The sequence below is a fragment of the Maniola jurtina genome, chromosome Z (assembly GCF_905333055.1).
Source record: "Maniola jurtina chromosome Z, ilManJurt1.1, whole genome shotgun sequence".
NCBI lineage: Eukaryota > Metazoa > Arthropoda > Insecta > Lepidoptera > Nymphalidae > Maniola > Maniola jurtina.
Window position 1 is genome coordinate 12,663,657 of NC_060058.1, and position 106,867 is coordinate 12,770,523.

A 106,867-nucleotide genomic window follows, 5' to 3' on the forward strand; every position below is an offset into this window, starting at 1 on the left:
ACCTTGGATGCGAAGCTCCAGTGGCGAAACCCATTTATCAACTCTTACTGGTAAACTAAGCTCTGCTGCTTACGCGGTTAGAAAGATTCGACAATTAACTGACGTGGAGACCGCAAAGATAGTATATTTTGCTTATTTTCATAGTAGTCTTATGGAATCTTAATATGGGGTAGAGCGGCAGATATTGGGAGAATTTTTGTATTACAAAAAAGGGCAATACGCGCAATTTATAACTTAAAACCACGCGATTTACTTCGAGAAAAATTTAAGGAAATAGGTATCCTTACCGTAGCCTCTCAATATATTTACAACAACATAATTTTTGTAAGACAAAATATTCTTAGTTACAAGAGAGTTGGCGATCTACACAACAGGCTGACTAGACACCGTAACAGGCTTGCGACTCCTACGCTCCGCCTCAGGAAGGTCCAAAAGTCATTTGTGGGAATGGGTATAATCTTTTATAACAAAATTCGTCAGCCAATTTTGGACTTGCCTTTACACAGGTTCAAAAAATCTATTAAAAATATGCTCCTGAGAAAAGCATATTATACTATCGAAGATTATGTAAATGATAAAAAAGCGTGGATTTAACCTGCAATTCGCTCCAGCAATGCGCAGGACTTCAATTGCTTTTATACATGGCATAATATTGTATATCAAATCTTTGAAAAGAGCAATCGCCGAGTTTCTTGCTGGTTCTTCTCGGTAGGAAAGGCATTCCGAACCAATGGTAGATGCTTTTGACTATTTAAAAGAACTTGTAAAAGTCTAATTGAATAAAAATATTTTGAATTTTGAATAAAAATTACATGATAATTTTTCCATAACATCTGTTAAGAGTCTGATTGGTTGACTGAACAACTCTCTCCATTCTGCTTTAGTGAAAACCGGGCCTTTAACCTGAAACAAATTATCGGACGTGGCTTACAGATACGTCTTATAGTTTGTTTCCGCCTTTAGATCAGCCCTGCACTGGCAGATTGAATAGTTGATGTTAAACAATGAACACGGACCGCTCGGGCTGTCGTTTGTTATCTGTTCAAACGGTCGATTACGTCGTATAATAAAAAATAGGAGATAACCGAAATATGTGCTATATTTTTTTTTAATTTGTGTAATTTTTTCGCGTTTTTTTATAGTTTATAATATCTTTGAGCAATAGGGTTACACTGATAGGAGTTACGTAGTTTATTATGGTCTGGGTTAGTGTTTAAACAAACTAACTGCATTTGGATGCGAGCCGGCTGCAATACAGCAACTGCCGACCGACTACGCTTCCGCGTGCAGCCGGCGTGTTCTGATACGAATACATAAGTATCCGTATTAGAACTTCACGCTGGATACACAAGTATCCGCATTAGAACTTCACGCTGGATACACAAGTATCCGTATTAGAACTTCACGCCGCGCCGGATAAATTACAAACGCGCAGTCAGTTGGCAGTAGCGATACGATTGTGCCAACTGCTGTCAAACTGTATCCCAACTGCAATCTTGCAGTCTCAGTGCAGTTCGTTTGTATTTTCTTCACTTTTATAATAATATAGGTTGTAACCTGTAATAATATAGGTTGTAACCTGTAATAATATAGGTTGTAACCTGTAATAATATAGGTTGTAAAAATAGTAGTCAAATATTGCATCTCATAATGAATCGTTATATCACCTTAACATGCAACGATCTATTAGTACGAACTAGAGAGTCATTCCGAACAAAATTCGTGTTCTATGGAACTGCCAAAATTAGTATGGCAATGGTGTCGATTCTGATGGACTAAATTTAGAGTATCTGCATTTTTCATTTATAATGTTGTTTAAAAATGACAGAAAAAGACTAAATTTTAGTACTAGGTACACTACTAATGAAACATCGTGTTTAAATTTGTAGACTACGTAAAGTCACGAGTATAGACAGTGTTAAATTAAATTAAGTTTGTCTTTCCTTTTCTTTTTACATTGGTAAGAAAATATGTGAATACATTAGCCATCAGAATCACCTTGATGAATCAATGCAAAATTTCAGCTTTCTAGGTCTAAGCGTTTGAGCTGGGCATTGATGACTCAGTGAGCGAGAGAATTGACTTGTCTTTTTGTATATTGATTGATAAAATAGTATATTGAGGAAGAGAGAGGAATTATATACTCACCATCAGTCAAACAGTAAATCCATAAAAATATTCGTAATATTTGTACTCATTCATTTAATTTCATTCATTTTTATCAACTTTTCCATGCATTATTGCCAATAGCTAATAGAAAAATTACAACGCATTTCTACTCGCCCCGTAAAAGTTATTAGACAGTGATACCAAACACTTTTCTTGCGTTTCCTATCCTGTGTTTAATTCATCTAAGTGTATATATGCATATGCAAACATGATAGGTATGTTAATTTTGATAAATAGTTTATTTATTATTGTGTACATATCTAAATATTTATTGCATAAATATTTCACGTGCACGTGCACGTGCACGTGCTGCATACGCGTTTGGTGTGAATCAGCTTTTCACGTCACCATAACCTAATATTAATAAACCTTTCTCGATTCAAGATAAAACCGAGAGTTCCCTCACTTTAGTTCACTTTGACTAAACTCGTTCGTCTTGTAGTTTAGTAAGTTTAGTTTTTGAAGTTTTCACTACTACCGCGTGTGAACTGACTGCACACATGTTTTTTTTATCTTTGTCCTTTTCGGTAAGTAGTTCTGCAATTTCGGCTAATTATAACTGTAAGTGAAAAACAGTTTACTATTTAAGTGTATTAATAAAGTTTAAAATTTCATTTTTGTTTGATTTTTATGTTAATCCGAATTTCCAAGTCCCATATTCAAATTCAAATCATAATGATCCACGCATCTCTAACTTTTCGAAGTCATGTGCGTTAAATATCACTTGCTTTATCGGTGAAGGAAACATCAAGAATAAACTTTCATCATATTATAGAGATTTCTCTATTCTATTCTATTCTATTCTAATGTGTGTTAATTCTCAAAGGTGTGAAGTCTGCCTCAGTACTGAACCAGTTTGGCGGATTATGACCTAAACCTTAGGTACTCATTCTGAGAGAAGACCCGTGCTTAGTAATGGATTATACATGACTAGAGGATGCCCGCGACTTCGTCCGCGTGGATTTAGGTTTTCAAAGATCCCGTGGGAACTGTTAGATTTTCCAGGATAAAAGTAGCCAATGTCCGTCCCCGGGATATAAGCTAACCCTGTACCAAATTTCGTCAGAATCTGTTAAACTGTTGGGCCGTGAAAAGGTAGCAGACAGACAAACGGACAAACTTTCGCGTTTATAATATTAGTATGGATGATGATGCTAGTGGATGTTTAATAAAAAGTCAAATCCGGATTCCTACGAATATTGGTGAGTTTAGAAACAATTTACCGCAAGTTAGCTTTTAAAGACTGACTAACTGATTGTTTTTTGAACTGACTATGCCAGAAGACTCACATGACTATAACTACCGTTTCTTCATTCAGTTCACCTTTTCGACCTTTCTACGGATGTTGAGGGTTCTGCTCTCTCAGGCAACATCCTCTCGACTGTCCTGTCATTAGGTAGGTCATAATATAACTTTGTAAACTGTATTTTAAAAAAATGGCTCATGCTTTGTAAAATAGCGACCTCGCACTGGCAAGCGCAGTGTTCGAAGACCTCCCACTAGGTGGACCGGCGATATCCAGCGCTAGAAGTACCTGGATTCAGGCGGCGCGTGGCGTGTGGAACGTCTTAAAAGAGACTTAGTCCAGCTAGACGTTTATCGGTTTATGATGATCATGAAATTGTGCTCTGATTTTCGACCTCCTTTTATCATTGTCATTACTCTCTTTAAACTCAAGGACGAAAATCTGTTACGTCACGACTCATAAGTTGTGGGAATTCCTTCGAAAAGGGACGATCTATAATTATCCATCGCATTCGCACTATTTCATTGCTGTAGATCTATTATTTCATTGATGTAGATTGCCGGATGCGAATCAACACAGCTATGAAGTAATTTCCTAACTAGTGAAATTATTTTAGTAGAAATGTATCGTCAAAAAATGAGAAAATAACTCGTTCAGTAAAAATACTTACCTACGGTGTTATCATGCTCTGATATTATGTAAAATCTTAGTACTAAAGACTCATTACTCACGGACGACTTGTCATTGGCGCGTTAACTCTAACTACACAGCGGCAGCGGTCAAGTGTGGACACTCTCACAGAGTAGGTACCTACGAGAGTAAGCAAATGGGGGCATGTGAAAGGGTGTTTTTGGAAACTGGTTGATCAACACCCACACTTGCGAAAACATTTTGAAGGTCAACGGCATATCACCACGCCATGTGTTTCCTTATTGTTATTGAGTGAAGTTATTGGTGAAGGAAAAGTGACATTCATACTCGTAACCTCCCCATAAGGAAAGAGACCACACGGAAGATCTGCTATCCGGTGGTCAGACCAGTAGGTACTGAAGGAAACTGGTGCGCTCATGGGCAGATCTTTATAAGCGTTTTTGGCTGCAGTAAGGGCGCCTTGGCCAGGGCTCCCAGCCCTTGTTAGACAAAGTTGGCAATATTGTGAATTAAAAATATTAAAAAGAAAAAACGTATCATAAGATTAGCAACCCCGAAATCAATTAAACCGTGTGCACGCCCATCAAATTAAACGATCTCCTCTTCTCCTACAACACTATTCTACTATAATACCTATACTCCCCGCCATATATTTTCGGTATATTTTCTCACTTGCAAACGCATTCATTCACAGTCTAATGGGATTCATGGATCAGTTCGGCGTATCGTGTAATGTCATCATTATCGACAAGTGTAAATTAAAAAATTATAATACCCCCGATAAGTGAAGGTTACAGTAACTAGAAAAGAGCTGATAACTTTCAAACTGGCTGAACCGATTTTCTTGGATTATAGCTAGGAACACTCTCGATCAAGCCACCTTTCAAACAAAAACAAACTAAATTAAAATTGGTTCATTAGTTTAGGAGCTACGATGCCACAGACACAGATGCACACGTCAAACTTATAACACCACTCTTTTTTGGTCGGGGGTTACAAAGTTTTTGACAAAATAGCAATTAGCTGTTTAATTTTATCAGGCAGGTCCCCAAGTAGTATTAGCCCAGAACTCTCCCACTTAAACTCACGGTCCGTCCCTGAGTGCGTTCGCCGTTCAACTTTTATGAACGAGCCTATCTACGATAGCCAACAGAGCATGCCGAGCATACGCTACGCCACAGATTTCTCTCATCTGTGCGCTACACAATAATATATAGGTAGGTAGGTCACAATAATATATAGGTAGGTTGGTACTTACCCATCTAATGATTAATCATCTCAACCCATCGATGGCTCACTACTGAGCACTACTCGGAGCAACAAGGATTCAGGCTACAGTCAACCAGGCTGGCCAAGCGCGGATAGACAGACTTAACATGTCATTGTTATCACTATGGAGAATTTTCAGACATGCATGGTTTCCATGGTCAATTGCTTAAAACGAACATAATAGCCTATGAAAATGTAGAGATGCGTGCCCAAGAATGCACGCGAATAGAAGACCCATCTTTAAACATTAGGCTACCACCGCTTTTCATTATTACAATAGATATACCTACGTATTTTTAACCCCCGACCCAAAAAGAGGCGTGTTACAAGTTTGACGTGTGTATCTGTGTATCTGTCTGTGGCACCGTAGCGCCTAAACTAATGAGCCGATTTTAATTTAGTTTTTTTTTTTTTGTTTGAAAGGTGGCTTGATCGAGAGTGTTCTTAGCTATAATCCAAGAAAATCGATTCAGACGATGACGTTGAAAGTTATCAGCTCTTTTCTAGTTACTGTAACCTTCACTTGTCGGGGGTGTTATAAATTTTTAATTTACACTTGTTGTTTATTTTATTTTATTTAGTTTAGAACCGCCCACAGAATTACACAATCAAATTATAAAAGTTATTCCTTAAATTTCACAGCTCTCGTGTAACTCAATTTACGGGCAGTCACAGCGTGCACCGATAACAATTTAGTCGTACAATAAAATATATACAATAAACCTAAAGAATACTTATAAAAAAATACCTAAGCTTATAAATTTTAAAGTAATTACAATGAAATGAATACCTACTAAGTTAAATTATCTAAAATAAAATTAATATATTTACAACCAGGGCCTAACACTATTATCATCATCCTACTGAGGAATCAAGTGATTTGAGCAACTTGAGTTTAGCCAACTTACCTACTTGTACATTACGATATACGTCTAAGTAGCTAGATCATAAACAATAATAATCCTTCTATCGATTACCTTGAGGAGACAAATTTGCTAATTTGCGGAAAGTAAAAAAATAATAAATAAATAAAAAACCGGCCAAGTGGTGAGTCAGACTCGCGCACCGAGGGTTCCGTACTATAGTCGTATTTTTTCGACATTTTGCACGCTAATGGTCAAAAGGTTAACGGGAAGTACCTACTCTATAGGTTTCTTGACAGACACGATAGACAGACAAAGAAGTGATCCTATAAAAGTTCCTTTTTTCCTTTTGAGGTACGGTGCCCTAAAAACCGATCAAGTGCACCAAAGTTTCCGTACCTTTAGAGAGGGTATATTTCGATTTTCGACCGCCTTAAAAACAACATAATGTAAGTAGTTAGAATATGGCGCTAGAAATTAATTAAGGCGTCAAAAAACATAGCGCTACTAAAATGGTAGTGCCCTAAGTGGAGCCCGACAAAACAATTCGAAATCCTCAATGTAGAACTCTAATTTGTATTTTTTTAATCTAAGTTGCTTTGTATCCAGTATTCTGCTGAAACAAGACGTAATGAAAAAATGCTATTTTTTTCATGGCTTTTGTACTTTTGTTGTTATTTTACAAATTTTATTTTTAAATGTTTCAATTTTTTAATGTACCGTACCCGAAGGGTGCCAAAAGGACCTTATTACTAAGACTCCGCTGTCCGTCCGTCGGTCTGTCAGCGGGCTATATCTCCGTAACCGTAATAGGTAGAGAGTCGAAATACAAAATGACTGCCATAAAAATTAAACAAATTAAAAAGTCTTATTGCTTGTACGATGGTACGGAACCCTTCGTGTGCGTGTCGGACTCGCACTTAACTGATTTTTTTTAATTTTTATTATTTACCGTGATAGATAGATAGGTATTCTGTCAAAATTTCAACTAGTGCCTACGTACCTACCTAGTAACTACCTACCTATTAGATACGGTAGAAGCTGTAAGGCCTTGTAAGGGTGCCTGTCCGCTGAAGTGGAACGGAGTGGAGATGAGCTCAGTAGACTAATGAGATTATTGAGAGGTGACATGATATTTTTTGCGACATTTACTTGTAACCTGATTGGTCTGCTAAACACGTCTCCAGTCCACTCCGGTTCAATAGACAAGTACCCTAAACAGTGACAGATGGGCGGACGGACAGGTGGAGGCTTATCCCATAATCATGTGGAAATAAGGCCCCGTTTGGCACTCTTTGGGTGCGGGATTCTTAAAATTGCCAATTTGATGAAAAGTTATCCAATTTATTAAATGATTACAATAGTGTTTGTATTTTTGTCAAGCAAGTAGGTTTAGGTCGACTGGTTATTCCGCCTCGACTTCGTTCGAGAAATCTTTAGGTTTACGAGAAAACTTCTACAAAATCTCAAAAAAGACGGTTTGAAGTTTGAACCGTAGTAGGTGCGTTGATATGTATTGTCTGCTTCTCCTTTTATAGATACATACATATATATTGATAAGTACATACATACATATATTTTGACGCCACCAAACACGGTCCTTCGTCTACCCCATCCTCCCACCTTCTTCTGGTCATATAACTAGAGGTCGTCCTTCATTGCGCTTACCGATTTATCGCCTTCACTCCAGAATAAAAATTAAATCTGCCCCAGCGGACGTCGGTTCTACCTAAGACGGACATGGCTGCCAAGTGATTCCACTGATACCCATTGATATTAATTCAGCTTGCTAATCCTTTGGGCAGTGGGCTAAGTCTAGTACGAATAGCTGATCTAGTACATAGTATTATGTAGTAGGAAAAGTATGTAATATAGCGAATTTATCCTTCTTACCACTAACTTCTAAGGCTATCCAGTGGTAGAGGTTACGAATTACATATAGCAACATTATACTTATTATAATACCTACTTGTAGTCATGTAGTTTAATATTACGCCTAAGAAGTGATGATAAACCTCCTAGTCCGGGTCCGGGATTCCATGCCGGACATGCACTTCTAAGTTCAGTGGTTTTTAGCAATATCACAAGTATCACTGGCCTTAACGGTGACGGAAACATTAGGGAACTTCAACCCTGAGAGTTTTCCATAATGTTCTCTAAGGTGTGTGAAGTCTACCAATCCGCACTTGGCCAGCGTGGTAGATTATGGCCAAACTGTTCTTATTCTGAGAAGAGATCCGTTCTCAGTAGCAAGCCGGGGATGAATAATTCATCCCCGGCTTGCTACTGAGAACGGATCTCTTATTGATGATACCATTACGTCTACTAACTACGATGACGGTTTTCAAAATTCTAGAAATAAAAAAATACCCTAGGATATATAGCGAGGAATGTATGTTCAAAATTCATAACAAAAAAAACGAGCAAGTGCGAGAAACATTTATTTTATATACAGGGTGGTCAAAAAGTCGTGGATCAAACGCAATAATAATTCCTTATTTCAACAATGCAAATAGAAAGGATAATTAGTGTGAAAGAGAGGCATAGTTTCTTTATGCTTTTGTTTCCTAGAAAAGATGAACTACTTGCAAGACGGTCGTTCTGGGTAGTTCTGGCACGTGGTGGTAGTGAACAGTTTCTGTTCTTTTCACAAATTTTAAGTGTGACAAGCACAGTGATGTTTCTAGCATTCCAACGTACAAAAAACTAGCAGTTTAACTAGCAGCATGATAATCTTCAAAATTATTTTGAATTAAACTAATCTACTGAAATTTGCACCTTGACATGAAAAAACAATTATAATACCAGAATTACGAAACAAAGAGTAATGTATTATACCTCATTTGAATTGGCATTAAATCAACAAGTTTTTCTAATACAGGGTCATGTTTCCGTAGTACATTTTTTTTTCACAGTGCGCTTTTAAAGTGACACTTAATTTTTGGTAACGCTTTAAAAGTTTTGGAAAAAAATTAATTGCTCTTGTAATTTGGTAGCCAGAGCCTCAATAAAAGGTTTGTAGTGCTGATACATTATCTAGTAATGACACAACATCATTCATTTTATTGTTTTTTATCACATTTTTTTTTAATTAGTGTAATTGTAAGAGAATTTGGTATTTTGTTAAAAAACCCAAAAATATTCATAACTTTTAGGGCAATTTAAATATGGCCATGCTGTAGATATTTTTCTTGCTGGAAATGACCTCCTCTATCTCTCTATTGCGTTTGATCCACGACTTTTTGACCACCCTGTATATTATTACTTAATTAAATTTTTCGCTTTACAAGCTTCGGAGACAGGGCTTGGCTCTCTATCATTGTGGGGATGGAATCTTTTCAGACGTTTTTATTGATGATATGATTTCATCACGATCGACTTTTGCAATTAAAATTTTTTAAATTTGTTTTTAAATTCTTTCATTTTAAAGAGCATTGGAAACGCATAATTTAAAAAGTTCTACGAATTGATAACATTACTTATTACTTACTAAATTAAGCAGTTGTGACAGACGGACAGACAGACGAAGTCACACTATAAGGGTTCCTTTTTTACCGCTTTGGTATGGAACCTTAAAAAAATGATATGATTAATATGATTATGTTCTTGCCTCACTACCGTGGTATATTGCATAGTGTGTCCATCACGGAATAGAAGACGCCTGCGCAGCCCGACTGGTTCCATTACTTGGTTGTACGTGGTTGAGTGAACCGACTTTTGACAACTGGATTTCGCGAACTTTTTTGTAAGTACTTGCTTTATAATTTTTTTATATAGGTACATACGTCATTATTATATAATAAGGGCCCAGTTTCAATTGACAATAACTTTTATCTAAGGAATAAATTTGACGTTTTTTCAGATTTTCTATAAAAAAAATGTCAAAACTTCAATTTTATTCCTCGGATAAAACTTTTGACGATTGAAATATATCAGTCCTTAGTGAGACATGCAGGCTGGTAATTATTTTTGCGAATTTTTTTGCTATGTACCTACCTACTATGTATATATTATGTCGCTTGCGTGAGAAACCGTGAAAAGTCGTTCGTTTGATTATCATAAAAAATTGCATAAAAAATATCTACATACTTTTAGTGATACTTTATAAAAAATTCGACAAAAATTTAAAAATTTACAAAATTAAAATATTAAAATTACGAGCATTTGTTTCATCTTATGGGAATAAGACACAACAAACAGATAAGGGAAACACTTATGGGAATAAGATCCTGAAATATCAATACTAATCTCGATATGAAATAAAATTTCTTTTATTTAAATAAAGTTCAGTTTAGTTTTATAATTTGACCCTATGAACGATGACGGCTGAAAAAGTTGTAGCTGTTTACACCCGTAACGCCGACCTCCGAAACTTATATTTATCCGGAATAAAAAAAAATTAAACCGTAAGCAAATTAACTATTACGTAAAGGAAATTTTATTGTATTTGTATTCTGTCAAAAGTGCTTAAATAAACCACAATTTTTCCATTTAAATTCAATAATTATTTATTTACAAAAATTCAAGTATGTGTAGAAAGAGACAAATGAAAACTTTACATATTTTTTAAAGTATCCGGATCTTTATGAAAACATGGATTTCAAACTGTGGTTCCAAAACATTGAATTAATGATTGAAGCATTCACCAATGATATCGAAGTACTTAAAGCACGTAGGTAGGTAAGTATCTTATCCCGAATTTGTTAAAACCAACACGAATAATATAATAGTAGGCTAAATTACATTCTAAACCTTTATGTATTTTGAACTTGGTGATTAAACTAACCTAACTGTGTGTACATAAAATAAACATAAAACGTTGAAACCAATAGCTCGATGAGCGTGGCGATAGGCGTACCTACCTACCTACTGAGTAATTTTTCTCAACTTTATGTAAAATCGATTCTGCAACGGCCGTTTATTACGAAAAATAACGTATTACGTAACTAGACCAAATTCGTGGATGACTCTCGAAAGACGGGTGACCCACAAATCTGGCGGTAACAAATCACTGCCGACACACTAGGCTGAACAAGGGTCTCCTCTCAGAATGAGAAGGCTTTGGTCATTACATAGTCCACCACACTTCTTCTCTTCTTCTTCTTTCTTAGCCCCTATCAATCCACTGTTGGACATAGGCCTCCTCACGTGCACCTCACCAACGGGAGGGCTGCCTTCCAACGTTCCTCCTTCCGGTATGTGGCTTCCATTCCAGCAGCAAAAAAAATTCCACCACACTTGCCAAGTGCAAATTGGCCCTTGAAAACATTATGGGGAACTCTTAGGAATGCCGGTTCCCGCATAATGTTTTCCTTCCCCGTTAAATCAAGTGATATTTAATTGCTGCGCATATAACTCCGAGAAGGTGCGTGCCTGAGATCGAACCCCCGATCTCCCCAATAGAAGGCCGACGCGACTTCTTAACAACTATTTAACATCGCTTACACAATAAATCACAATCTCAAAACTTGCTTTATAAATTGACTTTTTTACAATACTTTGTCCGTGTCATATGGGTTTTCTAAAAATCCCGCAGGAACTCTTTGATTTTCCTGCATAGAAAGTAGCCTTATGTTATTTCAGGAGTAGATTTATAGGCTATCTCTATTCCAAGCAGGGTCCTTGAATATGGCCACAATGGCGCAGGATATTTTAAATAGTAACAAACATTTATACTTTCACAAGTACCTAGCTACCTATAGATTACCTAAGATTTAAGAAAGATAGGTAGGTACGTATATTAGTGAGATTTAACTACATTATTTTCATAAATTGAATGTTTAGTTACTTTGTTCTTCTTCAGTTAAATAAAAGTTACATTTACTTTCCTTTGTTGTGAACTTTATGAATAAGATATAATATCACACTAATATTATAAAGGCGAAAGTTTGTATGTGTGTGTGTGTGTATGTTTGTTACTCCTTCACGCTAAAACTACTGGACGGATTGGGCTGAAATTTAGAATGGAGATAGATTATACTCTGGATTAGCACATAGACTACTTTTTATCCCGGAAAATCAAAGAGTTCCCACGGGATTTTTAAAAAACTACATCCACGCGAACGAAGTCGCGGGCATCAGCTTGTATAATATATTTATAATAATAATGATAGGCAAATAATATCTTAAAACTCTTAACAGTAATAATATTATAGCTATGTTTTAGAAGGTATATAATATCTACTTATCGTCTTAATACATTTACACGATACCTACTGGTAAGCATGTAGGTACATATTATAATATATTACTGGTTAACAAGTCGGTATTTACTCGTATTTAAATTATTCATGCGATCTTATCGTTTGTACATGCAGCTTTTTTTTTCACACAGGATGCGACATTAAAATGTCAACTCAATTGAAATTAAATGTTTTCGCAGTTCCTTATTTTCTTATGAGTGGGTCCTACTTACTTTATAGATTACGATACTCTACCGATACCTTTTGAAAAAATTTGCATCTCTGGAAAAGACATACGTACCTACCTAGGTAGGGTCTTTGGATTCCTTGGATTTGGATTTGGCTGGAATGAAGATCTCGTAGAATAGAACAGAATATATTTTCATTCAAGTAAACTTTTACAAGTGCTTTTCAATCGTCAAAATAATTTACCCAGCATAAGCAATTTGTATCCTGAATTAACACTAGTTTACTTTTTGTTCTGTAAAATAAAAGAATTCCCACGGGATTTTCTAAAATCTAAATCTACACGGATGAAACCACGGGCATCATTTAGTAGTAAATAAAGCTACTTAGTAGAAAATTTATTAATGAATAAAATTAAAGCTATTCGTTTTGGCGATTTATAAGACGCTCGCAACACCGTGAATAATATTTTTTTAATTTGTTTTATTTCTTGATATTCTTGTATTAGATATGCAAATATTTTGAATAATAGGCCTGTTGAACTTATACTACATGAATAAATGAATTAAATAATGAATATATGAATAAAAGCAAACATTCTTTGTAGGTAGGTATTTTATTTAACTCACAATTCTATAAAATAATTAAAAATGAAAAAAATTTAAAAATGTAAATTAAAAACTAAAATAAATTAAATTAAAAATATACCCTCATTAAGATCACCGCTGCTAGGCATTGTAACCAAGATGCTGGTAGCATAATCCCTTCGAATGGCCAAACTAATTCTTTGTCCAAGGTAGCTGCCAGCTCTCAGGTCCTCGGTTGACTCGATAACCCTTTTCGAAATTTCCTCAAAAAGAGCTCCATCCCCCGGGCCCCACGGCCCCAAGGTCTCTACGCCAAATAAGGCACAAATATGAAGCTCCCATTGAGGTTGTCATATTTGCGCCCTTTGACCCGTTCGGCGCTGCTGGCCGCTGCACCCGCCACAGAGGAGGTCACCTGAAAGTTGAATATTATATACCTATTTAGGTACTATATTAGGTATATACCTACGAGTATGTAGGTAATAATATACATATGCGAAATATATAAACCTATTTCGCATGTGTATACGAAATGGGATAATTTCGCAAACACTCGATTAGGCAGATATCTACATCAGGACATTGGTGCTTGACCATGATCGTTAAACCGGTCTTAAAAGACATACATACTTTATAACCAAATTAAATTTGCAATCGATAACGCTTTACGTAATTTTTACAAAAATAGTGCCTACTTATCTATAATTTATACCATAAATTATCTACAGCTGTTTTTTAAGAGATATTTTTTTGCTAAGGTAAATAGTAAAACAGAATAATTAGTAGGTATATAGTGGATATTTTTATATAGTAGGTGTGGAGGTGGACGCACATAGTAGTTAATTAACTACTTACCTACTATCTCTCCAACCTCTCAAGCAGCTATAGCATCTCTAAGTCTATGGTATCTCCGTATCTATACCATCTTAATTATTACGCTTCCGGTCGGCTTCCCGAGCCTATCCCGATAAAAAGTTTAGGTGTCTAAAAATTGTACGGGCATAGAGTTGGACTAGGGGTATGCGTTTAAATTAACCTTTTCAAAATAGTCCACCTCCATCTTAGACTGCATCGCCATTAGGTGCTATGCCCTAGGGGATAAAATAAAGGGCTTAGCGAATAAAAAGAAAACACTCAGTTGCTGAAACGATTACTCACAAATAGTTTATAACTTTGCATCCAATATAATATAAGGATTCCGTTTTTTCCTGAGGAAGTAAGAAACTCTTAAAATACAAAGAAAATTAAGATTATGGTTTAAAAGCCTACCAGAGTAACCAACCCCAGTTTGCGAACCTAAATAGATTAATAGAAAAGTTCCGATAAACCAGCGCTACTTCATAAATCTCGAGGGAAATTCCTGCAATATGGATCTCGTCAAGCTGGGATAATAAGGTATACTGTTGATTGTTTGTTAAACTTATAGTTTAAATCAAATAAAATATCATACATACATATACATTGTATTTGATTGCTTTTCGCTGTTGACTGTGATTGCTGTGGGTACATTGTTAAAATTATTTGTATACAGAATGAAAATACACAATAAACACAGTAGCGTGCAGATCATAGAGGAATAAAAGCACTTTAGTTTAAATTACTCAATGCTTATTTTGCGAGTAATAGATAACATGCCTAACGACCATTTAGTCAAAGTCATGTATTCAAATTGGTTACTATTGTACACTTTCTGTTCGTTGTGGTCTCAAGTGGTCAGTCGGGATCAAACGATCGCAGCCGCTTGATTCAGGCGGCGCAAGACGGTATCTTGTGTAATTTTCTATTATAGACGCCTATCAGTTGACGATGATGGTGATGATAAGATATAGAGTTTCATTATGTTCTCACCTGATAACATACTTACCTATCTATGGTCTATAGTATCTATAGGTTGGATGGAAGCTGCAGAATAAATAAATATGCACTTGAATTGCCAGATTTTATATGTACATATAACAAACTGCTGGCCGTGTTGAATTAAAAAGTTAGAGAACGGTACTAAGTACCTACTTATATTTATCTGATGAGGTCATCAAGTCTGGTAACATGTCGTGTAATTTTCATTTTTATGATCCTAAATCTTGAGGTGCACTACCAAACACCACATATCGCGTTGTATTAGGTAGGTACGAGAAGGTCCAATTTTTTTTCCATAGTCCATTTGTTCTCGACTGACATTCCTAAATTTAAAAAATATCAAAAACTTTAGCGTGCACTCCAGCGCTTTCCATATTACGTATGTGTAATACACGACAAGTCGAGATGGCGTTCGGGGTATGAGGCGGGGGGACGCCCCGCACACCCGCACGGCACCCGCGCTATCCCGCACCCGGTTTTCTTTTCAGTATGGACCTAAGTAGGTCGATATCTCGATGATTTTTCAGCTCATTTCATTGAGTAGGTATAGGTAGCCTACTCATTTTTTTTTATTCCGGCACGCGGTTGCTGTGCATAGCCCGTCACTTAAAGATTACTTTCAGCTATGAAAAATCTACTTTTTTTAATAAAAAATGGCGTGAACGAGCAAGCGGGTCACCTGATGTTAAGTGATAACCGCCGCCGCCGCATGAGCATCTGCGGCTCCAGAGTAACTGCAAATACGTTGCCGGCTTTTCAAGAATTTTACGAATCTTGGAGCAACGATGGTCCCCAGGTTAACGGGCCCTGTAAGGGATTGGGAGTGTCAGATCCTGCACCACGGGCAGATCTCAGTTTTGGTCACTAAGATTGAATTTGGATCACTTGCATCCCAAATTCATTCAGATAGAATTTCAGGTAGATATTTACCATAAAATTCAAAAAAAGTCTGCACAATGTGCCATCTATTTCGACATCTAACTCATAATATACTAAGAAATAATTGGATAACACTTTGATAACACATAAATATTGTGACATAATAATTATTAATGCATTTACTAAGCAAAGGACGTCACTAACCATAATTTTAGTATATATTAGCAAACCATTTGAAGGAAACAGATTAACCTATCAAGTGCATTTATCGATGCTCAGTACACAAGCTATGTTCCGCTTGATTTAACATTGCTTTATAACTCAGTTTCAAACATCTAATTGCTATAACAAGGTTAAAAGATATGTCGGTATCGAATATCATAACGGCGTAAAGTTTGCGTCAGATGTGCCCTTCAGTGAAACCCAGTAACTAGCTACCTACATATGATACGAGACAGGTTGAGATGGCAATCGGGGTATGAGGCGGGGGACGTCCCGCACGTAACCCGCCCACATGTAACCCGCGCTCGCGATCAGGCTGTGAGGCGTCCGCACCCCGGTTGCCATCTCAACTTAAAAAAAAAGAATTATAAGAAATCCTCTGATTTATGTCAGTCAGTCATGTTTTTAATTTTTTTTTAATTTACGTGCTACTTTCATTATTTGTTTATTTTTACTATGTTACACTACACCAATAATTTTTAATGAACATAATATTTATTCTCATAATAAACATTGCTATCTCAACTTATACTATTGTTATCTGAATCAACTTATATAATAATAAAATTGTAACTAATCATCGTGGTAATTTTGTCATCAAAACCATAGACGTCCGCTGCTGTTAGACATAGATTCGGTCTCTTGTAGGGCCTTCCATACGCCACAGTCTTACGCCGCCGCCTGGATCCAGTGCCTCCCTACGACTCGTTTGACGTCGTCTGTCCACTTAAGTGTGGGGGATCTTCTATCGCTGCGCTTTCCGATTCGAGGTCTCCATTCAAGCATTTAGGGACCCCAACTTCTATCAGTCTTATAAACTATGTGCCCTGCCAATTGCATCTTCACCATCGCAAATCATCCTGAAGACCTCCTCATTTCCGATTTGATCACGTAGGTCGTAGAGCAATCTAACTAATGCCTATTTACTGTTTGATGTTGGCTAGTTTTGCTGGGCGGTGCGAGATTCCATTTAAGTATCTCCAGACCCCCATTTGCATTTTTTTCACCCTTTTTTACATCTTCAAAATATTATACTTAAATGAACATAATATTCTTGGGAGTTCCTAACGCTTTTTTCTTGTAGCATTTAAAGATTCTTATTTTATCAATAGGTGAGTCACTCAACTGTGAGTCCGAAATCTTATTCATTGATTTTATACAATTGCATAGTTTAAAAGTTCCGATGCGTGGATTTCCTAAAGTCAGGGTTTGGATCCTAGCAATCTCTAGGTTTCTGACTCTAGTTAAATTCTTCATTACACGCTTTTTGTGAAGAAATTTGTTTTTGCTAAATGTGAAAACGTGAAATGTGATATATTTATGTACGTATCTACGTATAATTTAAAGTAAGTATAAACTAATAGCCTCTATAATCCGAAATCAAAATAAGTGATAGATAGGTAGGACCTTAAGCAGTAAAACATTGCAAAATCTTACAACGAAGATTCCAAACAATTTATTTTAATCTTTGATGATTTTTTATCGTTGCATTCGTTTAGTCATAAATTATGCAAATACAAAAATGCACTTCTGTTCGTATAAAATACATATTATTACAAAATCTTGATTATATGATTTACGACTAATCTGCAATAATATGTAAACATTATAATGGTGTTGTTTAATTTTTAGGTATTTCGATATTTTATTGTTTCAACACATGCAACTAGGAATCAGCTTAGCTTATCAAGTGTTTCAACATACTCGTAATTGGCAATAGGTGGCAAAAGGTATGGATCCATACGGACTTAGTGACCGCGAGGGTCAGATCTGTGTTATATATAAAAGCTGAAAGTTTCTCTTCGTATTGTATTGTCCCCAACACTGGGAGGAACGATCAGCGACTATGAAGTTTGGATCATGGTGGCTTTGGGAGATAACTGATCACGACATCTCTACATCCAATCTTACGGTAAATGCCACCATGTTCTATTAGAACTTATCTACATAAGTTTAGTTCCTATTATAATACACCATGACGGCAAAATGCCCTGCCTGTAAGCTTGAAAGATATTTCTCAACATGCTCCCTACAAGCGGATCCTCAAATAATGTGAGAATGCATTTTTTAGTAATAGTAAATTACTATAGCCATGCACGTGACATAACATGACATAGGTACCTACTTTTCTCTGAAAGTGAAAACAAAATTAGACACCGATTTTCATAACACCAAGTAGACCATGACACGATGCCCCCTAATTTTAGTTTGTTCTTATTGGAACTGGTTATTTCATACTACATAATAAATAAGGGGCAGAACACACACTTGATAGCGGCCACCTATTCGGATCCGGGGTCGGTTACCTCTAACTTTTCGGATTCATGTGAGTTTTAAGCAAAGAAATAATATATAGGAAAACATTGTGTTAAAAGCTGTATGGCTGGGAGTTCTCCATAATTTTGTCAAAGATGTGCGAAGCCAAGTTTAGTGAACTAACCATTTTCATTTTGGGAAACCGAACCGTAGAAGGCTAATGATGGGAATGATGTGATGATGATCGCTTTTCGAGTGCTAGAAGCTGTGAGATTTAACTTACCTGAACGTTTCATCGCTAATATATTATGAAACTATGCAGGAACTGCAACTTTTACATTCGCCATTCGTAGCGATGTGTTATACAAGTTACTGGTAAACCACAGTCTCCTTCTTCTTTTTCGCAAGTAGACGTTGTCTGTCCGTTATACGTAAAGCTTCTGGTGCAGCGATCCGCACCCATTAAATGTCCATCACCGTCCCAGGTCAGCAAGTACGCTGGAGAGCCAATATAGCCTTCGCGTTAGGCGGATACATCATGTACGTGTCCCTGTGTGTCTTCGTTTTGCACAAATGCTTAGGGCCTAGGCTGAATAGAGAGGGCTGTATGGACAAGTTGCAAACTCGATGCAGTATCGAAGCAGTCGTTATCATAGTGAACCGCAATAACACGGTCGTGTGTTTCGAGCCTAATAGATGGTATTTAATAGTCGATATGATTTATTTGTAATCGTTATGCAAATGTGCAGCGTAATATACACGTATGAGTATATTTATTGCAAGAGTCATTATTTAGCATAAATGTAGTTTGTTTGGTCATTTTACGATATGCTAATAACATTATAAACCTATAAAGCCTTTTGTTATGAACTATTATTATATATCTACTATACGTACACACCATTACATTTTAGAGTTCCGTATCTCCAGAGAAAAACGGAGCCTATAATAATTATCGGATCACTTCGTTATCGGTGTCTGTCTGTATCTACTGTGGGTACCTACTTCCCGTTGACCTAGAATCATGAAGGTTGTCAGGTAGCAACAATGTTTTAGGTATATCACAAGTAAAGGGAAAAATCTGAAAGTAATGATTTTTTATGTGGTTAAATCACAAACAAAATTAAAAGTATTAGATATTTCTGTTACAACGGTACGGAACCCTTCGAGTGCGAGTCCAACTCGCACTTGGACGGGTGTTATTTCAGTTAGACCTTGAACCTCTTAATAATGCAATAGGTAAATACATTAGCTTACACGTAAACTATATTAAGGCTAGAGCAAGGCTATCCTCAACTAAAGTGGCTGATAGAGACATGAATGAGAAATGAGAACATTATTGATTGGTCTACTTAAGTGCCTAGCTTTTTGAAGAATCCGTCATTCGATTCCTTGAAACCGACATCTACACGCGCACAGAACGAGAAAAGAACACAATGTATCATAACATACCTATAATTATGCTCATCGCAAGATTAGTTTTCAGTCTAATTTGTCAAGAGGTACTAGAGATGCCTGAGAATAAAAAGCTTAACTTTAAGGAATTGCAGACAATGCAACCTAAAGAAGTTGCCGATTGCCTAACCCATTTAGGCAGGGAAGAAATGAGGGCAGATGAAGCCGAATTCATATGGAACTCATTAATCGAGTTCTTTAAAGGCATTGCAAATATTCCCGAAGAAGTTCTTGCAGTACTTCATTATGTAACTGTAGCTGTTCAACCAGAAGATTACCTTAATATAACAATGGCGAACATTGATGTTATACGAAACTTCGGTTTAGATTATGGACTCAACGACGATCACCTTGAGGCTATAGCGTGGCGAGTTCGCGAGGACTTTGGAGGTAAAGAACCAGAAGACTATACTGTCTACGATTTGGAAGCTTTGCGACAAATCCTGTGCGCGTTTAATAGAAGCGAAATAGAGAGGATTCGTCCTAAAGCTTTTAAAGAAGCGGCGGGCATTATAGGAAAGCTGAGGAACTGCAATCGTGACATTATGCAGGGTTTTGCCCAATTGGCAACTCAGAAGAATGCTTTCGGTTCGCCGTCTCTATGGACGAACACAACACTGCACGCAGTTGGCGCTGTAGCTGAATATTTGCCAAGCGATGTCGTAACTAAGCTGAAAGTTAGGCTCGGTAGAAATGTGTTCACTGACGAAAACAACTAGGTAGGTGACGTAGACAGTTGGCAAACCTAGCATCCAAAGTTAGTGAATAAAAGTTTAGAAAATAAATACCTAGTAATTATTCTAGTAAAGATAGTAGTAGTAGAATTGTAGTTTGTAGTAGGTAGTTTATCGAAATAAATAATTATTCTTTAATAGCAAGTTTAATTCGATCGCAGACTTTGGTACAAAATATGTTAGAAATGTTAAGTATTATAATAATAATTTATGAAGTAGGTACTATGAAGTTGAATTGTTTGTAAACAACATTAACCGCCTTCAGAAGTATCTGCCAAGTATCGTTACATACGTTCTACACGGCCGTGGAAAATGCCATAAAGTATTATATTTTTTTTAATAAATATATTAGAGAACCAACGAACAGATGGGGTGTCTAATGTTAAGTGATAACCATTACCCATGACAATAGCACTATAGCAGCCCCCGAGGAACCGCGAATGCATTTCCGGCTTTTCAGGAATTAGTTGATCTGCCCTTTGAACAGCCACATTAAATTTATAATGTGTCGCCTAAAAAGATGGTCCATTTCACAGGTAGCTTGATGAATAGCATCAATCATTTGCTACGCTTCACGCCAAGTGAACTTTCACTCTTACACTCATGCGAATTCATTTTCCGTGAAAAATCACCAGTGAAATATCAACTCTACTGATCTTATTCTCTATCTCTTATTATAACTAAACACGGCAGAAAATACCTACGTATGGTCTAAGATTGCTCCGACATTAGGTAATTGTCTACACGGCCTAGGGCGGGCGCACATAATGTTATTGACTACTTACTTAGCTTTAAATTAACTAGTTTTTGCCCGCAACTTTGATATTGGATTCATGTTTTAAAAATCAACTTCCAGGAACCCTAGTTTCAGATCACGGGATTTAAATAAGTCTAGATCATTGCTTGCATAGTCTGACTACGAAAGCTCCTAGGTAAATAACCTAGTTATAATATCTAGTTATACATAAATAAATAAGCTAGTTTGTTATCTAGCGTATTAAACAGCAAATACAAATTTAGAAATCACAGACAGGTATTCAGACAGAATTTTTTTATTTGCCTGTAGATGTAGGTAGGTGAGATAAATGAGATTTCCCCCATAAGATAAATAATTACCTAGTCTTTAAAAGTTTAAGGTTAACCGCACCTTAACAGGGTCTAAAGTAATCGGCCGTCAGTAGTCAGTTATGATTTATGACCCATCTGCAGACCGCCCAGACCCCACAGTTGCCCAACACCATTGTTCTGACCTTCGAAATTATGCAATTTCACAACACTGCCGCTCGTTTCAATATCGTTTAAATCTATAGAATGTTTATTACTAAATTCTTGATAGGTATGCTACGATTAATAAAGATTAGTATTTAAGTATTATGCCATTTTTGAGTCGTGATTCGTGACTTCATCTAATGCTATTACAATAACGTTACGTACTTAACATATACTTAACAAGAAATACTTATATGTATTAATTTTATTATGTTTAAACCAGCCCACGCCTGCGACTGCGTCCGCGTAGATTAAGGTTTTAAAAAATCCAGGAGAAACTCCATTGATTTTCCGGAATAAAAGTAGTTTTTGTCACTCGCGGTCCTACTTTATAGGTATGTATGTACGTTTTTTGTGTATGTGCAGGTATACAGCATTTATGCTGAGTTAGGACCCTTTTTTCGGGTAGTGCCACACATGACCCATGAGTATTTAATTATAACTACCCATGCAAAAAATGACGTCGATCCGTTGCTCAGTTCGACGTGATTGAAGGACTGGCCAACAATCGAAGTAACCAACAAACAAACATTTTCGCATCTATAATATGGATAGCGATGGAAAGCGTGCCCGTCTGTCTGCTAACTTTTGTTAACGTCTGTTAGCTTTTCACGGCCCATCCTTTTAACGCTTTTGACAAAATTTGGACCAGGGACAAGGACATATTTACCGGGACACTTTGTCCCGGTAAATCAAAGAGTTCCCACAAATTTTTAATAACCTTAAATCGACGTGGACGAAATCGCGGCCATCATTTATTTTGGTACAAAGATAGCATCCTAGAGACGGGCATAGGTCATTTATAATAACTTTTCTCATATATTTGAATGCACTCATTGAATGAGCCGACTGCATTCTGAAGTTGGTTGTGTTCCGGGTGACAGCTGAAAATCAGTGTCCTGCATTTAATGCGTCATAATGCATGTGATGCAGGACATAATGCTGAGCTGTACACCCATTTGGGGTGGTGTCACAGATGAAAATGTACATTTGTATGCTTTGTTTTTATCTGTGACACCAACAACAAATAAATGCATTTTCATTCTTTCCTCTAACAATAAAGTGTGAGCGCTGTTTAGTTTAGTCCGCTCAGCCTTCAACAGGTGCGAGTTCTTGGTAATGATAGCTGTGAGTTCCACTTCATTAACTTGGTTGACACTTGCTAACTTCTAAACTTCTTACACCTATCTACAACATTTCTTGTTCGATTGAAGAGCCTGGGTTATTAGTTCTAAATTTTCTCTGGTCTAATTATTAGGTGGGAGACTTTGATTACGGTTCTTTATTAGGAAACTACCCTATAGACAAAACTTTAGCGTTCTGGTATGAGTCTATGCGGCATCGGCTTAGTTAAAAAAAAAATTGCCGTACCATTTCCAGATTAGCCTGATTCTATCAAAACTGCGTCATCGCTTATCACCAAGAGACAAAGTAGTCGGGTAAAAAATACGTAATATTACCGTTTGGAAATTTTTTAATGCTTAAACAATGGATACAAGGAAAAGTAATACAAACGACAAGGTAAATTATGTTTGGGCAATCTCATAATTGGAAACAAAATGTGCGTGTGGGATCCGAAATCGTTTCATTCTTCCAAACAACAAACAAGCGTAGCGTCTCGTTGTTCAACTTTCATTGTTAAGTAACAAGATACTGAAACAAGTAGGTACAAATTGTACAAGATTGCCACATTTGGCACGTCCTTGTTATCCGTTAGAGGTCCACGGCACTGCTGGTCCACAGCTGGTCTCTTGTACGGCCATAGTAATCTCGATAGCCTCTTGTAGGCGTAGCAGGTCTTCTGAGATGCCTCATACCTGACGCGGACGGTACTGCTGGGTTTTTAGTAAGTATGGTGTAGAATGCTGTAGCATTGCTAGTGAGTCCCATGTACGCTTTTTGCTTTTAACTGCATTTTGCAACCAGTGGAAAAAAATACGTAGCAGATATCTCCCATACGCGGCGTTCTGCTGCCCCTTACAATTTGATTGATGCATTCTATATCCAATGGATATTCTGCCAGCTATGAGTTTACTGATGTGAGGTTACCATTCCAGCACCTTGGACCCCAACGGGTATCAATCCTTCGAGCTAAGTATGTGGCCGCGCATTGCCGATTTAGCTTCGCAACTATATAACGATAACGACGAGCTATGTCGATTACTCCGGTTCTTACAGATCTCCCCATATCTGATAGAGACCGTCCTCCATAATGTCCTCAAAAATGTCTGAAATCAGCCTTCACTTAGCCAGCGAGGTGGACTGTGGCCAATCTTCTCATTCTGAGAGGAGACCGGAGCTCAGAGACCCTATAGTGCGCGACAGTTTGAGATGGCAACCGGGCTGGGGGGGCGTCCCCAGCCCGGTTGCCATCCGGCCACACACACACACAGCTCCTGCGCTTAGCCGCTGCAGGTGAGCGCGGTGACGTGCGCGTGTGCGGGTGTGCGGGGCGTACCCCCGCATCATACCCCGATTGCCATCTGAACTTGTCGCGTACGGTAGTACATAATTGCCGTAGGTAGGTATAGGTATATACCTACCTACGGCAATTATGTAGCTTAGAAAACGCACGACTTGTCAAATATAATATTTATGTAATACATAAATAGGTACACTACACGGCGCCTGCACAAGTGCACACAATGGAATCTAAATCAGGTCAAATTTCAATAGAAACAAACCAGTTTCGTTTGGCAGCATAGATATGTTTTGGCAGTGATATTTTTTATGATGGCTCATTTATATGATGCAACAGTCGAAGCAACGACCACGATACGATTAAAATACCTACACTATTCACTAAGCATAGCTTAAAACAGGTTTTTATATTTTAGATCGATAGATAAGTAAACGAAAAGTTTGTTCTCTAATCACAAGAGTGATGACAAGAATAGCTGTTGATAAAAACTAATTGCATAATATCAAATTAACTTTTATCATACACTAGCCGATGCCCGCGACTTCGCCCGCGTGGATTTAGGTTTTTTGAAATCCCGTAGGAACTCTTTGATTTTCCGGGATAAAAAGTAGCCTATGTGCTAATCCAGGATATTATCTATCTCCATTCCCAGCCAAATCCGTCCAGTAGTTTTTGCGTGAAGGAGTAACAAACATACACACACACACACACACACACACATATACAAATTTTCGCCTTTATAATATTAGTGTGATTTAAATATTTCTAATCTTGGCATATTTAGGACACATTTGTAATACAATATTACTATGTATAATACACAGTATTGATAAATACTCAACAAAATAATATATCCATACTGATAATGCTGGATATTTGTTTATTACATTTTCACGGCTCCGGAAAATCGACAGGGTGTTAAGAACGTATGTCTTTGTTTTGTGAATAAATAAAGGGAAAAAACAGATTTCGTCCTCATTTTTACTTCATCATTATTGTTTAAAGGTACATAAATTAATACGTCAGCGCACATACCCTATAACAATCTATTGCTGGACTAAAGGCCTCTCTCAAAGGGAGGGTTTGTCCATAATCGCCACGCTGCCTGGGCAGACGTGTTGGTGGTCGCAGTAGATGGTAGTAGTAGCACAAAGGACGCTACTGCCGTTTTCCGTTAAATTCCCTTAGTCTCCTCGTACGACACCGGCTGGAACTGGAGGGGTGGAGACAATTTAATTCCAATCTGCCGCTATCTCTCACCACACGGTAGGTATAACTAATACAGTAGGTATAAATTAATTGCGATGCCCTGTTAGAGTATATTTTTTGCAAGTATATATTATCCAGCTAGATCATAAAAACTGGGTAATATAGGTACCTAAGTAGTACATAAAATATACTCTGACAGTGCATCGCATATTATGTCTTTGTAAATAACTGCAGATGAAAACATGTCGTTGTCGTTAGGTATAAAATGCATATTAATTACTTATGACATTTTGGGAGCACAGCATGACATAAGATATGATGGAACGGTATTTCTACCGCATGTAATAAAATACCAGTACGGTTCACAATTGCATAGGTATGGATATTCCGTTAATCAATTAAATATTTTTTTTGCTGTCTGATGAATTAGAACTCGTGTATCCAAAAACTATAGACGTTGAGGTCTCAAGGTGCTATGGCGAACTCGCACCGAAAAGTGCAGCGTTGTTAGGCCTTGCTGAAAACTGTTAGAACTTCACTGACTATAAGTTGTTCTAGGAACTAGGACAACCTACCTAGGACCTAGGTATATGAAACAAATATATATTTACCTACTTCATTTCATTTCACACGGTTAGTCTAAAAATAGGTAAATCCTTAAGACTTGACTGCCAATAATGAACAAGGTTGCGACCGAAACCTAGATCTGTAGAGCCTAGTGTAGATTTCTCACCAAGGTTAACATAGGTACAAGGTAAGTAGGTTTACCGCTGACACTTAGGTACTTATATTATTATTAAATTACAACAACCTGAAGTAATCTGTTGATATTTAAAAAACCGGGTTGAAATGCCACTACAAACTTTTTTTTGTTTTTTTTTTTTATATATAAATGTGATAGATGTGTTTTGAGTGGCCGAGAACCAGTAGGTCGATTCCGGAAACCCTGCATCAATTTAAAATCGCAATTGTTGTGATTGGTTGAATTTATGACATTCTTCTTGCAATAATGTATTGTGGCCACAAGCGAGCGAATAAAAACCAATCAGAGATAATTGTCATGACTTTGTAGCTGTCATTCTGCTGCAATCGAGTCCCTGGTTTTGATCCCCAGCAGAGGTAGTTTGGGAATTATATAGTCCTTGGTCAAGTCTGGTGGCAGGCTTTTGCCATGGCTAGGTTGTCACCATGCCGGCAAAGGCATCATTATCGTCAAACCCATTGCGAGCCCACACTAAACGCGGGTCTCCTTCTCTCCGGGAAAAAGAATTGAATTTGCCAATAGTCCACCACGCTCGCCAACCGCGGATTGACAGAATTCACAGACCTTTGGGAACACTAGGTATGGAGAAATCTCAAGAATGCAAATTTCCTCACAATGTTTCCCTTCAACGTTAAAGCAAGTGATATTTTTAATTGCTTAAAACGACCATAGCTCCGAAAAATTGGAGGTGATGCCGGGATCGAACTCTCAACCTCCCGAATAGAAGGCTGATGTCATAGCTACTAAGCTATCACCGCTTCGCCAAAGAAGGTATACCTAATACCAAGCATTAAGGGTTCGGCATAGATTAGGAATTACTTAGTTAGTCTAAATATGCCGCGTACAAGCAGATTAGAGTATGACTTTATCATACCTTCCAAGTAAGTTCGCTTCCATCTTAGACCCTATCACCCCTTGTTATACTCTATCCACAAGTTAGCATAGGGTTACGTAATCGTAGCCTATGTCACCCGGACCATAATAACGAATTGATTGACACCTCATTCATCAAAATTGGCCTAGTAATTTAGGCGCTACGGTGGAACACACAGAATCTGATACAAACATACATACATACATACATACATACGTAGACTACTAAAGTCATAACCCTTCCTTTTGGTTTTGCCGTAGTAGGTTAAAAAATAATATATGCCGGTAATCGTATTTTAAATTAATGTGAAACTGAACAAATTAGTGCCAATTGACTTAATGAAAATTCGTAATCATCGAGGCCTATAAAACCACAAGTAGATTACAGAAACAGGTTGGTTGCTAAATCTGTTACACTTGTTTTAATTTTAAGCAATGTGTATCAATTTCAGCAAGGCGTCCATTTTTTGAGGCTTTAAAGCTTTGTGACACCTTTCACGTAATTTTATAAGTGAGGGTTCCGTAAATAGCTTCTCTGTAATACCTGCGTGGTACATAGAAACGTTAGTGAATACTATTTATGTAATGAATAATATTTTTTATTTCAATCAATCAATCAATATGCCTGTTTGCGTCCACTGCTGGACATAGGCCTTCCCAAGAGCGTGCCACCACACATGATCCTCCGCCTTCCGCATTCACCCACTCCCCACTATCTTCTTAAGGTCGTCAGTCCAGCGGGTTGGAGGTCGTCCCACACTGCGCTTGCTGATACGCGGTTTCCACTCCAGAACATACCTGCCACAGCAGCTATTAGTTCTACGGCAGACATGGCCTGCCCACTGCCACCTTTTTATTTAATTCCTGTTTATTTTGTTCGCAGACAAAAAACAAAATGACGACAGCGAGCGTTTTGCTCACGGTGAGCACAACCTGGGGCGCGAATAGCGATATATATGACAAGGATGAGAGAGTCGGCAGATCTTTGAGAAATATAGCAGCTGTAGCCGCGAGGGAATTGAGAGAAACACCATCAACGAGAGACCAGGCCCTAAGAATCATGAGAGAATGGATTGAACAGAATACCGACATACGAAATGTTAGAACTGGTAAGTTGTACAACTGAAGTTACAGTGCTTCAAAATTATGTCCATTATCGATTATTACTTTCATGGGCATTCCACACGCTTTAAGTAGCAAAATTACTTGTAAAGACAATAGGTAACTTACCTTTAGTACTTATCAAAGCAAGTTTCGGGCTACATAAGACCATCTTCAGATTTCGACTTCTAGCTTATTGTGTGATATTTTTTCAGATGAATCATTCCTACTACGTTTCCTCCGACACAAGAAATACAGCATCCCAATGGCACAGCAGACTTTGCTGAAGTACTTGAGTCTAAGGAAATACTATCCTAGCGTCTTTACTAAATTAGATAGCGAAGATCCAACATTAAGCGAAATTATCAGCAATGGGTAAGTATCCGTTTAGCATTCGCCCGTTATATCTATATCCTCACGCGTGAACGCTGCGTAAAAACATATCCCTTTACAGTGGTAAAGTTTTACAACTTTTCGTAGCCTAGATCGAAATCCCTTCGCAGTGGACACAAAACCGACAATGGATAGAAAAACACGCAAAACTATCCTACATAGGTAGGCTTTGTTTGACGGCGTTTGCGGACTATTTGAAATATAAAAATATAAACAACAATGTAAATAAAACATTTATAACACCCCGAACAAGTGAACAACAGTAACTAGAAAAGAGCTGATAACTTTCAAACGGCTGAACCGATGATATTCTTGGATTATAGCCAAGAACACTCGATCAAGCCACCTTTTAAACAAAAAAAAAACAAAATTAAAATCGGTCCATTAGTTTAGGAGCTACGATGCCACAGATACACAGATACACACGTCAAACTTATGACACCCCTCTTTTTGGGTCGGAGGTTATAAACATATCAAAATTACATCAAAACAACTGCAACGAAGCAAGGTGTCCGGAATGCTGGTAGCGTTAAATCCATGTCATATTTGGTCTTAAATACTTATATGTAATGTTAACTTAAACGTATGTTTTATACCTTATATCTATACTAATAAATAAAATTGGAGTGTCTGTCTGTAATTTCGAAATAACTACCTCATATTAAGCTCATATGGTTATTTGAACGATACCAACACTGAATCACACGTTTTTAAAATTTTTGTCTGTCAGTCTGTCTGTCTGTCTGTCTGTCTGTCTGTTTGAAAAGGCTAATCTTCGGAACGGCTGGACCGAATTTGACGGGGTTTTCACAGACAAGTAGAGAATTGACCAGGGAGTAACATAGGCTACTTTTTTAACCGACTTTCAAAAAGGGAGTTGTGTTTTTCTACCTATGTACACCGAAATCTCCGAGATTTCTGAACCGATTTGCGTCATTTCTTTTTTAATCGATAGAGGAACTTCGCGACATTGTTTCATAAAAAATTTGGAGTCCAACTACTCAATCCTGATGCTGCAGGGGATCTGACCAATCCACGCGGGCGAAGCTGCGGGCATCAGCTAGTAGTAAATAAAGATTGAAGCTTTGGATGACTTCTCTTGGTGTGCATTTTCACGACCAGCTAGCCAGAGTTCTCGGATGTAGTTTCCGGTTCAGTCAGTTTAGGAAACGACCTTTTACCGATTTGGCTCTGTTCTAGGTGCTATTTTTGTTTTTGGCCGTGCCTATATACGAATAGGAAGTCACGTAAAAAAGATTTTACGCAATAATAAACCTTTTTACCTGTAGATAACATTAATAAGAAACTAGTCGTTTGCCATCGATGTCTGTTGGTTGCCCCCAACTTTATTAGATTATTTATTTGTTTTTTTTTTTTATGTAGGTAAGCTTAGGAAACAAGCCGATACACTTTTGGCTTTTTACAAGTATAAATAATTAAGTGTTAAAGCGTAATCGATATATAATAATAAATTAATTGAAAATGAAGTGAAGGATTTTCTATTGTTTGATCATCTAAGCCTACACAAAACACCGATGGCGATATTGGCCTCAATTTGCAAAAATAAACTCACTAACATAGTTACAAAACCAGGCATCCGTATTGAGCAACGAAATTGCTCAATTTACGCGTCTTTTTAATTATTATTATATATACGCACATACCTACCTAGGTGGGAACGCAAAACTCGTTCAATACTAGCCTTTGTGTAAATGTGATACGATCCACATATGCATTATATCTACAGAGATCCGTATCATTAGTTATTCGAAAGTTCCCAAGCACAGCCTTGAACTCCTATAGCGTTGCGACCGTGTTATATAAATGAAATTTTCTTCGATGACATAATTCTGTTTAAAGTTGCAAGACAATTTCCTAATTTCAAGGTACATAGCGGTTTCGCCGGTGCGCGACAACAAGGGTCGCCGGGTCATCGTTTACAACATGGGTAAGATCGAGTACGATGCCACTTCTATTACCTATTAGACGAATTACATAAGGCTATGCTATGCGACCAGCTTTGTTTGTTGAAGGGCGCGTGCGAATGTTTACTTTTGCTGTGCTATTGACTTTGACACTTTGACTTTAAGAGCGTGTTCACGTCGACGTGCGGACCGCCAAAGTTTTTGTATAGAACCACGTGCTGTTTGTAAATGAATAGTCCCTCTTACTACTTTATAGGTTTAATAATGATAAGTATTGTTTTCATGAGCGTGTTGCACTGCAACTGTTTGTTGGCGTAAACACGCACTAAAGCATCAATACAACTACTTACAAACCTACTCGTATCTGCAGAAGAAAAGCGCATCGGCTTTTATTAGTTTTCTAGAAAACACGGAGGAAACCTCGCGCTCCCTTTGAGTCTCCTTCGTGTTCTGTTTTAATTATACAATTTCAACGTAAGTAACTTCCTTTTCAGTTACTATAAGAGCACCATGATTTTGCTCTGGTGTGTTCCAACACTAAAGCGTCAAGTGATCTGTGACATTATAAAAGATGTGTACGTAACTTGATGTACCCTCCAAAGCATCAAAGCTTTTCCGCACTAAACTCACGTGATTGCCATTTATAGCGATTTGATGCTAATTGTGATAATGTGTTTGTTAAACAAAAATGTTGCACGCTTATATTTAACTCGCCAATATTGTAGCTATCTCAGTGGGTGATAATTTTTTCATCAAAGTTTGGAGTTTGAGTAAGGCAAGGGGTTTCAAACTGATGAAAAAATCAATCAATCCAAAATCTAGATGCAAATGTATAACCATGCAACATATTGCTTTCTCACATTAGTTAATTAACTATACCTAAACTACCTAGTTGAAATTTTCACAGAATATGTATTTCTTGCCGTTATAACATATAATAAAACTTAAAAATGATTCAAAAAAATAAAGAGTGTTACTTCTTGTACGATGGTGCGGAACCCTTCGTGTACAAGTCCAACTCGCACTTGACGATTTTATTAATATCGCATGTTTGAATCTCGCATTCTGTGCAGGTAAATTCAACGCAGTCAAGTTCAACTGCTGGGACATGTGCCGCGCCCATATAATTGTTTACGAAGCCCTGATGGAAGACTCTAATGACCAGATCTTCGGCTTCACACACGTTGGCGATGGAAGCGGTTCCACGACTGCCCACGTCACCTCATGGAACCCTATTGACTTTGCGCGCCTTTTGAAATGGGGAGAGGTGAGTTTTGGGAAAAGAATTGGGTGCCTTCTTGTTTTTGGGTAGCTTTAACGGATCTTTGGTTTGGAGACCTACATACCTCACAACAGGTGAAACGAACGAACGCGGCGATTAAGTGCATCTCATTGGCTGGGTAGCTCGTGTTTTCCACGATCTACCTATCCGATTTTGATGGCTAAAGATATAGTTTGCATTCCGGAAAAGCAAGGAGTTTCCACGGGATTTTTACATCCATGACAAGCTCGCGGACAATATCAGCTATTTGGTATACAGAGTTAACTTGCATCCTGGATAGGGATAGATAAGTATCATTATCTATATTTTATTCCGGAAAGGGTTCTCACGGGATTTTTAAAAACCAAAACTTACACGGACAAAGTTGCGGGCATCAACTAGTAATCTTTATCTTTATGTGTACCCATTACCTTGGCACAATATCGACCCAAAAATACGCCACAGTAAAAAGCGGAATAATTACGACAATTTCATAACGAGTTCCGTAAGTGCGTCCGAAAAAGAGGTTTTTGATATTTATTATGTTATCGATCAGTCGTCTCGTGGTAATTATCGATGAATCATAACAAGATGAGCATCGGTGGCATCTTTACCCTTATTTGTAACTTTGTGAAGGCCTTAACCTTCTTTTCGTTCAATATAATGATTGTACCTATACCGATTAAGAAGCTGTGGGTAGATAATAAGGTAGTTATGCTGAAATAATACCATAATAAAAATTGAGTTCGACGACTCTTTTTCGAAACATTTGCGAAAATTACTTGTACATACATCATGATTGCATATGGATCCGAGACATGGTCACACAAAGCTCAGAGTCACTTAGCCGGCGATGTAGAGAGTTATGCTTGGAGTTTCTGTACGTGATCAAATCAGAAATGAGCAGATCCGTAGGAGAACCAGTAACCGATATAGCTCAACGGTTGAAGCTGAAGTGGCAATTCTAAAAACTGATAGACGTTGGGTTCCAAGGTGCTACAATGGTGAAGAATTCAGCCGGCCCAAGACCGTAGCGTGTGTAAGTTCCTACAAGAGACCTAGGTCCAGCAGTGGGCGTCTGTCAGTTGATAGTATAGAGTTTTAGGATTTTTGATTATGTAGTTAAATTGTCTCAAAATCCTTTCATAAGGAAGTCTACAGTTTGAGTATTTACGTAGATGTACTTACCGAATTCAAAAAAGGAGGTCATGTATTCGACTACTAAATTATTTGAGTTGTGTGTTTTAAGCAATTAATTAATATCACCTGCTTTAACGGTAAAGAAAAAAATCGTGAGGAAATCTGCTTGTCTGAGAGTTCTCCATAATTTTCTCAAAGGTGTGTGAAGTTTGTTAATCTGCATTTGGCCTGCGTGGTAGACTATATAGCCAAACTCTTCGCATCCTGAGAGAAGATCCGTACTCAGTAGTTAGCCGGTAATAAGTTGATCATAATGATGATTATTATATCCAATTATCATGGTCACGGTTACATTAGATTAGCGGTGCGTATTACCGGTGCGTAATATCGAACCGTGCTAAGCTCAATTAAACACGGATGAAGAAATTGCAGTTTCCTCATTAAATGCGCATATGTTATGTCTTTATTAACATTTTCCGCATGGATAAGAATTAGGTAAGTAAACTATTTCACATCCTTTCGTTACTGTTAGGTTCGTTTAATAACGCACTTTTTGTTTACTTTTACATTTATTTATAACTTATGTCAGACTAGACTCTAGAGGATGCCCGCGACTTCGTCCGCGTGGATTTAGACTTTTAAAGATCTCGTTGGAACTGTTTGATTTTCCGGGATAAAACGCCTATGTCAATTACAGGGACGCAAGCTACCTCGGTACCAAATATACAAATCGGTTAAGCGGATGGGTTTTTAGGAATCCCGTGGGAACTCTTTGATTTTCCGGGATAAAAAGTAGCCTAGGTCAATCCCCGGGATATAAGCTAACCCTGTGCCAAATTTCGTCAGAATCGGTTATACTGTTGGGCCGTGAAAAGGTAGCAGACAGACAGACAGACAGACACACTTTCGCATTTATTAACCGACTTCCAAAAAAGGAGGAGGTTCTCAATTCGTCGGGATCTTTTTTTTTTTTTTTATTTTTTTTTTTTATTTTTTATGTATGTTCCCCGATTACTCAAAGACCCCTGGACCGATTTGGAAAATTTTTTTTTTGTTTGAAAGGGTATACTGTGCAGGTGGTCCCATATAAATTTGGTGAAGATCTGATCTTCGGAGATGGAGAACAGAACTCCTCAATGGATAAGAGCAAATTGCTCGCGATCACTGTAATAGCTTAGTAAACAGTAGGGTTTTAACTGGGCATAGCATATTATAGTACAGTGGGGCCACTAAAAATTGTGAAATAAAAAATTTTCAAAAGAAAAATAAAACCGACTTCAAAAACCAAAAACACTAAAAAGTAGAAAATAATTTTTGTTTAGCTACACATGTAATGTACCTAGGTATGAAGTCGGGCGAGCTTCACTCTTGGATTTCTAATTTTGTTTTAATATGCTCGCTCGACTTCATACCTAGATTACATGTGTAGCTAAACAAAAATTATTTTCTACTTTTTAGTGTTTTTGGTTTTTGAAGTCGGTTTTATTTTTCTTTTGAAAATTTTAACATTAATATGGATGATGCCGTCGACTTGAACCCCTAAAAATTTCGCGGGGACTCTTTGGTTTTCCGGGACCAAAACTATAAAAGCCTATATACCTATCGTTCCCTAGGATATAGGCTAACTCTGTACTTTTAATTCAAAATGGATGTGCCGTGAAAAGTTAGCAGACAGACGCGTTTATAATAAAATATACCTATTATAGTATGGATTATATATGGAAGTTATGGAGAGCTCTAAAGCATGTAAATTTCCTCACGTTGTTTTCCTTCACTGTTAAAGTAAGTGATAATGTTATTGTCTAGAATGCACATACCTAGCTCCAAAAAGTTAGGGGTGAGAGCCCTGACTAGAACGCTGGATCTCCCGTCCCACGTTTTATCCACTATGCTATCAAGCCGGCAAGACTGACGCCGCCAATTCATCGAAGACGCCATCTGGGGATGCATCGGTCGCAAAACCTATATCGATATATTATATATACTAAGAGCTGTATTGCGTGATTGTATCTTTGAATAAGTTATTAATTTCGTTGTAGAACACAAGGCTATGTGTAACGTTGCATGTTTTAATAATTGCCTATACTGATTGAATCCTTGGCATTTGACGAAACGAAAGTTTATAATGAGTTCAGTCGCGCGGTGCGCCTATCGCTTTTGACAGGAGCATACCTATGGATTGAGGAACAAAGGTGAGCAAAGGAGCAAAGGAACAGGTGAACAAAGGGATGAGCTACGTCATTTATACGAAACATTCCCGCACACAATGCATAAAGCTTGCGTAGACGTGAAAAAATGCTTTGTTCTGTTCATCATGTTTTTTGATGATTGTGGTTTTTTCTGGTTATTTTTAATATCACGTTACATTGAAGATACCGATTGAATTATTTGAGTGTTGCTTTTTTGCCATAACAGCTAGACACCATCTATACCTACTAAGTAATAAATTATAAACTAGGGCCTAGGCGATGCCTGTGACTTCGTTCGAGTGAATATAGGTTTTTCAGAAATCCCGTGGAAACTCGTCGATTTTCCGGAGTTAAAAGGAGCCTATGTGTGAAGTCAGGATATAGACTATATCTATTCCTCAGCTAAATCAGTCAGTTCAGTTCTATCAGTTGGTTTTTGCGTGCAAAAATAACAAACATACACACACACAGATACCTACATACTTTCGCTTTTATCGTATTAAGTGTGATACGAAAGTATGTCTGTCTATCTACGTTTAATACGACCTGTCTTTTTAACCGATAAATGAATTATACACATACATATTTAAAATTGCAAGGATTCGAACCTGCTGCATCTCCCTGGGTATCACTCCGGTATACGGCGCCTGGGTATCAGCTAAATGGTTTATTAAATGTCAATTGTTTTAGCAATCAATCCCGATGCGTCACAAGGACTTCCAGCTGGTCAATGTGCCGGCCGCTCTCAAGTATATCATCGACTTCGCTAGCAGCAAGGTCTCCAATAAGATGAGCGAGAGATTGCATGTAAGTAAGCCTTTATCGTTTATCTTGTAGATACTAGCGACACGCCTCGGCTTTGCACGGGTGTCTGGCATCGACATTTTAGTGTCTGGCAATGCATGACGTGATTTTTAAAACTATTTCAAAGATTTTATTCAAAGATTACGCTTTATACTTTAACGTAAGATTGTCTACACCTTTTTTACCTGTTATCTGCCAAAGCCACCATGATCCTTATAAATCTTTATAGTTTTGGACCGTTCCTCTTTGTAATGGGGACAATAAGCAGAGAAACTTTCAGATTTATACAGTAGCGAAGGTTTCAGATTTATACCCTAGCTAACTTTTAGTCCATACGTGCTTGACTGTCTCGGAATTGTAACATAAGTAGTGTGTTCACACATTTTTTCACACAGTTTTTACCCGCGCGGGAATGTTTTTAATGAAGGCTTGGGTTTTAATAAAGTGCTAATCATTTCTTAAGAGGTGAATTATTTAAAGAATTTTTCGAAATCACAGAGAGACAGGTAAATCTGATTTCGTACCTAGGTATGTAATTATTATGGGGGTTATTTCCTCTGGAAGTAGAGCCCGGGCATCGCGTCGCGTCAGACGTGTTTGGAGATCTCTGAACCTCCTAATATGCGTCGAAGGTGAATTTAGTAGGTAAAAATCCTAATATCTTATGTATGTCTTTCCCAGGAGATTGAGTATCTTTAGAAAATACTCAAAAACAGGTATCTTATTATTGCTGATTAGTTCGTTCACCTTATTCGATCATTTGAAATCCGGAATACAAAGATTAAACTAAGGAACACCTCAATCGAAAGATAGTATATAAATAATAATAAAAACATTTCATTTTATAAGGTAACTGACCTCGAAAATCTTATGACGCACACCAAACTCGTCTGTTTTGAGGAAATATGTATTACGGAATTGCAACGAATTTTATTATACCTATTCATCCTAAATTGGGCACAACGCAGTGTTTTAGTTTTAATCCAAACTGGGAATGCTTAGGTTTGTTTAGGAATACTTAGGTTTGTATAGCTATAACGTCAACATTTTATCATTTTAAAAAGTCTATTATTTATACATCGATGATTATTACCTACCATCAACTGTTGATACAGTTCAACTTGCTGATAGTGAGGATGCTACCATTTAATAGAACAGAATGGAATGGAATGAAATGGGATACAATAGTTAGTTAGAAAAATGTTTAATCGAGGCATCGTATACATACGAGTAGGTACATGGTGTAGGCAATCTCATCTTGGACAATCGTGTAACATCTCGAACTGGTATAGGCCATTTAGCTTGAGTTGAGAACTTTGGGCCTCTCAGGCACAAATCTCTGGCAAACATCTTAGGTATCAGACGCCCCAGCGATTTTAACTGACTTACCAAGCTTTTCCTGTATTGTAGAATCGTGGTATCCACAGTAGGATAGCTTATAAAGCTATACTGGGGACATTTGATACACCTATGTTGGAATAACTATTATGTCAAACGATTTGTTCACACGACTGCAACAAGTGTAAACTAAAAATATTTTATAATACCCCCGACGATCCAAAGTATTTGAGTTTTCCAAAACATCATTTTCAAATAAATAATTATGTATTTAGGCAACGTCCATCTTGACAGCTTGACATTTGTCTATTGACATAATATTATGAACCTAACGGTTATCTAACCTTCTTTTCTACAAGAAAACTAGAAAAGAGCTGATAACTCTTAAACGGCTGAACCAATTTTTTTAGATTATAGCTAAGAACACTCTCGATCAAGCCACCTTTCAAACAAAAAAAACTAAATTAAAATCGGTTCATTCGTTTAGGCGCTACGATGCCACAGACAGATACACAGATACACAGATACACAGACACACAGATACCCAGATACACACGTCAAACTTATAACACCCCTCTTTTTGGGTCGGGGGTTAAAAAGGCGTGTCAAGTTTCTAAGGTTTATATTTGAATGTATGGCATACGTTAGAATCCTTACATCATCTTGATTTACTCTGATTATAAATTATTGGAAAAAGTTAAATATGGCGACTGTATGGCGGTATTTTCAAATGTGAAATTTTTTACTCCTTAGATCAGTTCTTGGCAGGGCAGCCACGCTTTTAATTTTTTTTAAGTAAAACTTGTTTTCTATCATTACGCACTTTGCAGAGCAATCATGGTCTGCAAAGTGCGTAATGATAGAAAACTGCAGTGTAGTGGTATGCTTAACTATGCGTCTCTATTCCTTTTTCTAGATTCACACAAACATCAAGAACCTCCAAAGCAACGTGGATTTGTCCTGTCTACCAACGGTATATGGAGGCCACATACCTCTTCAAGACATGATCGAGTTCACTAAAGACTTGCTGGCTGAGAAAAGGAAACACATCCTCGCTCTCGATGACATGGAAATCTTGAGCACCAAAGGAATCGTGTCCACAAGGAAACCCGGAAATGCATTGAAAGGAGACGCTGTGTCAGTTGAGGGTAGTTTTAGAAAATTGGAAATAGACTAACTGTGATCGCAAAGAATTTATTTTAGCTTAAAACTGTTAAGCATTTATGGATATTTGTCTAGATTTATGATTGTTAAGGTGCATGCGACAGGTCTGCCCGCGATATTCAAATTTAATTTGGTTTTTCGCAATTTGTAAACTAATACGACAAAGTAGGCTTATGGCACTTTAATTGCGCCAATGGTAGTATCATCCTCACAGGTTTATATAAAAAACTTTACTTGAAAAAAGGGTCCAGTTACTTGAAACTGGACAAAATTTTGCTGACTTCAATTCGTCTTGGTGAAATACTTACTTTGTATCCATTGACATATAGTGCGCATCAGGTAGGTTTATTTTAGTTATATTATTAACCTTTTTAATCTGAACCGGAACCATGAGGACAACACTATTTTTGCTAAGCTGAGAGCTGAGTACCTATCATTATTTTTAAGTTTGCCATTTCTAGCTGTCATTTTGGTCTCTGGGACTTAGGGATATTTTAAGACATTCATCCAAGCTCTGGGATTTTAAAAGTAGACTACTAGGTATATGCACTTATTGCGTTTATAAACTGTTTAGATTCTTTAGATTATAATGTGTCTATTCATGTGATACACAAGATAAAGTTGAAAACTAAAACCCGACTGCGATCGTCTTAATAAACGCTGAAATATTAAAGTAAAATTGTTTTCTGTCGCTTGGTATATTTTAATGTTGTTGTACATTTATATTCATGAGCTCAGAATTTTCTCCTCTTTCATTTGACATCCCACTTGATACAGTAGCAAAAAAAAATTATGGAGACATCCACTTTTTTTGATGTAACATCAGTTAGGTAATTTTTTTTCGTATAAAATATAGCCTATGTCACCCGCACCTTTACGACGAATCAATTGACACCTCATTCATCAAAATCGGTCCAGTAGTTTAGGCACGGTGGAACACACAGAATCTGGACACAAACATACATACACACAAAGACTGTTAAAATCATAACCCTTCCTTTTGGCTTTGCCGCAGTCGGGTAAAAACTGAAGGGTACTTTACTAAACATTATGACGAGTAGGTTTAAGAATAGGTATTTATAAACAAGAACATATTTTGTTATAAGTATAACAAATTAAGTATATTAAACTGTAATATAATATGCCTATTGTAAGATTTTACGGTATCTGCTTAAATTTATAACCAAATGAAATTAAAGTGTTAATGGAATAAGTGTTTTTTTTTATTTATATAACTTTCTTATTATGATGCCCATATTATTTATATTAATTCAGGGTATAAGCTAAATTCATTCCAAATCGGTTCAGTCATTGTGGCATGAAGGAGTATGTAAATTAGGAATTAGGATTCATTAGAAACTAGCTGATGCCCGCGACTTCGTTCGCGTGGATTTAGGTTTTTTAAAAATCCCACGGGAACTGTTGTTATTAAACGAATACGTCTTAAGCAAACCAGGCCACCTGTGCTATGTCCTTTTTAACCCCCGACCCTAAAAGAGGGGTGTTATAAGTTTGAAGTGTGTATCTGTGTGGCATCGTAGTTCCTAAACTAATGAACCGATTTTAATATAGTTTATTTTTTGTTTGAAAGGTGGCTTGATCGAGTGTTGTTAGCTTTATTCCAAGAAAATCGGTTCAGCCGTTTGAAAGTTATCAGCTCTTTTTTAGTTACTGTAATCTTCACTTGTCGGGGGTGTTATAAATTTTTAATTTACACTTGTACACTTACCTCTCATCTACACGTCATATTATAGTTATCGTTCTAAGTTAACGACTTTCCCTATTCAATGACTTTGTCAACAATATTACATTTATCTACTTATTACGTATACATGAAAGTTACCACCTATAAGTTTAAATATCTTGACATCATTTCTATAGGTATTTTTAACTGTAATAGGTACCTATTTACGTAAATACGTTAGCAAATATTAACATAAAAATAACTGTCTACATACCAAATCAAAAAGTGAACGTATTTGCGCAAATGTTAAATATCACTATGTGAACCGATTTAACCTGAAACTCAATAATTATTACCTATAGAGAAAAGGTCCAAATTATACCTAAACTGTGATAGGTAGGTATATCTCAGCATGGCCGTAGCCAGAAATAGGTTTGGGGAGGGGGGGGGGGGGGGGGGGAGTTATCCGGGTCTTAACCGAATCTTTTCATGAGAAAAAAACGACGGGCTTGGTTAGTGGAATTTTACCTTTCAATTTGACAGCAGGATAGAATACAAGAAAAAATAGGTGCGCGAGCGCAATTCGACAGGGGATTTTTGAAAACGTAAAACCGTGTGGACGAAGTTTCGGGTATCGACTAATATACAAAAATATTTTACAAAAAATCTATATTAATACTAGCAAAAGTCCTTTTCAGGGCCAAAACCTTTTCTTAGCCAAAATTTGGTAAGTACTATTCAGAGATAGCTTGGTAAATCCCAAAGGTATTTTATCCCAAACCCAAATCAACGTGAAGCTCCGAGCACCTGCTAATACAATATATAAAAACCGCGAGCAAAACGAGCGCGAAATTTTTGATATATTTACAAAAATGATTGGTAAATTCGAGAAGTATTCTATTATGCGTTTTAAAACAATTTTTCTTTGTCTGGGATGGGGGAAAACCCCCCCCCCCCCCCCCCCCCGGCTACGGCCATGTATCTCAGTAAAAGCAAAGCATACCGTGAATTCTAAATTCTTGCAAATTGAACTACGCACCTATATAAAATAAGTATAATTATATTTTCTCCTCTACTTATTATTACTATTAATATGGAATATTCAAATAAAACTACAAACATTTGACTTTACTTACTTCGTTTTATTATGATATGTTTTGTTTTAGGTAATAACTAAAAATATATTAATTGATATAACCAGGCATGGGCGCTGTCCAATTGACCGGCACGATAAATTGCAGTATATAAATTATTATCTACTCTCTATATCTATCTACGGAGAGAAGTTAGTTTAAGGCTCTCTCTGTTACGTAATACATACAAATGACGAAGACCAAAAAAATCTGTAGCCAACCATTTTGAGTGACCGACCAATTACAAACAGCCTATTTTTATGGTCGGCCATTCAAAATGGTTAACGCCTCTGTAATTTGTATGTGATTAGTGATTACGTAAGAAAGAGTCCCCTATACTATCCGAAGATAGTACGTATCTGGATAACGTTGATAGATTTCAAGTATCGAAACTGAGTAAAATGAAACTTAAATCCTTATTTTAAAGCTGTATATTCAATAGTATATATGTATTATGTCTATTTTGCTTTGATGTCATAATATTTCGATACTCGAAATCTAACAAAATCATCGAGATGCGACATTTTATTACCGGTGTAGTTTCTGACGGATAAATACTAATTAAATATCAACCGTACACACAAATGAATCATACTAATCAGTAATCACACATTCTATTCCAATCAGATGAGATCGATTTTGATTCTCCGCCAGAAAATACTCTCGGAAACGGTTGGCCTTCATACCTGGTTTTAGATTCCGATATATCCGACAAAATTCGGCTGTGTAATCTAATTTTTCTTAGCAGACTTAAAAGGTATTCAAGTAGCAGAAAACGCGTAGACTTCGCGTTTCCGACTCCTGCTCTAAAGTTAGGATTTTCGTTTGTATCACGGTTTTAAATAGTTAAAACTAACGCTAACAACCTATGTACCGTGCATAGTGTTCCTAAGCACGGCTAAATACCTGTTTACTTTTTAAGTCACACATGTAAAAATAGATTAATATGTACTTATATAAATAATATATTTTACTAAATTTGGATTGCACCAATGCACATTGCACAACCCTCCTAAAGCTCTTTAAGTCTTTACGCACTATATCCGATCGGAAACCGACAAATATTAGATCTACATATATACGATACGCGGATCGAATCCAGATGTCAATTTTGCACTGCATCCGTTTTGACATAGACTACAGGCCCATGTTTAAAAATGGGTGGGTCATATGAACCACCAGGTGACGTATACAGGACGATATAAGAGCATAAAATAATAAGTTTCAGCACTATGCCGTCACTTGTAAGCTGTCCAACAGAGTGCTGGTGAGAATTGAAAAGTGCAGGTAGAGTGAGTACATTTTGGTCATATATTTTTGTACGGCATTTTTACCATCGATAGATCCATGAAAAATAATAAGAAAGCGCGCAGTGCCGTAAAAAAATGGTGCGCCACAAAGTCAGTAAATGTTTTGATTTTCTGACAATTTCCGGGGTAAATTTGGTCATTTAATTCTGTACGGCACTAGTTTCATACTGTTTCAATACAGCCTCTAATCCATTATTCCGCAACGCCGTACAAAAATCATGCGACAAGGGGAAAAAATTGAGGGTAGCAACCCCCTCTCTTTCCGTGGTCCGGGGGGTGATTTGAAACAACATAAAATTAATTTATTTTGAAAGTGTTTTATGCATAGATAATATTTTTTTACATGCCGTACATTTTCGTTGGTCCAAAGGTTTGTAGGGGATGTGGATATTATATACACACCCGTTCACTTCAGTTAGACGGCATAGTGATTTTATCATATTATCAATTGTTCTCTTCAAAAATATGTTAATGCCGTACAGTATCAGATGGCCATAAAGTACTACACCCTTAAAATGGTAGCGTCATTTTCATCAGCCTAAAAGATATGGTCTGCATTAAAATGTACGGCATAATTTTTTCCTAATTTATTTATCTTAATACTATTTAAAACAAGGGAAAAGCGTAGAAAATTGCTATATTTTATTAATCTATGAATATTTAAACTTTTGCAATAATTTGAAAAATTTCAGTTTTTGTATTTATCTATAATTTTTTTTAGAACAGTTTCTTTTGAACGGCAATACTATATAACAATAGTATTTTACACTATCATGTTAAAAAAAAAGTTGCCGTACAGAGTCAAATGATTTTACAGCTTTAAAAATTAAGTATACCATGAAATTAAGATAATTATTGATACACATTCAAATGAACACTAATTTTTTTACGGCATTATTTTTAATAGTACTTTTGAGTGCTAGATAATGTTTTGGAACCAAAGCCGTACTTTGTCAAATCACCCCCCGGACCACGGAAAGAGAGGGGGTTGCTACCCTCAATTTTTCCCCTTGTCGCATGATTTTTGTACGGCGTTGCGGAATAATGGATTAGAGGCTGTATTGAAACAGTATGAAACTAGTGCCGTACAGAATTAAATGACCAAATTTACCCCGGAAATTGTCAGAAAATCAAAACATTTACTGACTTTGTGGCGCACCATTTTTTTACGGCACTGCGCGCTTTCTTATTATTTTTCATGGATCTATCGATGGTAAAAATGCCGTACAAAAATATATGACCAAAATGTACTCACTCTACCTGCACTTTTCAATTCTCACCAGCACTCTGTTGGACAGCTTACAAGTGACGGCATAGTGCTGAAACTTATTATTTTATGCTCTTATATCGTCCTGTATACGTCACCTGGTGGTTCATATGACCCACCCATTTTTAAACATGGGCCTGTAGTCTAACAGATGTTGCCGAACCCACCGCCCGCATGACAGTCGGATTAGGATCGGAACAGTGCAATATTGCGCTTAACTCGGTCCGGAAACAATGCTCCTAAATAAGATATTCTCGGTTTCGGAAAATGAAATTCAGAGCTAGTTGCTCTATACAATACGGCTACTTCTAATCGAAAATCCCGGATTCGTAATGCAGTGCGTACTCTAGAAATGTTTCCAGTATTAACTTCTTACAAATAAAACGAATTTAATGCACTGGTAAAAAATGTGACGACATGATTTATTACGACTGATCTCTTATATCTTCTTATATAGTCTTTTCTTAATGCTAATATCACAAATCGTTATATTATTATGAGCTTATTAAATACTGAGATGTCTTTAACAAAAAATGCTAAGCAAACAAAATTTAAATATCAATAGTAACTATTGCATTTAATACTTTTGTTTGTTCGATCCCATATTCCATCGAGCACGCAACTCTTAGAACAGACATAAGCGTACACTTATTTTTTTGTAGTTAAGTTTAATTTCACACAGCATTAACAACGCATGTTTTTTGTAGTAAAACATCGAGTTAATGGTATGTTCCACTTCGTATTCGGCTGATTTTTCAATCGTCAAATAACTTTTATCTGAGGAATAATTTTTTTCTATACAAATTTTTTATTCCAGTGAATAAAAATTAGAATTTTTACAGACTGACAAACACAGTCACGGGATACTAGTTTCTAGAACAAAATTTCATCGAGTTTTATGGGTTAATTTTGGTTGGTTAATTCAAAGGAGTACCGTAGAGTCTCCTAACTTCAACTTATATGCCTAACATCGGCTAAAATTTAAAAAGTTCAATATTTTTTTTCCTTTTATGGAAACACTAATTGTAGTGATTTGGGAAGTATACATATTTAATCATGGCAACTTTGCAATGTCATTTGTCAAAATATTGGTGGCCATTTTGTCAAAATCGTGAGTAACTTCGGTTCACGCACACGCTTCTTTTTTACCGACCCCGAAAATTTGTGTCATTACTCAATACTGCTTGGAGGTAAGTTTTTAAATCTTTACTACAGTTTACTCATATAATCCATTACCAAAATTAAAAAAATCATTCAGATATGTTCGTTAACTACAGAAATATTAGGGCAGACAATGTTAGGATACAATCTGTAATGTGATGTTTTTCTAACTTCGTCTGCCTTTAGGGTCGTCAAAATTATAATAAGAACTTTTTTTTTTTTTTTTACTTATATGAAAAAGTACCTGGTCTGTATTTTTTCTTACTCTATACCCTCTATACCTATTTAAAACTGTTATGTATCTGAATAATTACCAAAACGTACATAAGTATATTGTATAAATAACTATGTATTTCCTACATAACAAAATGTAAAGTAAGTTGATAAAAGAGTTGATTTCTGGCGCATTTAAGGTGTTTTAAATTAATGTTTGATAATAAAAGGTTTCTTTAAATATAAAGTTACTAGGTTTTTCCTGCGGCGCTGCCTGCGTGAATGTTGTTTTTTTTTATTGATTCCGCATGAACCATGGCTTTATCACGATAAAAAGTAGCCTGTGTATTAAGTCAGGGTATAATTTATTTCCATTTCTAATTTCAGCCAAATAGGATAAACAGTTGAGACTTGTGATGTAGGAGAACTCCTGAAGGAGTATATTTTATCCTGAAATCCACGGTTTCCGCGGGATTTATGATAAACCAAAATTCATGCGAGCGGAGCCGCGGGCAAAACCTAGAAATTTTATAAGAAAAAACTTTTATTAACAGACATGCGCCAACTAAAAGTGCTAGAAATGAACTCACTTTTTATACACTGGACAGCAAATAAACCGGGCCACCCGCTACCTTGAAAGTCTGATTCGATTTTCTCAAAAAGTAAAAAACTTACAACTATAAAAATTATACCTGCTGAAAGTGCATTTTATGATGATTAAAATGAATGGAAATTCATTAGGATTAATCAATTAATTAAGTGTTTATTAAGGGTTTTACAAAGAAGAGTCGTTTTCCAGCCATGTTGATCGTTAGTAATCATGAAATGAAAACAAAAATTAAAGCCAGAAACAAAAATTAAATTAAAAAAAGTTTTTGATCAGTATTCAGTATTCCCTCCCCTTGCTCGGCTAACTGCCAGCATCCTCGTATTCATCCACCTCACGAGCCTGACGATGAAATCTCGAGGAATTGCCTTCCAATACTCTTCAATTGCATCCAGCTATGGAAGCCTTGTTGGAGCAGTTATCCGGGCTCGAACCCGACTTTTCAGCTCATCCCATAAGTGTTCTATCGGATTTAAGTCCGGACTTCGAGCTGACCAGTCCATTGTACGAATGCCGACGCCCGATATCCAACTTCTGTTCTGCTACAGGCGCGGCATTGACGGTAGCCCACCGTGAAGCACGACTTGAGTTTACTCGAGAGCATAGGGACTGGACGTTAGGACAGTGGGGTAATGTACTCTTCACTGATGAGACCAGAGTGAGATGATCGACCTCAGAGAGAATATCGTTGCCCTGGAGAACGTTATTCTCAGTGTTGCATCGAGGAAACTTGCTTATGGAGAAGGATCTGTAATGATCTGGGGCGGCATCTCGTTAACCACACGTACAGCGTAAGTTTTCATCGAACCACGGGGTTGTACACGTGGATTGATGTCATTGATAAATTACTGAAATCCTCACTGACCATGTGGTACCTTACGCAGGATATATCGGGCAGAATATGTCAGTTTATGCATCATAATGCACGGCTTCATGTTACTCATGTGGTAGCCCAGTATGTACACGCCGTGGACATTCGTACAATGGACTGGTCAGCTCGAAACCCTGACTTGAATCCGATAGAACACTTATGGGATGAGCTGAAATGCCGGATTCGAGCCCGGATACCTGCTCCAAGTTTATTTGGTAAAATTTTAATAACACCATTGAATAAATTAAATTTAACATTCTTTTGGTATCCCGAGAAAATATAAATACAGTTTAACCCTACCTTAAACTTTTAGCACTAATTTAGGGGAGATAAATGCCATAACGTTGGTTTTGAAGAGATATTAACATTTTTTCAATCAAAGGATGACCTTCCATGTTTTCCTTAAGGCCTCGATATTTGTCAGATTGAGTCATTGCAAAGAGGGCATCCCTGAGTTGCATGCATAGGGTTAAATGCTGAATCTTGTTTTGTACCACATACTGGTATCTAGAAACAATAAAAACATTGAATAGTTATTATTAGTATTGACTGTCTCTGCCTCCTATTTTCTCATGCTACTAAATGCCTCAGGCTCCATTGGATTGGATAGGGTTTCTGGAGTTAGTAATACAGTGCGCTCCCATAGCTCCATCCGTAAACGATTCGATCCGTAAGGTCCGTTACGAACAAGGTTCGACGTTTACCTACAGAGTAAAGTGTAGTGGAGTAAAGCAAAGCGTTTATTTTGACAGCATCTTAAGCTCAGCTTTATTAATTGACATAATAATGATAAGGTAAAATCAGTTTAATGAAACAAGACACATTTGAGACTAAAGGCCGAGGTATCCGCCGCCGTTATGCCAAAGTCATCACACATTAAGCTTCCTCAATTCCCACGCTTGTATAAGGCCGCGCTCTCACAAAAATCAAAAATTTTATGATTTCAAGCGCTAAATTTACCATTATAGGAAAAAAAATTCACATAATTGAATACATGTTTAAAATAAACCAATTTTTCGTATTGACATTTAATGTATCATATTTAAAAAGACTATTTTGTTTATTGCGTGGCTGCTTATTGCAATTTGGAGTGATGTTTATTATTATTTTTATGTTAGATCAAATTAATGGATTGTTATCAAAACTACATAAAAAGATTCGTTAAAGAACATAGTTTATTTTCGCATAAATTTTTGAATGAAGTTATGCTTTATTCAATACAAAAAATTGTGTTAAACTAGCCATATAATTTGCAAAAATTGGCAACAGTTCTTTTTTTTACTCATTATTGTGATTAAAAATCCATATTTTAGTTCATTATGTGTCAATGAGACTATATTTTAATACTTAAATATATTTTTCCAGTAAATCAGATGATTTCTAAGAACAGATTTAGGGGTTCAAAATTGAGTCTGTTACTGTTTTCATTAAAACTAGGCGCGGGAGATTGATCACTACAAAATAAATAAAATAGTTTTCGCAAAAATATTACATTAACTGTCAATGCTGTCAATACGAATAGTGGAGTAAACGAAGCATTTTCGTCGGAAGTCCTCAGAAACAGCTCCGATTTTGATGATTTTTTTTTTAAATTCTTGTTTTTTATACATTATTTAAAATCAGAAACGTTTTGAAGCGGGGAAATAATTTTTTTATCCATATGTGCGATATTTATACACGAAGTCCAGAAAAACGCTACCTTCTCTTTGAGAAGTTGTAGAGGAGGTCAAATGCTACAAATGACCCCTGAACACTTATGGGCAAAAACCGCCCGTTTTTGAGTTATTGATCGTTTTCAGAAAAATACGTATTTGTTTCTTTTAAAATTCATTAAAAAAAAAGTAAGGCATATATCCGACTTTTTATTTAATTTCTAAGTACTAGACATCTCAATTAATAAGTGTGAATACTAAAATAAAAATAATCTTTGTAGGTTCCCCGGTTAGGGATCCAAGACTGTACCAGTTTCATAATTTCTATTGGGTTACTTTGCCAAAAAATGGATTTTTTTTTTAAAGTTACAGAAATTTTTGGCCTGCAAATTATTTGCAAAGCTTCTACACATTTTCAGCTATCTTATGATGTACAAAACTTTAAAATAAGTTGAAAATTAGCTAAAAAAACGATAAAATAATAGCACAAGGAAGAAATTTCTTAACGCTTAAATTTTAACAAACAAATCGTTTTTTCTTTGTTTAGAGGTAGTTTCTACTTAGAAAGAGGTAACAGTTTACTTTAACTATATAATCTGGTCAAGTCTGATCATAAAATCGGCCACGGGATAGCTCAATTGATCAATAGGAACGATTTGTTTAAAATTTAAGTGTTAAGAAATTTCTCCCTTGTGCTATTATTTTATCGTTTTTTTAGCTAATTTTCAACTTATTTTATAGTTTTGTACATCATTAGATAGCTGAAAATGTGTAGAAGCTTTGCAAATAATTTTCAGGCCAAAAATTTCTGTAACTTTAAAAAAAAATCAATTTTTTGGCAAAGTAACCCAATAGAAATTATGAAACTGGTACAGTCTTGGATCCCTAACCGGGGAACCTACAAAGATTATTTTTATTTTAGTATTCACACTTATTAATTGAGATGTGTAGTACTTAGAAATTAAATAAAAAGTCGGCTATATGCCTTACTTTTTTTTTAATGAATTTTAAAAGAAACAAATACGTATTTTTCTGAAAACGATCAATAACTCAAAAACGGGCGGTTTTTGCCCATAAGTGTTTAGAGGTCATTTGTAGCATTTGACCTCCTCTACAACTTCTCAAAGAGAAGGTAGCGTTTTTCTGGACTTCGTGTATAAATATCGCACATATGGATAAAAAAATTATTTCCCCGCTTCAAAACGTTTCTGATTTTAAATAATGTATAAAAAACAAGAATTTAAAAAAAAAATCATCAAAATCGGAGCTGTTTCTGAGGACTTCCTAAGATTGGCTATTTTACGGCTTTATTTACTCCACTAGAAAGATTGAGAAGAATTTTAAACATGTATTCAATTATGTGGAAGTCTTTCCTATGATGGTTAATTTGAAGCTCGAAAACTTTCTGCTGTCAGTTCTACGTCAAACCATACGACGCCAGCGACGCCATATTGAAAATCTAACATAATAATAATGAAGAAAACATATTTTTATACTGCTAAAATATCTGTTTTAACTCAATCATTTTATTTTTCCCGAGAGCTTCCAAGGCTTCCAGAGCTGCGAATCGCAATTAAAGAGGAGCGGAATGCAATCCTCGAGATTTCATCGTCAGGCTCGTGAGGTGGATGAATACGAGGATGCTGGCAGTTATCCGAGCAAGGGGAAGGAATACTGAATACTGACCAAAAACTTTTTTTTAATTTTATTTTTGTTTCTGGCTTTAATTTTTGTTTTCATTTCATGATTACTAACGATTAACATGGCTGGAAAACGACTCTTCTTTCTAAAATCCTTAATAAACACTTAATTAATTGATTAATCCCAATGAATTTCCATTCATTTTATTCATCATAAAATGCACTTTCTGCAGGTATAATTTTGATAGTTGTAAGTTTTATACTTTTTGAGAAAATCGAATCAGACTGCCAAGGTAGCAGGTGGCCCGGTTTATTTGCTGTCCAGTGTATTTGAAGAAAATTAACTATTACAAAATATACTACTATAAATTTATATTTGCAATAGTCGATTATATTAATTTTATTTACAGGTAATCCAAAAACTCTAGACATGAATCGAGAATTCGTAAAAAAGAAAAAACGATCATATACAGTTGCTCACAGCCAAGACATGTTGGATTTAGCATTAGAATGCCTAAGAAAAAGACAGTTTTACGATTACTACGATTAAAGTGTTTAATTCATTCATCATATTTCATTTTTATTTACGATACCTTTGTGCCACCCCTGAATTTAAGAACGATTTTGGACAAAGTACGCCCTAACTTCGTCTACCTAAATAAAAGTATAAAATATATAAAATTAAAAGGCATTAAGATAGTGTATTTGGACTTTTGAATAATTTTATCTTATTTATATTTTTTTGATAAAATTGGCATTATGTTTAAAATTAATTTCCTATGCATAGATGAAGTTTGGAATTTCACCTTAACTTCGTCTATTTTTTTAACGGTCATTAGCTTGCCTAAACTATAAACAGTAGGTACACTTTCATACACACATAAAAAGAACTATTACCATTGGACGATGTTTGTCAGGCTTAACAGATTTTTTTAGATCCGATTGGCGGAAAATTTGAAAAAAACGGTCAAAAGCAGACGAAGTTAGGGAACTCTACGGTACCAAAGGACATTTATATAAAAAAGCTGAGACTCCTCAGCTTTCTAGCTAGCACTAGGGAAACAGTAATTGATGCAGAGGGAGTTATTTACAGGCGACTTCGCCTGCTCTAAGAGTTTTATGCTCGACGATTAATACTAAAGTTATGTTCAGAAACAATTAAACTCGCAGAAGAGCTAGGCTCCGGAAAGACACTTGTCTGTTTAAATATTCACAGCAAGTAAACATCTGTAAATTTTGTATATGATAATGTAACAATGACAGCTAGCTCCTGCAAGTTTTATTGCTAGTAGACATTTAGCATAAAGTGAAGCCCTTTACACACGTAGGATCCGTAGCGAGTTGGGCCAACGTGTAAGGGCCACTGGGTATATTTGGCACAACATCTGGCTCAATAGTTATTGGGGCCAGAGGATAATGGTACCAAGTTATAGGTATAGCGCATAACTGAGTAGGTTCGTGCGGTAGTGGAGCGATGCGGGACGGGTGACAATTGTCACTAGTGACGAATCACTGAGGTCTTGCGTCACGTCACACTCCTCTCCCGCACCGCTCTACCACGGCAACTTACTCAGTTCTGTTATGCCTGTAGTTGTACAATAATGTAAGACCCCGTTCACACGGCTTTGCACCGCACGTTTTTTGCAGGAAAAATCTTACCGACTTACGTAGTGACGCATACATTAGAGTATAGAACTATTCATACGTTTTCACAGTTTTAACCGTATAAGCATTTCTATACATATTCGGTTATGTTTGTCCTACATGTGAACGTGCGCTTTAACAACATTTTATGCCGCTGGGACCGGGATCTAAGTAAGGTAATATTTAACTGGGAATTTTATAAAAACCACATAAATAAATTTAATTGCACTTTAGATTGGGATTTCTGTACAACATGAATTGGTACCATTAACTGGAAAACAGTTTTAATATAATTAACTATATAAATCAAAACAAAAATAACATACTATATATCTTTTAAGTTTATAAGTAACAGTTCTTTTTTTCAAAAAGTGAAAAAGTAGTAACTTTTGAGTTCTACCTTCATTAACTTGAAAATAGATATTTTAATAAAAATCAACTATCTAAACAAAAAGGAAACATAATATATTATGTCTTCAAATAAGTTTTATTTAAACTAATACTCAAAACAAAGACGACATAATATATTAATATCTTTGAATAGTCTTTCTTATTAATATACTCATATATCTATAGATGATTTTTGAAAAAGTAAAAAATAGTAGTAACTTCTACCAAAGCCATAGCCAAATATTCATTTTGGAAGAGGTTTTATCAGGGCTAGATTTCTTACTTAATCCTTTCATCAGAAAAAATTGACAGGGTTCTTGGTTAGTACTAAAAATATTATGATTGTATTAAAGAAAAAATGGCTTTGAAATTTAAAGCAAACAAAATAGAAACAAACAACCATCACCAAATGTGATTTAATGAGAAAACTATGGTGACATCAAATGCTATAATCTTTTTTAGTTTCTTTTTAAAGAAATAAATTTTGGGATTTTCAAGGACGCCTCATGTCTAGGATCACACTTCTGGATTTGAACCCCTAAAATTCCTCTTACCTACGGCTATGACTTCCAATATTCTAGCACCAATTAACTTAACAACATTTTTGGTAACTAGGCTTAGAAATATCAAAAGAAAAAAAAACAAAGAAAATCCTATGCCTACAAAACATTGATAGAAAAAAATATGGACATGATCGTTAGCAAGAAATAAATTTTGTAATTTATTTTCGCTTTGATAGTTTCCAAAATAAAATCAAAAAGTTTAACAAAAACATAGTAACATAACTTCCAAAAGAATAAAAAATAAAAAAAACTTCCAAACAAATCACAATATTGAACTTATATTGTGATTATGAGCATTCTTACAAAAACAGTTCTTTTTATCTTCAATGTAAGAATGTCTCAAAGAAGAATGCCTAAAATTAATCTGAAAAAAATCTAGCTTCGATCAAAATTATTTATAATATTAAGTATGTTAATATGGCAATAAAAAATCACAGTAATGCATTTATTTTCTCCAAAATAAACATTTAGTTCAAAGCTGTGCAGAGTTTCGTTGTTTTAAGAAGAGTTACTTCGAAGCGTGATCCACGTAAACGAAGTTTGATTCTTATTTGATTACTAATCAATCAAAGATTCAATTGTGTAGACAACTTTTTGAAACTAATATCTGTATCTGATTCCCGTTCATCATCTGTATCTGGCTGTGAGATTCCCTTAGTTTTAGAGTAATGCAAACTCAAGAATATACACATTACATCTTTGAAACAGAAAACTATCATAAAATGTTGTAATGAGAATCTGCTATTCATAGACATATATTCGTTTTTTGAATGTGTCAACAAAATTTCATTGAATTTGATTGGTTACTTTCAAATGAGAATTAAACCATATAAAGCACGCTCAAAAACACTTTTCTTAACGTATAAAACTACCCATGACAGGCCATTTTGTATACATAATAATATGACGATTACAACTGATAGGAAAGACATATTACTGCAATTAATTTATTATTTCTTTTCTTGATAATAAAATGACCAGTTTACTTCAGGTTTGGGCTCGCGGTAGCCGATCGATGATTAATTTATGAGAAACTAAATGTATATTTGGAGACCTTCTATTCAATTATGCTCTATATAAACTATTTTAAATTACGATGGGGTTTTTAGACATTCTCCTTTGATAAGTAAATTAACGACAAAAATTAAAGAGAATATAGGTAACCTGACTTTATTTTTTTCCATTCAGGAGCGTCTTTAAACTTATCAAAAAGGTCGCCTCTTATAGTGTAGTTCTTGATCAAAAGATCTTTCTCCAAAAAATCCGATATTAAACTTTTCGTCATTCCAATCTGTTCGAAAGCGGGAGCTGCTTCTGCAAAATTACCTGAAATGAGAATAAATTCGTCTCACATTTCTATTATCGAAATTTTACTAAAAGCCATTGCGCCCGCGTTAATCTAAGAGTTTGAAAATAGCACAATAACAAATAACAGGAGGAAGTCCTCTCATTATGAAACTACTTCTTCAGCGATATAAATGTTTCACTAGATGTAGCGCAACAACATAATATTCCAACGAACATCGGTGTCCACACTCCTTTCAATCGTAATTTGCCTTAAGCGCAGACCATTTCTATGAACTATTAAAAATAGTAGTGCACATGAGTCAAAATTAGTATAACAATGACACTAATTCTGAGCGCAACTAAATTTTAGAGTGCATATTTGCATCTTTTTCTTGCCAAAATAATAAGAAAAGGTCAGACAAATTAATCTAATTAAGAACTGTCAAACCTCATGACTTAAGGTGCCAGTTGTGAATTGTACCAACCTATTGCAGTGCTGATTTGAAAAAATTACTATGCTCGAGACTGAAATCACGAGGTATAACAGTTTTTCATTAAAATAAGTTTGTCTGTGCTTTTCTCATTACATTGGTAAGAAAAAGATGCAAATACTCTAAGGTTAGGTTGCCAACAGAATCAGTACCCTTGGCCATCTTGCAGTTCATATAGATTTTTATTCGGATTGACCTGTCTAGTGCGTTGTTGTTAACACCTGATCAGAGTGAACTAGAGTGAGGGTCCTCTCAGTTTGATCCTGAACCGACGATATATCAAATGTTAGGCTATGGGTGACGTGAAATCAGAGAGATATAGGCTACTCATAGACTACCTAGCTTCAATTGCAGGAAAATTTGACGCCTGCCAGTAACGTCGGAGCCTCGACGTTTTGTTACAGATTACCTAACTCTCTTGAACTGTGCCTGTAGAATAGAATAGAATAGATTTTTTTATTCAAATAAACTTTTACAGGTGCTTTTGAATCGTCAAATAATTTACCACTGGTTCGGAATGCCGCTCCTACCGAGAAGAACCAGCAAGAAACTCGGCGGTTGCTCTCTTCAATTGTTTAATTCACAATATTGTTGTATTTACAGTATTGTATCTGCGAATAAATTATTTTCTATAATATCTTACCTATAAATGCAAAGGATAGAGGTTTCAGTTCGGGGTGTAATGGTGATAGCTTGGACCAGCCCAGCCCTTTGTATGCAGTTCCATCGCTTGCTACAAGGAAGTTGTATGGCACAGAGTTATTCACGCCAAACTTTCCCTGGAAATATTACCGATTTTCTTTTTCATTTATTTCAATGACTTAATAGCTGACACGAGCTCTAGTGGAGGTTCTTATTAGTGGGGGACCTATTGGCTTAAGTTGAACCACTGACAAGTTTTTAAGTCCACCTGCGGTAACTGTATGTTTTTAGGGTTACTTTCACCAATACAGTTACTCGTAGCTACATAATTTCTTCAGAGATGATCCAGTCTTTTACTAATAATAATAATTCTTTATTCTACTCCTCATTATCATGAACATCGTCAGCTCACTACTGAGCACTGATCTGCTCACAGAATGAGAAGAGTTTGGATGGCCGAATTGGCCCACTTTGAACTGGCAGACTTCCTACACCTTTGAGAACATTGTGGAGAAGTCTCAGGCAGGCAAGTTTTCTCACGATGTTTTCCTTCACTGTTAAAGCAAATGATATTTATTTGCTTAAAACATACATAACTCTTTCATAGTTGACAATCCATGCAGGGGTTTGAACGCTGTGTCCCACAAGTAGAAGGCAGACATCCTAATTATTAACATATTTACATTTATTACTAAATAATAATAAATTATTATCAGCATGTTGTGTGTAATTATATCTGCAACTTCTTGTATCATGCAACTAACGAATACAAAATTTTCCTATCACATAGACTTGCTGATGGTGCAGATAGTCAGGTTGCACTACATAGTGTCCTTCACCTTGATGTCTGTCATTTTATCCTGTTATATGCATAGATTATTTTATTTGTTAACTAGATGATGCCCGCGACTTCACCCGCGTGGTTATATGTTTAAAAAATCCTGCGGGAGCCATGGATTTAGATGGGATAAAAAGTAGCCTATATGTGAATCTGCATCACAAATTTCAGCTTGACTTTTTACATGAAAGACTAATAATAATATCATACACACACACACACACACACACACGCACACACACACACACACACACACACACACACACACACACACACATACACACACACACACAAACTTTCCTTTTTTCCCCTTACTTGTGCTATAAGTCATTGTTATCTGCCCCATTTAATGATTCTAGGTCAACGGGAAATACTTCGATTCCCCCGGATTGAGAGACACAACAGTTAGACAGATACACAGACAGGCAACGAAGGTATCCTATAAGGATTTTCTTTTCTTTTGAGAAACGGAAACCTAAAAATGGCATTGGGGAAGTTTTCATTGCACGCAAGTAGGTCAAACATTTAAACAAAAACATGTGAAAAACTAGCAGACAGACACACTTTCGCATTTATATTTGCATGGATGGATGTTTGGATGATGGTTAACAGTCATGTTTTGAATTTAAAGTAAGGAAAACATAATTATATTTGTTATATAAAATATAGTTGTATATAAAAGTATGGTACGTACCTTTATCTCTTGGAGCACGGGAACACAAGACTCCGAACTTGAACACTCTGCAGTACCCGTTTGTTCTATGATCACAGTATTTGCATGGAATGGCTGTTTCGGAACCTCCGCTATACCAGGCTGGTGCATTTCTGACTTGTTAATGTGAAATGCAGGAAAATTTTCAATTGGTGGAACAGTATGATCTAGAAATTATTTAAAAAAATTAATATTCACATTCATTTCTTGACGACCTCCATGGCACAGTGGTGAGTGCCAGGGTCCGATTTCCGACAGGGGCAGTTTGGGAATTCATAACTTCTATTTTGTTTCTGGCTTAGTCCGGTGGGAGGCTTCTACCATGGCTAGTTACCATCCAACCGACGAAGTCGTGCCACCAAGCGCTTTAGCGTTTCGGTACGACGCCGTGTAGAAACCGATCAGGGGAATAGGTTTAATGAATTTGCAATACCCCCTCCAAATTAGCCCACTGCCATCTTAGACTACATCACCATGCCGTTTTACCAGGTGAAATAGCAGTCTAGGGCTAACTTGTGATGGAATAAAAACAAAACAAGTGTAAATTCAAAATTTATAACACCCCGACAAGTGAAGGTTACAAGTAAGAACTAGAAAAGAGCTGATAACTTTCAAACGGCTGAATCGATTTTCTTGGATTATAGCTAAGAACACTCTGGATCAAGCCACCTTTCAAACAAAAAAAACTAAATTAAAATCGGTTCATTAGTTTAGGAGTTCCGATGCCACAGATAGATACACAGATACACACTTCAAACTTATAACACCCCTCTTCTTGGGTCAGGGGTTAAAAACACACACACACACAACTTTATACTCCAAACAAATTCACTATAAACTAATGAACAAAAAAAAAAACTAAAACTAGAAAGCAAGTTAGTAAAAAACATGTTAAAAAAATAATCTTCCGTGCCTGTGAAGTTTTTTTAATAACAGCCCAGCTTTGTGAAGTTTTTTTTTTTTAATTTATATATTAGCGCTAGGCTGCAATCGGACTTATAGCAAGTGATGATGCAGCCTAAGATGGAGCGCGCTCGCCTAGAAGTTGCCTATTCACCCTTAAATTGAAGGTACCTATATTAAAAGTGAAAGGGAAAACTGATGCTGGAAGGGTATTCCATATTCTAGCGGAAAGTTTAGTTTAAGGTACAGATAATTTCAATTTCAATTGGATGGCGCCTCTTACGCATTTCAGCAAGAAGCTCCTTGTTTCTTTAATATAAGGAAAAATGAACTATACCTTGATTATATTGCAGTACCAGCAAATAAACGCCTATGGAAAGCCCCACTAACAATGACACAGTCAGCACCACTATTGATGTAAACTCTGCAACGGTGGTGCCCTGCACGTTTCGATTATTTGGGGTTGAACTCAGGAGCGGCGTTTCCTCAGTTGCGGTAACAACCACATTTCTTACAACTTCTTCGTCTTCGTCAAGGTTATAATGCCAGAATATATCAAAATCTATGAACAAGTAAGAGTATTATGAGTACTTCTAAAGCCCAGCACATACAGATAGAGTGGAGTTTTTTTATTAACAATTTAAACTCTAGTTTTGTTCAAGATCAACCCAGCACTGGCCCACTACTGAGTACAGGGCTTCTCTCAGAATGAGTAGGTCAGGCCATAGTCCGCTACAGTAAAGCAAGTAATAAATTGCTTAAAGCACCCATAACTCGGGAAAGTTGGATTGAACCCCGGACCTACGGACCAGGACGGATAAATTAAAACAGATAATCACTTGATGAGTTAGAATCAGGATATACTGCAGGACTATCGTCTGTACTCCATCTATACAGCTTGAGCTCCATCATGTTTCGTTTTAATTTGCAAAGATTCAAATTAACACATTCACACAACACAACAATCAGTATTTAACTGAATCAACGTATTGAAAAAGTACAAGAATTTGATGTATCATATAACATGATTTGGTATTAAATGTCTTCCATAATACATGCGATGCAAATAGTTTATCTACAATACCTATCTCACAGTTGGTCGTACAATTGAATCAAAATATTTTATCTGCTGTTTCATGATCGTAGTTATGTATTATATTCATTATATATAGTACTTATTATGCATCTTCAACTCTTAAAGTACAGAATTTTTGCTTATTTTTCTGTACCTCAAAAGGAATAGATGAACCCTTTTAGGATCTTGTTCACTTTGTTGTCTGTCTCAAATTCAAATTAAAAATATTTTTATTCAATTAAACTTCTACAAGTGCTTTTGAATCGTCAAAATAAACTACCACTGGTTCAGAATGCCGTTCCTACCGAGAAGAACTAGCAAGAAACTCGGCGCTTGCTCTTTTCAACTATTCAATTTACAATAATATGTCTGTTGTGTCTGTCAAGACTTGGCAAGGGAATCAAAACCTATAGGGCACTTCCTGTTAACCTAGAATCATAAAATATGGCAGGTATCAATGTCCATTAGTACAAGTAAAGTTAAAACTGGAATCAGTTTTGTTTAAATCAAAGGAGATCATTATTTTTGGGCCTTTTCTGAAAGTGCCGGCCAACGAAAAAAAATGGTACGGATCGTTAGAACTAGCCATTTGGAGTAAAAGTTAATATGGCAGAAAAGTTGTAGGATTGCTCTGAACCAAGTTATACAAGGTCGAAGATTCGTCATTTTCATACATTTTATTGATTTCTAAAAGTGCTGGGAAACATAAAATAATGTTAGATATTGCTAGAACTAATGATTTGAAGCAATTGTCATTATGACCCGAAGGCTGTGGGGCCATTATATGTCGTGTTATACAAGTTATACAAAAAATTAATATACTTTGTATAATTAATTATAACCGATTTTATGATTTTGTTACTGTTCTGATTGTTTTATACAAATTTGAATACACATACAATTATTTTGACTCCCACGAAGTGCTGGATCAGCTGCAATGTGGACAAAATTCGTTTATACATACCTGGATTGTATGCGGCCTTGTAATACTAGGTGATCTCATCCAGCCATCTCCCAAACTTCTGCCACTGGGATATCTCCGGCGAGCTCTGTGATGAATACACTATTTGGTTATAAGTACTGTTCACCATAGTAACTACGGGCTTGCTTCAGTCGATAGCTGCCCAAAGCTTCGATTCTTCTGTGAATCTAGGAAAGTCATTGAACGGAGGATGTCGGCTTCCATAGCCTGGAAATGAGCTCTTCTTCTATTATAATTATTGTGTGTGATAACAAGTTCTGCTAAACTGTTTTGCGCATTGACCAGTTCATGGATTTTGTCAAGGAAATCACGTTATTGTCTATCAGAACATGATAGCTGTTTAGCGATGTTACCGCGATCATGAAATAATCGATCACGTTACTTAATGCCCGGTCACTTTGATCAATCCTGAGCAAACGAAAATCTCTTTTCAAGCAATTGTTCATCACTCCCACCATCCAGCGGCAAATGGTAACAAGCTTAGATTTATTGGTTTGGTCAGTAATTAGCTGGGTTTTATTAAAATATTTTGTTTCTAGCATTTGTGTCACATAACCGCATGCCTCAAGAAAGAAAGGCTATCTATAAAGGGCATGTACAGACAGATACAGGCGTGTACATATATATATCTTCAGAAAAGCACTAATTACTTTTTTCAGTGAAAATCATACCCTAACCACAAGTTCCGAAACCACTAAAAGCCTTTATATTTGTTGCGATGGAGCAATAATCTACACGCTGCAGTAACTTACAATGCCTAGATTTTAAATGATACCTTAAATGATATAGAAGATTTTTACTGGATTCTTATCTTAGTCCATGGTTTTAGAGATACCATAAACAATCTTGAGGTAATCTTTCTTTTTTGAGGTGTGCGGTTATGTGGCACAAATGCCAGTAACAAAACATCAGTAAAAACCCAGCTAACTACTGACGAAGCCAATAAATCTAGACTTTTTACCATTTGCTGCTGGATAATGTAAATGATTAACGACCGCTTTGGAAAAGATTTTGGTTTACTCAGGGTTATTCAGGATTTGTAACCGGACATTAAGTAACATGATCGATTATTTCAGGATTTTGTCAGCATTGCTGAACGGCTATCATGTTCTGATAGACAACAACGTGCATGCACGTGATTTTCTTGACGTAATCCATGAACGGCCAGTGAGCAAAACAGTTCAGCAGAACTTGTTATCAAAAACAATATGTAATTATAATAGAAGGAGAGCTCATTTCCAGGCTATGGAAGCCAACATCCTCCGTTCAATGACTTTCCTAGATTCACAGAAGAATCGACGCAGGTTGCTTTGGGCAGCTATCGACTGAAGCAAGCCCGTAGTTACTATGGTGAACAGTACTTATAACCAAATGGTGTATTCATCACAGAGCTCGCCGGAGATATCCCAGTGGCAGAAGTTTGGGAGATGGCTGGATGAGATCACCTAGTATTACAAGGCCGCATACAATCCAGGTATGTATAAACGAATTTTGTCCACATTGCAGCTGATCCAGCACTTCGTGGGAGTCAAAATAATTGTACGTGTATTCAAATTCGTATAAAACAATCAGAACAGTAACAAAATCATAAAATCGGTTACAATTACAAAGTATATTAATATTTTGTATAACTTGTATAACACGACATATAATGGCCCCACAGCCTTCGGGTCATAATGACAATTGCTTCAAATCATTAGTTCTAGCAATATCTAACATTATTTTATGTTTCCCAGCACTTTTAGAAATCAATAAAATGTATGAAAATGACGAATCTTCGACCTTGTATAACTTGGTTCAGAGCAATCCTACAACTTTTCTGCCATATTAACTATTACTCCAAATGGCTAGTTCTAACGATCCGTACCATTTTTTTTCGTTGGCCGGCACTTTCAGAAAAGGCCCAAAAATGTATGGAGCTAGAATGATCTCCTTTGTATAACTATAAACTTGAAACAAACACTGTAATTAGGGTTCCATACCCAAATTGTAAAACGGAGCCCTATTAATGTCACTCTGCTGTCTGTTTGTCAGTCTGTCTGTCTGTCCGTCCACTGATTGTGTCACAGGTCTCTAGCTTGTAGACAAAATTTGTTACGAACCTGAAATATAGGTATTTGATGTAAAACATTGACCCAAACCCAAATTAAATTCAATAAAATTATTTTTCAGGGGGCCCCATACATGAAAAATGTGCAGGAAAAACATTTTTTAGTCCTAGCATGTAGGGTATCATTGTTTAGATCTCATTGAGTAGAGCGCAAATATATTTTTAATTTTTGTTCATCTTAAAAATAAGGAAATGGGGCACCATCAAAGTTATCAGTTTTAGACCATTTTTGTGACGGAGGCTATCTCAAAAACTAAACTAGTTAGGAATATGAAATTTCAGTACATTATGTACCATATACTGTACTGTATTAAAACGACAAATACTGAAAACAACAATTCATTAAATAGTTTGTAAGTTGAGACTAAAAAAAAACCAACATATTTTGGGGTTTTCTTTCACTGTTTATTGTGATGCTCCAGCTCAGAAAAGAAATATTTCAGACTGTTATTAACTTGCAGAGCTCAAGATACAAAAATTTACTATTTTAAAGGTGATTATAAAAGGGTTTTTAAAGATTCTGGTGTTTATGAAGTTGAACATAGCCCACAGTGATTTCATGCACATGGAGTGAAAGATTAGATTTGAATTTATTGATGAGTATAGGAGGTATATTAAAACAGAGTTCAGCATTTCAAGGATAGGTTTTGATGAAATGACGTGATTGATTGGAAACACGAAGATGTTTTAATTGCAAGGCGAACTATTAGCTTATGGGTTAAAAATTGATATGAATTTTTAGAAATTCTATAGATTATTTTTTTCTGAGGGTAGTTTCGTGAATTGATATTTGACCCCTTCTTTACTTGTTTGGTGGTTTTTTGATGTTATTTAGCGTGGTTAGAACACAATTTTGAACGAATTGGTATAAATACGATGTACTTATATAAAATAATTTAACTTTAAATACATAACTACCTGACATTGAATAAAGTTTTACTAGTAGGTATACTGATAAAGGTAATTTATAAGAATAATCTTAACCAAACTTACTTACTTCACAAATTAATACTTTAATTAATTATGGTAAAGCTGGGTTTTTATTTTACTAAACAAAACAGTAAATCAGACAATGATTCATGTGAAACAAAACAGTATCTAAATTAGATATTACACTAGCAAACTCGTATTTATCAAATAAGAAATGTTTGAGACAAAATTAAACAATTCTAATTCTGTTTTTAATAGTTCTAGTATCTGCATCAATATAAAATTGAGATATACATCTCAATTTTATGAGAATAAATCCTTACCGGATCGCGACATGGTTAAGGCACTCGATTCTCTTGCTATTACGTATTTAAAGTAAATATCGTATACCTTGACGGTATTTAATAAACGTTAAAAAAATTGCTAAATTATCTATTTTTCCTTTGTTTTGTCTTACTTATTCAAAACCTAAACTAAAAGTTTGCTTCGGCTTCCTCCGGTCCAGTGAAAAATAAACAAAATCAAAGATGGCGATTGGCGCCCCAAGCAGCAATAATTTCCAAAATCCGTGCAATGTCCGTGCATGATATTGTTCGCAGTGTTGCTAGTAGGTTGCTAACTGCTTTTACAAAAGACACTTTGCAGTGGTGACGGGTAACTTTGAAATTGTGTTGAGTCGGCGACACACTTAACAATGGTGACGGGTAACTTTGAAATTGTGTTGAGTCGGCGACTCACTTAACAGTGGTGACGGGTAACTTTGGAAATGTGTTAAACATTGTCGACGATGCGGCCGACGGTTTAATGGAAATAATGGCAAATCGTGTATCGTTGGCCCCGCGAAATGATAAATTATTTATCAATTTTAAAATAAGATAAGAGCGATCTTTATTAATGCAATCCATAAAAGCATAAGGAGTAAATTTTTTTTACAAATTTCATATTACAATAATTATTAAAGCTTGTAGAGGTTTTTCTACATGTGTATGGTGTGTTTTTCTTTAAGAAACAACATTCAAACGGCTCTATAGCCTTTCTTAACTCTGATAAGTACAAAGTATATATTTTTAAAAATCATTTAATTAATACTTTTTAGTGCTTATGAAGTCGGTTCACTTATTTTTTTTAAACCTTTTTGTACAATGCTCGTTCATGCCTGTTCAGCTGATGGACTACTTAGGTATTAGCTTTATTCGCACAATAACTAGGTAGCCGTAGGTATATCGTTCCTGTTTTCTTGTCGTTCGCGGAAATACCCTACCGACAGATCAACGGACGATAAAATCGGGTTATGTTGCTGCTAGAGCACGGAAATCGTTAATATCAAATCAATATTGCCTAACAAGATCCTGACTGACAGCTGGCTCATGGCTGGCTGGAGTGCTTACTGATTGACTTACGGATTGACTGACTAATACTGCCTGGCTGTCTCAATCGTTAGTAGGGGACCCAAGGGTGTCAAGTTTATCGCGTCAAAGAATTCGCGTCGTCCCTTCATTCAGCTTCACCTGCTTGACCTTGGCTTTGCTACGGATGTCAACTTTGCGCTTCACTTGCCACATCTGCCTTTGCTCTACTTGACCTCAAAGGCTCGCTTCATTCATGATCTCCTTCATGCTTCATTGCTTCGCATGGCACTAAGCCACAAAATCACTCTAGGCGTATGACAGACAAGACTGCCTGAAGTCGGGTTGATCAGGTATTCTTCTGGACCAGATTCGACCTTACCTAATTCATCATTTCTGAATTTGTTAATGATTCATTCCAGCGAAGAACTAAGAGCTTATGGAATGTCACGAATAACGATTATTAATTAAAAATTAAGAATTAGAGAAATGAAATAATTTTTCGCACAGACACACCTATTACGATTATTGTATGAAAATAAATGGAGACATCAGACAATACAATATTTGGCATTTAACCTACAATTTTATAATAATCTATCTATCTAGTGAAAATAACAATTTTGATAGTAACCCTGCGAAATTTTAATAATACCTCGGTATTTTTATCCGATATTCTGCTTGTTTTTAAACCCCCGACAAATACCGATCACTTTGTTATTTCATGTTCTTTAAACAATATAAATATATACTTATACCTACTAGCCCAGTAATTTGGTCGTCAAAAAGGGTCTTATCTGGAAAGTTTTCAGAAAGTTATGCAAATTGGTGGTTTTATAGATTTCTATGTGCTCTTTCCGAATTTTTATTTTGCCACCTCGTACCTTTGCCGCTCGCGCCGCCATCTTGGAAAAATGGCGCCCAAAAACAGTTTTTTCACAATAACTTCTTTCCCATTCATTTTACGACAAAAATTGCTATGTAACAATTAAACTAGAGACAATTTCCTACAATTTATGTAGTCACCTTTTTTTTGTAGACTCAATAGTTTCAGTGTACGAGCGCCACAAAGCCCACTCCAACACTGGTTTTGGCTAAATAACTCATTTCCACACCACCATGTGGTAGAGTGAGTGGCGTGATTTTTTTTTATGGTATCTCCAGGAGACGGTAGTCACCTTCAATTTAAGCCATCACTTCGTTCAGAGAATACTAACACTCTTCAGAATTCTGCTCGAGATAAGAGTAAATATACTGCATCGCAGTTTCGATCTCATATGAATATGGACCTTTTTTTTGGGTTTCGAACCCAAAGGATGCCAACGGGACCTTATTACTAAGTCTCCGCTGTCATCCGTCCGTCCGTCCGTCCGTCCGTCCGTTTGTCTGTCAGCGGGCTGTATCTCGTGAACCGTAATAGATAGAGAGTTGAAATTTTCACAAAATGTGTATTTCTATTGCCGTTATAACAACAAATAATAAAAATTTCAAAATGGCTGACATGAAAAAAAAAACAAAAAAGTAATGTTATTTCTTTTTTGATGGTACGGAACCCTTCGTGTGCGAGTTGGGATTGCACTTGACCCATTTTTTATTTTTTTAGTTTGTAGTGCGAGGTAAAATTTTCATGCACGAATTGCGATATTGTGTATTGACTGCGACCACATTATAAACATGCTCGAGACGCCGAAAAATCGGTCAAGTACGAGTCCAACTCACATAGGAAGGGTTCCGTACCATAATACAAGAAATAATGCTCTTTTTTATTTTTATTTTCATGACGGCCATTTTGAAATTTTTATTATTTGTTATTATAACGGCAATAAAAATACACATTCTGTGAAAATTTCAACTTTCTACCTATTACGGTTCATGAGATACAGCACGCTGACAGACAGACGGACAGACGGACAAGCAAACGGATGACAGCGGAGGCTTAGTAATAAGGTCCCATGGGCATCTTTTGGGTTTAAAACCCAAAAAAAAGGCTCATATGCACGTGAGATCGAAACTGCGATGCAGTATATTTACTCTTATATCGAGCAGAATTCTGAAGAGTGTTAGTATTCTCTGGTCGAACTGATGGCTTAAATTGAAGGTGACTACCGGCTCCTGGAGATACCATAAAAAAAATCACGCCACTCACTCTACCACATGGTAGGGTGGAAATGAGTTATTTAGCCAAAACAAGTGTTGGAGTGGGCTTTGTGGCGCTCGTACGCTGAAACTGTTGAGTCTACAAAAAAAGGTGACTACACAAATTGTAGGAAATTGTCTTTAGTTTAATTGTTACATAGACATTTTTATCGTAAAATGAGTGGGAAAGAAGTTATCGTGAAAAAACTGTTTTTGGGCGCCATTTTTCCAAGATGGCGGCGCGAGCGGCAAAGGTACGAGGTAGCAAAATAAAAATTCGGAAAGAGCACATCGAAATCTATAAAACCACCAATTTGCATAACATTCTGAAAACTTTCCATCTCATATTACAGAATTACTGGACTATACCTACTCTAAAGGAAGTTATAAGTAGAAAACAAACAGCGTCCGCATTTATTTTGAGTTTCTTCTTAGCAAAGGCAGACGTGATATAGGTTTTAAATTACACTGAATCAAAATATGTTGGTAAGTATTTTTTACATACTGCCTATATATTTTTAAAGCTAGCACTTATAAACTAAAAACTTGTGTATAACATCTAAATAGGTAGGTATTTGTTACAAAAAGCTATTTTTTCCCAATTAATTTGATAAGTTCGCTGCTGGATAAGAGACCTATGCCCAGCAGTGTCTATCGCTTGGTGATTATATTGAGCTGATAGTGTTTTTATTAATTTATAGTCTAACGCTTGGCTGCATCAAAACCTGCTGGCAAGTGATGATGCGGCCTAAGATAAAGTGCTTGTCTAGAAAATGCCTATTCACTGTCGGCTTGAAGGTATGTAAGTATATGAAAAGAAGAGGGAAAAATGGTTATTCTAAGGGGAAAACTGACCACTGATATCTTAACAGTTCGGATTAAAAGCAAGGAGGCAAATCACTTTATACGTGTCCGTGGAACTTCGATTACATACGGGTAGACCTTGACGATGCTTTGCGATACGATAGTAGGAAGGTGAAGGAGGAACCAGGTCAAACGTTCTTGGGCACGTTCTTCGAATTATATAATACTATCTCTAGAACCCCGATAGGCAGGCAACTTTGCGCTGATGTTGCAAACTTTGAAGTCAAAAAGTGTAACTGGCACGTTGGAAAGCCTGGAGCACCGCAGACGTAAGCTCTCATTGTATGTTCTATCGCCTTTATAATGGGGAGTGTTCTGAAGAGCTGTTTGACCTCATTCCACCCTCCTTTTTCTACAACCGCACCACATGCCACCGCAGGCAATTTCACCCTCACCACCTGGGTGCCCTTCGACCGCCCGTTATGCCTGATCCTTTTTTCCACGCACATGCAAACTGTGCGAAACCAACTCCCTTCTGCAGTGTCCCCATTAGATTACAAGATGGTGTTATTCAAGGGGCGGACCAACAAATTCCTGAAAGGCCGGCAATGCATCAGCGGTTCTTCTGGTACTGCAAATATGTTAATGGCGGCGGAAATCGCTTAACTACCTACTTACTTATCTTTCAAACCTTTCACAGGTGTGCAAAATGAACATCACACTGGTCTGTCTAATGTTGATAGTTTCTACGGGGATGTCACACCTAGAGGAGAGAGCACGGACATATTGTGGTCGAGCCCTAGTCTATGCGTTGTCCATTTCCTGTGAGAGAGCCAAGGCTGAGCCACCGATGTTTATGCCGAGACCTTGTAAGTGCTAATCCGGTGATAGCTTAGTGGTTGAGACGTCGGCCTTCTATTCGGGTGGTCAGAGGTTCGATCCCGGGCACGCACCTGTAACTTCTCGGAGCTATGTGCATTTTAAGCAACTAACTAAATATCACGGCGAAGGGAAACATCGTGAGGAAAGGTGTCAGCCAGGAAGTCAGTTGTTTTAGGGTTCCTTACCCGTAGGGTCATAGGGTGCAAACTAGACCCTATAAATAGATAGGGATAGCCTCTGATGTCCGTCCGTCCCGTCCGTCCACCCGTCTATCTGTCAGCCGGCTTATATAGTGAATCGAAATAGGTAGAGAGTACTAGTTTCCATAGGATGTGTATTCCGCTTTAATGTCAAGTAATAAAACAATTAAAATGGATGCCATGAAAATTAAAAAAAATTTAAGTATTAATTCTTGTATTTGTCGGTAGAAAAGGTACACGTGGTAGATGTATTTAATGATTCAAAAGTACTTGTAAAAGTTTAGTTGAGTAAGAAATATTTTGATTTGATGTGATTTATACGATGGTGCGGAACTTTCGTGTGCGAGTCCGGCTCGCACATGGCCGGTTTTTCCAAACCAATGTAAATTTTACCAGGGCCAACTACACTCACTCAATCTGGGTCGAAATTACATGAGGAAGAGGTGGAATTGGTTGATGAGGTTGAAGTGGAAGAACAAGAACCCCGGAGCAGCATAGTCGAGGTGTGCTGTGAGAAACCGTGCTTCATAAGCGAGCTATTAGCCTTCTGCCAATAGTGATCTTCGTTTCCCAGTTTGTTCCCTACTCCTCGATGAACCGCCGTCACGCTGTCCATTATATACTTAAATATATAGTGGACATGAATGCTGTATCATGTATATCTATACTAATAAATAAAATTGGAGTGTCTGTCTGTAATATTTGTAGTCTAGTTTGTAGTCTGTAGTTCAAATAACCATATGAGCTTAATATGAGGTAGTTATTTCGAAATTACAGACAGACACTCCAATTTTATTTATTAAAATATTAGTATAGATATTGTTTAGTTGACTCACTACTTATTGTAAAATAATACATTGTATCAAGACTTTTTGTTTATTTTACTTTCTACTAACGCTTCCGGCACGTGGATGGGTCTAGGTAAGTACGAGTAAATAATATCTATGCATACCATGATAGCCTACCTACCTATTAAGGGGCAAGCGTCGTGTCTGCCCGCGAAATTCAAATACTTGGTTTTTCGCAATTTGTAAACTAATACGACAAAGTAGTCTTATAGCACCTTAATAGCGGCAATGGCAGTATCATCCTCACAGGTTTATATAAAAATCTTTACTTGAAGGGGTCCAGTTTAAGAAATTAGCTCGAGTATCGACTATAACTCAATTAGTTTACGAAAAAGTGCCATAAGCCTACTTTGTCGTATTAGTTTACAAATTGCGAAAAACCAAGTAAAATTTGAATTTCGCGGGCAGACCCGTCGCTTGCCCCTTAATAATAATTTATGTCATCTGCTATCTTTTCTTTATGTTTAACCGATTTTGATTGTTGATGTACGGAGATGTGTATCTCGGGAACAGGAATTAACAGGGCTCCTTCCGTCACTCGTTTCCACTCGTTTCATACAATCGTAGTTCCAATTTCATTTGAATACTAAGCAACCAAAGTCCATGAAATTTTGCAGACATATTCTAGAAACTAATATCTGTGTCTGTGGTGTTTTAGATTTTTCTAAAAATATGTAGTTTTAAAATTACAGGGGCTCAAAGATTTGTATGAAAATTTTTAAGACCGCGTAACTTTGAAATCGAATATTTTAACAGAAATCTGGAAAACCACAGACATAGATATTAGTTTCTAGAATATGTCTGCATTTCATGGACTTTGGTTGCTTAATATTCAAATGAAATTGGAACTACGATTGTATGAAACGAGTGACGGAGAGAGCCCTCTTAAAGACGTGAAATTCATTTTGTACAGAACATATTATATGTACCTACTTGGCTTCAATGTATGCTTGGTATGTATATGAACCTATTTGGCTTCAAGAATATCTGTATAACTGAGTGCCTACGAGTAGGTTCAAAGAAAGGTCGGACTTATGTTGCGTTATTCTGATAACGATAATAATATTATTATGTTATTGGTATAAATTCTAGGAATACACACAAGTCATTATTCCTACCTTATATTATACTAGCTGATACCCGCAGCTTCGCCCGCGTGGATTGGTCAGATCCCCTGCAGCATCAGGATTGAGGAGTTGGACTCCAAATTTTTTATGAAACAATGTCGCAAAGTTCCTCTATCGATTAAAAAAGAAATGACGCAAATCGGTTCAGAAATCTCGGAGATTTCGGTGTACATAGGTAGAAAAACACAACTCCCTTTTTGAAAGTCGGTTAAAAAAGTAGCCTATGTTACTTCCTGATAAATTCTCTACTTGTCTGTGAAAATCCCGTCAAAATCGGTTCAGCCGTTCCCAAGATTAGCCTTTTCAAACAGACAGACAGACAGACAGACAGACAGACAAAAATTTTAAAAACGTGTGATTCGGTGTTGGTATCGTTCAAATAACCATATGAGCTTAATATGAGGTAGTTATTTCGAAATTACAGACAGACACTCCAATTTTATTTATTAGTATAGATACAGTTCACCAGTAGTTGACTCTACCAAATATATGCCTGTATAATGCATTTTAGGGATCACACGCGCCATATTTGCTCTATATGTAAACTTTCATGTCAAAAGTACGATTTTAGTCCCTAATCTAGGATCATAGAGATATTGTAAGGCTTCATCCAAGCTAAGGGTGGGTTACGCACTCATCCGAGTCCGTGTAAATACGTTCCGAAGTAGTCATAGAACTATTTGTATCATTGATTTTGGAAGAGAGCCACATTTGTAGTAGCTTACGCACTTCTTCACTTCAAGCTGAAAGTTTATATCTGCATAAATGACAACATAGAGAGAGAGAGAGCCAGTGCGTGGTAGACCTTCGTTATTTTATAAACGCTGAAAGTCTCTGCGTATTGTCCCCAACACAGGGAGGAATGATCAGCGACTATGAATTTTGGATCATGGTGGCTTTGGGAGATAACAGGTAAAGAAGGTGTCTAAAATTTTACGTTAAAGTCTAAAGTGTAATTTTTTTTTTCTTTCTACGAAATAGTATTATAAATTTTATCGTTGCAACCCCCAATCTTTTAAACTTAAAGGGTGTATGGCAGGGTTTGTTTCATGTAAGCGACCTATACCTTATACAATTTCTTGGGATGAAATTGTACACGCGTACGCGCGCATAAAGCTACCGAGCGGTTTCAGTCTCGCCTTGTATTTCAGGCTTTTGTCGTCACTGAGAAACATGTTTAAAAGCTCCAAGTGAATAGGTTTCCTGTTACAGTGTTTACGAGTTTTAAAATAGTACTGCCACCACACAACTTTGTCACACAATTTTTGTCTTCGTTTGTTTTTTACCCGACTACGGCAAAGCCAAAAGGAAGGGTTATGATTAACAGTCTATGTATGTATGACTGTATGTAATATGTATCAGAATCTGATTTTTATCTGTAGCGCCTAAACTAAGGAGCCGATTTTGATGAATGAGGTATATATCGCACATAACTCCGAAAAGTTAGAGGTGCATGTACGGGTTCGAACCCCCGGCCTCATGAATAGGAGGTGCATGTCTTATGCACTAAGCTGTCACCGTAATCAAAAGCATGTAAACGTAAGCACAGTGCACATCTGCCGAGTGGCATATTAAGGCCGCCGTATAAAAATTTTAATACACATAAAAATACCAAAGTTGTACTTTTAGTAGGATAATCCTTACTTTGTGGAATTCATGTTCACTCTATCGGGTAGAACCTTTTGGATGCGAAACAAAGCAGCGTAGACAAACGCAGTCGTTCTTTAGACCGGGACCACCAGGCATTCTTACGGCAACAGCTGCTGCTGTTGAAGTGCCGATTCTATTGATCGAATCTATATCTCTAAATACTTTCAAATACAGTGCTTTCTTCGCACAAAGATTTTTTTATTGCTTTACAAGATAGCCCTTGATGCAATCTTAACTGGTCAGTGGTGGTGAGTGATGATGCAGTCTAAGACGTAAGCGGGCTAATTTGGAACGGATACGGTAGTTTTATTAAACCCATACTTTTCCCCTTTCATTTTCTAGACGACCTGTAGGTAACTAACTAGCCACGGGCGTAATCTCCCACCAGACAATGTCAAGTTGCGATTGACAGAAGTGCAGACAACGATGTTCGTTAGGACGTCGTTAGTTGTTACCTTACAGAGGAACATTTGTATCGCTGATATAATAATGTGTGCAATGAGCTTGTAGTCAGTGGACGAGAAGCGCCAACTTTGTCGGAATTTCTGTATGTCAAAAGCGATGAAACCTGCAGGGGCGGGTTGAGTTGCCGTATTGGTACTTAAAGCAAGAAAGCTTCGGACAAAGGACCGAGTCAAATGCACGCCTGTTGCACATTGTAATGAGTGCTTCAGAATCAGAAAGCTTGGTAGTTACTGTAAGGTAATATTACTCACAAGTATTCAGTATATTCTATTTATTTATACTTTAAACTGTAACTTGAAGTACAATCTGGATTTGATTGAGCAAAATTGCTTTTAGATAATGTAATTATTATGTCGCGTCGAATAGTATAATATGGTATAATCACCACCATGATGCTCAAGGCATCGTCTACCCACTATTGAGTACGGATCTCCTCTTACAATAAAAAACCGGCCAAGTGTGAGTCAGACTCGCGCGCCGATGATTCCGTACTCAAGCATTTTTTTCGACATTTTCACGATAGACAGACAGACAACAAAATGATCCTATAAGGGTTCCGTTTTCCCTTTTGAGTTACGGAACCCAAAAAGAAGGGTTGAAGAGGAGAAGGGCCCACAGTCCGCCTCGCGCGCTGGCTATGTGCAGATTGGCAATTTTCACACACCTCTCTTCATCAACATTTGAGAACGTTATACAGAGCTCTCAGGCATGCAAGTTTCCTCACGATGTTTGCCTTCACCCATGAGCAAGTGATATTAATCAATCGCCTAAAGTTATAGGTGCATGCCCGGGATCGAACCACCGACCATGTGGAACATCTTATATAAAATAATAATTACCGATCTTCGTAAGCAAATTCCCGTTTACTTCAATGCGTTTTCTTCCCTTGCGGTACAACCACAGAGTTATCTAATACAATACTAATTAATATTAATCTAGTTTAAAATCCTATGTTTTTAGGGTTTTTGAAGGGTTTTTGATAATAATATCTAAATCTCTATAGCAAAAACAAAATCATTGCATTTACTAAGTAGGTAAGCATGAGCATCATTAAAACTTCCTTTTAATATTCTCAGCTTTTACTAGTCACTAGACAACTCTAGTTAAAGCTAAATAGGCTCTACTTTATTTATTTGTCTAGGTATATTTATTTGTTTAGGTATTTATTTATTTAGTTAATAGCTGGTAACTTTCGACAAATTCATAGGCTCAAAAAGCTAGAAGCCAGGGCCGTAAAAATGACGTTATATAATCGACAGTTGACAGTTGACACTGATAGCAAGTAAAATATGTAAACACAAAAACATTAAAATATGTTTATTTAGAATAATTATTTAACCACTTCATTTCTTTGTAAATAAACCACTATAAGATGTGTACTAAAGGAGCCAAAATAGCAGAGCTATTTACAAAAACCATTGCTACAACAAAATGTTTCGATCATAACCTAAAAAAGGTAAATTCAAAACAATATTAAAATATTTAATCTTGGTACTTAATGTGATACTTACCCACTAGCTGAAGCCCTCGGTTTCGCTTACGAAAATTGTAGAATTTTTGAAAATCCCTCCTTAGCCGGAATCCATCATTTTCTACTAGACTACATGACTACATCTATCTACAACTATCATTTTTTACTAGACAACATGCAAAATCTCAAGCTAATAGATCCAGCAGTTTAAGCCTTACACTATTTGGAATAATCATTAGAAAGTCTTTTTACCAGGTCAAAGTAGTATGCTGTGATAACGGAAGGATGGTGACAGAATTCCAAGTAGGGCCGGAGCATCTGAACCAAAGAGGCACTTTGCATGGAGGCTTTATTGCACACTTAGTAGATGCTGTGTCCACATATGCACTCACTGCTAATGAAAATGTTGATACCAGAGGTGTCTCAATTGATCTTAGTATCAGGTAAGTACTTTTATTTAACTCTTAGCTTGAGATATATAGAGCGCACTTTGACTTTGCTCAAACATGATACAGTGTTAAAATGAGACAGTGTTATACAGCAGGCATAAATCTGTCTTCTATTAACTGGAACTTAAGTCAAAGTGTGCTCTATAGATTTCAACCTTAGTGTAACCTCTAGGGTGTAGTTATGGGTCATCATCATCATAATCAACCCATCGCAGGCTCATTACAAGAACAAGTCTTCTGTCAGAATGAGAAGGGATTAGACCATAGTCTGACATGCTGGCTAAAAAACATTGTGAAGAACTCTGAGGGATGCAGTTACTTCACGATAATTTCCTTTACTGTTAAAGCAATTGATATTTGTTAAACATACACAACTATAAATATATGAGTGCGTTTACAGAGAAGCAATTTTACACGCGTTTGTTTGAAATGGAGCGTTTTTGCGGCCGAGCCCGCGTATAGCATCGACGCGTCTCACGCGGCGTTTATCGTGGCGGCGCACGCGGCGGCAATTCTCGATGAAGCGATGCCGAAACTAGTCGGGTTGATTGAGTAATCCTCCCTCCGCGAAGCCCGTCGCGTACACGCTTTAAGGTTTCGCCGCGGGCACAGCGGCGGGCACTGCCACTCTTCCCGCCTCGCATCTCTATGAACAAGATCGTATAGTGCCATATGTTTGTGATTACGCGTGCGATGATAAATGCCGCTCGACGCGCCGCCGCACCGTAAACAAAAAAGACGTACGACGCGCCGCGAGACGCCACGACACACGCGACGCGCGACGCCCCGCGTCTCCGTAAATGAGGCCTAAGAGCGATTACGCATTCATCCGATCCGAGTCCGTGAAAATAATATATCCGCCATCCGTGACAATATTAAGCCTCGATAGGTCAACAGGTTGAAGAGCGGACTAAATTTCGAAAGGTCGGCGCTTCAAACCCCACCCGTTACACTATTGTCGTACCCACTCCTAGCACAAGCTACGCTTAAATGGAGGGGAAAGGGGAGTATTAATCATGATAAGCATGGCTAATATTCTTTAAAAAAAACTCGAATGTGCCTCGGATTCAAATCGGACGTATGACAGATATGTCAAAGATGTCCACTGAATAGCTTGGATTTGGATCAGAGATCAGATTAGTGCGTAAGCAATATACGAGTTTTTTAATATACGTATTTTCATGGACTCTGATTGGATGAGTGCGTAACTGCTCTAAGATGTCTTAAGAACCTCGTCAGCTATTAGGAGGCAATCCTATTCGGGTGGCCACGGGTTCTACGTATTTCTAACTCGTCGGGGATGGGTGCATTTTCGGAAATTAAATATCACATCCTTTGACGGTGAAGTAAGACATCGTGAGGAAATCTGTATGCCTAAGGGTTTTCCATAATGTTCCCAAAGGTGTGTAAAATCTGCCCACACCAGAGTGGTCGACTATTACCTTAATAAATACCTTCTCAGTTGGAGAGGACTAGGAGTGTTCGGCTTAATAAGCCGGCGATGGGCTGATGATGATTAACTCATATTAGTTTTAGTTATAATTTATAAATGTTCACGATGAGGTCAGAGGTGATAGAAATAAAACAGAAAATTTATTTTATATTTATTTTTTCACAAAAGAAACCACCAGTATAGAATAAGTATTTGAAAGCAGCAGAAATCGCAATTATTGACATTTTATTATTGGTAACTTGTAGAGTGACTTTTTTAAATATTTTATTCCATTTAAGGTTATTACCTATTTAGGGCCTTGTTGGGGCCTTGATAGTTATTAGAAAAAGCAAACTTTTTCTTCAGTATAAAATTGATATTTTTTTGAAATACTGTTCTTGTACTAGTACTACTAAGTACAGTCGGCAAAATAACACCTATTTCAAAAGAACTCCGTAGGTGTAATGGACAAGAGCCAGCGCGTGCCAGACCTTCGTTATTTTATAAAAGCTGAATGTTTCTCTGAAACACAGGGTGGAACGATTAACCATTATGAAGTTTGGATCATGGTCTTCATGGAAACTTCATGGTTGCTGATCGTTCATTCCTGTGCTGGGGATAATACGCATAGAATATTTCAGCTTTTATAAAATAACGAATGTCTGGCCCGCGCTGACTTTCTCTAAATTCAAATTAAAATTCGAAATATTTTTATTCGATTAGACTTTTACAAGTATTTTTGAATTGTCAAGAGCATCTACCTCTGGTTCGGAATGCCTTTTCTACCGAGAAGGACAAATAATATCCACGGACTGCTGCTAACTTGATGATGACAACAGTTTTATTAGTTAGTATTAAATAGACTCGTTTGTTTATTAACCATTTAAATTCAATGAAATTTTGTAGATGCGTTCTAGAAGCTTATATTGAGTTTTAAAGTTAAACGGGCCAACTCGCTGGAGATATATTGTAGTTGCACTCTCTCTTCTCCACTCTCCTAATCCGATATGAACGGAAAGTGATCAGGCGCAAGAGCGGTTTTAGGTAGGTATGTGCTTGCTCTTCGAGTCATAGAGATGGACCTAAAACCCCAACTTCCCGACACCAGAGAACTGACAGGAAAACCTAGGTTTTTAGCTCTGCCAGTGATTCAAACCAGACCTTAGCCGAATTACGTGCCCAAATATTTCCAGCCATCATTATGCCAATAGGTCTGTGATTTCTGCTGTTCACAATTATTATTGCCTTTCACAATACATAATGATAGACTAAGAGCGATTACGCACTGCATCCGATCCGAATCTGTGAAAATACGTTCCGAAGTATCTAGTCATATAACTATTTAACCCCCGACCCAAAAAGAGGGGTGTTATAAGTTTGACGTGTGTATCTGTGTCTCTGTGTATCTGTGTATCTGTCTGTGGCATCGTAGCGCCTAAACTAATGAACCGATTTTAATTTAGATTTTTTTGTTTGAAAGGTGGCTTGATCGAGAGTGTTCTTAGCTATAAACCAAGAAAATCGGTTCAGCCGTTTGAAAATTATCAGCTCTTTTCTTGTTACTGTAACCTTCACTTGTCGGGGGTGTTATAAATTTTTAATTTACACTTGTGGCTAGCGTGAATGTGCGGAACGATACGATTGCCGCTGGCCAAACAATTCACGACATCACGAGTCATTTGCTAAAATTTGGAGCCGAACCATAAACATTACACTAATCACACTAATATTATATAAAGGCGAAAGTTTGTGTAGGTATAACTACGAGTATATGTATGTGTGTTAGTTGTTACTCTTTCACGTAAAACCTGACGGATTTGGCTGAAATTTAGAATGGAGATAGATTACACCAAGGATTAACGCATAGGCTACTTTTTATCCTGGAAAATCAAAGAGTTCTAACGGGATTTTTGTAAACCTACATCCACGCGAACGAAGTCGCGGGCATCAGCTAGTCATAACCAATGCAACGGCGTAAAATGCGAATAGACCGGCAGCTGCGAGCCGTTTAGGATTCCACGCGTGCGCGAGCACGCCGTAAATTCAAATGCGGTCGCAACAAATCACAATTAGCATAAGCTCGTTTTGAAAAGGCTTCTTTTTATTGCGGTTGGCAAGTTATGCAAGATCAGTTGCATCTCACGTTCCGGCAGTGCCTATTGAGTAAGTGAAGGTAAACAATCAGGTACGTAGGCCGTATAGTTGCCTCAAGTTCAACCGCCTTCCTGTTGATTCCGATATCGTAGTAATCATACACTTAGGTACATAATATACCTACATATTTGTCGTAGCGAAATGGCATTGGCTACTTATTGCCACCGACTCCAAAAAATGTCATTATAGAATTACATAACCTCTTGTACCTATACGTCGGAGCGAAATGGCCATAATATCCCTTAGGGAAATGGCTAACACCCGGAAGATAGATAGATAGATAGATAGAACACTTTATTGCACACAAAAACACACGTATAGGATCACAACACAGAAAGAAGAAAACAGAAAAAACAGTTGTGTGCAAAGGTGGCCTTATTGCTTGGAGCAATCTCTACCAGGCAACCTTTAACCGGGAGATGTTAAGACGGCAACTCAATTAGACAATTTCACTAACAAATCTAGTGATATCATTTATCTTTGTATTTTAAAATTATTATGAGGTTTCTTAGATAGCTTTTGGAATAGAACTACGTTTACAAAATAATGACCGTTATTTTTAGCAACTAGCATGACTATGGAACCTTGCCTTATACCCGTTTTAACACGCTCTTGATCAGTTAGTTATTTTAGATAAGTAAAATGTTTGTTTCATTGTTCCAGGTCCAGCTGCTGGGAAGGGATTAGGCAACGTGTACACAACTCATGAGTCATGATAAATAAATTATTGATTTACCAACCACCTTAAACGACGCAAGTACAAATAATGAGGAACCTCGCACATCACCTAGGAAGGAATATGAATTATTTTTGCAATTAAAATATATAAATCAAGACTGGGTAGTTTCATTTATAGCCATCCAGGGGAATGCTTTGCTTTTTAAAATCAAGTGCGACGGACTCGCACACGAAGTTCCTTGCCATAACGGCCATTTTGAAATTTGTAGGTATAGTGCGCGACAGGCTGAGATGGCCACCGGGTAAGGACTCCCCGCATAGCCCCCGCGCTTACCTGCTGCGGGTGTGCAGGGCGTCCTTCCGCATCATACCGCGATTGCCATCTGAACCTGTGCGTACTATACACATTTTGTGAAAAATTCAACTCTACCTATTATGGTTTACGAGATACAGCTCGCTGACAGACAGCAGACGGTTAAGTAATAGGGTCCCGTTGGCATCCTAAAAAGGTTACGGAACCCTAAAAAGTAACTAGGTATTTCCTAATGAACTAATTAGGTACTCAACGAGCTAATCTCTTAATGACCCTTAATCAGGTAATCTTGTGAATGACATAAATTTAGTTTTTGCACCGTTTTTCTTTTCTCTTTAAAGGGTGTGATTGTCTCGTATTTTTCGGACAGCCAGGATAATTGCCGGGTTGCAGTGTTTGTGGCCTCACCGTGAAGCGTGTGATCTCCAAATAGACATGCATCTTGGCAGACCCATTACGCACGGCCGACTAGTCGCCCGGCAACTCAGTCGACGGCGACTGTTAGAATCTGTAATTTATGTGAAAGTTGCCGGGCAACAAGTCGACTGTGCGTAATGACTCTAAACTCTAAAGGCTATCGGACGCGTCCGTAAGCGGTAAATTGAGAGATATCTATCGGACGTCCGAGCACTCAAAGTTACGTCGTCGACTCAGTCCGATATAGTTTCAGTTCTGTGTACATTTTATCATCAAGCGAAATTCAAAAATTCAATTATGTGTTATAATATGATGTGTGACACAAATTATTATCGGACGTGGCTGATTGCCGCGACTTAAGGTGCATGAGACTGGTCTGCCCACGAAATTCAAATTTAATTTGGTTTTTCGCAATTTGTATATGTGATATTGCCATTGACGCAATTAGAATGCCATAAGCCTGTTTTGTTGTATAAGTTTACAAATTGCGAAAAACCAAATTAAATTTGAATTTCGTGGGCAGACCAGTCTCATGCACCTTAAGTCGCGGCAATCAGCCACGTCCGATAATAATTTGTGTCACACATCATATTATAACACATAATTGAATGGCTAGAAACTTGAAAGGAAACTGCTCACGTCATAGCCGGGACCATCTTGCGCTTTCACTGCATTCCAAAGGAAGACGACCATTAAGGCACACTGTGTCAAACTGTCAACACTTCACGAGGGCAAAAGGGTTCAAAGAAAACACCGGTTATTTTTAAATCTATATATTATTATAGGTCCCTAGCTCCAATCGCAAAAGTGGAGCAAAATATGGATTTTATATTAAATTAAATTAAAAATTACTTATCAATATTAAAAACATACCTTATATCTCAAAATAATAATAATAATTTACTAACAAACATGAAAATAGGCGCTAAGAAGTGGTATTTCAAAATAAACATTACCTCGCTTCGTTTAAAATCCGAAATCCTACAAAAACTAAAATAGCTCAACTTTTTTATGCTAAATGCAGTATCGTTTATCAATTATCTGTTTATTACTACTGTATATGCTAAAAGTAGACAATTATTTTTAAAACTACTGTCATGTAATTAATATGACAATTACCTAGTTATATTAAATTGGTCCACAAGTTAATCACAATACAACAATATTTTTTTTAAACTATCTAATAGCGAATAAGTCTTAGCAGTTCGCAAAGTCACAAAGAACCTGTGTGATCTATCTATCACGAGTCATCGACAAACTGAACTCAAAATTGCCGCAAAAAAAATTTTTTTGACTACCTACCTGATTTTTTTTTGAGATGACAATGCGACGTTTCGTACGACCAGCCCAAATCATCTTTTTTGATGTTTACATCAATTGATAAAAATGGAGGGGCACAATAATAAAATATGCTTACAAAGGCATAGCGATCTGTAGACAGTCAACTAAAATTACAAAAATTTTAATCAGCGCGGTAAAAAAACGCGCATATTTCCATTTAAAATTGTTACATCTAAAATTTTTAAGAGTCTTAACTTTAGTAAATGCCAACATTGAACACTGTAAACTAGATTAAATACCTGTACTATTTTCTTCAAACTTTGTGAAGAAAATAATTATTAGTAAAGTAAAAAGATTTCCTTCTTATAAGTTAGATTTACGAAACATAATTGAAATAAATATCATGTAGGCATACAGACTAAAGTAGACATGGGTGGGACCACTGCGAACAGACGTGGTCACGTCAAGAGTTTTAGGTATGACAGGTTTTGAAAATAGGCCTCTTTGGATCAGATATGTTTTATTAATAGCTTTTTGATAAGTCTGTGAATAAAGTAAAAAGATTTCCTTCTTATAAGTTAGATTTACGAAACATAATTGAAATAAATATCATGTAGGCATACAGACTAAAGTAGACATGGGTGGGACCACTGCGAACAGACGTGGTCACGTCAAGAGTTTTAGGTATGACAGGTTTTGAAAATAGGCCTCTTTGGATCAGATATGTTTTATTAATAGCTTTTTGATAAGTCTGTGAATAAAGTAAAAAGATTTCCTTCTTATAAGTTAGATTTACGAAACATAATTGAAATAAATATCATGTAGGCATACAGACTAAAGTAGACATGGGTGGGACCACTGCGAACAGACGTGGTCACGTCAAGAGTTTTAGGTATGACAGGTTTTGAAAATAGGCCTCTTTGGATCAGATATGTTTTATTAATAGCTTTTTGATAAGTCTGTGAATAAAGTAAAAATATTTCCTTCTTATAAGTTAGATTTACGAAACATAATTGAAATAAATATCATGTAGGCATACAGACTAAAGTAGACATGGGTGGGACCACTGCGAACAGACGTGGTCACGTCAAGAGTTTTAGGTATGACAGGTTTTGAAAATAGGCCTCTTTGGATCAGATATGTTTTATTAATAGCTTTTTGATAAGTCTGTGAGACTAAATTTTTCTTCAAACTCTCGGAACCCAGAGCTGTAAAACTGGTTGATTTAAGATCCATGTAATATTAGGAAATAAAATGGACTAAAGCTCTTGTTTTTATTATAAGTCCATCTTACTCAAACGTTAGTGAACCTACTCAAAAAAATTTGCGTCTTCATATTCTTCTAATCCAAAGTACGCGACAGATCGAGCTGGATATGGATTCGGGGCGTCCCCCCGCCTCTTACCTCGATTGCCATCTCGACCTGTCGCGTACCAAACACTATAGATCTCAGCCTGAGAGTTTTTAATTTTTACTTGCGCTTAAGAGTCATCACGCACTGTGAAATTACACCGCAGTTTTCCCCGCACAATTTTGTGATATATGGAATGAATATAAAAGCGATTGTGTATTTTTTCAGTGTGTGTACGGCTTCACACAATTTTCATTCGCACATAAAAAATAAAATTGGCACTATCCAAAAATTGACAGTTTTAAGTTACAACTGTAATAATAGCTGTAATTTTGCAAGAAAAAACATACTCATACATGTTAAAAATACTTGTTTTGATAAATTTTATGACCTAAGATGACACTAGTGCCACATTACAAGTATACTCAATTGCTAAACGTAAATCTTTAAATGGTCATATTGAAAAAATCTAGGTTTTGGATAGGGTCAGTTTTATTCTCAATGTGTGTGTCACAGAATGATGATGAGATGGCGAACAGAACCGCACTAGTCCTTTTTAACTCAAACGCTAACGTTACGTCAATCACTGTTATTATTTATAGCCTCAAAAAGTGTGTTTTCAAACAAAACCGGATTATTCCAATACTAAAGATCTTAAAAATGCAATTGTAGTCTGATTTCCCTATCCAATAAAATTTAATTTTGTGGACTAGTCCGGTTCTGTTTACCAACTCCTCAATTGTGAGGGAAAAAATCGCGCAGTAAATATCTGCAGTGCGGGCGCACCCTATATTGTGCATGCTATAGGCTAGGATGGTATTGTGGTCACGTTAGCCCGCCTTGGGCTCGGGCAGCGGCGCGCGCGCGGCGGCGGGCGCCTGGTACTTCGCCACGGGGAACATTGGCTTGGCTTCGATTGTCGAAACTCCGTCGTATCTACAATTAAGCACCAAAATATATACATCTAGGCTTTGGACTATAGTAGAATTTTTAATTAAGTACACAAAGAATTTTGACTGAGTTAATGTCAAGTTTTTACAGACGGATTGCAGTCCCTTTGGACTATGACAGTAAGGAATATAAAGCCAATGAGACGAAGAAGAAGTAAGGGAAATACAGAGCAGTGTTTACACACACAAACTTGTGTTGATGGACACATTTTTGCATTATTATATTCCTTGATAGACAACTTATCTCGGTGGAGATTTTGTGACCGAAAATTGAAAGGTGTTAGAAAAAAAAAACATCTAGTTCAATTAATGCAACTAGTGCAAAAACTGAAAAATAATCTATGAAATCACTGTGAAGAAAAAATCACCAAATGAAAATGATTTAAAAGAAATTTCTACTATCATGGACGTTATCACAGTCATGACTCAGGGTTGTTGACGGTCTGTTGTATACTCACTTGTTGCTCTTGTACTTGTCGGGGATGGCTTGGTAGGGCTGCAGAGGCGCGTGCGCGTGGGTGCGACTCAGCTCGCGCGCGCACACGCCGAGCTCGGGCAGCGAGTAGCCCGCTAATTCGACGAGCTCGCCCGGCCACGCTGCGGGGAAAACCGCAGCTTTAGCTATGTTCACACGGTACAAGAACACTCCAAATGATCGCAAGAGTACCAACCTTATCCAACCTTATTTACAGGATTCTGTTTATTATCACACTAATATTATAAAGGCGAAAGTTTGTATGTGCGTGTGTGCGTGCGTGTGTGTGTGTGTGTGTGTGTGTGTGTGTGTGTGTGTGTGTGTGTGTGTGTGTGTGTGCGTGCGTGTGCGTGTGCGTGTGCGTGTGCGTGTGCGTGTGCGTGTGCGTGTGTGTGTGTGTGTGTGTGTGTGTGTGTATGTTTGTTACTCCTTCACGCAAAAACTACTGGACGGATTGGGCTGAAATTTAGAATGGAGATAGATTATACTCTGGATTAGCACATAGGCTACTTTTTATCCCGGAAAATCAAAGAGTTCCCACGGGATTTTTAAAAAACTACATCCACGCGAACGAAGTCGCGGGCATCAGCTAGTATTATTTATTTGTAATGGAACTGAAGTCTCAAGTTCTATAAGTCTCATGTAACTTACATTTATGGGCAGTTACATCTTGCGTTAAAAACAAAAGTCATATAGACTACTGGCCCATGCCCACAAAAATTATGGGTCATATGAACCACCAGGTGACGTATATAGGACGATATAAGAGCATAAAATAATACGATTCAGCACTATGCCGCCACTTGTAAGCTGTCCAACTGAGTGCTGGTGAGAATTCAAAAGTGCAGGTAGAGTGACTACATTTTGGTCATATATTTACGGCAATACGGTACAGTATGGTACGGGGCAATATGGTGTACGGCATTTTTACCATCGATAGATCCATTAAAAATAATAAGAATGCGCGCAGTGCCGTAAAAAAATGGTGCGCCACAAAGTCGGTAAATTTTTTGATTGTCTGACAATTTCGAAGGTGAATTTGGTCATTTCATTCTGTACGGCATTAGTTTCATACTGTGAATACTGTTCATAGTGACGGCATAGTGCTGAATCGTATTATTTTATGCTCTTATATCGTCCTATATACGTCACCTGGTGGTTCATATGACCCATAATTTTTTTGAGCATGGGCCAGTAGTCTAATACAATAAATAGACCTAATCCATGCCTAAATTAACAGGATATATTGAAATAAATAGTTAAATTATCTAAAATACAATATTTATAACTAACTAGGGTCTTAGATATCCTACTGAGGAATCAAGTGATTAAAGTGACTTGAGTTTAAAATCTAATTTGTTACAAAACAAATCTGTGCATTTTGTTGTAAATTTTTGAGATTTCAAAATGTATTGTTTGGGCAAGTATCTCAGGGTTGGTAATTTTTATTATTATCTATCTATGAGATTCTGTGACAAATTTTAACAGACTTCTTGAGATGCTGACTATGAAAATGGCATTCAATTTAAAATATCATATTTCGAAATAAAATTTCTTTAGGAGACTTGTGTACTGAGTAACTTAATGTTTTATCGAAAAAAAGGAATGTTCTAACGCCACTTCTGCCGAAAAGGACCATGAAATGTGTTTTAATGTGGATGATAATAAAAAAAAAATATTTCGTAAATAAACCGTGCTCCTTTGGTTTACAAAGCAGCACATGTCATTAGGAAAAGCGCATACCGACGGCAGCGCATTCCTCGTGCACGGAGTCGTCGCCCTGCTCGCGCTCGTGGCAGCCGTGTCGGCGGCACAGCAGGCAGTGCCGCGCCGTGGCCAGCGCGGCCGCCGCGATCACCGACGGCTTGAACTGCAGGTACGGCTTCGCCTCTAGCAGCGATAGCTCCGCTATGTACTGCAAAATAGAGAAACATGCATCAATTTTACCTCACTTCAATTTTACCACCATATTAAAAATCAGATGTCTCACACAGAGAAACTCACTTTCTCTGTGTGTGTTACAGTTAGGGTTGCCAGGCCCTAAATTACAAAAACCTGATATTATTTTGCAAGTAATTTAAAATTTTCAAAAAAAAATCACCCCCTACTGCGGTTTTCATTGATGTTTTTCAGCCCGCACCCGCCTTTTAAAGCGTATAAAACCCGCCATTTTGATTTTTTTAAGAATTTTATGTACCCAGTGCGCTTCAACTAGACAAATCTTATGATGTATCATGAACATATCAATTTTATCAAAATCGTTTGCGCGGAGGAGTAGTTACGAGTGGATATAGGAACAGACATACATCAAACCCATAACATAAACCTAATTTTGAATTTCACTGCAGTTGGGTACAAATAAGATTTCTGCGGCCGAACTTGTACAATCCGAGTGACATAAGAAACACTCACAGCAGCTAGGAAAAAGATCTTCTTGGGGTATTTGTTGGTGATGCAGAAGAGCGACAGGAAGGCAAGAGCGGTGGGCGTGGTGAGATCGTACGACAGCACCTTGAGGATCAGGCGCTCCATGCGCAACACTTCTTTTTTGGTATACGTGTCGTCGGTGATGTACACAAGCTCTGACACTTCTGGTGGATATACTTCTTCGTATTTCCTGTGGTCATAAAAATAGGAACGTAAATTTATTTCCCAAACAAATTAATCTTGTCAAACAAAAAAGAACTTCACATTTGGAAGAAAGTATTATTAGGTACTGAAATTCAGTCTATAATTGCTTTTTTTTAAATTCTGTAATATTGAATAATAAAAGCTATATTTTCTTTCCATATTGTTTTTCATGTTTTTTTATTCCATTGCAAACTAGCTCTTGATTGCAATCGCACCATGTTTAGCCAGTGGTTCCTATCTCTAACTTCTGATAAAAACTAAATTAATTAAAAATCAGAGTCGAAATCTCGTTCTCTTTAGTCAAGTTGTATCCTGAATGATCTGGAAACCTACCACATTATCATCACAAGACAACTCCTATATTACGTGATAATTGGAAAGGAGTCACGACCTTCAGCAATGAGGAATATGAGTATAGAAATTGGAAAATTACAAAATATCAAATGAAGACTTACGAGGCAATGTAAGTAGCTGCGGTGCCCACAAGTTGCAGTTTGGTGCGTACTACACGCATGTAAGACAGGAAGCGGTCCACGTACGACACGGCGAGGTGCAGGGTCTCGCTCTGTTGCCCGTACTCGTCACACACTTCCACCAGCCAGTCCACGAGAATGGACCTCGTGACGTGTGTGATATATGGCTGCTTGCGCATGTAGCGGGGATTGGCTCTGTTCTTTACCTTAAAATTATTATTACCTTATTAATTATTTAATTACCTTAAAATTAATATTTTGAGATTGTAAATCAGCTTCAATCTAAATTTTTTATATGTATTTATTTTATATATTAGATGATATCTACAAAATTGTCTGTGTAGATTAAAATTTTTAAAAATCTCCTGGCTACTTTTACCCACACGAATTGAAGAACAATTCATCTGGAAAAAAGTAGCCACATCACTTTCCAGGTCTTTAACTTTATCCACTTTATACTTTATTACTTCAATGCATAATTCCATTGCAGTAATTGAAAGATAAGCCAAAAGTTTGAAAGATGTAGATATAACAAATCTTCACTGTTAGCGACACAGATAAACCGAGACTGTGACAGTAATATTGGGAAGTGTTTATTAATCAAAAGAGATAGTAGAAAATAACTGATTTATGAGATGACTTTGGAGACTTATGAGAACTGAGGGCAATAGGTTCCTACAATTGACATATAAAATAATATGTGAAAATTATTTTGATGACCTTTCGCTGATGCATCAAGTCAAGATTCAAAGACAAAAATTCTTTCAAAGATCTACACAAAGGTCTTCAATGAATCCAAGCAAGCCTGTGACTTACTTAACAATTTGTTAACATACATATTATTAATGTGATTATGAATCAAAAGTTATTTGATACTGAAAAGTAAGATACTTTTATGGTCACTTCAATATAATTTATAATGATTTGCAATAAAAATTTATTTGTATTTATATTGTGTTATATGCTGCCATGCAAATGAAAAAAAAATTAAAAGTAATGTAATAAGTAATAAAAGTAATAATGTTATATCTTTTATGATGGTATAGAATCCTTTGTATGAGAGTCCAAATAATTGACTTGACTGGTTTTTTTTTTTTAAATTCAATTTTGTTTTATGGCACGGAGCTGCACCAGATGAGCGCAATAAGTACAGGAGTGTGATTAAGTACCTAGTGTTTATAATTTATCTACAAGTAAAGTGTAGATTTCATTATACACAACTATGATAGAGATTTAATCATTGGTTAGTTGGCTATGAAAACAAAAATAAACAAAATATTTCCATTAAAAAATTGTAATACCTACCTCAATATTCCTCATATGGTCGTAAATATCCTCTCTGTACTCTATAACATGGAAGAACATCTCTCGATCAGTCTGCGCTGTAGTAGTGTCTTCATCATCTTCTCGGATTTGGCTCTCATTTTTTGAGATTGACATGGACAGGATGCTCGAGTCAACAACAGACATTGGCGACTCCACAACATTTTCTTTTTCAATATCTCTCTTTTCTTGCAATGGAAGTCTATGAATATGAAAAAATGGTGCCTATAGTTGAGGAGCAGGAGAACAAAATGGTGTAATTGCAAAAAATGCAATTTCATGCAATATTATCTTAGTACCTCAATGATTTAAGTTTCAGATGTCAGTTAAAAAGTTGTAGAATAGGTACATATCTTCATGATTGGACACAATATTTTGTATTGCAGCAAAAAGCTTAACCTACTTTCAATTATCTATCAGAATTATTGTTGATGCAAGAAATAAGACTGTGCTGTACATCAGCAAAACAAAATTAGATTAATATTAAAAAGGAATACCTATACTACACAGTCACCTAATCAAAAGTGTAGCTTTCTTTGGACCCACAATTGCTTTTTTGGCACTAAAGAACACTACAGCAAAGTTTTTGTCCTCTGAATTCAGAGAACTAGTCAAAAAATTGTAGATTAAAATTACTGTAACCATAAAATTAACACATGAAACTGAATGCTTATATATGCCTCATAGGCTAATCAATAACTAGCTGATATCCATGACCTCATCTATATGGATTTAGGTTTTTGTATATCCCATGGAATCTTGTATTTTCTGGTATCAAAAGTAGACTATGTCCATTTACAGGATGCAAGCTCTGTAATCTATGCTGTGAAAAATGAAAAGGTAACAGACAGATTCGATACACATTCTCATATATCATAAAACAAAGTTGAAATCACTTCATATTGTATTCAATGTACAATATGTAACTTCACAAGACACTATATGAATCATTTTGTATATAAGTCATATTGGTTGCTAATATCATACTTACCTAACTGGAACAGCTTCTGGTTCTTTTTTCTTTTCCATCTGTGCACATAATGCCTTAACATTCTCTGCTGCATTGCTAAAGAAGTTGTCCTTTCTGATCTCCTTGGCTACAAAAGGCTTAAATGTGGGCTCCCGTTTTTTAACCTCGGTTTCTGTAGGTTTGTCTTCGTACACACTGAACGCGCGAAATTGAGCCACAAGGGGTACAATTTTTTTTTCATTTTTGATCTGACGCACCGTTCTATTCTCATCTTGAACTTTGCAAGGCCCATTCGTCATTCCTGCCTGCAAATTATGCCAAAGTAACTTAAGAACGACTCCCAACCGTTTTGGTAACCGCCGTTAATAACGTGGCTAAAAATAGTAGGAGAGTACCTACTAAGCATAAATAAAACCTAATTGACGTTAAAACATAGCTTTATGATCAACAGGGCCTTTTTCACGAATGAAAAGCAGGCTTTATACGCAAAACTTCCTTCTATTTACTTACATGTTTTATATTTCGGTTCTGATGGCAGGCGAACTGGCTGAGGTCCCCGAGGGCGCGGCGCTGGGTGGCGGCTGAGAATACATCAGCATCTTTTCTCAAACCCAACGCAGTATTTTCTTGATCCTCGTGAATTCTAAATGATGCCATTGTCCCGCTTCCGTAAACTTTGTAACGACAAAATCACAAAACTTTTGCTATGATTATGCGGGCGGAAATGCAGAGAATGTGTCAGCAGAATGTGTTAAAACTTCCAATATATCACGAGGGAAGCATATTTATGCAAAAATTGTGAGTAGTTTATAAAAACGTGCAGTTTTAAATTGAAACACCCTCGAAAAACTATGCAACCTCAACGGACATCGGACATTTTGGCATTTTTCACAGACTAAATCAGCTGTTGCATTTCATGTAAACTTTATGGCACGTTGTTGGCGTTAGGGCGGTGAAATCACAATGAAATCTACTCCATGGCAGATCATAGCAAATCATGGAAACATGGCGACTCCACATGCTTGCGACCAACAGCAAACAACAAGCACTGGCAAACTTGTGAACTGGTTGTTTGCTTATGATTGCTACTAATGCTTAGGAGCGCTTGCATGGCATTCGCCGTGGCTTACCCATGGAAAATATTGAAATGTAGTGAATATAGTCCCTTCGGGTGCCATCAGACGCTTGCGGCAAACAACATACAGCAAACATTGGCAAACAGCATTACTATTTAGTAGACTTGCAACGAATAGTATATTCGGCAGTATACCGAATACCGAATATTCGGCGAGGCCCCTGACCGAATAGCCGAATATTAGGCAAAAGTATTCGGCTGGATTTTAGCGCCAAAAACTTGTACAGACGTGATTGTTTCGCGCTCCTTTGTTCTAATGTACTCATCGCTCGCGCGCCCGCTGTTGCTCTGCGCGGTATATTGCTAACGCACTGCATGTTTCGACAAGTTAATTTCGTGGATATCGTATTACGTTAAGTATAGTTTATTGTGCTCTCTTAGTTTTGATTTGTTTGTAAGTGTGATAGTGTGAAAATATGAATATATACGTAATCAATCGATTTTAATTTGTCATTTTACCAATTATTTCTCTATGACAAAATATGTTATTTAAGTATTCGGTATTCGGCCGAATAATATGTAGATATTCGGTATTCGGCCGAATATAATAAAAGCAGCCGAATAGGCCGAATACCGAATAGTAACCGAATATTCGTTGCAAGTCTACTATTTAGCAGTGTTTGGCTTGCATCGGATCGAACAACAAGCACTTCCAAGCATACGCAAACAACCCACCCACAAGCTTGCCTGTGCTAATAGGTCTTTGTTCGTCGCGAGCATGCGTATATTCAATATACTCTGTGCAAGCATGTGGCGCCTCTAATTGGACGAAGTATATTATAGTCCATTGCTCAGTTCGTTTCTATGGTTCCGTACCCAAAGGTTGCCAACGGGACCCTATTACTAAGACTCCATTGTCCGTCCGTCTGTCTGTCCATCCATCAGTTCGTCCGTCCGTCTCTCCATCCATCCATCCGTCCCTCCATTCATCCGTCTGTCCGGCCATCTATCTGTCAGTAGGCTTTATCTCGTGAATCATTATAGGTAGAGGTACACCTGAAACTTTCACATACCTATGTATTTCTATTGCCACTTAAGCAACAAACACACTAAAAATTCCAAATTGCCGTCACGGAAATTGAAAAAATAAAATTAAATGTTATTTGTTGTACTATGGTTCGGAACCCTTTCTGTGCGAATCAGACTCGGGTTTGACCGATTTTTTGAATTGTTTTGTTGTGACAGCTTGGTGACAACTGACAGAACCGTTAAGACGTCTGATTTCATTTCATTTCATTGTGATTTCATTCGCAAAAGTCAAAACTGAAAACAATAATAATAATATAGTTACTTTTATCGTAACAAAACATTATGTTTTATTTTATTACAAATGTTCTCTTAATATAGACCTTTGTGGTAATTGCAATAATGGAAGAGGACAACAAATTGCCACTAAAACGTGTCGAGTTATCGTTGACGAAGTTCAACGAAGTGGCGATTCCACATCACTTGGACTTGCTCCGACAACACAAAGCCAATATTATAAAGGTAATGCAATTTCTATGATTTTTATCAATTGCGAAACATTAGGAAAGGAAAATTCTTAATAATAGAAAGCCAGTGCGTAGGTAATAATGACGGCTTTGACGTCACGAAGGTCTATTAATAATGTTTTTGGACAAGGTTAAGCTATGAATCTTTTCTACATAGTATTTTATTTTGAAACAGTGGGTTTAAAATGAAAAGAGCAAATCAGTATAATCGCACTAATTTATTTTATCACTTCACTCAACACACTAATAATTACTCTCATATATTTGTTACTAATACACTTATTTACTTACTAGCTGTGCCCGCGACTTCGTTCGCGTGGAATAGTGACTTTTCGCGCTTTATATAGCCACGGACGCTCAGGCGCGAGGCGCCGTGATTCTTTAAATTGACATAACTTTTTTATTTATGAACCGATTGACATGAAATAAACACTAAATCCTAAGTGAAGCTTACTACAATATATTAGTGAAAACCGTATCTAAATCGAATAAGCCGTTTCTGAGATTAGCGTGCACAAACACACAGACAAACAGACAAACAGACAAAAAAAAATTAATTACAATTTTGGGTTCGGCATCGATATAATAACAACCCCTGCTACTTTTTTTTTATATATTTCCATTGTACAGACACCACTTTTCTACAATTTTATTATATGTATAGATTACACATATTACACTTATTTACACAAACCGGCAGTATTTCAGCTTATAATGCGTACGATACAATAATAATCCTAAAAATGAGCTCGCATGGCTTTATATGGCGTTATCCCCACCGATGGCATTCGGCAGTTGTTGCCGAGTGGCGTTCGGCTGTCAATGGCGCTGGCGTTGGCGTTCAATGGCCGCTAGGCTATGATTGGCCGGCGTTTGGTTTGGCTTGACTCGGATAGTCTGGTTGGCGTTGGCGCGTTGCGATTGGCTGAGGCGGTGTGGCGTTACATTCGGCCGTCCTGAAACAATGAATTGCTCCCGCAGTGGGAAAATGCTTGGTTAGCTTTCTGGTAGGCAATAGCTCAATAAGGTCTTCGGTTTCAAGTTATTTAGGGGAACAGTTAGCACTGTTGGATATAAGAACCGTAGGCGCTGTGATATGGCTTTAAAGAGTCTGCTCACGAAATCCCTTAACACTGCGGGTTCTCTTAATGCCTACCAGCTTGGTTACGAAAATGAACCTGAGTAAATGCTATCAGTGTTTACTTTTGTCGCAATGCTTGTGTCACAGTCTTTTGGGTTAAAACGAATGTGTGTTTCAGGATTCTTGGAAATTCCGTTCCAATCTAGTCATCTCTGTACCTTTCATCAAAATCAGTTAAATTGTTGGGCCGTGAGAAGATGGCAGACAGACAGACAGGTAACAAGGTAACTTGGTGTGGCTCACAGACGGACAACGTGCTGATGGAGAAGAAGATCCGTCCGTGGATCAACAAGAAGATCATAGAGTACATCGGCGAGCCGGAACCGACACTGGTCGACTTCATCTGCAGCAAGGTGCTGGCCGGCTCCGCGCCGCAGGGCATCCTGGACGACTTGCAGATGGTGACTATATCTCCTCGTCTCGACCCGTCGGCGGCCCACTACTGAGCACGGCTCCCTCTCACTGTGAGAAGGGCCATAGCCACATGCTAAAAGTATGGATTGGCAGACTTCACACATAACCGAAAACAGTACAGAGCATGCATGTTTCCTTACAGTGTATTCTTTCACAGCTTATGCAAGCTATATTTAGTGCACGGATTCTAGCAGTTACAATTCCACACACAGAGACACAGACACACACACAGACACACACACAGACACACACACACACAGAGACACACACACAGACACACACACACACAGAGACACACACACAGACACACACACACACAGAGACACACACACAGACACACACACACACAGACACACACACACACACAGAGACACACAGACACACACACACACACACAGACACACACACAGAGCACACACACACACACACAGAGACACACACAGAGACACACACACACACACAGAGAGACACACACACACAGACACACACACAGAGCACACACACACACACACACACACAGAGAGACACACACAGAGACACACACACAGAGACACACACACACACAGAGACACACACACACAGACACACACACACAGAGACACACACACAGAGAGACACACACACACACACACAGAGAGAGACACACACACACACACACAGAGACACACACAGACACACACACACACACACACACACACTCACACACACACACACACACACACACAGACAGAGAGACACACGCACGCGCACACGCACACACGCACACGCACACACGCACACGCACACACGCGCACACGCACGCACACACGCGCACACGCACACACACACACACGCACACACACACGCACGCAACGCTCTGCGAAAATTGAGTGAATATATAAATCGGCCGAACAGAATGTCGACTCTAAAACGAGGGGTATTAAGGTCTATTTTACTATGATGAAATAATATCTCAACCTACGAATTTTGAGATGTACTGTACTGATTTTTTGTTAGATAAAGTTAAATGTATACAAATCACTATAAATTTGAACGGATGTAGTACGGTATTTACGCAAAATGGATCAATTCACAAAATGTATTACTTTTTGAGCTCTGACCATCGCGCTCGAAGTGAAACTGTACAGTGTTTTCTTGTAGAAAAGAAGGTTAGATAACCGTTAGGTTCTTAATATTATGTCAATAGACAAATGTCAAGCTGTCAAGATGGACGTTGCCTAAATACATAATTATTTATTTGAAAATGATGTTTTGGAAAACTCAAATACTTTGGATCGTCGGGGGTGTTATAAATTTTTAATTTACACTTGTTGTATATTATGATGGCTTACGCACTAGCTCCGTCATCCGAGTTCTGTCCGTCATCTCGGATTTGCCTCGCGTATGACGTCGATATGTCAAAGATATCCACTGTATTGCTTGGATTTGGATCAGAGATCGGATTAGTGCGTGAGCAATATCCTAGTTTGGTCCGAGTTTTTTGTATCCGCATTTTCACGTACTCGGATTCGATAAGTGCGTAACCGCTCTAAGATGACTTAAGCACCTCGTCAGCTAAACTTATAAACCTTTATGAGCTTAGTTTAGCTATGACGAGGTTCTTAAGCTCCTGCTTATCCACTGAAGCGGGTAGGAGCGGAGATATCTTCAGCGAACCAATCAGATTATTGAGAAATATTATGATAAAATGTTTGCGTCATCTGATCATCACTACCTACCTATACTTTAAATTGCAAAAATGTGTTTGTTGGTTAGTTTGTCCCTCAATTATATCGCAATGGAGCGACGGATCGATGTGATTTTTCGCATGGGTATATAATTAAAGATTTGCGGGGTAATTCGCTAAATCAGTGGTCATCAGACATCAAATTCATTTAACAGTGATTGATTCCACATTACTGCTTCAGTGAGCGATATGAAGGTAATATTTCGTAGCAAGTCTTCAATGGATTTAAAATAAATGTCAGATGAGCTGGGTGGCTCTCATTAAGTGATGAACTCAGTGAGTTAATTCCGGAAAAGCAGAGAGTTCCCACGGGATTTTTAAAAACTTAATACACGCGGACGAAGTCACAGGCATCAGCAAGTCTTCAATAATTTTGTTTGGTATACTGAACATCAAATCCACTCCGTTTCAGTAGACAGATACCTATCCAAAAACAAAAAAATAGAACGAAAGGTTCAAGTCACATTATAGCGAAGCTCCGCGACGCGCCATTTTAAAAAAAATTATCAAGAAAACTGCCTCTTTCCCAAAATCTTATAAAATGAATCCCTATTTACCTTGGTCACGTCATATTATAACTTGAGAACGACTTGACCAAATTGAATAATTCTTTTTTGTTTTGCTTGTACTTAAGTAATTATTTAAATATGAAAGATTTTTTTTGGAAAATCCACGGGAAAAGACGCGGAACGCGGACGAAGTCGCGAGCAGCAGCGACGTAATGAAAGTACAAAGTACAAACAGTATTGTAAAATAAAAAGAAAACGAGGCGTAAAAGCGCACGTCTCACAAATAAGTAGGTATAGACCGTACATTACGTAGTGTACATAAAACCATTGATATAAATGCTGAAGTAATATATATAGTCAATGCATACTAGTCAATGTAAATTAAAAATTTATAACACCCCCGACAAGTGAAGGTTACAGTAACTATAGAAAAAAGCTGATAACTTTCAAACGGCTGAACCGATTTCTTGGATTATAGCTAAGAACACTCTCGATCAAACCACCTTTCAAACAAAAAAAAACTAACTTCAAATCGCTACGAGTTACGATGCCACAGACAGATACACAGATACACACGTCAAACTTATAACACCCCTGTTTTTGGGTCGGGGGTTAAAAACTCAATGTACGTTGCAGAATAGCGTTACGTCGTCCGTACGTAGGAAGGTATATAGAAATGAAATAAAATACATATTATTATAGCACGTCATATGAATTGAAACAGGCGGTTTTTGCTTTAGCGCATTGCGATGCGATGCAGCATCCTGTGGTCTGCTCTCGGCTTAAATAATGAAAATGATGAATATCGGTGGTACCGATTTTATGCTCGATTTATTAATCTCTTGATTAAATAATTAATTAATGAATGTTATTCAAGTGCCACTTGGGTTCTATAAAACAACCCTTGAACTTCGTCTGTGTTGGCGTTTGCTGGTGCGCGTGGTTTATCTTTTTGGAGTGTTTTTTTTTTTTTGTTAAAAGTGGCTGGGTTTTGTGTTTTACTGGTGTTTTTGGTGGTGAAACTGACTGGGAAGCGCTCTAAAGGGGTGCCGCGCGTGTATCGGCGGGCGCCGGCACAGACGAAGTCCATACTTAGTTTTAGTTTCCCTAACTTGTAAATAACTACAAACTTGACATTGGCTAATAGGGGTAGTTTTGTTAGTAAGTAGGTACCTAAGTCATAGTATAGTAGACTAATTTGTGATTAACTCACGTCAAACTTTTTATTTTGACTGAACACTTTCAAATAAAGATTTTTATGTAAACCTGTGAAGATGATACTGCCATTGGCGGAATTAGAATACCATAAGCCAACTTTGTCGTATTAGTTTACAAATTGCGAAAAACTAAATTAAATTTGAATTTCGCGGTTTGACCCGTTTAGTGCATCTTAAAATATATAATATTTAATTATTATATGTACCTACTAAGTATATGAACCTATTTGGCTTCAAGAATATCTGTATAACTGAGTGCCTACGAGTAGGTTCAAAGAAAGGTCGGACTTATGTTGCGTTATTCTGATAACGATAATAATATTATTATGTTATTGGTATAAATTCTAGGAATACACACAAGTCATTATTCCTACCTTATATTATACTAGCTGATGCCCGCAGCTTCGCCCGCGTGGATTGGTCAGATCCCCTGCAGCATCAGGATTGAGGAGTTGGACTCCAAATTTTTTATGAAACAATGTCGCAAAGTTCCTCTATCGATTAAAAAAGAAATGACGCAAATCGGTTCAGAAATCTCGGAGATTTCGGTGTACATAGGTAGAAAAACACAACTCCCTTTTTGAAAGTCGGTTAAAAAAGTAGCCTATGTTACTTCCTGATAAATTCTCTACTTGTCTGTGAAAATCCCGTCAAAATCGGTTCAGCCGTTCCCAAGATTAGCCTTTTCAAACAGACAGACAGACAGACAAAAATTTTAAAAACGTGTGATTCGGTGTTGGTATCGTTCAAATAACCATATGAGCTTAATATGAGGTAGTTATTTCGAAATTACAGACAGACACTCCAATTTTATTTATTAGTATAGATACAGTTCACCAGTAGTTGACTCTACCAAATATATGCCTGTATAATGCATTTTAGGGATCACACGCGCCATATTTGCTCTATATGTAAACTTTCATGTCAAAAGTACGATTTTAGTCCCTAATCTAGGATCATAGAGATATTGTAAGGCTTCATCCAAGCTAAGGGTGGGTTACGCACTCATCCGAGTCCGTGTAAATACGTTCCGAAGTAGTCATAGAACTATTTGTATCATTGATTTTGGAAGAGAGCCACATTTGTAGTAGCTTACGCACTTCTTCACTTCAAGCTGAAAGTTTATATCTGCATAAATGACAACATAGAGAGAGAGAGCCAGTGCGTGGTAGACCTTCGTTATTTTATAAACGCTGAAAGTCTCTGCGTATTGTCCCCAACACAGGGAGGAATGATCAGCGACTATGAATTTTGGATCATGGTGGCTTTGGGAGATAACAGGTAAAGAAGGTGTCTAAAATTTTACGTTAAAGTCTAAAGTGTAATTTTTTTTTTCTTTCTACGAAATAGTATTATAAATTTTATCGTTGCAACCCCCAATCTTTTAAACTTAAAGGGTGTATGGCAGGGTTTGTTTCATGTAAGCGACCTATACCTTATACAATTTCTTGGGATGAAATTGTACACGCGTACGCGCGCATAAAGCTACCGAGCGGTTTCAGTCTCGCCTTGTATTTCAGGCTTTTGTCGTCACTGAGAAACATGTTTAAAAGCTCCAAGTGAATAGGTTTCCTGTTACAGTGTTTACGAGTTTTAAAATAGTACTGCCACCACACAACTTTGTCACACAATTTTTGTCTTCGTTTGTTTTTTACCCGACTACGGCAAAGCCAAAAGGAAGGGTTATGATTAACAGTCTATGTATGTATGACTGTATGTAATATGTATCAGAATCTGATTTTTATCTGTAGCGCCTAAACTAAGGAGCCGATTTTGATGAATGAGGTATATATCGCACATAACTCCGAAAAGTTAGAGGTGCATGTACGGGATCGAACCCCCGGCCTCATGAATAGGAGGTGCATGTCTTATGCACTAAGCTGTCACCGTAATCAAAAGCATGTAAACGTAAGCACAGTGCACATCTGCCGAGTGGCATATTAAGGCCGCCGTATAAAAATTTTAATACACATAAAAATACCAAAGTTGTACTTTTAGTAGGATAATCCTTACTTTGTGGAATTCATGTTCACTCTATCGGGTAGAACCTTTCGGATGCGAAACAAAGCAGCGTAGACAAACGCAGTCGTTCTTTAGACCGGGACCACCAGGCATTCTTACCGCAACAGCTGCTGTTGAAGTGCCGATTCTATTGATCGAATCTATATCTCTAAATACTTTCAATTACAGTGCTTTCTTCGCACAAAGATTTTTTTATTGCTTTACAAGATAGCCCTTGATGCAATCTTAACTGGTCAGTGGTGGTGAGTGATGATGCAGTCTAAGACGTAAGCGGGCTAATTTGGAACGGATACGGTAGTTTTATTAAACCCATACTTTTCCCCTTTCATTTTCTAGACGACCTGTAGGTAACTAACTAGCCACGGGCGTAATCTCCCACCAGACAATGTCAATTTGCGATTGACAGAAGTGCAGACAACGATGTTCGTTAGGACGTCGTTAGTTGTTACCTTACAGAGGAACATTTGTATCGCTGGTATAATAATATGTGCAATGAGCTTGTAGTCAGTGGACGAGAAGCGCCAACTTTGTCGGAATTTCTGTATGTCAAAAGCGATGAAACCTGCAGGGGCGGGTTGAGTTGCCGTATTGGTACTTAAAGCAAGAAAGCTTCGGACAAAGGACCGAGTCAAATGCACGCCTGTTGCACATTGTAATGAGTGCTTCAGAATCAGAAAGCTTGGTAGTTACTGTAAGGTAATATTACTCACAAGTATTCAGTATATTCTATTTACTTATACTTTAAACTGTAACTTGAAGTACAATCTGGATTTGATTGAGCAAAATTGCTTTTAAATAATGTAATTATTATGTCGCGTCGAATAGTATCAAGGTATAATCACCACCATGATGCTCAAGCCATCGTCTACCCACTATTGAGTACGGATCTCCTCTTACAATAAAAAACCGGCCAAGTGTGAGTCAGACTCGCGCGCCCATGATTCCGTACTCAAGCATTTTTTTCGACATTTTCACGATAGACAGACAGACAACAAAGTGATCCTATAAGGGTTCCGTTTTCCCTTTTGAGTTACGGAACCCAAAAAGAAGGGTTGAAGAGGAGAAGGGCCCACAGTCCGCCTCGCGCGCTGGCTATGTGCAGATTGGCAATTTTCACACACCTCTCTTCATCAACATTTGAGAACGTTATACAGAGCTCTCAGGCATGCAAGTTTCCTCACGATGTTTGCCTTCACCCATGAGCAAGTGATATTAATCAATCGCCTAAAGTTATAGGTGCATGCCCGGGATCGAACCACCGACCATGTGGAACATCGTATATAAAATAATAATTACCGATCTTCGTAAGCAAATTCCCGTTTACTTCAATGCGTTTTCTTCCCTTGCGGTACAACCACAGAGTTATCTAATACAATACTAATTAATATTAATCTAGTTTAAAATCCTATGTTTTTAGGGTTTTTGAAGGGTTTTTGATAATAATATCTAAATCTCGATAGCAAAAAACAAAATCATTGCATTTACTAAGTAGGTAAGCATGAGCATCATTAAAACTTCCTTTTAATATTCTCAGCTTTTACTAGTCACTAGACAACTCTAGTTAAAGCTAAATAGGCTCTACTTTATTTATTTGTCTAGGTATATTTATTTGTTTAGGTATTTATTTATTTATTTAGTTAATAGTAACTGGTAACTTTCGACAAATTCATAGGCTCAAAAAGCTAGAAGCCAGGGCCGTAAAAATGACGTTTTAAAATCGACAGTTGACACTGACAGCGAGTAAAATATGTAAACATCAAAAACATTGAAATATGTTTATTTAGAATAATAATTTAACCACTTCATTTCTTTGTAAATAAACCACTATAAGATGTGTACTAAAGGAGCCAAAATAGCAGAGCTATTTACAAAAACCATTGCTACAACAAAATGTTTCGATCATAACCTAAAAAAGGTAAATTCAAAACAATATTAAAATATTTAATCTTGGTACTTAATGTGATACTTACCCACTAGCTGAAGCCCTCGGTTTCGCTTACGAAAATTGTAGAATTTTTGAAAATCCCTCCTTAGCCGGAATCCATCATTTTCTACTAGACTACATGACTACATCTATCTACAACTATCATTTTTTACTAGACAACATGCAAAATCTCAAGCTAATAGATCCAGCAGTTTAAGCCTTACACTATTTGGAATAATCATTAAAAAGTCTTCTTTTTACCAGGTCAAAGTAGTATGCTGTGATAACGGAAGGATGGTGACAGAATTCCAAGTAGGGCCGGAGCATCTGAACCAAAGAGGCACTTTGCATGGAGGCTTTATTGCACACTTAGTAGATGCTGTGTCCACATATGCACTCACTGCTAATGAAAATGTTGATACCAGAGGTGTCTCAATTGATCTTAGTATCAGGTAAGTACTTTTATTTAACTTTTAGCCTGAGATATAAAGAGCGCACTTTGACTTTGCTCAAACATGATACAGTGTTAAAATGAGACAGTGTTATACAGCAGGCATAAATCTGTCTTCTATTAACTGAAACTTAAGTCAAAGTGTGCTCTATAGATTTCAACCTTAGTGTAACCTCTAGGGTGTAGTTATGGGTCATCATCATCATAATCAACCCATCACAGGCTCATTACTATCAACCGGACTACTACGCCATTATACGAAATAGAATTGCGGGTTTCTGGGAAACAGTCCGCAATTCTAAAAATAAGATGCTTAAAGTCGTCGCTCAGGCGTCCCCTGACAATGTGTTCTATAAACACTGGCTACGGGTACACCAGATCCCTAACGTAAAATGACTAACTATTTCGTTTTAAACTATTTTAATTTTTATATTATATTTTGTATTTTTTACTGTTTATATGGGTCCCTAACCTGCAATAAAACGATTTTATTTATTTATTTATTTATTTATTACAAGAATAAGTCTTCTGTCAGAATGAGAAGGGATTAGACCATAGTCTGACATGCTGGCTAAGTGCGGATTGACAAACTTCACTCTTAAAACATTATGAAGAACTCTGGGGGATGCAGTTACTTCACGATAATTTCCTTTACTGTTAAAGCAATTGATATTTGTTAAACATACACAACTATAAATATGTGAGGCGCTTAACTAAGCCTTTATATAAAGACTGTTCTTGGTTTCTTAATAAAGCTGGTCTAACAGTCTAGACAGATAGACTGCATTCTAACTGCAACTTTGCAGTTGGGATGCAGTTTTATTACAGTTGACACAACTGCATCGCAAGTGCCGACTAATTTCGCATTTGCCGTGCAGTTTACTTGTGTACTCATACTAGAAATCTGTTCTCTGACTGAACACAGATTAGGCAGTCAATTGGTAGTTGCAATAGCATCCCAATTACAATTTTGCAGTTGGCTTGCAGTCTAAATCCAGTCCATAGACTATTTAAGTGCAGAAACCAGCCAAGAAAGAAGAAAAGAAGAAAAGAAAAAGGTCTAGACTAATATAAAGAATTGCATTTCAGTTATATGAACGCCGCTAAGGAAGGTGATAGTATTGAAGTTGAGGCGGTTACCAGGAAACTTGGCAAGAAGATAGCATTTCTTGAAGTTGAAGTTAGAAATAAAGACAAAAATCAGGTTCTAGCTACGGGCAGGCACACAAAGTATGTTGGTGTCTGAAATAGTGTCATAAAGTGTTTACTTTCTTTAAGCTATTTTATAGGCTACTTTTGACATAAAAAGATCTTGTAACAAAGGTAAATCACAGTTCAAGGCAGTTTAGGTAATAGTCAATTAATTGATGTTATATCAATAAAGTAAAATAAAATACAGTTTGACATTTTTGTATCAAATTTTTTTTTATACCAGAAAGTTATAACAATAAAGAGAAAAAGAAAGAAAAGTGGGCAGGGAAGCACTAATCTAAGGTAGTTGGTTAATTTTGTGATATTTGACATAGACATGTTTTAAACATGATTAAAACAAAAAAAAAAACTTTTCCAACCCTGGTACATACTGTGTAATATGTCAAAAACAGTCTTTTACAATGAGTCTCGCGAACGTACTGTATGTAGATAAGTAGTGCAATTTTTACTATGGACTTTATATAATTTTTTCGTTCTAGCTAAATAGTTTGTTAAAAAAATATTATTACAGTAAATATCAGTAAAGATTAATATTATTACCAAGAAATTGTTTTATTTAAATACATTTCTATTTATTTTTAAATGTAATTTGAAACAGAAGAAGATTCTCGAAAATATTCTCTGAATCGCTATGGTTGAATTGGCTTCACTAGTCTATTTCTTTACAATTTGTACCTGATCAATATTCTCATTGTTTAGAGAACTACTATCTTTGATTAACTGCGGCGCTAGCCTAAGGCCTCGTTTACAGAGACGCGGGGCGTCGCGCGTTGCGATGGGCAGCACGGCCCGCACTGAATTTAAACATATGGCGTTGTATGAGTGCGTTTACAGAGAAGCAATTTTACACGCGTTTGTTTGAAATGGAGCGTTTTTGCGGCCGAGCCCGCGTATAGCATCGACGCGTCTCACGCGGCGTTTATCGTGGCGGCGCACGCGGCGGCAATTCTCGATGAAGCGATGCCGAAACTAGTCGGGTTGATTGAGTAATCCTCCCTCCGCGAAGCCCGTCGCGTACACGCTTTAAGATTTCGCCGCGGGCACAGCGGCGGGCACTGCCACTCTTCCCGCCTCGCATCTCTATGAACAAGATCGTATAGTGCCATATGTTTGTGATTACGCGTGCGATGATAAATGCCGCTCGACGCGCCGCCGCACCGTAAACAAAAAAGACGTACGACGCGCCGCGAGACGCCACGACACACGCGACGCGCGACGCCCCGCGTCTCCGTAAATGAGGCCTAAGAGCGATTACGCATTCATCCGATCCGAGTCCGTGAAAATAATATCTCCGCCATCCGTGACAATATTAAGCCTCGATAGGTCAACAGGTTGAAGAGCGGACTAAATTTCGAAAGGTCGGCGCTTCAAACCCCACCCGTTACACTATTGTCGTACCCACTCCTAGCACAAGCTACGCTTAAATGGAGGGGAAAGGGGAGTATTAATCATGATAAGCATGGCTAATATTCTTTAAAAAAAACTCGAATGTGCCTCGGATTCAAATCGGACATATGACAGATATGTCAAAGATGTCCACTGAATAGCTTGGATTTGGATCAGAGATCAGATTAGTGCGTAAGCAATATACGAGTTTTTTTATATACGTATTTTCATGGACTCTGATTGGATGAGTGCGTAACTGCTCTAAGATGTCTTAAGAACCTCGTCAGCTATTAGGAGGCAATCCTATTCGGGTGGCCACGGATTCTACGTATTTCTAACTCGTCAGGGATGGGTGCATTTTCGGAAATTAAATATCACATCCTTTGACGGTGAAGTAAGACGTCGTGAGGAAATCTGTATGCCTAGGGGTTTTCCATAATGTTCCCAAAGGTGTGTAAAATCTGCCCACGCCAGAGTGGTCGACTATTACCTTAATAAATAGGTACCTTCTCAGTTGGAGAGGACTAGGAGTGTTCGGCTTAATAAGCCGGCGATGGGCTGATGATGATTAACTCATATTAGTTTTAGTTATAATTTATAAATGTTCACGATGAGGTCAGAGGTGATAGAAATAAAACAGAAAATTTATTTTATATTTATTTTTTCACAAAAGAAACCACCAGTACAGAATTAGTATTTGAAAGCAGCAGAAATCGCAATTATTGACATTTTATTATTGGTAACTTGTAGAGTGACTTTTTTAAATATTTTATTCCATTTAAGGTTATTACCTATTTAGGGCCTTGTTGGGGCCTTGATAGTTATTAGAAAAAGCAAACTTTTCTTCGGTATAAAATTGATATTTTTTTGAAATACTGTTCTTGTACTAGTACTACTAAGTACAGTCGGCAAAATAACACCTATTTCAAAAGAACTCCGCAGGTGTAATGGACAAGAGCCAGCGCGTGCCAGACCTTCGTTATTTTATAAAAGCTGAATATTAATTATTTTATGAAAGCCGCGTATTTTGCTCAACACAGGGTGGAACGATTAACCATTATGAAGTTTGGATCATGGTCTTCATGGAAACTTCATGGTTGCTGATCGTTCATTCCTGTGCTGGGGATAATACGCATAGAATATTGCGGGCCAACTCGCTGGAGATATATTGTAGTTGCACTCTCTCTTCTCCACTCTCCTAATCCGATATGAACGGAAAGTGATCAGGCGCAAAAGCGGTTTTAGGTATGTGCTTGCTCTTCGAGTCATAGAGATGGACCTAAAACCCCAACTTCCCGACACCAGAGAACTGACAGGAAAACCTATTAAGGTTTTTAGCTCTGCCAGTGATTAGCCGAATTACGTGCCCAAATATTTCTAGCCATCATTATGCCAATAGGTCTGTGATTTCTGCTGTTCACAATTATTATTGCCTTTCACAATACATAATGCTAGACTAAGAGCGATTACGCATTGCATCCGATCCGAATCTGTGAAAATACGTTCCGAAGTATCTAGTCATATAACTATTTGTATATTATGATGGCTTACGCACTAGCTCCGTCATCCGAGTTCTGTCCGTCATCTCGGATTTGCCTCGCGTATGACGTCGATATGTCAAAGATATCCACTGTATTGCTTGGATTTGGATCAGAGATCGGATTAGTGCGTGAGCAATATCCTAGTTTGGTCCGAGTTTTTTGTATCCGCATTTTCACGTACTCGGATTCGATAAGTGCGTAACCGCTCTAAGATGACTTAAGAACCTCGTCAGCTAAACTTATAAACCTTTATGAGCTTAGTTTAGCTATGACAAGGTTCTTAAGCTCCTGCTTATCCACTGAAGCGGGTAGGAGCGGAGATATCTTCAGCGAACCAATCAGATTATTGAGAAATATCATGATAAAATGTTTGCGTTTGTAACCTATATTTTAAATTGCAAAAATGTGTTTGTTGGTTAGTTTGTCCCTCAATTATATCGCAATGGAGCGACGGATCGATGTGATTTTTCGCATGGGTATATAATTAAAGATTTGCGGGGTAATTCGCTAAATCAGTGGTCATCAGACATCAAATTCATTTAACAGTGATTGATTCCACATTACTGCTTCAGTGAGCGATATGAAGGTAATATTTCGTATCAAGTCTTCAATGGATTTAAAATAAATGTCAGATGAGCTGGGTGGCTCTCATTAAGTGATGAACTCAGTGAGTTAATTCCGAAAAAGCAGAGAGTTCCCACGGGATTTTTAAAAACACAGGTATCAGCAAGTCTTCAATAATTTTGTTTGGTCTACTGAACATCAAATCCACTCCGTTTCAGTAGACAGATACCTATCCAAAAACAAAAAAATAGAACGAAAGGTTCAAGTCACATTATAGCGAAGCTCCGCGACGCGCCATTTTAAAAAAAATATCAAGAAAACTGCCTCTTTCCCAAAATCTTATAAAATGAATCCCTATTTACCTTGGTCACGTCATATTATAACTTGAGAACGACTTGACCAAATTGGATAATTCTTTTTTGTTTTGCTTGTACTTAAGTAATTATTTAAATATGAAAGATTTTTTTTGGAAAATCCACGGGAAAAGACGCGGAACGCGGACGAAGTCGCGAGCAGCAGCGATGTAATGAAAGTACAAAGTACAAACAGTAATGTAAAATAAAAAGAAAACGAGGCGTAAAAGCGCACGTCTCACAAATAAGTAGGTATAGACCGTACATTACGTAGTGTACATAAAACCATTGATATAAATGCTGAAGTAATATATATAGTCAATGCATACAAGTGTAAATTAAAAATTTATAACACCCCCGACAAGTGAAGGTTACAGTAACTATAGAATAAAGCTGATAACTTTCAAACGGCTGAACCGATTTTCTTGGATTATAGCTAAGAACACTCTCGATCAAACCACCTTTCAAACAAAAAAAAACTAACTTCAAATCGCTACGAGCTACAATGCCACAGACAGATACACAGATACACACGTCAAACTTATAACACCCCTCTTTTTGGGTCGGGGGTTAAAAACTCAATGTACGTTGCAGAATAGCGTTACGTCGTCCGTACGTAGGAAGGTATATAGAAATGAAATAAAATACATATTATTATAGCACGTCATATGAATTGAAACAGGCGGTTTTTGCTTTAGCGCATTGCGATGCGATGCAGCATCCTGTGGTCTGCTCTCGGCTTAAATAATGAAAATGATGAATATCGGTGGTACCGATTTTATGCTCGATTTATTAATCTCTTGATTAAATAATTAATAATTAATGAATGTTATTCAAGTGCCACTTGGGTTCTATAAAACAACCCTTGAACTTCGTCTGTGTTGGCGTTTGCTGGTGCGCGTGGTTTATCTTTTTGGAGTGTTTTTTTTTGTTAAAAGTGGCTGGGTTTTGTGTTTTACTGGTGTTTTTGGTGGTGAAACTGACTGGGAAGCGCTCTAAAGGGGTGCCGCGCGTGTGTCGGCGGGCGCCGGCACAGACGAAGTCCATACTTAGTTTTAGTTTCCCTAACTTGTAAATAACTACAAACTTGACATTGGCTAATCTTTGTAAAGCCAGACGAGAGAGAAAAAAAACCCTACGACAGGGCTGCCGCGTCTTCGACAAGCAGAATTAAACGATTTATTTATATACTAATTAGTAGATATTATACTGAAAATGATGGATATCGGTGATATGGGTATTACGTTTGATTTATCAATCTCTTGATTTTAATAACGTTATTCAAGTACCACTTGGATTATTTAAAAACCCTCGAATAGGGCTGACGCGTGGTCGACAAGCAAGCATGTTATACGATATTTATTTAGTATAGTAGATATAATTAAAGTTATGATTTTTTAACATTGTCATTTGTCAAAAAACCGGCCAAGTGCGAGTCGAA

At 37.1% G+C, this 106,867-nt stretch overlaps 7 protein-coding genes and 2 long non-coding RNA genes across 11 annotated transcripts; 7 read left to right on the top strand and 2 right to left on the bottom strand.

Moving 5' to 3' along the window:
- Window positions 1-19,773: 19,773 nt before the first annotated feature.
- On the top strand, window positions 19,774-20,566 carry LOC123880574 (otoancorin-like). The gene has a single exon (XM_045928767.1). The coding sequence runs from the start codon at window positions 19,804-19,806 to the stop codon at window positions 20,539-20,541; it is 738 nt and encodes a 245-aa protein (XP_045784723.1). The 5' UTR covers window positions 19,774-19,803; the 3' UTR covers window positions 20,542-20,566.
- A 7,421-nt stretch (window positions 20,567-27,987) lies between these two features.
- LOC123880569 (retinaldehyde-binding protein 1) lies at window positions 27,988-39,090 on the top strand. Its single transcript, XM_045928758.1, has 6 exons — window positions 27,988-28,201; window positions 28,409-28,568; window positions 30,473-30,534; window positions 31,585-31,778; window positions 35,792-35,908; window positions 38,160-39,090. Exons 1-6 carry the CDS (start codon window positions 27,988-27,990, stop codon window positions 38,418-38,420), a joined length of 1,008 nt encoding a protein of 335 aa, XP_045784714.1. The 3' UTR covers window positions 38,421-39,090.
- Window positions 39,091-47,010: 7,920 nt separating this feature from the next.
- LOC123880592 lies at window positions 47,011-56,002 on the top strand. Its single transcript, XR_006799289.1, has 3 exons — window positions 47,011-47,185; window positions 52,876-52,878; window positions 55,992-56,002. It is a non-coding gene; the product is annotated as an uncharacterized LOC123880592 (long non-coding RNA).
- LOC123880571 (peptidoglycan-recognition protein SB2-like) lies at window positions 53,651-63,058 on the bottom strand. Of its 2 annotated transcripts, none has more exons than XM_045928764.1 (5): window positions 62,836-63,058; window positions 57,753-57,977; window positions 56,495-56,679; window positions 54,964-55,099; window positions 53,651-53,868 (listed from the first exon to the last, which is right to left on the bottom strand). In XM_045928764.1, exons 1-5 carry the CDS (start codon window positions 62,846-62,848, stop codon window positions 53,687-53,689), a joined length of 741 nt encoding a protein of 246 aa, XP_045784720.1. In that variant the 5' UTR covers window positions 62,849-63,058; the 3' UTR covers window positions 53,651-53,686. The 2 variants fall into 2 exon arrangements, with proteins under 2 accessions (XP_045784720.1, XP_045784719.1); XM_045928763.1 differs by lacking the exon at window positions 62,836-63,058 and adding an exon at window positions 58,255-58,368.
- LOC123880578 (acyl-coenzyme A thioesterase 13-like) lies at window positions 59,305-102,056 on the top strand. Of its 2 annotated transcripts, XM_045928773.1 has the most exons (6): window positions 59,305-59,315; window positions 70,439-70,448; window positions 90,763-90,961; window positions 92,353-92,508; window positions 100,184-100,371; window positions 101,460-102,056. In XM_045928773.1, the coding sequence occupies exons 3-6, from the start codon at window positions 90,842-90,844 to the stop codon at window positions 101,614-101,616; spliced, it is 621 nt and encodes a 206-aa protein (XP_045784729.1). In that variant the 5' UTR covers window positions 59,305-59,315; window positions 70,439-70,448; window positions 90,763-90,841; the 3' UTR covers window positions 101,617-102,056. The 2 variants fall into 2 exon arrangements, with proteins under 2 accessions (XP_045784729.1, XP_045784726.1); XM_045928770.1 differs by lacking the exons at window positions 59,305-59,315; window positions 70,439-70,448 and having other exon boundaries at window positions 90,731-90,961.
- LOC123880583 (bombyxin A-2 homolog) lies at window positions 66,392-68,652 on the top strand. The gene is made up of 4 exons (XM_045928779.1): window positions 66,392-66,480; window positions 66,696-66,792; window positions 67,499-67,667; window positions 68,277-68,652. The coding sequence occupies exons 2-4, from the start codon at window positions 66,733-66,735 to the stop codon at window positions 68,435-68,437; spliced, it is 390 nt and encodes a 129-aa protein (XP_045784735.1). The 5' UTR covers window positions 66,392-66,480; window positions 66,696-66,732; the 3' UTR covers window positions 68,438-68,652.
- LOC123880586 (acyl-coenzyme A thioesterase 13-like) lies at window positions 73,235-78,310 on the top strand. The gene is made up of 3 exons (XM_045928781.1): window positions 73,235-73,426; window positions 73,697-73,884; window positions 78,140-78,310. The coding sequence occupies exons 1-3, from the start codon at window positions 73,343-73,345 to the stop codon at window positions 78,183-78,185; spliced, it is 318 nt and encodes a 105-aa protein (XP_045784737.1). The 5' UTR covers window positions 73,235-73,342; the 3' UTR covers window positions 78,186-78,310.
- On the bottom strand, window positions 79,642-89,288 carry LOC123880557 (cyclin-A2-like). Its single transcript, XM_045928740.1, has 8 exons — window positions 88,849-89,288; window positions 88,360-88,643; window positions 87,351-87,570; window positions 86,028-86,251; window positions 85,354-85,558; window positions 84,685-84,856; window positions 82,925-83,063; window positions 79,642-82,452 (listed from the first exon to the last, which is right to left on the bottom strand). The coding sequence occupies exons 1-8, from the start codon at window positions 88,993-88,995 to the stop codon at window positions 82,347-82,349; spliced, it is 1,497 nt and encodes a 498-aa protein (XP_045784696.1). The 5' UTR covers window positions 88,996-89,288; the 3' UTR covers window positions 79,642-82,346.
- A 1,008-nt stretch (window positions 102,057-103,064) lies between the features above and the next one.
- On the top strand, window positions 103,065-105,726 carry LOC123880591. Its single transcript, XR_006799288.1, has 2 exons — window positions 103,065-103,175; window positions 104,654-105,726. It is a non-coding gene; the product is annotated as an uncharacterized LOC123880591 (long non-coding RNA).
- Window positions 105,727-106,867: the final 1,141 nt, after the last annotated feature.

Bases quoted from the DNA above. Each gene is read 5' to 3' on its own strand.
- LOC123880583 (XM_045928779.1), top strand. From the start codon at position 66,733: ATGATGCGGCCTAAGATAAAGTGCTTGTCTAGAAAATGCCTATTCACT. The intron at 66,793-67,498 runs GTATGTAAGTAT...AACCTTTCACAG, and splicing joins TATTCACTGTCGGCTTGAAG to GTGTGCAAAATGAACATCAC. The intron at 67,668-68,276 runs GTAAGTGCTAAT...AAATTTTACCAG, and splicing joins GATGTTTATGCCGAGACCTT to GGCCAACTACACTCACTCAA.
- LOC123880571 (XM_045928763.1), bottom strand. From the start codon at position 58,327: ATGATGGAGCTCAAGCTGTATAGATGGAGTACAGACGATAGTCCTGCA. The intron at 56,680-57,752 runs GTATAGTTCATT...AATAATTTCTAG, and splicing joins GGTACTGCAATATAATCAAG to ATCATACTGTTCCACCAATT. The intron at 53,869-54,963 runs GTAAGATATTAT...TTCTCATTTCAG, and splicing joins TCTATCCTTTGCATTTATAG to GTAATTTTGCAGAAGCAGCT.
- LOC123880586 (XM_045928781.1), top strand. From the start codon at position 73,343: ATGTGTACTAAAGGAGCCAAAATAGCAGAGCTATTTACAAAAACCATT. The intron at 73,427-73,696 runs GTAAATTCAAAA...TCTTTTTACCAG, and splicing joins TCGATCATAACCTAAAAAAG to GTCAAAGTAGTATGCTGTGA. The intron at 73,885-78,139 runs GTAAGTACTTTT...TCATTGTTCCAG, and splicing joins TCAATTGATCTTAGTATCAG to GTCCAGCTGCTGGGAAGGGA.
- LOC123880557 (XM_045928740.1), bottom strand. From the start codon at position 88,995: ATGGCATCATTTAGAATTCACGAGGATCAAGAAAATACTGCGTTGGGT. The intron at 88,644-88,848 runs GTAAGTAAATAG...CATAATTTGCAG, and splicing joins AGAACCGAAATATAAAACAT to GCAGGAATGACGAATGGGCC. The intron at 84,857-85,353 runs GTGAGTGTTTCT...TCTATTTTGCAG, and splicing joins AGATCTTTTTCCTAGCTGCT to TACATAGCGGAGCTATCGCT.
- LOC123880569 (XM_045928758.1), top strand. From the start codon at position 27,988: ATGACGACAGCGAGCGTTTTGCTCACGGTGAGCACAACCTGGGGCGCG. The intron at 30,535-31,584 runs GTAAGATCGAGT...CATTCTGTGCAG, and splicing joins GGTCATCGTTTACAACATGG to GTAAATTCAACGCAGTCAAG. The intron at 35,909-38,159 runs GTAAGTAAGCCT...TCCTTTTTCTAG, and splicing joins AGATGAGCGAGAGATTGCAT to ATTCACACAAACATCAAGAA.
- LOC123880578 (XM_045928773.1), top strand. From the start codon at position 90,842: ATGGAAGAGGACAACAAATTGCCACTAAAACGTGTCGAGTTATCGTTG. The intron at 92,509-100,183 runs GTGACTATATCT...TCTTTTTACCAG, and splicing joins TCCTGGACGACTTGCAGATG to GTCAAAGTAGTATGCTGTGA. The intron at 100,372-101,459 runs GTAAGTACTTTT...ATTGCATTTCAG, and splicing joins TCAATTGATCTTAGTATCAG to TTATATGAACGCCGCTAAGG.
- LOC123880574 (XM_045928767.1), top strand. From the start codon at position 19,804: ATGTATCATAACATACCTATAATTATGCTCATCGCAAGATTAGTTTTC.